The sequence below is a fragment of the Stegostoma tigrinum genome, chromosome 3 (genome assembly GCF_030684315.1).
Source record: "Stegostoma tigrinum isolate sSteTig4 chromosome 3, sSteTig4.hap1, whole genome shotgun sequence".
NCBI classification, from domain to species: Eukaryota; Metazoa; Chordata; class Chondrichthyes; order Orectolobiformes; family Stegostomatidae; genus Stegostoma; species Stegostoma tigrinum.
This window is the reverse complement of record NC_081356.1, coordinates 87,839,314-87,983,492: the sequence shown is the minus strand read 5'-3', so window position 1 is coordinate 87,983,492 and position 144,179 is coordinate 87,839,314. Positions and strand designations below refer to the sequence as shown.

At 40.9% G+C, this 144,179-nt stretch overlaps 1 protein-coding gene across 2 annotated transcripts; it reads right to left on the bottom strand.

Moving 5' to 3' along the window:
- Positions 1-56,324: 56,324 nt before the first annotated feature.
- Positions 56,325-140,661, bottom strand: pcsk1 (proprotein convertase subtilisin/kexin type 1). 2 transcript variants are annotated; one of them, XM_048528280.1, is made up of 14 exons: positions 140,056-140,661; positions 117,327-117,431; positions 116,162-116,284; positions 110,717-110,863; positions 106,021-106,097; positions 102,877-102,965; positions 98,458-98,630; positions 97,468-97,680; positions 90,341-90,441; positions 83,870-84,103; positions 71,819-71,976; positions 67,860-67,993; positions 64,874-65,035; positions 56,325-57,227 (listed from the first exon to the last, which is right to left on the bottom strand). In XM_048528280.1, exons 1-14 carry the CDS (start codon positions 140,278-140,280, stop codon positions 56,850-56,852), a joined length of 2,319 nt encoding a protein of 772 aa, XP_048384237.1. In that variant the 5' UTR covers positions 140,281-140,661; the 3' UTR covers positions 56,325-56,849. The 2 variants fall into 2 exon arrangements, with proteins under 2 accessions (XP_048384237.1, XP_048384238.1); XM_048528281.1 differs by lacking the exon at positions 140,056-140,661 and adding an exon at positions 139,623-139,772.
- Positions 140,662-144,179: the final 3,518 nt, after the last annotated feature.

Sequence of the window (144,179 nt, the reverse complement as noted above, 5' to 3'; positions counted from 1 at the left end):
CATGGTCACTGTTAGGCTAGTTTTTTATTCCAGGTTTTTTTATTGAATACAAATCTCACCATCTGCCCTAGAACATTAAACTGTGGATCGCTAGCCCAGTGGCATGACCACTACCACTACAGCTGGTAAAGCCAAATCTTAAGGACAGCTATATGTGTACAATGGACCATTGGAATGTAATCAAGTAAAAGTGCAGTTAACCAGCACATGGAGCCAGCAAGGATTTCCCTACACAGGAGTATTTTGGCCTAAAAGCTAATTTGGAATTAAATGGGAAGGATTCCATTTCTTAGCTTTCATTTGTGACTTAGGTTAGCTGAGCAATCATCATTGTAGAACATTGTCGCTCTGTCTGACTCAACTGTTGGATTGCTAAATGTTTTATCATAAGGACTTGACTCCAAAAAAGCCAGTGAATAGAATTTATTGATGGTAGTAGGATGCCTTCAATCTGCCACTGGAACTGATGATGTTCTTAATCACCTGATCTCAGGAGCTCCAAGTGAATTAAGTTCCCTAGTAGGTATTGGGAACCATCTACTGGGGCTTTTTGACTCCACTGGGTAAATTTAAGTGTCGTACTTGCTGTAAAAGTGTGAACATCCTAAACGAGTGTGGCAAGCTAATCAGGCCAGCCTTTCATCTAATCCTTTTTTCTTATTTAAGGAAAGATATACTATCATTGGAGGCAGTCCAGAGGAAGTTCACTAGGTTGATCCTAGGCATGGACAGAATGTCTCAAAAGGAGATCGGAGTTTAGATGAATGGGAGGTGACCTTATGAAGCACACAATATTTCTTAGAGGACTTGACAGCATAGATATGGAGGGGTTTTCATCTCCTAATGGGAGAGCCTGGAAGCAGAGGGCATAGTATCAGAGTAACGGGTCACTCAGTTAAGTGAGTGAACATTTAGCTCAGAGATAAAGAGGAATTTTATTTCTGAGGATTGTGAATCTGTGAAGTTCTTTACCATGAAGCACTGTAGAACCTGGTTTGTTAAGTATATTAAAGGCTGAGACAGATTTTAAATCAGTAAGGCTATCAAGGGTTATGGAGAAAAGGCAGGAAAGTGAAGTTGAATATAAGAGCAGACTCCAATGTGGTGAATGGTCTACTTTAGTCCCTAAGTCCTATGGCCTTACCAAAGTAAATGATGTAGGAGTAAAAATCAAAGTCATTGCAAATGATCATTATGCTCCAACTAGATTGATAGAGATAAAATTTGGTGAGAGACATCCTGCCAAGGCTATAAAATGGAAAAGTGGCATTGGAGGTTGAGGCGTGGTCACCTGAAAGAAAGATTGTGAACAGCTTGAAAAAGGCAGGAGAGATAATTTGCCATGGTCACAGTCAAACATATTCTTTGTGACAATTATGAGGGTGAGTCGTGGGAGTGGTGCCCTAATTGGTGTCATTCAAAACAAGAGTTGAAGAAAGGATGTGTGCAGATTAGGTGGGGGTGAAGGTGGTACAGTGATGGGTGGCCATTAATTCAAGGGTGTAGTTGTGTTAGTGTACTTACCTCTAGTCTAGAAGGCTTTGGTTCATGTCTCACCTGCTCCAGAGGTTTGTCAGGGAGCTGCTAACAATATCAGTTTACGCAGACCGGAAAGGATGGCTAGTACTTTGGTAAGAATAAAGGCAAGTGAAGAAGTCAAATATCTTACAGGCTGACCTACAAGAATTAGAAATTTGTTGTGATTGAAGAAAGGCAAGAGAGGTAAAAGTGGCCTCTGCCCCTTCCCTGAGCAATCCCAGAGACATGCATACAACCTGAAGTTTTGCATCCACTAGGAGCCCCAGTGATTGATAATGAATCAACAATTAAGGCAGATGTCTCTTGGATCTTCCAAACAATCTCTTTGATTATCCTTCCTGAATGGTGAAAGGTCAAAATATTAATCATGGGATGACCTAGCATTTAATCCATTGGTAAAGCCATAATTGAAGATACTGTATCAAAAATAGTAGATTCCGGTGTATTTGCCAACAACACAATGTCATCTGCTATAAAGACTGCACCAATTTGCTTCCAAACATATCTGGCACAGATGCTCCAGATACATCTCTTGCATTACTATATATATATGATCACATTCTTTTAGTGCCTTGCTGTGTTTCTCAGAAAGAATAACTCTCATGATAAATTATTCTGTTTTTGTCTAGGCAAATACAAGTACACGTTTTGCACACAACAAATTCCCTCAAACAACAGATGAATAAATATCTGTTTTTGGTCAGTGTTCTGTATTTGATTATATTTACTATTGATTCTCACTATGCTTGATTAGTTGGGTCTGGTTGTGGATTAAGCGAAAAACTGGAGAAGTTGCTGGAGCTTGAGCTATAAAGCCTTGAGGAGATGATGCTCCATTGGCAATTTCACTGGATTAGTAACAGAGGCTAGTGCTTGGGAAATGTGATTTGAATCCCATCACTGGTGGCTGGTAGAGTCTGAATTCAAATATGAAAACTGCAATTGAAAACTAGTTTCAGTAATGGTGAAAATGAAAGTATCATCAGTTGTCATCTAGTTCACTAATGCCTTTTAATGATGGAAATCTGCTGTCCTTACCTGCTCTGGCCTGTGAGTGCCTCCAGAACCACACCATGCAGTTGACTCATAGCTGCCTCTGAAATAGGCTTGAAAGTCATTCAGTTCGATGGGTCTTTAGGGTTAAGTATGTACCACTACCATGTCATTGACATCCACATCCCAGAAAAATAACAATACAAGCACAGAGCAGACATTCAAAGCACTGTGGATAGAAACTGTTAAATCTACTAAAATTAGCATCCACTCTGCATAGGTCTGAAGCATAGAATGCATAGCTCACCAGCACCTTGCACTGTAATGCTGTTACCAGGACAATTTGTGAGCAAAGACAGGCACTGAATTCATGTGATAATGGGAACTGCAGATGCTGGAGAATGCAAGATAACAAGGTGTGGAGCTGGATGAACACAGCAGGCCAAGCAGCATCTCAGGAGCACAAAAGCTGAGGTTTCGGGCCTGGACCCTTCATCAGAGGTGATGAAGGGTCTAGGCCTGAATCATCAGCTTTTGTGCTCCTGAGATGCTGCTTGGCCTGCTGTGTTCATCCAGTCCACACTTTGTTATCTTGCATTCTCAGGTCAGCTTGCTGCTCTCTCAGCATTTAATCTCTTTTCACTTGCTTGAATTCACACAGCATCATTACTATCCCCTGCCCTAACCTGCCTTGCCTTTTTGCACCCCTCAACCTGACTTTAAAAGCTCACAGCATTTTGCTCTTGCCTTGCTTTTTAGCATAGACGCGAAGTCAGGTAGTTTCACCTTGGTTGCCAGCAGTGTTCAGTTAAGAGGATAGACATGTTGCTGTAGTGATCAGAGAAAGAGTAATTACAATTAAGTTTCTTGAAGATGAAGTTTAGGGAATTGATTCCTTTATCCTTTGACATAATGTAGTGACACATCAGATTGCAGCTCATTAGTGGCAAATTAAGAACAGATCATTGCCAGTGGGATTAGTTGTCATTCCTGTGTTTTATGTGAGCATAACTTTCCATATTTTTCTCACATTGGCAGATAATTTAGATTGTCCTGTTCCATTTACTGTAAATGCAAAATTATTGCAGTACCAATAATATAACACTCAAACGTGAAATCTCCATACTCTTAAAAATTTGTTTGCTTGCTCACAGTCAAAAACTCCTCCTCTTCTCCACAAGTTCTTAAAAAAACAAAAATGATCTTCATAACATTTATCGTAAGACCACATATGAAATAGGAAACGCCTTTTAAAAATGGCAGAGTAGAACATTTGCTTAGGAAAGTATTTTCTGCCACCTTGTGGTGATGGCTTGCTACAGTATATTACAATATTGACTGATTGTATGTTACTTGCAAATCTTTAAAAGAATCTACTTTCTAACAAACATATTGAACAAGCATTTCCAGTAAGATGGTGACCTGCACAAATGGCACATTATTATGAGGGCAGAATCCTCCCAGCTCTTGAATAACACAGGAAATGTCATAGAAGTTAAGAAAATCACGTGAGCTTGTCAGTGAGGAGCTTCTTTATGTTGGGTGCAATGTTCTATTTTTTTGACCAAGTGTTGAATGACAAGTTGAGACTCTTGCTAGTGAGAGCAAGAGGCCTATCTTCATTCATCAATACCTTTATATTACCAAATCGCCCCTCAATAATTTGCAGTTTTCCATTAACCCATCCACTAGGTGCAAACTAGAAACAACAATTCATGGCATGAAGTTCACTGCAATTGCCTGGTGACTCCAAATCACTGCTTTCTTCTCTTCCCTTCCATGTTGCACACTAAGTATCAACATTTCAGGGCATGCTCCACAAGCAGCCACTGCACGTAGCCCCTGTCCACAGATCTTTACATCGGACACATACTGGCCTCACCACACCCTATAGGCATACCTCTGATACACTTGTATTACAGTTCTGCACTTTGGAGCTCACCAGCACCTTGCATTGTAATGCTGTTACCAGGACAATTTGTGAGCAAAGACAGGCACTGGACTCATGGGTTGAATCAAGGTGCATTCTCAGGTCAGCTCACTTGCTCTCTCAGCATTTAATCTCTTTTCACTTGCTTGAATTCACACAGCATCGTTACCATCCCTCGCCCTAACCTGCCTTGCCTTTTTGCACTTTGCCTTCTCAACCTGACCTTAAAAGCTCACAGCATTTTGCTCTTGCCTTGCCTTTTAGCAGAGGCACAAAGTCAGGCGGTTTGTCCTTGGTTGCCAGCAGTGATCAGTTAAGAGGATAGACATGTTGCTGTCTGGCACCATATTATATCAATGTCACAACCTGCACTATGCGTTAGATGCATTCATACCAGTTATTTGACTTGTGCCGCAGCCAAATGGCCATATTTCAAAGTCTACAGGGAATAGTCCTCATTCAGGTCTGGAGAGCCATCGTTCAATCTGGCAGTCCCAGCACAGCAAGCAAGAGCAGTATCCAATTTAAGTCCAGGAGCTTGGGCACTTGGGGTGGTCAGTGGCTTAGAATGGTCAGGTTGTCTGGACCTAGACAGTCTGAAGATTGGGCATGGTAGCCCCTGTGGGTCTATTATACCCAACTGAGGCATAGTGGGATGTCAGTCAGAAAACCGCACATAGCTCTCTCCATCCAGGACAAAGCAGCCCGCTTGATTGGCAATAACATCCACAAAATCCTGGAATTCCCTCCTTATTAACATTGTGAGTCAACCCACAGCAGGTGGACTGCTGTGGTTCAAGAAGACAGCTCACCACCACCTTCTCAAGGGCAATTAGGAATGGGCAAGGAATCTTGGCTGGCCAGCCAGTGACATCCACATCCCACAAAATGAATTTTAAAAACATCAGTCAGAGGTCTGCTTAGGCCCCATACAGGGGTCACCCAAGTTGGTCGAGTGTGGGCCACGGTCAGGCCTGGGAGCCTGTCCACTCAAAGTGAAGCAGGAATATCAAGGCTACAGGAGTGAAGTAGGAAAACTCAGTCATGGGAATAGTAAGCAGCATACTGAGATAGAGAGGGGCTACATTGTGAAGGGAGGCAACTCCATACATAAGCAGGGGATAACAGAGTGTAGACAGAAAAGGTCATTGACATTCAGCAACAACATGACTTTGATGGAGGCATAGTGTGTCACTACATCTGGCATGTTGGACACAATATGCTTTGGACTGAGTGGTTAAACTAGATAGACGAACCGTTGGATAAGGTTGGGTGGGAATATGGGTCAGTTCAAAGTGATGGACTGAATGTCCATAAGTTTATCAACAGATACTGAGAGAACTGCCTTGGCACTGCAGTCCATGCAATGACCGGTACACCTGCTGGCACTGTTGGGATAAGAGAGCTGCCAGACCTTGGGCTTACTGGGAGCTCTGGGACGTGAGACTACCTCTGTGATGGAATCCCACCACCAGTTTAAAATCCAGCTCTTGGCATCTGTAAATTGGCTGCAACATTTCTACATGAGAAATAAGTTATTGAATGGAAGGTGTTTTTGAGACATATTGAGGTTGTGAGAGTTGTTTTAAATATAAGCCTTACTTTTGGATCTTTAGTTTTAGGTTGGGTTCCACACTCATCTCTGGGCATCATCAGCTTTCTGACACGATGCAGCATGCCATAAACGACTTGATGTAAATCAGAGTTTGTGTGTTCGACCACAGCTGTTTATATGAAAAGGGATACATTTGCCTACAAGTGGGCAGAAAGTTTGTACAAGGAAGACGGAGGTAGTGGACCTGAAAGCGTATGGGTCATTCTGTCCACGTCTGTTTGTTGACAATATTTGTTATTGGCTACAAGGTCAAGAAGAAACCATTTCAGTTAAATAACGCCTGTGGGGATCCATTGACACACCGGGAGCATGTGGCATTCTGTTAACTAATCTAGCAGAAGGATGTGGGCTCAGCTGCAGAAGTTCCTTCTCTTGTAACCTATGTGTCGAACTTTGCCAGTGAATATAAGGGCTAACAAATTCTGTTAACACTGAGGAATGTCAAAGTTCCAGGCCACCACCCAAGGCAGGAGCTTCTCAATGGGCATCAGTTCTGCCAGACAGAACATAACAGCAACACAGTGTGGAGCTGGATGAACAAAGTAGGCTCGGCAGCGACAGAGGATCAGGATGTTTTGGGTCAGGACCCTAACAGCTCCACTCTGTGTTATCTCAGACTCCAGCATCGGCAATTCTTACTATCTCAGAATAAAAGAGCACCTGTCTTCACTTACAGAACAGGTCTGTTGCTAGACCAGGGACCAGGATAGTTTGGGCTTTGAAACTATCTTACTCTGCAATATCCGTTCTTTGGTTACTACCCTTACCATGTGGAAAAGCCTGTGCCTCAGTGGGCAGGTTATTTCTAAGCCATTGCTACTTGGTAGCTCTGCTGATGATCTCTTCCATCTCTTAATTAATGAACAAGAGTAGACTGATAGGGTTATAATTCACTGCTTTGGATTTGTCCTGTTTTTGTGCACATGATGTCCCATGGTGCATTTTCCACATTGCCAGGTTGATGCCAGTGTTGTATACGTAGGGGTGCAGCTAGATCTGGAGCATAGGTCTTCAGTACTGTTGCTGGAATATTGTAAGGGCTATGCCTCTGTCTTCAGCTGTTGCTTGATATCACATAGAATGAATCAAAATGGCTGAAAACTGGTACCAGTGATCTTGGGGACATTTGCAGGAGGCCAACATGGATTATCCCTGTGGCTCTTCTGGGTAAAGATTGCTGCAGTCTGAACATTCTGTTTCAGCCTTAATTTGTGCACTGATGTGCTGGGCTTTCTCATCATTGAGGATTCAGACACACTTGTGGAGTCTCCAATGAGATGTTGAATTGTCCACCACCCATTCACAACTGGATATGGCAGGACCCTAGAGCTCAGATCTGATCCATTGGTTGTGGAGTCACTTAGCTCTGTCTGTTACTTGCTGTTTGACATCCAATAATCCTGTATTGTAGCATCATCAGGTTGACACCTCATTATTAGATATGCCTGGCACTGCTCCTGGCATGCCTTCCTGCACTCTTCATTGAGCAAGGGATTATCACCTGGCTGGATGGTACGGGTTGAGCAAAGTATAATTCTGCAGCCATGAGGTTGTACATTGTGTTGGAGTACAATTCTGCTGCTGCTGATCGCCAACCACACCTCATGGATCCCTAGTTTTGAGTTGTTTAATCTTTCGAGATTTATTCCTTTCAGCACACTGGTAGTGCTACACAACATGGAGTATTCCTCAATATGAAGATGGGAGTCTGCAATGGTTACTCCTGGCAACACTACCAAGGCTCATTTGATTGGTAATGATGAGATCAAATATGTTTTCCTCTCTTGTTGGTTCCCTCACATTTTGCTGCAGCCCCAGTCTAGCAGCAATGTCCTTTCGAACTGAAGCAGCTCAGTCAGTAGTGCTAACGCTGAGCCACTCTTCAGGATGGATATTGAAATTCCCCACCAGAGTATATTCCGTGGTCATGCCACCTTCAGTACTTCCGCCAAGTGGTACTCGACATTGTGGATTTCTGATTCATCTGCTCAGAGGTGTAGTCTGTCATGGTCAGCAGGAAACTTCCTTATCTGCGATGGAATAAAACTTCACGAGGTCCAGAATCAATATTGAGGAAGCCAAAGACAACTCCCTACCATCTGTACAGCACTGTGCTGCCACGTCTACTGGTTTTATCCTGACAATGAAACAGGATATGCCAAAGGATGGTGATGTTGATGACTATGGGCCAATGCTAACAAGCTACAATTTGTTGTATATGACTGTGTGAGGCTGTTGCTTGACTAGTCTGAGAGACAATTCTTGAAATGTTGACTCTTTCGTAACTGCCACCCCAGATTTTGGTAAAAAGGACTTTATAGGATTAATATGGCTACGTTTGTCTTTGTTGCCATTTCTGATGCCTAGATTGATGCCAGCTTGTCCGTCCAGTACTGGCAAGGAAGATGCATGTGACATCTCTCTGGTCTTGACTCAATTATTGGGTTTTCTGTTGCATTCTAACTGGAGTTACTGCGAAAGTTTGCCAGAAGGACTGCAGATTTTAAATCTTAGTTTTCATAGATTCCCAAAATTAACCAGATCAGGACATGATATGGCTGAAATTCCCTACATGACCTGTGTGTAACATTAGCAATTAATCAGCTAGCTTACACTAAGCAATCAGAGGGAAAGGTCCTATCTGCTCCAGCAAAGCTCATAGCATCTCATTTACAGAGTGAAATAACTGGAAGTCTGGAACTGTTAACAGCTAGGGATTTGAAGAGGGAGAAAAATATACACAAAATAAATAGATTACAATGTAAACTCAAAATGAGGGATTACGCTTCCTTTTGTGCAATAAATTGTTTAGCTTTTGATAAAAAGTTTATGGAAAGGTTGCGAATAGTAAATAATTAAACCACTAAATGGGTTCATAAAACTAATCTGAGTCATCATTCTTGCAAACTGCAAAGCAGCCAGGACAGTGTGGGAGCTTAGAACAGATTTTCATCTAACCTCTTGGTTGGAGTTAAAAAATTATGCCTTTTGAATGGAACTGAAAGATTAATTTAAAATATAAGGCAGACAGTACAAATTTTTATTAACTCAGAAAAATATTGTTAGATAATTTTGTTAACTTTTCTTTTATTGACTTCCACAAGATGCAAGTACTTTCACACTTAATATCAACATAACGGTTTTTTTGCCACAGGAAAAGACTTGTATACACTTTACAATACTTAGAAGGGAAGTGTCTTAAAATGAAGACAAAACCATATGATCAGGCTATTTCTGAATTTTTCTAAATATGGTTGGCCTGTTAAAATGACAGGGAAAAGATATACAATTTAGAATCTCTAAACTACAAAACACAAACACCCTGTTAACAAAGAAACAATAGCATATATCTGTTAGTGGAGATCATGGTCTGTAATTACCCACTTAAATACATGCCTGCAACCTGTTAATATACAAACGCTTAAGATTTGTTTGTACAGCACTTAGTGATTACTAACAAAGACTTACTTTGTCAAAACATTTTGTTTTGCATACATCGGGGCAATACTCAAGAATACCAGTTCAAGGGAGGAGGAGGGGTTGAGAGCCAACATTTGTACTGCATGAATGGACTCTGACAAACTGTTGCCATGGAGATTCCACCAAGTAATTCTGATTGACAGTTAACTTGTTTAAATATTAAACCTTTTTCTGACGAAGGATCTAGGCCCGAAACATCAGGTTTTGAACTCCGAAGATGAGTGTTCATCCAGCTTCACACTTTGTTATCTTGGATTCTCCGGCATCTGTAGTTCCCATTATCTCCAAATATTAAACCAGGCAGTTTGACTCTGGTCGGAGAATTGGCTTAAGAAATGAACTACTGAATGACTGTCACCTATTCTGTTGGATTTAAGCAGACACCATGCATGTACATGTTTGTTCAGTCTGCAAATTACAGGCCTCTGGGTGTTAATATGTGTAACTAGTGTAGTGAGAAAATGGCTCGCACACATAATCAATGTTGTTGATAAGGCCATTATTATATCACGTGGAACTGAAGGAACCCCTATGTATTTTCCTAACCATTTGGAGATAGATTTGCGGTAAGTAGCAGTAGAGTCTTAGAATCAGATGTATACAGCACGGAAAAAAGGCCCTTTAGCCCATTGAGTCTGTGCCAGTTCAAAACAAACTACCTAACTTTTCTAATCCCATTTTCCATCACTTAGCTCATAGCCTTGCATGACTTTGCATCACAGTGTATATCTAAATATTTCTTAAATGTTATGAGGGTTTCTGCCTCTGCCACCCCCTTACAGGCAGTGTGTTCCTGATACCCATCATCCTCAAAAAGAAAATCATTTAATCACATACTCCAGTCCCTTCCTTCAATGCTATGCCGCTGGTCATTAATCTCTCCAAGGGAAAAAGAAACAATTTCTTCTTGTCCCCTGTCTATGCCCCTCATAATTTTATACATTTCAAGCATGTATTCCTTCAGTCTCCTCTGCTCTATGGAAAGCAATCCCAGTCTGTCCAATCTCTCTTCACAACTAAAATTCTCCCCAGGCACCATCCTGACAAATCTGCTCTGCACCATCTCCAGTGCAATCATTTCTCTCCTATAACATGCATTCCAGAACTGTGCACAGCTTTCTCGCTGCGGCATAATATCTTTTGTTCACGTTCCAGCATCACTTCCCTGCTCCTAAATGCCTCAACAAATAAAGGCAAATATCCTGCTGCACTGATGCTGTTTGGCCTGTTGTGTTCATCCAGCTCTACACCTTATTATCTCTATATCCCAAAGGCTGTCTCTACCTCGTTATCGACCCATCCCACTACCTTAAGGAATGGTGGACATGCACATCAATGATTCTCAGATCCTTGGTGCTTCCCAGGGTCCCGCTGTTAATCATGTACTCACTTGCCTTGTTTGTCCTACCCAACTGCATCAGCTCACATTCATCCAGATTGAATTCCATTTGCCATCTATCAGCCCAGCTGACCAACATGTCTATAGCCTCTTGAAATGTAATGCTATCCTCATCATTATTGACCAAACCATCAATTTGTATACTATCTACGAACTTACGATGATGTTAAATGGCAAGGGCCCCAACATTAACCCCTGCAGTACTCCATTGGACACAGACATCTAGTGACAAATCCACCCCAGACCATCAAACTCTACTTCTTGCCATTCAGTCAATTCTGGATTCAATTTGCCAAATTTACTTGAATCCTATGGCCTCTTACCTTCATTGTCAGTCTCCCACACAGAGAGCTTGTGAATTACCTCCAAATAAAAAGATTTCTCTTCGCCTCGGTCCTAAACGGAGGCTCCCAATTTTTAAATAGCGTGGCCCGATACACAAGAGAAAACATCTTTTCACATCTACCTTGGAAACCCCTTTTAGAATTTTATACATTTCAATCTAGTTTTAATGACTCTTTTAAACATTCCTTTTCAACAGTGCATACTGTTCCTTTGAAAAAAGGCTGATAACTTGGCTAAACTTTATTTCACTTTCACAAAACCATGTTGAAAGTTCCTGATTACCATATGTTTTTTAAGCTCCCAGCTTTAATTATTTCGATGATCGATTTTAACACCTTCTCAGTGATGAATATTAAGCTGACTGGCCCATAGTTTTCTGCTCTCCTCCCTTCTTTTGTTAGATATCTTACTTTCTGCTCGAACCATTCCCAGATCTATAAATTTTTTTGGAAAATGATCACCTCTTTGGACACCTTTTTGAAGACCCTAGGATGAAGTTCGTCTTGACCTGGAGACTTATCAGCCCACAGCCCCATCAGTTTGCATAGTGCCACTTGCCTCATGATTGTGATTTCCTCTCCCCCTTCAAGCTCCTCTATTACACATCCCCTTAGTTTGTACTTAAAAGTAAACACAGACTAATTTTTTATGCATTTTTTCCTTTTCTTATCATAATTCTTTTGAATTACTCCATGTACTTCATCCTCATTTTCTCGACGATGTCTGAGAACTTGTCAAGGTTAAAATAATGTAGAAGAAATAACTTTAACTATGCTCCTGCTTTTGGAAATTCAGATTCCAACTGTAACGACAACTTATTAAGGACAAAGTGTCCACATACTTGGGAGATTAATTGACATTTGCAGCATGTGGACCAGCGTATCAAGAAGACAGCTTGCCACCACTTTCTTTATGGGGATTTAAGGATGGGCAACAAATGCTAGCCAGCCAATAAGGTCTATGTCCCATGAGTGAAGAAAAAAAGCATAGGCAAAGAAATAAGGAGAAATCGATAAGTAACCTAATTGGCAGACTATGTCTAATTATCCAGTTAGGAATCACTGTGTCGGGACCTCAACTATTCATCTATTGGAACTTCATGAATATATTCATTATGACAGTCATTTTATGTCAATTTAAACAACAGACCAATGGATAGCAAACTTTCTGTAAAAATAAATTGGAACTATGGATGCAGTACCCTCAAAAAAATGCATTTTGAAAAGCCAGGAAACTTCTGTTTGCCGTTTCTGGACAGACACTGATAATATGCTTGGCAAGTTACACAAGGAACGGTGCAAGGCCATGGTAGGATAAATATTTTGAAGGGATCACACCCAGTAAAAGTAAAGAATTAAGTGCAGCAAACAAGACAAATCAGACAGTGAAAATGACCTAATTAAATTTATCTGTGTGATTATATTTCCTCTCAACAGGAACTGGGCCATCACTTTATCTGAGAAGTTTAGAAGCATCCAAACTCCATTCATCTTAAAAAAATTAAGAATCCTTAGGCTTTCAATTCTTTTCAACTTCCTTCCTTAAAGGGTTAGTTAAAATAAGTGACATATATCTTGTTACTTCATATGTTATCTAAGTGCATGTTACAGCTCTAGAAATCATCTTGTCTGGATGTTTGTGTGTGTGTACATATCATAGAGTCCCTACAGTGTGGAAGCAGACCATTTAGCCCATCAATGAAACATTAACCCTCCAAAGTCCATTCCACATATCCCCAGTGTATTTCTATAACCCTGCATTTCCCATGGCTAATCCACCCAACCTGCATATCTTTGGACTGTGGGAGGAAACTGGAGTATTTGGAGGAAACCCATGCCGATGTGTAGAGAATATTCAAACTCCACACAGGCAATCATTTGAGGGTAGATTCAAATCCGGGTCCCTGGCACTGTAAGGCAGCAGTGCTAAGCACTGAGCCACTGTGCTGCCTAGAACATTTGAGGAGTCAGGGGCTGTTACATGTATATTTTAGGTATTGTGCAAATAAATGTTCACTTTTACTTTTGATTTAAACCTACAAGAAAGCCTGTATGCGCATTTTCTTTAAAAATCACAACATTTCAAATGGTTAGTACATTCTCAAAAGTGCATCTTGTTGTGTTTGACTGAAAGGAGGGAAAAGCAAGTAGATTATCCCATCACCTCTCTTCACCATGAAAGCATAGTTCCTAATTTGGATGATAGCATAGAAAATCACATTTCCAAATTTGCTGATGAGTCAAAGAAAGCTGGCATTCTAAATAATTTAGATATAAGCATAATGTTACAGAGCTATTAGTACTGTGACAAAGGGATATCAATCTCGATAAATATGGATCATTCACTTAGGACCTAGAAAGATTAGAACAAGGTATTTTCTAAATGATTGAAAGACAGAGACAGTGGATGGCTTGAGTAATTACGCTTAGCCAGTTAATGTAGGTTACATCAGTTGTTATCATGGAATAAACCATGTTGTTATCGAAGACAAGTGCATCTTTTGTTTGGAGACACCAGTGCTTAACCTTTACTATGATAGTTACATACATCCTAGTCTCAGCCTAGAGAGAGGGACATTGGTGTATACCCAAACAAGACCACCACTACCTGCACATGATGTTTTCTGAAAATACAACAGATCCAGAGAAGGAATGTTGACCATGTTCCCTCAAACACATGTAAGTGGAGTATGGGGCCTTTGGAGCCAGACAGACAAACCAGGGATAGGGGGATATTGAAGCCTTGTGTAATGTTGTTGTTGACAGTAAGTACCAGCATGGTCTCTTCTTTTGGCAAAGTGTCCCTGAAAAAGAGGGATCTCAGTGGTTTCTCAAGGATTCTAGGGCTTACTTGATGGGTTCCCCTAATTATGGAGATTGCCAATTTACCAGCATTTGGGCTGAAGGCAACAGAAGCAGGAATGGTTTTAAATAGCCACTTAAGAAACTAAATTGGGCTTTCGAAGAGGAGGCAATCTGCCACTTTTGTCTTTGTTAACAAGTTAGCCATCACACCATTTTCTGTAAAAGCCAAAAGAACTGTGAATGTTGTAAATCAGGAACAAAAACAAAGTTGCTGGAAAAGCTCAGCAGGTCTGGCAGCATCTGTGAAGGAAAAAAACACAGTTAACAGTGAAGTTAACCCTTCCTTCACTGGACCCGAAACATTAACCACATTTTTTCCTGCACACATGCTGCCAGATCTGCTGGGCATTTCCAGCAACATTCTTTTTGTTACCATTTTCTGTCTTCCTTCTCACCTCCTATTCCATTCCCAAAGGCCTATCAAAATCTAGCCCATTACTTCCTGTGGTTGAAGGTGAGAGGATGTGATTTAAAAATTAGAACCAGTCCTTTCAGCAGTGAAATTAGGAAAAACATCTACATACCAAAAAAATTCATAGACATTTGGAATTTTCTTCCACAAATTGCAATTAACGTTCAATCGTTGGCTTTAAAACTATGGTGGACACATTTTTGTTAACCAAAAACATTAACTAGTCTAGGGCAAAGGGAGATGACACCAATCATTAATCATCTAACTGAATGGAGGAACATTAAGTGTGACTTAATGCTTGTTCCTATGTTCCTAAGCAGAGGCAGGAACAATTGACTCAGTGATGAATCAGACCAAGTGATGAGTCAAATGGGAGAAAATCTTAGGCAGCAGCCTCAAAGTTTCCATATATGTGAGGAAAACCTAAGACCTCATTTAATCACTTTTCATTTAAAGACTATTCAATTGAAATTGATGAGTACAAAGTTTGGATAAAATTGAAAATTAAGGATTTGTAGTAATCTGGTTAAATTTTGCAAGCCAAACAAAATAATAAGACAATTTATTGATGCAATATGCAAGTTGTGAAGTGAAAGAATGAGGAGTATCTCACAGAAACTTATAAAATTCCATCAGAACTAGACAATGTAAAGACAGGGAGAATGCTCTTAATGACTACCAAGTCCAAAATCGGGAGTGACAGTCTAAGGATAGGCAAGAAATCAATTAGGGATGAGATGAGAAATATATTCACCCAGAGAGTTATGATCTTGTGGAATTCTGTGCCACAGAAAGTGGTTGAGTGCAAAACATTTAATATTTTTTATGAAGGAATTAGACATAGTTCTGAGGGCTAAAGAGATCAAAGGGTATGAGGAGAATGTGGGAACAGGATACTAGGTAGAACAGGCATAGCCGTACTGAATGGCAGAGCAAACTTGAGGGGAGTTGGATGACTGACTACTGCTCTTATTTCTTGCTACTGCTGTCAAAAACCATTGACTGTGTCATTCCAGACATTCCAGTGTGGATTGTGGGATGGATTATCATGTAGATTAAATCAGAATAAAAATTGCATGTTGCTTTCATGTTTTTCAATGCATTGGAACTATTCACAGCATGAATTTTCTTGAAAATGACTTTTGTTTCAACAGGGAAGAACATCCTCCACTTTCGGGAAAAACAGTTGATTAACTAGACATGAGAAGATATTTACTCTTGCCACTGTATTGTCTCTTGGTTAGTTAATGCTGTACTTCAACAATGAAAGGCAGGGCTTGCAACTCTACTTTGTGGCAAAGGGGCATGAGTCTTCAGGTCCCTGCTGGAGAATTGTGGTACCATCATCCCCTCCTCCCATACAGAGTCACACAGCATACAAAAGACTCTTCAGCCCATAGAGTCTGTGCAATCCTATCAACTCTAATTCCACTTTCCAGCGCTTGGCCCATAGCCTTGAATATCCTTACTTTTCAAGTGCTCCTCCAAGTACCTTCTAAAGTTTATGATGTTTTGTGCAATTTCTAACATACCAGGTCATGCATTTCAGATTCGCACCAACCCCTGGGTGAAAATATTTTCCCTGAAATCCCCTTTAAACTTCCTGATCTTCACTTTAACATTATGCCCCTAGTGACTGACCTTTTAACAAAGAGGAATGATTTTTTGTGTCCATCCTGTTAATGCCCCTCAATCTTATACACCTCAGAGTCATTCTAACAACATGGGTTCAATTCCCGCACCAGCCCATATTGTTGATAAAGAACTCTCTTTTTCAATCTCTCCCCATATCACAGATGTCGTGACCCTGAGGTTAAATTACCATCTGTCTTCCTCTAATGAGGGTGTTAAACTATGATGGCATTTTTTTACAACAAAACAAAGTTATGTTAGATTATAAACTTTGCTCTGGATATTGATTTGCTGTTATAAGAAAAATTTCACATTTCGTATTCAGCCTCACCTTGTTAAGTTAATTTTTTCATCCATTATGACAAGGTATGATGGGAAGTGTGCAAACAATATAAACATCCAGCTTAAACTGTACAAAGGGACCCTCCTGGACTGCACTGTTACATTGTTATTGTTTGGAAAATACAAATGCCGAAATGCAAGATGCTCAGATGATTTACGAAAGTAATCAACACCTCATTAACTAAATATATTTTTAGTTAATCCCATAACAGTTTATAAGCATTAACATTTTTCCCATCATGATGAGATAATTCAGCACTATTTTCATCTGCTACCTTACAACATGCTCTTTTCCTCTGCAGTAATGACGATTTATTTTAAAGATTTGATAATGTAATATATATGCTACAACTGAGTCTTAGAATATGATGTACTTTTAACTGTAGTACCTATTGTCATGATCAGAGATTATAACCCTGGATCACACCAGTACTCAGTGTTCTGACCAATGAAGGCAAGTATGCCAAATGCCTTCTTCAGCACCCTGTAAACCTACCACGCCACTTTCATGGATCTATGCCCCATATCCCTAGATGTCTGATGAACAACACTCCATAGAGCCCTACCATTAACTATGTAAGCCCTGCCCTGGTTTGTCTTACCAAAATGCAACGGCTCGCATTTATCTAAATTAAACTCCATCTGCTATTTCTCAGCCCACTGGTCCAGTTGATCAAGATCCCATTGAATTTATACAACCTCCTTCACCATCCACTACATCGCCAAATTTTGGTGTCATCCACAAACTTAGTAGGATACATTTGATCAGGCCCCAGGGATTTATCAACTTTTACGCATTTTAAGACCTCCAGCACCTCCTCTTCTGTAATGTGGATGCTTTTCGAGACATCACTATTTATTTTTGCAAGTTCCATAGCTTCCATGTCTTTCTCCACAGTACGTAGTGATGTGAAATATCCATTTAGGATCTCACCCGTGTCCCCTGTGTTCCACATGTCGATAGCCTCACTGAGCTTTAAGGGGCCATATTCTCTCCCTAGTTATTCTTTTGCCCTTAATATACTTGTAGAATCTCTTTGGATTCTCCTTGACATTATCTGCCCAAATCTGTCTCCCCTTTTAAGTGTACTCCTATACCCTAATATTCCTCTCAGGATTCAATTGATCTCAGTTGTCTATACCCAACATGTACCTCCTTTTTCTTGACCTCAATATCTCTAGTCACCCAGTGTCTACTCCTGCCAGCCTTGCCCTTCATACTAACAGGACTATTTTGTCCCTGAACTCTCATTATCTCACTTTTGAAAGCCTCCCACTTACTGGGCGTCCCTTCACCAGCCTCCTCCAATCAACTTTTGAACGTTCCTGTCTAACACCATCAAAGTTGGCCTTGCCCCAACTTAGAACTTTAACGTGTGGATCAGGCCTATTATAGAATCATAGAATCCCTACAGTGTGGAAACAGGCCATCCAGCCCAACAAATCCTCACCAACTCTCTAAAGAGCAGCCCAACCATACCCACCCCAGCCCTGCAGTTCCCATGACTAACACACCTAATCTATACATCCCTAAATGTTATGGACAATTTACCGTGGCCAGTCCACCCAGCCAGCAAATCTATGGACTGTGGGAGGAAACTGGATCATCTGAAGGAAACCCATGCAGCCACGGGAAGAATGTGCAAACTCCACACAGGGTTGGAATCAAACCCAGGTCCCTGGTGCTATGAGGCCACAGTGCTAACCACTGAGCCACCGTGCCGCTCTATTCTTTTCTATAACTATTTTAAAATGAATAGAATATGCTCAAAATGTTCCCCAGCTAACATCTCAATCTCCTTCCCTGCCTTATTTCCCAAAGAGGACTCAAATCTTGAGACGTTGAGTACATTGGGTACTCACTGGAGTTTAGGAGAATGAGAAGAAACCTTATTGAAACATCTAAGATTCTTATGTTGAGAGGTTGTTCCCCCTTGTGGGAGAGTTCAAAACTATAGAAAGCATGTTGTCAGAGTAATTTAAGACAGAGATGAGGAGGAAATGTTTCCTCGGAGGGTGTGAATCTCAGAATTCTTCACCACTTAAGACTGTAGAGATTGCATCGATAAGTATATTCAAGGCTGTGATAGAGAGGTTTTAAATTAGTAAGGGGATCGAGGATTATGGGGAAAAGGTTGAAAAGTAGAGTTGAGAAAGATCAGATCAGCCATTTATTGAATGGCAGAGTGGACTTAATGTGCTGAATGGCCTCTCTCTGCTCCTATGTCTTATGGATGGGTATTTGAGTGGTTGAGGTGGAGTCAAGGGGTCAGTATGAGTGACTTAATGTTTATTGTAGAGACTTCCAGTCTTGCAGAAGAAATTATATCAACTTGCACAGGCAAGAATCTTAAAATCGACAGCTCAATTATCAATGTCTCTCTACCTACTCTTTGCTAATGACCCACTGATATATATATCTTTTATTTTTTTGGACCCACTTTTATTTCTAATCTGTGTTGCTTTATTATTTCTTCTCACATTTATTAATCAATAAACTCACTTTTTTGTTAATGCGAGAACATGTTTTAAATTGGCTCCACTTAAAAATATATCCATTTAGCTTAGGAGAAAGATATCCACAAGTGAAAGGGCTTTTTAAAAAAAATTAACCTTCTTGTGATTAATTGAGGGTTCAAGTGATTAACCGACTGGAACCACGTCATCCCTCCTCACCCAGGAGCTTAGCAATTTGGTGTATCCTGTTTTCAACAGTAACACGTTGTCTGAGGTCAGTTTGTAACATTACTCCTGTGACAATAATGAACTTAAAGTTTTAGCAGACTTTTCTTAAAATGGCACATAAACGATGCCTTCTACAAACACCAATTTGTCAGCATGTGAGTGATAGGTTGGTTTCTGAATGCTGTGCCAATATTATTGCTCTGAACCTTAAATTGCCATTCTTCCCAACAGGCAATCTTTAGAAAACCAACAATAATTTTCAGCAATCCATGTTTAATGTTTGACAAAATGGGCAACCTACCAATCTGGATGTGAAAACAAACTGCAAGAAATCGGGTGCCACTGGCATTGTATTCAGGGCCTTGCATCAAACTCAGATTAGCTCTAAAATCTGCTGCAGATTGTCTATTTCTATTTCTATTTCTTGAGTGTCAAACTGAAGTAAGTGTAAACTAGATTTACTTCAGACTTCACATTCCACTTCAGGACAACATCAAATACCCGCTGACTGCAACCAGTATAAACATGGAGAGCTCTGTCTGCACATACTAAGCCGCACCCCCCGCTACCTACTAACCTCATCCCACCTCCTTGACCTGTCCGTCTTCCCTGGACTGACCTATCCCCTCCCTACCTCCCCACCTACACTCTCTCCACCTATCTTCTTTACTCTCCATCTTCGGTCCGCCTCCCCCTCTGTCCCTATTTATTCCAGTTCCCTCCCCCCATCCCCCTCTCTGATGAAGGGTCTAGGCCCGAAACGTCAGCTTTTGTGCTCCTGAGATGCTGCTTGGCCTGCTGTGTTCATCCAGCCTCACATTTTATTATCTTGGAATCTCCAGCATCTGCAGTTCCCATTATCTCTGAGTTTAACTTGTAGTCCAGGACCCTGCTGAAGCCCTGATCTGTTGGCCCCTGTGGAAACATCTTGGCACATTTGAAGTTCCCATGGGCACTTTGCCTGCTCCTTGAGTCTCTCCAACTTCAAATTAGGAACAGAAACTTCAGACTTAGCTTCCGTACTTAGCCAATGTTACCCAGGAAGTGTTAGATAGATAAAAAAGCAAATCTAACACCTGAGTATCACTACAAAAAAACACTAAGTCACTCACAGTGACCCCTTGACTCACGCTCAACCACCTGAATACCCATGCCATCCTCCAATCCCACCCCAACTAACCCTCTTCAGTTCTAACCACCAGAATAGGCAGCTCAGCCCCTGCCACCTTGACTATCCCCATGATCCTCCATTCCTTGAACCAATCTGACTATTCACCCTGACAATGCAAACCCTTTTCCTATCATCGTAGCCCTGATTAAACTTGGCTACAAAAGAGATTGTATGAGTTAGCTGACAGGGAAAAGTTCTGGCAAATGGACTATAATGCTGGAAAATGTAAAATGTCCATTTTGACAGAGAAACAAAATGGTGAGAGATTGCAGAACTCTGAGTTTGTAGAGTTATCTGCGTGTCTTAAGGCATGAATCACAAAAGGTTAGTATGAAGGTACAGAAAGCAATGAGGAAAGCAAGTAGAATGTGATGGTTAAATGCGTGGAGAGTTGAATGCAGGGATAAGGAGGTTCTGCTTCATTTATCCAGGGCACTGGTAAGACAACATCTAGAGTACTGTGTACAATATTGGTCTCTTTATTTAATAGAAGGATGTAATGACATTGGAGGTAGTTAAGAGAAGACTCATTCGGCCAATTCTTCAAATGGCCAGGCTGTCTTTTGAAAACTGGTGGGGCAAGCTTGGCTTGTATTCATTGGTATTTAGAAGATGAAGGGGTAACTCCAGGGCTGATGTAAGAAAAACCTTTTCTCACACTGTGAATAGTTAGGGTTTGGAATGCTCTGTCTGGAATGTAATCGAAGCAGGGTCAACTGAAGTGTTTGAGTGAGCATTGAATGATAGGTTAGAAATGCTATGTAGGGATATGGGAAAAAGACAGGAGATTTGCACTGAGTAATAGAACTGATCGTCAAGATAGATAACGACCTTCTTCTGTGTGGCTACAATTCTGTGAATCTCACTAAGTCACATAACATACTGAGAGGACTTGACACCTTGAGTTGACAGGATGAATGTGGAAATGATGTTTCCTCTAGTACGAGTATCTAGTACTAAGGGGATCAGTGTTTAAAAGTGAGAGGTTTACCATTTATGTCAGTGATGAGGAACATTCTGTCTTAATGACCATGAGTTTTTCAGAACTCAGTTGCTCCAAGGATGAAAGAGGCAGAATCCATTGACTGAGTCTTGCACTTTTTGGCGAAGTGCCAGCCGCATCTGGGCCTAGCAATGTCTCTTGCCTTATCTTATCAAATTCACCTCATTAACTGCCTACCCGGCCCTATCCGATTCTAGCTCCATCTTATCAAAGGTCATTCCCAGAATAACTTGCCACTCCTAGATATGACTCGAAAGGCTGACATCTCTTGCACCATGCCATCTTTAATAAGGCTGGTGTGCATCCAGATAAGCATTGGCATTCTGATATTGCTCCTCACCAGCATTGTCATGGCAAAGCAGTCACACGCACATAGCCAGTGTGGCTGATGCTGTCTTTTACAGACAACATCTCTCATTACAGTCACTGTTTAAACAATAAGCACCAATGCTCTCTGTAGGTTGTGTGTGTGCGGCCACTCTGATACGCAACACAAGGTAATCAGTGTGCCAACGGAAACCTGTAGCATTGATTTCTAGTTCTGGAGATCACTGCCATACACCAATTTCAGAGAATCACACAGAAAAAAGAATGGTTAGAGACAACAATGCAGGCCACACATTTTTGCGATCCTTAGCTATATTGTGTCTAAACATGCTCTCTCTGTAACCGTTAATCTATCTCTAGGGCCCACAATAGACTTGCAGTTTTACATAACCCAGCAGGGGAACTTCACATCCAGGCAAGCAATGAGACAATTCAAAATGGGCTTTTAATTTACAGTCAGAAAAGTGAACACCAACAGGGTGAGTAAAGGCTGCAATTCACCCACAAAGCAAAGCAAACATTGGCATTGTGGCCACACTATTTTATATTTCATGGTGGTCTGCTGCATCCAGCTCTCATCAACGGATGTCAATCAGGTCCTGCCTGGCTTGCAGTACCCAACACAGCTGAGCTCTATTGTGTACAAAAAGAACCTCTCCCTCGCCGATAAAAATGAAAGAATTATGGATGCTGTAAATCAGAAACAAAAGTAGAGATTGATGGAGAAGCTCAGCAGTTCTGATGAGTTCAGCAGGACAAAGGCAGCATATACATGGCACCATGACCACAAAGTTCCCCTGCAGGCCACTCACCATCCTGACTTGGAAATATATCACTGATCCTTCAGTGTCATTGGGTCAAAATTCTGGAACTCCCTCTCTAATGGAATAGTGGATCTACCTACAGCATGTGGACTGCAACCGTTCATGCAGACAGCTTGCTACCACATTCTCAAGGGCAATTAAGAACAGACAAAAATACTTGCTCAACCAAGTGAATAAAAATATGTTGCTGGTGCACTGTGCAATGCAAATCTGTTCTTCCTGAGTAGATCGGAGAGGCACCACCATGTCCATAAAGTGTTGGCAAATATTAGATGCTAAAGTCCATGGATGAGGGCTGCATGCAGCTGGTGGCCACAGACCATGCCCTGAGATACTGTTTGGTGCTAGGCAACAGTAAGCTGGTGTTGTCAGGTACCCACCCTGCCTTCCTCAGAGACACTTCTCAATATCTAAATCACTCAGCTAGTTCAGTAAGTTAACAAACTGAATAAGGTTTTTAAGGGTCTATAATCCCCATTAGTTGGCAACTCACTGCTGCCTAACAAAAAAAAAGACTCACCTCACCTGCTTTGTGAATGCATATAAATTGCAGCAATGTCCTCCTGAGACTGAGACTGAGACGGGCCTCAATGGATATTTGGCCTGATTCTGTCATAAGTTTCACCATAAAGCCATAACACACAAGCTTTAAGATTCCATTTTTGTATTTTTTTAGTCACAGGCGTATAGATTTTTGATAAGCAAAGAGGCGAAAGCTGGTTACACGTAGGGAGGAATGTGGTCTTGAGGTTAAATCAGATCAGCCATGATCTTATGGGATGGTAGAGCAGGCTCAAGGAGACATGTAGCCCTCTGCTGTTCATAATTTGTATGTAAATCAGGAAATTTAACTTCTATCAAAAGTCAGGCCAACTCTTTCTGTTCTTTTTCCCTGATATGAATAAAATTGAACTAAAATGGGCAGCAAGGTGGCTCAGCTGTTAGCACTGCAGCCTCACAGCACCAGGGACCCAGGTTCGATTCCTGCCTCGGGTGACTGTCTGTGTGGAGTTTGCACATTCTCCCCGTGTCTGCGTGGGTTTCCTTCAGGTGCTCCAGTTTCCTCCAATAGTCCAAATATGTGCAGGTTAGGTGGATTGGCCATGCTAAATTGCCTGTAGTGTTCATGGGCGTGTGGGTTGTAGGGGAATGGGTCTGTGTGGGATGCTTCCAGGGGCGGTGTGGACTTGTTGGGCTGAAGGGGCTGTTTTCATGCTGTAGGAAATCTAATTTAATCTAAAATCTTGAGCCTTTTTATAAGACAAACACTGCAGGAAATGATTGACTCTTATAGTTTTAATAGGGCACAATGGAATACTAGCTATGTTAATAGACAAGTGAGTGGTTTCGACAAAAATAAAACAATGAATGTGAGCTCATATCACATCATGTCCCTGGTGAGAATTTAACTCTTGTTGAAAAAGTAAATGTGAAATGAAAAAGGCTGACATCAGTTAATGTGACTGAAATGGTTTTGTCAGATCATCGTGAAAACCCAAATACTTAATGTACAAGATAACAAAGTGCAGGGCTGGATGAACACAACAGGTCAAGCAGCATCTTAGGAACACAAAAGCTGATGTTTCAGGCCTAGATCCTTCATCAGAAAAAAATATATGACATGGTTTACTCAAGCAATCTCTGAAGTGGCCCAGTAAGCTATTCGGAAATATCAAACCATTGTGTGCTCATGGTATTCCAATGAGGGCCAAAAGTTAAAGTGAGTCAGACCCCAGGCTTAAGCTCCTATAGATATTTTGCCCTTCCCCAGTTCAAGTTAAAATTGGGACTTATATTTAATGATTGAAATGAAATTCTCAGCCACAATCTGATTCTAAACAAAAATTAGAGATTGACATTAAATTGTAGACTCATGGATCGAAAATTCCCTTTTCTAATTATTTTGTTAAAATGAGTTAAGCTGCAAAGCTGACAAATATTTAATGGTGAAAATGATGCTGTGTTTGTCCCAAGATCATATGGAGAGAAAGACCAATATAATTATCTGTGTGAAGCTGTCTGAATGCTAGGCTACTGTTGCAATGGCAAACATGATAATCATGAAAGTAAATATTCACACTATCTTTTGGGTTTTAGCTGCATCCAGAAAGTCTCCATGAAACATAACAGGTGCCAGTAGCAAGTGAGCAAGTGACTGAATCAGTAAATTATTAGTTGTGCTAATGATGTTATGATTGTAATTAAAAATGCATTCATTTTTAGAATGGACAATATGGGAAACGAGTTGAGAAGTAATGATTTTTCTGAAAGCTCTATGATTTCCAGGGAAGGACTCTGAGTCAGAACTTTACAACTGACTGGAAAGGACTGAATAATTAAATCCAAATTTTCTAAAAAAAGAGAAATCACACTTTCTTTCACAGTTTTGCACAGGAATAAATTCCAAATTCACTTCCTTAAATAAAAGCAGTTTGCAAGCAAAGAGAAACTGATACCTGTGTCTAAGCTTTCAATGCTCATTATGCTCTGTTGCAACCCAGAGAAGACTAATGCAGAGTTTGCTTTGATTTCTACTTTCTACCCCCATGATCTGTTTATTATTTCCATCTAAAATGAAACATGTTAGACAAAGCCCACATCCTGGAAACATGGACCCCAATGTACTATCCCTTGTATTGTAATACCAATGTATTTTTCCTGCACTTTCTCTTTGTCTCCACATCATCATACTATCCAAATATTATTTTAAAACCCAAGGCCAAAACTCTGAAGGCATACTTGCCTTGTAGAAGCTTGTGTTTTACCTTGAATTTTGTGTAACAGATAAAATGGAGCTGAAATAAAATCAAATGCTGCAGATCTGTGTATCAAACTAACTTAATAATATCATAAAGTAAAATCTTATTTGTGCCATGGCATAAACATAGCTAAATGCTGCAGATGCTGGAAATCTGGAATAGGAGCAGTACTTGCTGGAAATATTTCCAGCAGATACTTTAATAAATAATCACTTTTTACAATGAAACTTGAAGCTATGTTAGTGGAATAAACTATCTTTTATTTTGTTTTATGTATAAGAAGTACTGTTGGTTGCTTCTTAAATCAAAACAATCAATAATTACAATGGAGGGATCCTACTTCCTGATCCTCAGCTTTCAGCCTCCCACTCTGACGTCTAGCAGACACTCGGCAACTCTTTCATTGACAATACTAAATTGTCTGACTGCTCACTGCTCCTCCCATCATAGGTTGCCTCTCTCCTTCATTGAATGCAGATGATTTGACTTGTATTATGAGCCTATCAGCAGCAAGCACCACAGGGAGAGAGATAATGGGAACTGCAGATGCTGGAGAATCCAAGATAACAAAGTTTGGAGCTGGATGAACACAGCAGGCCAAGCAGCATCTTAAGAGCACAAAAGCTCTCATTTCAGGCATAGACCCTTCATCAGAAAAGGGGGATGGGGAGAGGGTTCTGAAATAAATAGGGAGAGAGGGGGAGGTGGACCGATGATGGAAGAGGAGAAGATAGGTGGAGAGGAGAGTATAGGTGGGGAGGTAGGGAGGGGATAGGTCAGTTCAGGGAAGACGGACAGATCAAGGAGGTGGGATGAGGTTAGTAGGTAGGAATTGGAGGTGCGGCTTGAGGTGGGAGGAAGGGATAGGTGAGAGGAAGAACAGGCTAGGGAGGCAGGGATGAGCTGGGCTGGTTTTGGGATGCAGTAGGGGGACGGGAGATTTTGAAGCTGGTGAAATCCATATTGATACCATTGGGCTGCAGGGTTCCCAAGAGAATATGAGTTGCTGTTCCCGCAACCTACGGGTGGCATCATTGTGGCACTGCAGGAGGCCCGGGATGGGCATGTCGTCTAAGGAATGGGACGGGGAAGTTAAAATGGTTTGCAACTGGGAGGTGCTGTTGTTTATTGCGAACCGAGCGGAGGTGTTCTGCAAAGCAGTCCCCAAGCCTCCGCTTGGTTTCCCCAATGTAGAGGAAGCCACAACGGGTACAGTGGATGCAGTATACCACATTGGCGGATGTGCAGGTGAACATCTGCTTGACGTGGAAAATCATCTTGGGGCCTGGGATGGGGGTGAGGGAGGAGGTGTGGGGGCCGGGTGTGGTGTGGTGGGGTCGGAGTGTGGAGCAAACAAGGGAGTCCCGGAGAAAGTGGTCTCTCCGGAAGGCAGGGAATGGTGGGGTTGGATTATAGATGGCAGAAGTGTCGGAGGATGATGCATTGTATCCAGAGGTTGGTGTAGTGGTGTGTGAGGACTAGGGAGATTCTCTTTTGACTGCCAAAAGAGAATCCCCTTAGCCCTCACATACCACCACACCAACCTCCGGATACAATGCATCATCCTCTGACACTTCCGCCATCTATAATCTGACCCCACCATTCCCTGCCTTCTGGAGAGACCACTTTCTCCGGGACTCCCTTGTCTGCTCCACACTCCAACCCCACCACACCCAGCACTTTCCCCTGCAACCGCAGGAAATGCTACACTTGCCCCCACACCTCCTCCCTCACCCCTATCCCGGGCCCCAAGATGACTTTCCACATTAAGCAGATGTTCACCTGCACATCTGCCAATGTGGTATACTGCATCCGCTGTACCTGTTGTGGCTTCCTCTACATTGGGGAAACCAAGCGGAGGCTTGGGGACCGCTTTGCAGGATACCTACGCTTGGTTCGCAATAAAAACTGCACCTCCCAGTCGCCAACAATTTTAACTCCCCCTCCCATTCCTTAGACAACATGTCCATCCTGGGCCTCCTGCAGTGCTGTAATGATACCACTGGGTTGCAGGGTTCCCAAGTGGAATATGAGTTGCTGTTCCAGGTTGCAGGAACAGCAACTCATATTCCACTTGGGAACCCTGCAGCCAAATGGTATCAATGTGGATTTCACCAGCTTCAAAATCTCCCCTTCCCCCACCGCATCCCAAAACCAGCCAGTTCGTCCCCTCCTCCCTAACTTGTTCTTCCTCTCACCTATCCCCTCTTCCCACCTCCAGCCACACCTCCATTTCCTACCTGTTAACTTCATCCTGCCCCCTTAAACTGTCCGTCCTCCCTGGACTCACCTATCCCCTCCCTACCTCCCCACCTCCCCACCTATACTCTCCTCTCCACCTATCTTCTCCTCTATCCATCTTCGGTCCATCTCCCCCTCTCTCCCTACGTATTTCAGAACCCTCTCCCATCCCCCTCTCTGATGAAGGGTCTAGGCCCAAAACGTCAGCTTTTGTGCTCCTGAGAGGCTGCTTGGCCTGCTGTGTTCATCCAACCTCACATTTTATTATCTTGGTAATTAAAGTTAATTTGTCTTTCAACTGGCCACAAGGAATTTTACAAAATAGCCCTGAAAGCAACATTGACTTCTCTGCGTATTTCACAGCAGGAAAAAGCAAACAATCAGACTGTGTTATATTAACAATGAATCAGAAAACAAGGAGTGGTTCATAAAATAAGTTGAGGATTCTAGAACTACCCATTGAACCTGCAAAAGACATCCCAGGAAATTCACTCATGGGGGTGTCTAGATGGAGGAATGTCACCATGCAAGTTGGAAGGAAGGAAATAGTAAGGACCTACTCCTCCATCATGGGCCGGTTCCCTCTGGTATAAACAACATCCTCTCTGATGAAGGGTCTAGGCCCGAAACGTCAGCTTTTGTGCTCCTGAGATGCTGCTTGGCCTGCTGTGTTCATCCAGCCTCACATTTTATTATCTTGGATTCTCCAGCATCTGCAGTTCCCATTATCTCTGATATAACTTTAATTACCAACTATGTATCATACATACATTTGTGCTATTAAAGTGAAAGACCTTGTGAGCCTAATCCTTTTTTCTGTCCTGGACACATTGACCCGTTACTTAAATACAATTGCATCTCTAATTTTTCATAGTTCTGATAAAAGGCCACCAACCTGAAACATTAACTATTTCTGTCTCTAACAATGCTGCTTGACTGATCGATTATTTTAGTATTTTCTGTTTTTATTTTTAAAATGCCATTATCATTGCCAATCTATGCTGGTTCTGCGTTAACTTTGAAACTTCTACTCATCTGGTAATTGAAGTAGTGTTGTTCCTAGTATACTCTGTGTAACATTTAGCCTATTATGAGACTGCCTTTATTATAGATTATAGCCATTAGAGTTTTCTGTCCTGCATCATTCATTTACTATAATCTCAGTTATTTACAGCTGTAGAAGACTGACCAGGTTGAATGAGATCGACACTTTGTGTTTCTAACAAGCATATTGGACTTGAGGTACATTTGTAGAAGGAGTGTTTGCTGTTTCAGGAACAGGCATCATGCTCTGAGCTGTCATAGGAGTTCACATTACTAGTTTTACAATAGGGAGTAATGAGTCCCTTAGGGCGTGTAAATAACATAATGCCAGAACAAAATGATACCATTACAGAAAAAGCAGATGACTTTTACATGTGCTCTGAGTGTGACCTCATTTATTAGAAATGGCACCAATATTATCTGAAATGTGCTGTATGTGTGCAAGGTACTGTTAGCAACACAGGGTCTTGTCAAATTTACCCTTTCTATAAGCTAAGGATATTCTCCTGAGAAATTGTGAATAATTTTCTTGTAAGATTTGGCAGAATTCCAGCTCTGTTTAGGAGGTTGTCCGTTATAGTAGTTTTCACACAAGGTGTGCCTCAAAGGCAGCATTATCTTTAAAAGATAGCAAAGTGTGGAGCTGAATGAACACAGCAGGCCAAGCAGCATCTTAGGAGCACAAAAGCTGACGTTTCAGGCCAAGACCCGTCATCAGAAAAAATTATCTTTAAGAGCATAGCTCAGACAAAAGTGTCAAGAGAGAAGCAAAGTGTTCTAAATGATCAGAATGACTTGTTACAACACAGATTCTATCACATCTTCAGGATGTCCTAAAGCATTTCATAATCAGAACACACATTATGAACAAAATGATTCTCCTACTCTTCTTCAAATGGTGCTATGGGACCTACCAGAACAATTACACAAAACATCAACTTAAAATGCACGTTAAAGACAAAGTGTTAAAAAGCAGCAAAAGAATTTGCATTTCTAATATGACTTTCATGAATTCTGGCCTTATTAAGTGTTACACAGCCAATTCAACATTTTATTCTTTAATCATTATGATAATTTTGGAAAAGTACCAAAAATGTGAGGCTCCATGGATCAAAATGAGATCGACATGCACCTCCCATCATGCATCATGCTGTTCTATTGGTCTCAAGAGCAATATTTTAAAAATGTTAAGATCATTGAACATCTTATTGAGAGTCACAGGGTCATAGAGGTGTGCAGCACAGAAACATTTGCCAGCATTTGGCCAATATCCCTCTAAACCCTTCATATTCATAGAACATGGAACAGTACAGCACAGTACCGGCCCTTTGGTCCATGATGTTGTGCCGAACATTTACCTTAAACCTAAGGTCTATCTAACCTCCACCCCTACTTTACTATAATCCATACGCCTATCTAATAGCCATTTAAATGCCCCTAATGAGGCCGACTCCACTACCCTCTCCATCAAGTTGCCTTTTAAATGTTGTAATTGGACAAGCCTCCACCACTTCCACTGACAGTTCATTCCATCCACACACTACTCTCTGAGTGAAGAAGTTGCCCCTTAGGTCTCTCTTAAATCTTTCCACCCTCACTTTAAACCTATGATCTCTAATATTGGACTCCCCCACCTAGGGAAAACACATTGTCTATTCAATGCATCCATGTGCTTCATGATTTTATAAACCTCTGTATGGTCACCCCTCAGCCTCCCATGTGCCAGGGAAATTTTCTCCAGCCTATTCAACCTTCCTCTATAGTACAAACCCTCCAACCCTGGCAACATCCTTGTAAAGCTTTTCAAGCACCTTCGAGTTTCCCAACATCGTTCCTATAGCACGGAGACCAGAATTGAGTGCAATATTCCAAATGTGGCCTAACCAATGTCCTGTACAGTGTAACATGACCTTCCAACACTGATCAATAAAGGCAAGCATACCAAGTGCCTTCTTCACTATCCTGTCTACCTGGGACTCCACTCCTGCCCTGATTTGACTATCCAAAATGCAGCACCTCACATTTGTATAAATTAAACTCCATCTGCCACCCCTCGGCCCATTCTACTCTGAGGTAACTTTCTTCACTATCCACCATACCTGCAATTTAGGTGTCATCTGAACACTTACTAGAATTAATCTGAATCGAATATACCTTTAACTAAAGGTACATTTTCATTTACATTTCTTTAACAAATTCCAGTCACCCCTGAATTGTCCTGACCATGCAGTTAGAAATTTACAACCTGCAACAACTGACCCCTGGTATTTCCAAGTGTGTCAAAACAGCTATGTTTACATGGGTTTATGTAAATAGACGATGGGTCAAATCTTATAGGAGTCGAAGTGACATGGGCTATGCTGAGATTTGTGGCAGATTCAGACAGAAGTCCCTTGAGACCCATCTTAATGTTAGGTGCATTTCATTGTATCGCTTTTATTTTTGACAAATGTTGTGCTGAGTGTCTCACCAGACTGCAACAATTTGCCAATTAGTGGTTTTATTCCTTGTGGTATATCTTATTAAAACCACAAGTAACCTCATTAATATTCAGCTTCCAAACTTTTTATACTTGACAAGAATCTAGAATAGAACACATGGAAATCAGAGCAGATACCCAGCAAATTCAACTTGTTGTTTGCTGTGAAGAAATCCCATTTTGGATACTGGGCACCAACATCTCAGGGCATAGTTCACAGGCACTAGTATAGCCCACTCGCCCATGTCTATGGGCATTTGCATCTGATTGGTGCCAACCTCTAATAGCCTTATAGCCTTGACGTCATATTTCAGCACTATCCCTATATCCCTTGATGCCATTAGTAACTAGACACCTATTAATCTCTGGGATAGAAAATTTCAAAGGTTCACCATCCTATGAGTGAAGAATTTCGTCCTTTTCTCAATTTCGAATGGCTGACTTTTATTCTGAGATTGTGTCCCCAGGTTTGAGTCCCACAGCCAGGAGCAACATGCTTTCTACAACCAACCTGCCTATGCTTTTACGCAGGGCCATACGTTAGGTAGGCTGTTCACACCTCTTCCTACCAGGGACTTAATCAATGTGGAGTGGGAATGTCCATCACTGCCCAGCCTGATAAAATGCCATGCACACCACCCCTTTTTCACAATGTGAAATGTATGCCAGGAAAGGAGATAATAATAATCTGAGGTGGGCAGCAATGAAAATAAAACACTGACAGTGAAAGGAGAATAAATTGATTTGTCAATTTTCCAAAACCACAGGTTATTTTAATAAAGCAAACAAATGAGGACAAAAAAAACTAGGATATGTTTGACCTTCAGTACAAAAGCAAACCACTTGCGTCCCGAATAATGAGTCATTGCTTGTCTCCTGTTTGTTTATTGATTGACATTTAAAAACTTCTTGTCAAAGGCTGGATATTTGTGGTAGCTCTCCAGCTGCTGTAAAAGTTTCTTTTGTGCCGTTTTACCTCATCACTAGATTTCATCTCTCGGTGGAGCCAAGTGCGGCATATCACAGCCGAATGTTTATCATGGTGTTTATTTTTTCCAACTGGTGCAATTATGCACTATTAAATTGTTTTCTTGGCTAGTGTGTAGTTTACAATAAAGAAAGACATTTGTCTCCAGCCATTTTAAGAAAGGTTCTGCTCTAAATCATTAGCTGCATGTTTAATACTGCTTAGGTTACTCATTAGAGTGTTATCAGGATATTCAATGCTTTCTGTGAAATTGATAGACATGAAAATGTGTAAACAAGAACAGAGAGCTCCTGAATAATATCTCCGGGTGCATTACAGTGGGAAAGGAGCGAATTGATGAGGAAGCAAAGCAATTTGGGGATTGCAGGGGCAAACATCACAGGCGGGACTAAAAAAACCCACATCTGGCAAAAGCTTTTGAAAACCATATCTCTTCAATTTATTCTGCTATCCTACTGAATTTTACTGTAGCCAGCAGAGATGGAAGAGGCCTGCACTGAGGAACTTAAAGCACAGGCAGTTTTGGAGGTCTGGTTGGGGTGCAGTGTTTTAGGGTAGGGGTGTGGTGGTTAGGTTTTACCTGGGTCTGTGGAACAGCCTGAGAGGAAGGGCTGGCAAAAAGCAGTGATCTTCAGTCCCACGTTGCAAAATCACAGAAAGACACATTTTATTCTTAGTTTTAAAAAAGCAAGCCTGCAAATGGAATATTTGGTAAATGGAATATCCAGTTCTCTTTTTATGTAATCTACCTTTCAATCCCTCATTGTGTGACACTGCACAGTCAAGACCAAAAGTGTGCGCATTTTGACAATTAAACTGAAGAAGAGAGCGGCTGGATTTTAGAAAGAGATCGATTAATATGCAAGATTGAAATGATAATGAGAAATCAAAACTGAAATTTGACAATTCCATGCTTTCCATGATCCTCCAAATTTCACGCATGCTATTCAATCCTGTTTCTGCCTTAATATCAATGCCTCAGCATTTTGGCACTCTTTAGTTCTGTATTTTCTGTAGCTTTTCTGTATTTTCAACATCCATATCTTGATACAATCAATATTCTAGAGTTCCCCATCTTACACTAGTATGATCACAGGCCTGCAATGTGTACTCTCTACAAGATGCAATGCAGCAACTCATTTGACAGCATCTTGAAAACTCCCTACCACCTAGAAGGACTAGAACAAGATACAAATGGAAAACACAAGCAACTGGAGGATACCTTCCAAGCCGGTCTGACTTTGAACTATGTTGCTATTGATTCATCATCATTGCATCAATAGCTTGGAACTCCTCTCCAAACATTACAGTGGCATACCTACACTACAAAGACTGCAGCAGTTAAGGTAGTTCATCGTTACTATCTCAAGGACATTTAAGGATGGGCAACACATTCTACACTTGCCAGCAATGCCCACATCCCAGGTTCTCAATGTAAAAGAGATGAGCAATGCCCGCTGTGTTCATCCAGCTTCACGCCGTGTTATGAGCAATAAATGATCTTGGCAGTGTCACCCACATTTTGAGAATTAACATTTTAGAAGATCAGTGCTGTTTGTCAGCTTGGCATCCTTTTGAAGTGATTGAATTTTTTTTTGCTTGCAGCAAGTCCTTCGCATGACGCTCTTAGCAATCAATTGAGAGGCTACCTTTGCAAACATTTCCACCTCTATCTGTGGGATACAGCTATTATCCCTCAGGAAGATGTCTCTCCTCAGTTGAAATTGGTTGAGTTACATTGAGTGAGTCAGTTTGCAACTTCCGTGACAAGTGGAAAAGTTGTCAGTTAAGCTTCCTTAGGTCTTCTGCTCTTTTAGCCAGAAAATGTTGAATGTACTTTACAGGTGTGGAAGCAACACGTTAGTTCATTTGGACAGTAAACAATGATTGATGTATTATTACAAAATCTTACCTACTATTCACCCACCGCAGGTGGGTTTATCAGACAGCCATGTTACGAGGGCAAAATGGACTGGAAATCTGAGTTTAGAGGAATCAGGTTCTTTCCCTTCCTCTCAGAAACTGTGTTGAAATGTTACCAAGTTATCTACCTTTCAGGCCTGGACCTCATCACCGGTGAAGAGCTCTGGGCAGGTACTATATAGACAAATTGCTATGTGTTATGACAATGGGCCACAACCCAAAAATACTACAGGTATTTTTAAGGCCTCACTTCCAAAATGTTTTTTTTTAAAAGAGGGCTAATACAGGCAAAATGGCTGTGTACGTAAATTAGAGACAGCACAGTGTGGAGCTGGAGGGACGCAGCAGGCCAGTCAGCATCAGAGGAGCAGGGAAGTTCACGTTACAGGTAGGGACCCTTCTACAGAAATGGGGAGGGGGAAGGGAGCTGGGAAATAAATAGAGAGAGGGCGGGTCGGGCTGGGAAAGTTAGATGGGATGGTGATAAGTGAGTGCAGATAGGAAGTGGTGGGGATTGGTCAGTGAGGTGGGAGGAGTGGATAGGGGCGTGAGGTGATGGACAAGTTGTGTCAGGCCAAGGAGGCGGGAATGAAAGGGAACCTTGGGTCATGGGATGAGGCCGGTAGTGGGAGATTTTAAAACTGGTGAATTCTATGTTTAGGCCATCAGGCTGTCAACACCCAAGGCGGAATATGAGGTGCTACATCTCCAGTTTGCAGGAGCGTCATTGTGACACTGGAGGAGGCCCAGGATGGACATATAATCCAGGGAGTGGGAGGGAGAGTTAAAATATTTGGCAACTGGTAAGTGTTGTCATTTGTCACGTACAGAGCACAGATGATCTATGAAACGGTCTCCAAGTCTACGCTTGGTTTCACCGATGTACAGGAGGCCACATCGGGATCAGTGCAAACAGTAGACCAAGTTGATGGATGTGCAGGTGAACCCCTGTGTGATATGAAAGGTTAGTTTTGTGCCTTGGGTGGGAGTGAGGGAGGAGGTGTAGGGGCAGGTGTAGCATTTCCTGCTGTTGCAGGGATAGGTGCTGGGGTCATGGGGTTAGTGGGGAGTGTGGAGCAGACAAGGGAGTCGTGGAGAGAGCAGTCCCTATGAAAGGCAGATAGGGGTAGGGAGGGAAATATATCTTTGGTTGTGGAGTCAGAATGTTGGGGGCGGAAGTGGCTGAGATTGTTACATTGGATGCAGAGGCTGGCGATGATATGTGAGGGCAAGGGATTTCTGTCTGTATTTTTGTTGCGGGGGAGGGTGTGTGAGGGCAGAAGTGCAGGAAATGCAAGAGATGTGGTTGATTGCATTTTTGATCACCAAAAGGGAGAAGTTGTGGTCCTTGAGAAAGGAGAACATCTTGGGAGCAGACACGGTGGCAGTCGAGGAATTGGGAAAAGGGGATCTCATTTTTGCAGCAAGGTGAGTAAAAGGAGATGTAGTCTAGGAAGCTGTGGGAGTCGGTGGGCTTGAACTAGATATCAGTTTCGAGGTGGTCACCAGAGATAGAGACAGAGAGGTCCACGAAGGAGACAGAGCTATTGGAGATGGTCCAGGTGAATTTGAGGTTGAGGTGAAAGGCCTTGGTAAATTTGATGGCTAAAAGCCATCCATTTTCTTCCCTTCCCACAGGCCCAGCCAGTCCCCCTCCACCGATACCATTACCTGCTTAACAGAACTTGTCCTTACCCTGAATAACTCCTCCCACTTCCTACACTCTGAAGATCTGGCCATGGGTGCCTGCATGGGCCCAAACTACACCTGTTTTTTCGTAGGATAGAAGGAGCAGTCCCTCTTCTGCTGCTACACTGGCTCTATCTCCCACCTCTTCCTTCACTACATCGATGACTGTATCAGCGCCTCCTTGCGTTCCCAAGAGGAGTTGAGCAGTTCATCAACTTCACTAGCTCATGAACATCCTAAATATTCTCCTTTTTCAAGGACCATAGCTTCCCCCCCCTCAGGTGATTGTAATTGCACTGAACCCCATCTCCTGCACTTCTGCCCTCACACCCCCTTCGCACAACAAAAATAAAGACGGAATCCACCTCCCCACCAGCCCCACATGATGCTGCCTGGCCTGCTGTGTTCCTCCAGCTCCACACTGTGTTGTCTGTATATGTAAATTAAGTATGAAGAGAGAGACAGAGACAGAGATCCACAGACTGCAACACCTACAAATACAAAGGGAACCTCAAACAACAGCCCTTCAGGTAGGGGGAAGGGATGGTGCAAGTCAATCCATTTCTGAAGAAGGGTCAAGGCCTGAACATCAGCTTTCCTGCTCCTCTGATGCTGTTTGGCCTGCTGTGTTCATCCAGCTCCACACTTTGTTATCTTAATACAGACTGGATTGTGATTACAAAGATAATGAGGGGCTGATGACCATCTCCACTAAATAGCAAGTCACCTTCTGTGGATTTTGTCCCAAATTACAGATAAAATTTATGTGTTACCCTTTGAAGAATATCAAAGGACATGGGTTTAAAGACAGTTTCAACTCTACTGGGGTGTGCTATTGGGGCTGAACACCCTCATGTATATCTACCTGGGTTCAAGCATTGGCACACTGTGAAGGTTACATTTGAAGAGCTATTCTAGAGCTAGCTCTGTGTTGCAGGCAAAATAACCCTTTCCAAGACACATTCTTTTTTTCAAAGGTTTTCTATATCAATCTGTTCAGAGATGTTATTGTACATCTCTGGCTTAGGTGGGACTTGAAAGTGGGTCTTCTGGATCTGAAGTAAGGACACTACCACACCATTACAAGTATTCCGAAGGAATGCTGGAATTCAATTCAGTCAAAAGAAATCAGAATAGTAGAAGCTCAACCAATCTGCAAAAATAGGAAATCAACCCAAATAGAAGCTGTTGGAAAAGCTCAGCAGGTCTGGGAATATCTGTGAGGAAAAATCAGAGTTAAGGGCCACCAGACCTAAAACATTTCTCTTCAGAAATGCTGCCAGACCTGTTGAGTTTTTCCAGCAACCTCTGATTTTGGCCCTGTTTTAAGCATCTGCAATTCTTTCAGTTTTTAAAGAAAATCAACTATTTAATTATCGATGTCAACACCACCAGCAGCTTCCACTCTTTAATATTCTACTATTATTCTTCACAAGCAATTCACAGACTGATTGCACAACCTCTTTTTTACTTATATCTTTTTGAACTCACCCCTTATTTCTAATCTACCGGTATGCGTGTTTCATTAGTATTTATACCTGCATGCAGTAATTAATAAACAGACTTTTTATTAATTAAAGGAAGCCTGAATAAATTGTTCTTTTTAAAACATGTGTTCATTTGGTTTTGGGAGAAAGATGTCTACCAGGAAAGTAGATTTTTTAAAAAGAATCTTGTTGCAAAAACCTGAGGGGTTTGGGAGAATCAGTTTCTTCATCCTCACCCAGAGGGTCTGCGAACTGGAACATCCTGTCTGGAACTCTAACTGAATTGAGGAACCTCACGCGGAGTCTGAGCAGAATGCATGCCTGGTCTGTCTTAATGTACCAGCTTGCCATTTCATTTTTATGAAATGAAACTCTCAGCCAGGAACTTCTTTCCTCTAACCTTGCCCTTTTTTTAAAAAAATTGAATTGAGGCTCAGCAGGAAGAGCAGCTTGAGGAGACCCTCTCTGATAAGGGTCTAGGCCCGAAACATCAGCTTTTGTGCTCCTGAGATGCTGCTTGGCCTGTTGTGTTCATCCAGCCTCACATTTTATTATCTCACATTTTATTATCTTGGATTCTCCAGCATCTGCAGTTCCCATTATCCCTGAGGAGACCATGTGATGGATTAGAATTCCCATCACGAAATCACAGACTTGTTGCAGCACAGGGGCTTACCCGCGTGCCCTGTCTGCTTTGACCCACCTTATGAGCAATTTAATGAGTACTGCTTACCTGCACGCTCTGCTCCCTAACCAAAATTATTGCCTTTCCAATCCACTTCTCTTCTTTGTGATAGAATTTCTCTGAAAGAGCCTCAAGGTCATTTCACTTATTGCAACATTGTCATCGGTGACTGGAAAGTTGCCTCCTGTGGTAAACATTTTCATATCCTGATGTTTCAGAAGCTTATTTGAGTATCTGCTCTATCAAAACATGTCTATTTGGCAATATTAATTTAATATTGAGATAACTGGTCGTGTCTTTGATCTTAATCTGAATTTCAAACATGGAAATTTTTTTGGCTTCATCATTTCCAGAGATTAAAAAAGTAAAGAATTGAACACTTTTAGATTTTCTCCTTAAACAAACTGTCAACTTACTCATACAGCAAACATTGATTTTCCTGACTATATGATTGATAAAGCCAAACATGCTTTCATTACATGACTGTACAAATGAACATTAAAGGTAGTAAAAGCGACAAGTCATTTTAATCACTGCTCTTGCAAAGACCATAGCTTGTTAAAAATATTCCTAACATTTACTATACATTTTCCACTTGAATTCTTACATTTCCTCAAGTTACAGGTGTACAAATTAAATGGTTATTTCCTGTGTTATTGTATTGTTCAACTTCTAATTTGTCTCTTTCATTCAAATTCACCAGCTCATTACTGAGCAAGTGTGCAATAACTGCCTTCTTTCTGTGTGCTGAAGACCAATGAGAGCAAGATAAGTAAACTAAGCCAGAAAGAAGCCCTGACGGGGAGGGCCAGCATTTATTACCAATCCCCAGTTACTATGATTGGAGCAATTTAATTCAACACAGTGATTTGCTAGGTCACCTCACTCCAAAGTTAAACGTTAACTACTTTGGTGTGCGATTGGAATCACATATATCCAGGCCTTCTGTTTCAATGCTAAAGATGTGCCACTATGCCACCTGTAAGCATAACTACTAGATATTTTCAAATCAACATTTTCAGAGATATTGTGACATATCTCTGAAGGGTGGTTCAGTGGTTAGCATTACTTGCTCACAGTGCCAGGGGACGAGGTTTGATTCTAAACTCAGGCAACGTTGTGCATTTGCAAATTCTCACCATGAATGCATGGGTTTCTGCCTGGTGCTCCAGTTTCCTCCACAGATGTGCAGGCTAGGTGGATTGGCCATACAGAATTGCAACTTGTGTCCAGGGATGTGCAGGCTAGGTGGGTTAGCCAAGGGAAGTATAGGGAAAGGATGAGATGTTCTTCATACGGTCTGTGCAGATTCAATGTGCTGAAGGGCCTCTATCTCCACTGTCAGGATTTTATCTCTGGAGACTTGAATCTTGGTCTCCTAGCCCAGAAGTAGGGTCACAACCATTGCACCACAAGAACTCCTAAGTACAGCTGCTAATCTTTTTTTGAATATTTAGCCTATTTTTCTAATTGACATGTTCAATGATGCTATTACATACCTTTGGAGCACTGGGACAACCACCCAGGCCTCTGGTCCTGGGATACGACCACTACACTACAAGAGGGCCCCAAGCAAAGCTGCTTTCATGTTATGTTGTCTTTGTTTCACCTGATTTCACTTGAATCATGGATGAAACCAAAAGAGCTGGATATGTTAATCCCTGTTCTACAGTGATACTGCACTTCACTGAGGGGCAAACTCTGTTACTTCTCATTCTTTGCCACTCACCCTTCCAGGAGGTACCTCATGCCTGCTACTGGCCAGTCTTGCTCTGGCCCCGGACCAGTCAACTTATCGATAAAGCACTAGTTCTTTGCTAACGTAGCTCGAGGACCAATTTCAGGAGTTCTCAGAGCAATCTCTTCCAGCATGCTTTTGCTGTTGCTTCACCCAATTCACCATTATAAGCTGACATAAACCGGAAATCAATTGTTTCCAAACCATCTCCGATCCTCTGCACAGTATTTTTGTGAGTTTTTTCGTATGTACTCTCTGACAAAATTAGAATTCCACCACACATAAATAGTCCTGAATGAAGTGCTATTCATCAGTTGCACTTATTTGTGCTAATATCCAGCCGATCACTTACAGAATTTCTTATAATTACTTTCAATCAGTCTGTTCAGGTATGTGACCCAACAGGGCAGACAATATTTGAACTTAGATCTTCTCGCTCAAGGGTAGGAGCTCCACCATTGCCCCACAAGAATCGAATAGAATAGAATATCTTTTATTGTCACTGGCACTACAATATAGAAGTATAGGGGGACAGTGAAAAGTTTTTACGATGGCTGCCTTTCAGTGGTGTCGTCTCAGGTACAAGCACATTGGTACAAATCTTACAGAGTTAAAAAAGCAGTCTTACACAAAGAGGACTAAAGGAAAGCATAAGCATTACTTACAGAGGTAGTTACAACTTGGTGAAAGGGTTTTAAATTACAGTCCAATAACAGTAGCTCAGTATGTGGCACCAGGCCCAAGCCCAGCAACTGTCATGCATCACTCCAGCCTCCAGTTTGCTCCTCAGTGGCACTCAGTAGCGACCAGCTAAGTCACGTTGTACTGTGATTTGTATCGCTAGCACTCTGGGACTTGGCCCCCACTGTCGCTCCAGGATTCAGCCCCTCCGTCGCCACATCAGGCTCCTGCTCCTGCCCGCTCCCACTCTCATTGCTGCCCATGCTCGCTGCCTGCGGGATGCTCTGGGGCTCTTCCCCATGCTGCTCTGGGGCTCACAACCCACACACTGTTGCAGGGTTTGCTGCTCACAGTGTTCCCGTGTAACTTCTGGAACTTCCTTTCTAAGCTTCTCTACTTTATTACTTCTTAAAAATTTGTCTTTCCAACCATCTTTTCACTTGTGTTTCCCAATTTTTATTTTGTTCCACATCATTCCTCCTGTGTGAGGCATTTAAGGTGACTTCCCATAAGCAGTGTTCAATAAGAATGCAAAGTTGCTGTTGCCAAGTTCAGAATTTGGTGAATCTGTCTTTGATGTGAAGTGACAGAAGTGGGGTATGGACTAAGTAGGTCACTTCCAGTTATTGCCCACATTCCTAACAACACATTATTGGTATTCATTTTCTGCAAATGTGCTATAAGATACCCAGGTACTTATGAAAACAAAAAATACTGGAGCACATCAGGCAGCATCTGTACTTGGAGAAGGAAAGATAGCATTTTGTGTCATTGGCCTTGCATCAAAACTGAAAATATTAAAACCTATTACTTTGTTAAAAAGTGAATAAACAAGGAAATATGGTTTGGAGGGAGGAGAAAAGAGACTTGAATTGATAGAGGTGTACAAAATGATCAGAAGTATAGATAAAGTGGACAGCCAGAGACCTTTTCCTAGGGTAGCTAGGAGGTAGCTGTTACAAGGGGACATAGTTTAAAGTGAGTGGAGGTAGATATAGGGGAGATATCAGAGGTTAGTTCTTTACTCAGAGAGTGGTGGGGCATGGAATGCATTGCCGGAGCATGTACCGGAAGCAGTGTCATCAGGGGCATTTAAGCGGCTATTAGATAGGCATATGGATGATAGTATAAGGTAGGGGCAGATGTTAGACAGACCTTAGGTTTAGGGGAAAAGTTTGGCACAACATTGTGGACCGAAAGGCCTGTACTGTGCTGTACTGTTCTATGCTCTAAAACAAAAAGGAAATTGTGACACTGTAGGGAAGACAGAAATGTTGAAAAGACTATGAAAGCAAATGGAGATGGTATTAGGACAAAAAACAAAAGATGAGTTCAAAGCAGGTATAATTGGTAAAGTAGATTCAAGAATTTTTATCTAAAATTAAACAACGGGGGCAAAAGTTATTCTCTGAATTGCGAATTGGAGTCTGGAAAGTGTTGAGTCTGGAAAATTGTAAATTGCTTACATGAAAGATGCTCCTAGGTCTTATGGACTTCTGGTGATGTTGTTTCTTCAGCATTAAATTGTTAATAAATTTTAACACTAATTATGGTTGTCTAGAGAGAGCGGTTTGGCAGTTGGTTGCACTGAAGCCTGTGTGGGTTGAAGATATTAAAGTTTGCATTAAGCAAATGATCACTTGATTAATCTTAATATAAATTGTTTCAGTGTCTATTAGGTAAGCCGTACTTTACATTTATTTAGATAGTATGGTGCTGAGATGCTTGGAAGAAATATTGCTGATTAGAAACTGGAAATGAATTATAAAAGGGCCAGCTCTCTAGAATGTTGTTCAATTCATAGAATCATACTACAGAGAAGGATGCCATTTGGCTCACCTTGCCTTTCCTGGTTCTTTGTAAGATATGGCTCTTAAAATGAATGCTACATCGCTGCATTTTCTTTGTAGAACTGTAGAATTTCCCCTTCAGGTATATTTCCAATTTCCTTTTGAAAGTTGCTTCTGAGTCTTTGTGGTAAAATTTCCTTTGTTTATATTCTGCAGCTATGTTTATAAGTTCAAGATTCTTTGAGCTTTTCTTTTAAAACACAACTTATCTTCTGCTCCCGTTAAAATTGTTTCTCTCCCTACTGCCAACTGCATGACTTTGTGCTTCTCTTGTAAAATGTCACCTGCCACTGACTGCCTACTTCACTAATCTCCCTACATCTTCCTGAAATGTATTACCATAAAACCATAAGACATAAGAGCAGAAATTAGGTGATTTGGCTCATCAAGTCTGTTCTGCTATTCAGTCATGGCTAATACGTTTGTCAACCTCATTCTCTTGCTTTTTCCCTGTAACTCTTGATCTTCTTGACAATCAAAAACATATCTATCTCCGTCTTAAATGTACTCAATGACCTGGCCTCCACAGCTTTGTGTGACAATGAATTCCCTCTGGCTGAAGAAGTTTTTCCTTATCTCTGTTCCACAGGGTCTTCCCTTTACTCTAAGGGAGCGCATACAGGTTCTAGTCTCTCCTATCAATGGAAAAATCTTCCCAATGTCCACTACGCCCTTGTCATTCAGTATTCTGTAAGTTTTAATTAGATCCCCAACCTCCAATCCTAAGCTCCATCGAGTATAGACTCAGAGTCCTCAAATATTCTTCATATGGTAAACATTTCACTCCTGGGACCATTCTTGTGAACCTCCTATGGACCCACTTTAGGGCCAGTGCATCCAGTGTATGAGGCCCAAAACTGCTCACAACTCTCTGGATGTAGTCTGAACAGAGCTTTATAAAACTTCAGAGGTACATCTCTGCTTTTATATTCTAGTCCACTCGAAAGAAATGCCAACACTGTATTTGCCTCCCTAACTACTGATTTAACCTGCAAGTTAACCTTAAGAGAAACCTCGATTGGGAGTCCCAAGTCCCATTACACTTCAGATTTCTGAAGTTTGTCTCCATTTACAAAATAGGCCATGCCTCTATTCTTTCTAACAAAGTGCATGACCTCACATTTCCCACATTGTATTCCATCTACCACTTCTTTGCCCACTCTCCTAACCTGCCCTATCCTTCTGCAGCCTCCCCGCATCTTCAATACTACCTGTCCCTCTTTATGTATGACATTTCTGAGGTCCATGAAATTTCCAAATTATGAAATTAAGTTATACCCAAATTCAGATCATTAATATATGTCAGAAAGAAGTGGTCCCATTGTTGATACCTGTAACAAAACTTTATTCTTTCTCACTCTGAAAAATAGCTACTCTGTTTTTATCCCTAGGTAGTGTTGTATATCTGTAGTCCATTTAATTCCATTGGTTTCTTTTTTTTTGGATCATAAACCTTTTTGAGGTACTTTAACATGTTTTAGTTCACACACCAGTATTGGCTGTACCGCCTTCATTAACCCTCTCCATTAGTTAATCAAAGAACTCAATTAAGTTAGTCAAATATGATCTGCCTTTAACAAATTCATACTGACTTTCATTTATTATTCCAAATGTTTTGAAGTGCCAAATAACATTGCCTTGTATTATTGATTCCAAACATTACCCGATCGCTGACATTAGGTCAACTGGCCAGTTTTTATTTTATTTAATCTCTCCCTTCTTTTTCTTCCTAAAGCAGGTTACATCGTCAGCCAAGGTACAGAAATTTAGAAAAATGAGAGCGTTTTCAAAACTGATAGCTTTCAACAACTCTTTTGAAATATTTTCTGTACCCCAGACTTTTAAATTTAAAAGAATCAAACTTACCATCATGTTATGCCATTAACATCATGTTGACAGAATATAATGATTCTGATGCATAGCGTGCACAGTTATTTCCTTAGCTGTTATATATTGTGAAACAGTTACAAAGCAGATCTCAGTAATTGATATGAGTCACCTGAGTTCAATGTGCGTCAATGTTACTGACACTAGGCACAGTATAATCAGCCTCGATGTAGAAATTAATTCTGTTCTGCCTTCAAGGCTGTTGTAATTCTTCTAATCAACCTGTTCAAAGAGATTATCACACAGCTCTGCAAGCAGGTGGTACTAGAACCAAGGCCCAGAGGTAGGAACATTATGGCTGCGCCACAACAGTCCTCAAGGCTGTTGTATTTCTAAAGTAGAAACGTCCATTCAGTGCATGTCGATCAGATTTGAAAATTAAAATAAGATCAGACCGAAAAGGTAGACACTATGTGAATGATAGCCTTTAAATAATAAACTAAAAGACAATCATAGTTCCCAATTAGTCCATATTGCAAGGCATGTGTTTAGAAATATGGATCAGTAGACTATTATAAACTTAAGTCTCTGTTTGTAACTGAAGTTTGAAATTTGAGAATTGTGCCTTGCTATTACCACTAATTAACTTAAAAATCTGAACGTGCTGGAAACACTCAGCAGGTTGGTGACTTCTGCAGACGGGAGAAGAGAGAGAGAGAGAAAATCAATGTGAATGTTTTAAGTTGAATACGTCTCTTCTTCAGGCAAACAGATTCTGAAGATTCATATTTGTCTTCAAACAATAACTGCATTAGTCTCTCCATAGATCCTGCCAGATCTGCTAAGCATTTCTTGCACATTTTTATTTTAGAGTTTAAACATTCACAGAACTTTTATTTGATTCACTGATTGACTTCTTTGTGATTATTTCTGAGGATAAGCTGTGAACCAACATTCACAACAAGCCCACTGTGTCTCACAACTATTTTGACTAGACTTTCTCCCTGCATGATAGTATAAGATAGGGCTGGAGGTTAGATAGACCTTAGGATTAGGGTAAAATTTTGGCCCAGCATTGTGAACTGAAGGGCCTGTACTGTTCTATGTTCTATGTTCTATGCATGTATTGTGCACCACCAAGCTACAACAACAACTCACTGCACCACCTGAAGCAACTCAAGCATACTGCATGGACTTCAAGCAAATGACCTTATCTGAAAGTCATGGAAGAATAATCTTTAACGAGGTCAACGCAAACTGCAATCAATTAGTTAGTGCCGTCTTAGTCAATCCATCAGCTTGTTTGATTCCAGTCTAGGGGTTGGTCATGGTGTTAGAATTATCACTGATTCTTCCATTATTTTTAATTTTAATTCTTTTATCAATTTTGCTTTGGAGCTGTGAACTTGCAAACTGTGAGCTGAGGATGACTTGTGGACTTTTTGAAACAACTTGTAGTAAAAAGAAACCAACAAACCAAACAAGCTCTGTTTGTTTGTTGGAGGTTAATTACAGATTGATTCTTAATTAAAGCAGTATTATTGCTTGGCTGTTAATATCTGGTAATTAGTTCCAGCAAGCCAGGGAGAGGCAACATGTTCAAACCTTTGGCAGATGTTGAATGTGAGTCAGGCTTTCAAAAAAGACAGTCAATCTCTCAGAGCAGAACCAATGTTGGGGCTGTTCTTGAACTATGTTTTCTGAAACATGGTAGCTGACCACAGAGCATGAAAATTTGAAAGCTCCTTTGAAAAGGAGATTTGAAAAGGAGCCAAATTTGAAAACACCTATCTTTGGAAGCCCAAAGACTAGAAAGCTGAGTTAGAAGTATTACTTCTATACCTGAGTGAAATGAGAAGGTGGCCCTACTCTACAGTTCCAGAAAAGCAACCAAGGGGTCCACATCTGAAACAGCACATAGTTAAAACTGTTCATGTAATCTGGCCAATTTTGTTGTTTTCTTTTGTTTATCCATGAACAGTGTTTGTTTCATTGTCTCTATTTTGTGTGAATGAGGGCTGAGAACTAATGTTTTGGGTTCAAAGCACAGACATTAAGCAGCTTACGGTGTTATTTAATTTTTTCGGTGCTATTATCATTGATTATGCAATAAATTGTTAAGTCTTTTGTTTGGGATGCAGATCCAGTGTCTGGAATTAATTATTTTTAAAGTCTGGAATCGGTGTTTCAAAATGAATTGAGGGGTATGGTGAACGGGCGAGTAAATGGAACTGAGTCCACAAAAAGATCAGCCAAGACCATGTTGAATGGTAGAGCAGGCTCAATGAGCTAGATGGCCTACTTCTGCTCCTGTTCCTTATGTAAGTCTGTTAGCAGCCATTGGAATGTTGACCCTTTTTCACTAGATTCTCGAATTTTGCGACCAATAAAGGACAGACTGTAAATTAGAATCTAATACAACTTCCCCTTTGTTAATAACTCCTTTTCGTCCTTATTAAGCACCCAATCAATACACTATCTAACTGTTTGACTAGAATCCAGATACTACCCACAGGTGGCGATCTGGCCAGGTTTGTTCCAATGAGACTATTCTTCTTTGATTTCCAAACTCATTTGTCTTGAATTCTTACTGCTGATGTCTCAATGTGCCTTCATTTATGTTTTTTCCCAGAATTCCAGGCTGTTTGATGTCATGCCTCCCTTGCTTAAGATCATCATAGTTCTAAGCTTATTTGTCCAAGGGCTATATAATCAGGAGACATCTATTTCCATGATTAGCATTACGCATTTGTTTTGGTCAGCAGTCTCGCTTGACTCTCCCCTTTACATCAAGTTGATGTGATGTCTTCATTAGATTAACACCAGTTCCCATCATGCTTGTCAAACTTCAAGTGTTAGCCATATGGCCACGGTTTTCCATAAAATTACAGGAGTAACTTGCAGGGGTCTTCAATGGTTTCATGTTACTGTGTTACAAAAGCAGATGAAGGGTCTAGGCCCGAAACGTCAGCTTTTGTGCTCCTGAGATGCTGCTTGGCCTGCTGTGTTCATCCAGCCTCACATTTTATTATCTTGGAATCTCCAGCATCTGCAGTTCCCATTATCTTAGAAAAGGCTGATTTGGTTTGGCTGTCTATCGCCATGTCATAACAATAGCTAATCAGGCACGCGGTCCTACCAGAATCCAGGGATCCATTTCCTTGCGGTCTGGAAACTGAATCATCGTTAGTCCTGCAGGTCAAGTGCACGCTGGCCACACTTTCAATAGGTTAGTTGGGATTACATTAGACATCAGTCAGAGGGTGAGCAAATAATGGATGGAGGGATTAAGTATCATGGCAGTGGAAGAAAGAGCAGTTTTTGGTGAGGCTACCACAGTGAGTGAGTCGGAGATGTCGAGGGAGAGAAGGGTTAGTAGTTCTGGGAGAGTAGGTCAGTAAAAACTATTGAATGGATGTCTGGCATTCTATAGAGAGAGTTTAGAATTAGAATTAGCGCTTATTGTCACATGTACTCACTGGCATGTGTACAGTGAAAAGTTTACAAGCTACCACTTATGGCACCATCTCAGGTACAGATGTACCTAGGCACAGAATCTCAGTACAAGGTAGAAAAATGAAGATAACAAGTAAAGAAGTTAAACATTACAGTCCTTCTTACTAAAGCCTGGAAGAACAAAGAAACATTGTTAACGTCGGAGTCCGTAAGTGCGTGGTCACGCTGGGCTCACGCTCCTCACGAAGGCATGACCTCACCCTCACTGCTACCTCGGGCTGCCTGCTCCCCTTCCCACCGCCAACCCCCGGGGGCTCTGCCTGCTCCCACTCTCAACATCGGCTCTCTGGGGCTCTGCCTGCTCCCACTCTCACCTCCGGCCCCCAGGGGTTCTGCCTGCTCCCCCTCTCACCACCGGCCCCCAGGGGCTCTGCCTGCTCCCACTCTCACCATCGGCCCCCAGGGGCTCTGCCTGCTCCCCCTCTCACAGCCGGCCCCCTGGGGCTCTGCCTGCTCCCCCTCTCACTGCCGGCCCCCAGGGGCTCTGCCTGCTCCCACTCTCACCATCGGCCCCCAGGGGCTCTGCCTGCTCCCCCTCTCACAGCCGGCCCCCTGGGGCTCTGCCTGCTCCCCCTCTCACCACCGGCCCCCAGGGGCTCTGCCTGCTCCCACTCTCACCTTCGGCCCCCAGGGGCTCTGCCTGCTCCCCCTCTCACTGCCGGCCCCCTGGGGCTCTGCCTGCTCCCCCTCTCACTGCCGGCCCCCAGGGGCTCTGCCTGCTCCCCCTCTCACTGCCGGACCCCTGGGGCACTGCCTGCTCCTCCTCTCACCACCGGCCCCCTGGGTCGCTGCCTGCTCCCCCTCTCACTGCCACCTCCCCCAGGACCAACAGTGATGCCATGATCGCCAGACCACGTCAACCTGGTCTGAGGTTGTCACCGGATTATAGGGATGGGGAGAGGGAACTGGAATAAATAGGGAGAGAAGGGGAGGCAGACCGAAGATGGAGAGAAAAGAAGATAGGTGGAGAGGAGAGTATAGGTGAGGAGGTAGGGAGGGGGTAGGTCAGTCCAGGGAAGATGGACAGGTCAAGGTGCTGGTATGAGGTTAGTAGGTAGGAAATGGAGGTGCGGCTTGAGGTGGGAGGAAGTGATGGGTGTGAAGAAGAACAGGTTAGGGAAGCAGAGACAGGCTGGGCTGGTTTTGGGATGCAGTGGGGGGAGGGGGAGAACTGGGCTGGTTGTGTGATGCAGTGAGATTTTGAAGCTTGTGAAGTCCACATTGATACCATTGGGCTGCAGGGTTCCCAAGCGGAATATGAGTTGCTGTTCTTGCAACCTTTGGATGGCATTGTTGTGGCACTCCAGGAGGCCCATGATGGACATGTCGTCTGAGGAATGGGAAGGGGAGTTGAAATGGTTCGCGGCTGGGAGGTGCAGTTGTTTGTTGCGAACCGAGCGGAGGTGTTCTGCAAAGCGGTCCCCAAGCCTCTGCTGGGTTTTCCCAATGTAGAGGAAGCCACACCAGGCACAATGGATACAATATACCACATTGGCAGATGTGGAGGAGAACATCTGCTTGATATGGAAGGTCATCTTGGGGCCTGGGATAGGGGTGAGGGAGGAGGTGTGGGGGCAAGTATAGCACTTCCTGTGGTTGCAGGGGAAGGTGCCGGGTGTGGTGGGGTTGGAGGGGAGTGTGAAGCGGACAAGGGAGTCACGGAGAGAGTGGTCTCTCCGGAAGGCAGACAAGGGTGGGGATGGAAAAATAGCCTGGGTGGTGGGGTCGGATTGCAGATGGCGGAAGTGTCGGAGGATGATACGTTGCATCCCAAAACAGCCGAGTTCTTCCCCTCCCCTCCACTGCATCCCAAAACCAGCCCAGCCTGTCTTTTCTTCCCCAGCCTGTTCTTCCTCTCACCCATCCCTTCCTCCCACCTCAAGCCGCACCTCCATTTCCTACCTACCACCTCATCCCTATTTGTTCCAGTACCCTCTCCCCATCCACCTCTCTGATGAAGGGTCTAGGCCCGAAACGTCAGCTTTTATGCTCCTGAGATGCTGCTTGGCCTGCTGTGTTCATTCAGCTCCACACTTTGTTATCTTGGATTCTCCAGTATCTGCAGTTTCCATTATCACTAGGCTTTTATTATGACTGTCTGGGCATGCTATTTAACACACATATAAGCCAACAAATTGACCACCGTTGTCAGTGGGCTTCAGTATAGCCATCACTCAGGGGTTTGTGGCATAGCATGTCAATGGCAGTCTCTGATACCAGTCCATGCCCTGCTCTGGGTGGTCAGAGGCAAGATCCTCTCCTCATAAGGGGTGCCAGGTCAAATATAGTTCAGTTTAGAACTCGCTTTGACTCTTTCTGGCCTATTGTGGGCTGTTTTCAGTCTGAAATGAGAGACAGTCAACAATTACACAAGATATTGTCCAACTGGGGAGCTTTTCTGACTGAATAAAGCAGCATTAGTGGTGTTGGGGGTTGGGGTGGTTCACATAGGGAAGATGTTGTGAGCAGTGAGAGTAGTAAAGTATTAGCCTTGGTGAGAAGTGAGCCCAGCAGAAGAGATGGTATTGGAGAGAAGATAACAACACTTACATTGCTTAACAAGATTGAGGCTGCTATAATCCAGTGACAACCTCAGACCAGGTTGACGTGGTCTGGTGATCATGGCATCACTATTTGTCCTGGGGGAGGTGGCAGTCCCTCCCATGCACCACCACATCTAGCAGCAACTCCAGTACCTCGCTCACAAAGTGGGGTACAAATATTCTCCATCTACCATGTTCAGAGCAATTGTCAGTAACCACGTTGTGCTTGTTTGAGTGCACAATGGCCTTTTAAATGAGGTGCCAGCATCAGGGATGCTGGTCAGCCCTGGAGTTCCTGGAGAATCATTAGTTGCTGTGGGAATGGAGTATGGTACAGTAGGGCAGAAATAGCATAAGGGCTGAAACACTGACTAATGTGGCAAGTTTGGTGAGATATAGCAAGCAAACTCATCTGATCTTGCAGTGAAATTTATTTCCCCAAAACTCAATATAACTTGCACTTAGCCAAAAAACCCACATAATTCAGCCCGCAAAGCCTCACGTAGTGTGTGGCTGGGCTTTAATTATGGTGCCAATGCCATGAATGTTGCAATGCTCTGGGAGTAGCACATACCTTGCCTCTCCTACCAGGTGATTGTATGAGAAAGGCACTGACAAACCTGGTTGCATGATAAATGAGGTGAAGAGCAGAAGATTGTGTGGGAGAAGTTGCTCCAAGTCATGATGGACCAGTGTCATGAATCTCACTTAACAAAGCATCTTTAACTGAAAATGGAAAGATTACATCTTTCGCTCTTGTTTCACAGCTGCTGCTAGAACAGCTGAGCATTCCCAACATACAGGCTGTATCATATAGCTTAGTTGGCTGGATGGCTGGTTTGTAATGCAAAGTGATATTAACAGTGTTGGTTCATTGCTGCACTGGCTAAGATTGCCATGAAGGTCACTCCTTTTCAATCTCTTCCTTCACCTCAGGCTTGGTGACCCTCAGGTTAAACCACCACCAGTTTTCTCCCTCTAATGAGACAGCAGCTTTCAAGTCTGGTGACCTCACATTTTTTACTTAATAATCTATTATTCATGTAATAACTTCATCTGTACGTACTTTAATAATGTCAATGCAAGATTGCAAGAAATAGTCAATTAAAATACCGACTTCTAGTTTATTGACCATTAAGAGAATGTATTAAATATAGGTATATAGTGGGCAATACTTACATTGAATTAATGCATACATTAGTTTGTGAAAAGATTTCCAGAACCATTTTTTTAAAAAATTGTAACAAAAACGGAATGTGCTGGAGAAACTAAGCAGTAGAGAGGGAAACACATGTTAACATTTTGAGTCCAATCTGACTCTTCTTTTGAACTCACTGTTGAAATGTAATCTCTGTTTCTCTCTCTGCAAGTGCTGCCAGGTGTGTTGATTGCCTCCAGCACTTCCTGTTTTCATTTCAGATTTCCAGCGTCTGCAGTAATTTATTTGTATTTTATAAAATTTATTTCTATCCAGAATAAAAAAAATCATAAGCAAAGTAACCAAGGGAAAATCTTGCAGCAAAATGTACAGCAATGCTTTGGTGCCCCATTGTTACCAACTTTTTGAGTGCTACAATTCTCATATTTCCTATCCATTTTAATTTTTTTAATCTGCTATTGCTACCCTTTAATTTAAGTTTTCACCTAGCACAACGTTTTGCAGACAAGTTTCATGTAGAGATGGATTTTTATTATTTTCATCACTTCGCACCCTCCATTAACAACATCAAAGAGGTTTGAACTGGCTTGAATTATTTAGAAATAGTCACATTCAGTTATTGTCTGAAGAGCATGTAAAACTCATATCAAAACCACACAATTACAAGAAATGAAAAATAGTTGCACATGGACTATACAATTAAATCTGCACCAATACCTTAAAAATAGAGCTCCGTTGTCAGCACTAGGGCATTCCGAGAGATGCCTGTATGTTTCACTGTTCACCTCTTTCACATGTCAACTTCAGATGTGAGTGTTGTCCATGCTCTTATTAATGGACTGAACAATCAATACCGCAAGATGCTAGGATGCCATTTTACGTTGCAATAATTGATGTGGTTTTTGCTTGATTCCTTTGGTAAAAGATGTCAAATTCATATGAAACTTTACAATTTCCCAATTCCACTTAACATATCTTAATGTATTCCAGCTAAAGCAAACTTGGAGAAAAGGGTCTCCATTGTACTACTGAGGGCAACAGTGCCTCAGCATATCTGTTACAAAGTTCGCAAAAACAAATAAAATTTTTTTTCATTATACTGCTTTGTCTCGAAGGTTTTTTAAAATTTTATTCATGGAATGTGAGAAATTCTATCAAGGCCAACCCTAACTGCAGGTCATGCCCACCATCTGAAGCAAACAAAGGATGTGCATTAAATGCTAGCTTTGTCTGGAATGTTCACACACCAAAAAAGATTGTTTTTAAAAATCCCTATCACATCTCAGTTTTAAAAAAACAAATGTCTAGAAAATACTACAAACCCCAGCAAAGGACTAGTAAAACTATGATAGATAACAAGGTGTAGAGCTGGATGAACACAGCAGGCCAAGCAACATCCGAGGAGCAGGAAAGCTGGCATTTTGGTTCTAGACTCTTCTTTAGAAAAGTTCCTTTGTAGTTCCTACTATCTCTTCATAAAACTACAGTTGAGCTATTGACAATTGTGAAGGTTCCAGACCTCCAGTATGTTTGCAAATCTAATGTCAGAATGGCCCAATGAACAAGAAAAGGACCTGTATAGTTTGATTAAAGTTGTAAACATTGATTGCATTTGCAAGATAGGAATGCCTCTTGGAATATAATTGAAAATTCTGAGAAAAAAGGTCAGAGAGCAGTTACAAGATTCAAGATAATACATTTGATAGATTTTGTTTGTATAAAACTACAGCATTCATAGGTTTTCAAAAATACTAATTTTCTGTGATTCCTACTGTTGTCATAAATTACAGTAAACAATTCAATTTAATAAATAGAGAACAAATAGGGAATAATGGGATATAAATTTATTCAATAAATAAGAAACAGCCTACAAGAGATCTTTTTTATTCTTTCAATCACATTTCCTCAGAACTGATATCAGGTAGTAATTCTTCACATAAAATGTCACAGAAATTTGAAATTCTGCCTCCAGAAATCAGATGAATCTTTGTCAATTTCAAAATTGAAAACTGAGATGGTGTGATTTTTGTTAAGTCAGGAAACTAGGGGTAGTTAGGCTAGGTTTGGTGGATTGGTTATGACAATGATCTAATTGAAAGGTGGAACAAGCCAATGAATGAATAGCCTACTCCTGTTTCTATATATTCTGCCCATACATTGAATACAAGTTTGGATTAAACTAGTTTTAAATTAAATTTTGAAAGACCTATTTCAAGATTTGTAGGAAGAGCCATTTTCTGATCTATTCTTATCTGTGATTTGTTGTAATTACAAAGTACAAAGTAATCATAGTAAATACAAAATAACAATATTTTGTAATAAATAATAATTTTTGAATTGTAATCACAAATTTAACTGAAATTCATATACCTTTGCATGGTAGATTATTTTGTTGATTACACACTCCCAGATGAGGGAAATGTTTTTATGTGGAAGTTAACAAATTATTGTTTATCTAAATTCTAATGCTCTGTCAAGACTTCTATATAGCTTCTTTAAGTGTCATAGAGTCATAGAAATGTACAGCATGGAGATAAACCCTTTGGTCTACGTCGCCCATGCCAATCAGATATCCTAAATTCCCATTTTCCAGCATTCAGCCCATATCCTTCTAAACCCTTCCTATTCATATACCCATCCATATGCCTTTTAAATGTTGTAATTGTACCAGCCTCCACCACTTCCTCCGGCTGCTCATTCCATACACACACCACCATCTGCATGAAAATGTTGCCCCTGAGCTCCCTTTTAAATCTTTCCCCCCTCACCTTAAACCTATGCCCTCCAGTTTTAAACTCCCCTATCCTTAGGGAAAGACCTTGAATATTCACCCTATCTAGGCTTTTTTGAACTTAGAGAAGGTCACCCCTCAGCCTCCGACACTCCAAGGAAAATAGCCCCAGACTATTCAGCCTCTCCCTACAGCTCAAACCCTCCAACCGTGGCAATATCCCTGTAAATCTGTGCTGTCAAGCACTATCATTTTTGTGATATTTGTATTGTAAATAATAATTTGCATTTCATATCAAAATTCCTGTTATGAAAAAGAAGTATTGCCCTTGCTCCATCGGCCTATCATGCTTGTTGAGCTTGATTTTAACTCCTGTCAGTAACATGGTGAAATCAATCATCTTTCTGTCTGGGATTGACAGTCCCCAGATTCACTAACACTCATAACCAGGTCTCTTAAACATGCCGTATGATAACTTTCCAACTCCAGCAGATGAAAAATTGGCAAGAAGCACTGCCAAGCCATTAGACTTAGTCATTAGGAGATTGCAACTGGGGGCCTGCATGAATTAACCCAGGGACATGATATTGTTCTAGAAAGGGAAATTCCTGCCAAAGGAAGAGAAGGTTCAAAGTCTCTCATAAAGGCGCACTTCTTTTGCTAGCTGGCAAAGGAAGTAAATTCTTTTCTCACATTCTGTCTCCATCCTTCAACAAGACAAATAAGTTGAAATCCTTCTTATATAGATCTGTCTGATATTTTGATCCAGTGTGCTTGTGAAAATCATTGCAAGAAATTTATTTTAGCAAATATATACACATGTCCATGAATATTGCTTTTACTGACTATAGTCTATCATGTCGTGGAGCATACCAGCAACTGAGCCACAACTAAAACTACTATTTTCTCTTTTCAAATTACGTTTTTCTTCTGCAAGGACATGGTCAAAAAGTCCTTAATCACTTGAGCTGCTAGGTAAGATAACTGAACATCATCTGTTGTCACTATTAGGGTGCTACCCCTTCTCACTGGTTAAAAAATTAGCTGTTCTGCTTGAAATTTTCATTCAATATTTTGTCATAACTATTTTGGGTAACTATCAACACCAACAGTAAGTAACATTTCACCACTTTACCTCCCAGCTTTCCAAAGTATTAAGGATGGTATGTATCTTATGCAGTATGCTGCTTTATTTTAATATAGGAATAAAAGGATTTTGAACATTAAAACTGCATCCGGTAATAAACTTCTGGAAATTTAGAAATTGTTTGAAGATGTAAATAGACAAATGAAAAAGACAAAATCTGGCATTTGTAAAGGTATTCCAGTGATTTTGTGCATATTTTTAAAAAATTCCCTATGAAGTTATTACTGCTTTAAACCTTCTTCTGGAAAACCAGTGAGACCACTCCTCACTTAGTAACTTGATTATTTTACCTATTATCTCATGGACTAATCACATGTGACATCCAAATTACTCAGTAGAGACAATATAAATTGAGTTGTGTGCTTACTAAGGCAATGGCTGTTTGTTCTGAATTTTGAAGCTCAATTCCACCTTTGGTCTTCACAGTCAGTAAATTAAACATCCAGTAGCAATGTAAGTAGGAACTAACTTTTTCCACTTTGGTCCAAGATGTGTCTGACTCTCAACTTCACTGTAGCAAAGCATTTCAATTGCAATTACAATGATTTTGCCTGCTTTGAGTTAGATTGTTTTGGTAATATCAATTACTGCCACAGAGTATGGAGGGTGATATAAGTTCCTTAACCAATATTTGGGGACTGACAATTCATTTCATGTAGCACCTTCCAACAGAAAAGGGAGAGAGGAAAAGAAAACTCTTTCCCCATCGATTTAGATTGAATTTGACTCCAAGTTTCAGATGTGTTAAGATGGTGTGCCACTGGTTGAGCAGTCCAATCCCCAACAAATTGTAATTTTAATCATGGAAACATTTGTTATGTAAGTAGACAATCACACATTGGCTGGTAAAAATGAATTTTATCTAATGAGTAAATGACTTTAAAACTCAAAAATGTTAGAAGGTTTATGAATGTTAATATGTCATTTCTTAATCAATAATATTTGGGGTTGTCTAGCTCATTTCTTTCTTTGAATTATTCCTTGGTTTCTACCCATGTCCAAAAGTGACTTGTGCCCTACATCAAATGAAATGGTAAAGATCAGTCAGGCTATGAATCTTCCTTTAATTTAAAACCATTGCTCTGATTTTAGAAAATAGGAAGATTTTATCTCTGTTGGAACGGAATGCTTTATGATCAAGACGCACTTTTGTTTAATGAATAGCTGAATTAAAATTCATTCTAATAGCAACAGTAAATCAGAACAGTAAATTACTCTGGGACTTGTCTATTTGTTTGGAATTCAATGATATAAACAACAAAAATCATGGTCAAGACAAATGCAAGCTGGCTTTATGATGAAGTATTTTGTGTAAAAATTATGATAGATTGTCAAGCTTTCCACATCATCAAACAATTAATCAAGTAAACAACCATCTTGTGAAACTAGGTCTAAATAATCTGTCCATTCATTAGCAAAATAAAATCTTTGTTAACAAAAGGTCTATGATCATTACTATAAAGTATTAATGATTTGTTTACAAACAATTAACTGATATTTTGGATTCTATTAGACTATATTTTACTGTTATGATGCTTCAGATCTTTGGATGTGGTTTTAATATTTATGTTCAGGTCCACAGCCTACACTTTTGTACCATGAAGCAAAATCTACTGTACATAGCCACACGATAATTCATGGATATCGTGAAAATTATACCATCTACAAATAAATAATGAAAATATATTTAAATGCTTTATCAAGATAATTTCTTGTCAAATTCATTTACTTCTTTACACAGAATCACAAATATACAAAGACAATACTCTATTTAACACAAAACCTGCTCACAACCAAATAATTATTGACTCTCTGCCAATATCTCTAATAAAGCTTGCAGCAATGTATCATCTCTATGCTTAATAGGTTTGGCATCATAAAGTTGGTCACTGTATTCATTTACTTCGCTTTCCTCCAAGCCTTTCAAATGAAGCTGTTTGTTTAGTTTTCCAGTGGCTTGGTAGAAGTTCTGATGAGGTAATTTCATATCCTCATGGGACCTGCTGGAATGGAAAAATTGCAGAGCTCTATTATCTTGATTTTGTTGGTCATATGGCTTTTCAGCAGAATTAGCACGTAAGGCTACTTCTTCTTTAGTGTCTTCCATGTTGACATTTTCTTTGCTGGTGTTCCCCGTTCTGTACGGATTTCTAGGATCAACATCCCTGAAAATGTCATCCTGCAACAGAAAAATGGAGAATGCAAAATAATTTAACTGCTTCCTTTAAACTTGCTCAATAAACAGAAGCATTTATTTATGTGACTAAAATAAATTGGCATTAATATATTTTTCAAATAGTGTTATGAGAATTTTAATAGCGCTCTAAACGGGCAAGCACAACTTCCATTTCGCAGCTCCTTTAATATTGTGCAAGAGTTGCAACCGAATTAGTGGATTCAAACACTGGTAGAACCCCTTGTAATTGAGAGCTCAACTGAGAAATAACAAAAACTACTATTCGTGTAAGAAAATAATTATAAATTGTTAAGTGGAAAATCATGGGCTTTGCATATGCAAGTTACTGGTGTGAATTCCAGATGGGGTTACATGCCACAAACAAAAGAACATTCCTTTTAAAAGCCTGAAAAAAAATTTAGAAATCTGTTGCAAATATATGGTATCCAATCATAGTAGTGTAGTTAGAATGACTTTGCAATCATACAAGATTCTGATGGAATGGGCAGCAATCACTAATTCTTAGTGAAAGCATTGGAGCCAAATGGTTAAGGTGCACTTAGAACTTGTAAATTTCCATGTGGTTCCCTAATCTTTTGCCATAACTTTGAGACTTGTGCTCTAGGGAATAACAAAGAACAAAGAAAATTGCAGCACAGGAACAGGCCCTTCGGCCCTCGAAGCCTGCGCCGATCCAGATCCTCTATCTAAACCTGTCACCTATTTTCCAAGGACCAGTATCCCTCTGCTCCCTGCCCATACATGTATCTGTCTAGACACATCCTAAATGACGCTATCGTGCCCACCTCCACCACCTCCGCTGGAAACACTTTCCAGGCACCCACCACCCTCTGCGTCAAGAACTTTACACACATATCTTCCTTAAACTTTTCCCCTCTCACCTTGAAATCATGACCCCTAGTAATTGAGTCCCCCACTCTGGGAAAAAAGCTTCTTGCTATCCACCCTGTCTATACCCGTCATGATTTTGTAGGCCTCAATCAGGTCACCCCTCAACATCCGCCTTTCTAATGTAAAGAATCCTAATCTACTCAACCTCTCTTCATAGCTAGTGCCTGGTGAACCTCCTCTGCACCCTCTCCAAAGCATCCATATCCTTTTGGTAATGTGATGACCACAACTGTATGCAGTATTCCAAATGTGGTCAAAACAAAGTTATATACAACTGTAACATGACCTGCCAACTCTTGTACTCAGTGCCGTGTCCGATGAATGAAAGCATGCCATATGCCTTCTTGACCACTGTATCAACATGCATTGCCACCTTCAGGGGACGATGGACCTGAACACCCAGATCTCTCTGTGCATCAATTTTCCCCAGGGCTTTTCCTTTTACTGTTTAGTTCACTCTTGAACTGGATCTTCCAAAATACATCACCTCGCATTTGCCTGGATTGAACTCCATCTGCCATTTCTCCACCCAGCTCTCCAATCTATCTATATTCTGCTGCATTCTCCGACAGTCCCCTTCACTATTTGCTACTCCACCAATCTTAGTGTCATCTGCAAACTTGCGAATCAGATCATCTAATCCTTCCTCCAGATCATTTATGTATACCACAAACAACAGTGGTCCCAACACGGATCCCTGTGGAACACCACTGCTCACATTTCTCCATTTTGAGAAACTCTCTTCCACTACAACTCTCTGTCCCCTGTTGCCCAGCCAGTTCTCTATCCATCTAGGTTGTACACCCTGGACACCATGCGACTTCACTTTCTCCATCAGCCTACCATGGGGAACCTTATCAAACACCTTACTTAAGTCCAAGTATATGACATCCACAGCTCTTCCCTCATCAATCAACTTTGTCACTTCCTCAAAGAATTCTATCAAGTTGGTAAGACATGACCTTCCCTGCACAAAACCATGCTGCCTATCACTAATGAGTCCATTTTCTTCCAAATGTAAATAGATCCTATCCCTCAGAATCTTCTCCAGCAGCTTCCCTGCCACTGACATCAGGCTCACCAGTCTATAATTACCTGGATTATCCTTGCTACCCTTCTTAAACGAGGGGACATCATTAGCAATTCTCCAGTCCTCCAGGACCATACCGGTGTTCAAGGATGCTGCAAAGATATCTGTTAAGGCCCCAGCTATTTCCTCTCTCCATTCCCTCAGAAACCTGGGATCAATCCCATCAGATCTGGGGACTTGTCCACCCTAATGCATTTTAGTATACCCAACACTTGCCTCCTCCTTATCCCAGCTTGACCTAGGATAATCAAACTTCTATCCCTAACCTCAACATCCGTCATGTTCCTCTTCTCTGTCTCCTTGCATAACCTCCCTCCTTTGTCCTTGAGTGGGCCAACCCTTTCTCTAGCTACCCTCTTGCTCCTTATGTATGAATAAAAGGCTTTGAGATTTTCCTTAATCCTGTTTGCTAAAGATATTTCATGACTCCTTGTAGCCCTCTTAATTCCTCATTTCAGATTGGTCCTACTTTCCTGATATTCTTCCAAAGCTTTGTCTGTTTTCAGTTGCCTAGACTTCCTTTTTCCTTTTTGCTAGTCTCACAATTTAACCTGCCATCCATGGTTCCCTAATCTTGCCCTTTCTATCCCGAATTTTCACAGGGACATGTCTGTCCTGCACACTGATCAACTTCTCTTTAAAAGCCTCTTCTATATCAAATGTGGCGTTACCCTCAACAGCTGCTCCCAATCCACATTCGCCAGATCCTGCTGAATTTTGCTATACTTGGCCTTCCCCTAATTTAACACTCTTCTTCTGGGATCACTCTCATCTTTGTCCATCAGTACTCTAAAACTTGTGGAATTATGATCACTATTCCACTACTGAAACTTCAATCACCTGGCTGGGCTCATTACCCAACACCAGGTCCAGTATGGCCCCTTCCTGAGTTGGACTATTTACATACTGCTCTAGAAAACCGTCCTGAATGGTCCTTACAAATTCTACTTCATCTAAAACCTGAACACTAAGTGAATCCCAGTCAATGTTGGGAACATTAAAATCTGCCATTACCACCATCCTATTGCTCCTACATCTTTCCATCATCTGTCTACATATTTGTGCCTCTATCTCACGTTCATTGTATGGAGGTCTGTAGTTCAGCCCCAACATTGTTCCTGCACCCTTCCTATTTCTGAGCTCTGCCAATACTGCCTCACTGCTCGAGTTCTCCATAGTGCCCTCCTTCAGCACAGCTGTGATATCCTCTTTGACCAGTAATGCAACTCATCCACCCATTTTACCTCGCTCTCTACCCCACCTGAAGCTTCTATATCCTTGGATATTTAGTTGCCAATATTGCCCTTCCTGCAACCAAGTTTCAGTAATAGCAATAACATCCTACTCCCAGGTACTAATCCAAGCCCTGACTTCATCTGCCTTACCTACTACACTAATCGCATCAAAATAACTCAGACCATCTGTCCCTTTGCATTCATCATCTGCTCTCTACCTACAATTCCGCTTATTCACACTGACTTCATTATCTGGTTCTTTTCATATACATCAAAGCACTAGATACCATGAAAAAGTTAGGACCTAACTATGATGTTGACCAGCTTCACTCACTTACCTTTCAGTTATATGAGTGGCACTGGTGCTTCTGACCAGATAGTTAGGACTTTACCGTAACATTTCTAATGTTAATACAGGCTTTAAAAAAATTAGATTACTAAAATATTAGAATCTCAATAATTCTAACAACGAAGCCGGAGAAATAATAACGAGGAGCCAGGAAATGGCAGAGGAGTTCAAGAAATACTGTACATCAATCTTCATGATAGGGGATATTCCAAAAATTCAAAATAATCAACGGGCCTGGGTTAGGGAGAATAAACACAACAACCATCACCAAAGAATAAGAATTAGAGAAACTAAATGGGGCTAAATGCTAATAAGTCTCCTGGACCTGATGAGTTGCATCCTAAGACTTTAAAAGCACTATAGAGATAGTGAATATACTAATTTTACAAGAATCTTTAGATTCTAGAAAAAGTCCCAGAGGATGAGAAAACTGTTAATGTAACACCTTAATACAAAAGGAATGAGACAGACAAACTATAGGGCAAATTTTTAATTCATTTTTGTGGGATGTGAGCATCTCTGGCTGGTCAGAATTTATTACCCACCCTTAGTTGCCCTTGAGAAGGTGGTGGTGAGTTGCTTTCCTGAACCACTGCAGCCTGCCTCCTACAGGTTGACCTACAATGCCGTTAGGGAGGTAATTCCAGGATTTTGACCCAGCAGCAGTGAAAAATGGCCAAGTTAGGATAGTGAGTGGCGTGGACGGGAACTTAATGGTAGTGGTGTTCTCATAAATCTGCTGCCCTGGTCCTACTAGATAGTAGTGGTCATGTGTTTGGAAGGTGCTGTCTGAGGATCCTTGGTGAATTTCTGGTAGATCTTGTAGATAGTACACACTGCTGCTACTGAGCATCGGTGATAGAGAGAGTAGGTGCATGTGGATGCAGTGCCAATCATGCAGGCTGCTTTGTCCTGGATGGTGTCAAGCAACTTGAGTGCTGTTGGGGCTGCACTCACCCAGGCAAGTGGGGAGTATTCCATCACACTCCTGACTTGTGCCTTGTAGATGGTGGACTGGCTTTGAGGAATCAGGAGGTGAGTTACTCGCCGTAGTATTCCCAGCCTCTGACCTGCTCTTGTAGCCATTGCCTTTTTGTGGTGAGTCCAGTTGAATTTCTGATCCATGATAACTCCCAGGATGCTGACAGTGGGGGATTCAGTGACCATTAATGTCAAGGGGCAGTGGCTAGATTTCCTCTTATTGGCATTGGTCATAGCCTGGTATTTGTGTGGCACAGACGTTGCTTACCACTTGTCAGCCCAAGCCTGGATGTTACCCAGATCTTTTGCATTTGAACACAGACTGCTTCAGTATCTGAGGAGATACATAAGGTGCCAAACGGTGTGCAATCATCAGTGAACATCCTCAATTCTGATCTCATGATGGAGGGAAGGTCATTGACAAGCAGTTGAAGATGGTTGGGCTGAAACACTACCCTGAGGAATTCCTGCGGCTGAGATGACTGACCTCCAACAAGATCAACTATCTTGCAATGCGTCAGGTATGACACTAACCATTGGAGAGTTTGCTCTGATACTCATTGATTCCAGTTTTGCTAGGGGTCCTTGTTGTCAAGGACTGACATTCTCACCTTGCCTCTGGAATTCAGCTCTTTTGTCCATGTCTGAACCAAGGCTGTAATGAGGTCAGGAGCTGAGTGGTTCTGGTGGAACCCAAACTGGGCGTCACTGAGCAGGTTATTGCTGAGCAGGTGATACTCTGTTGATGACATTTCCCATCACTTTACTGATGATCAAAGGGAGACTGATGGGGTAGTAATCGGTCGGGTTGGATTTGTCCTGCTTTTTATGTACAGTACATACTTGGGCAATTTTCCACATTGCCAGGTGATGCCAGTGTTGTAACTGTACTGGAACAGCTTGGCAGGGGAGTGGCAAGTTCTGGAGCACACGTCTTCAGTACTACAGCCAAAATGTTGTCGGGGCTTGTAGCCTTTGCAGTAACCACTGTCTCCGACTGTTTCTTGATATCAAATGGAGTGAATCAAATTAACAGAAGACTGCTGTCTGTAATTTTGGGGAGCATTGGAGGAGGCCAAAATGGATCAGCCACTCAGCACTTCTGGCTGGAGATTGCTGCAATTACTTCGGCCGTATCTTTTGCACTGACATGTTGGGCTCTCCAATACTTGAGAATGGGGATATTTGTGGAGCCTTCTCCTCCAATGAGTTGTTAAATTGTCCACCACCATTCATGACTGAGTGTGGCAGGACTGCAGAGCTTAAATCTGATCCGTTGGTTTTGGGGTTGCTTAGCTTTGTCTATCATTACTGTTTATGTGGTTTGGTGTGCAAGCAGTCCTGTTTGGTGGCTTCACCTGGTTGACACTCATAGTCAGGTATGCCCAGTGCTGCTCCTGCCATGCCCTCCTACATTCTCCATTGAACCAGGGTTGATTCCCTGGCTTAATGGTAACGGTTGAGTGGGTGATATGCTGGGCCGTGGGGTTACTGATTGTACTAGAGTACAATTCTGTTGTTGTTGATGGCCCACAGCACGTCATGGATGCCCAGTCTTGAGTTGTGAAATCTGTTTGAAGCCTGAACCATTAATGTAACACCTGCCATTAGGAAAATGCTACAGTCTATTGTAAAGGGTGTAATAGAAAAGCATTTAGCAATACATAGTAAGATCAAGCAAATGCAGCATTGCTTCATGAAGAGGAAATAATGACTGACAAATTTACTAGAATTCTTTGAGGAATTGAAACATATAAAATTCTTAAAGGGCTTAACAGTGTAGACGTTAAGAAGTTGCTTCCCTTGTTGGAAAGTCTAAGACCCAGAGGGCACCATCTCAGAGTAAGGGTTCACCCATTTAAGACTGAGATGAAGAGAATTTTTTCCTCTCAGAAGATTGCCAATCTGTGGACTTCTGTACTGCAAAGGGTTGTTGAGTCTGGGTCACTAAAAATACTCAAGGCTAAAGAGTGGAATCAAGGGTTAGGGGAATGAGGCAGTAGAGTGGAGATACGGATTGTTGGATTATGGAGTCATAGAGCTGTGCAGCAAGAAACAGACCCTGTGGTCCAATTCATCCATGTCTCCCAGATATCCTAAATCAATCTAGTCCTATTTGCAAGCATTTGGCCCCTATCCTTCTAAACCCTTCCTAGTCATCTACCCATCCAGATGCCTTTTAAATGTTGTTATTATACCAGCCTCCACCACTTCTTCTGGCAGCTCATTCCATACACACATCACCCTCTGTGTGAAAATGTTACCCCTTAGCTCCCTTTTATATCTTCCCCTCTCACCTTAAATCTATGTCCTCTAGTTTTAGACTCTGCTGCCTGGGGAAAAGACCCTGGCTATTCACCTTATCCATGCCCCTCATGATTTTATAAATCTCCATAAGGTCACCCCTCAGCCTCTGATCCTCGAGGGAAAATAACCCAGTCTTTTTAGCCTCTACCTATAGCTCTCCAACCCTGGAAACATCCTTGTAAATGTTTGCTGAGCCCTTTCAATTTTCACAACATCCTTCCTACAGCAGGGAGACCAAAAATGAATGCAGTATTCCAAAAGTGGCCTAACCAGTGTCCTGTACAAACACAACATGACCTCCCAACTCCTATACTCAATGCACTGACCAAAAAAGGCAAGCATAACGAACGCCTTCTTCACTATCCTGTCCAAGTATGATGCTACTTTCAAGATCAGCATGATCTAATTGAATGGTAGAACAAACTTGATTGATTGAATTGATCTATTCGCCCTTCTACATCTTATGGCCTTCTGAGATTCTACAGTATGTAGTTAGAAGATGAAATGAATTCCCTGTTAGAAATGATGCAAGTTAAAATGCTTAATGACCAGCTTTTCTATAATGCTACTAAAATATCCAATGAATCATGGAATTCTGTAGTACAGAAGTAGGCCATTTGGGGATTCATGGTGCTGCTGGTCCTTTGAAAGTGTTGAAATTTACTTGTTGGAACATGTCTTTCATAAAATGTTCCCTGCAATTATGTTTTATTCAACATGGTTGAAAAAGTATTTTATCAGAAGGCTGGTCTCATTCTCACGATATGCTACTTACCTCTATAAGTTCATCCATGGTTTCCACACCTCTCCTGTCATTCTGCACAGCATTATAAGGAGTGTATACCCTTGGCTTCTGCATATGCTGTGGCTTGGTGGAGGTACCATGTAAAATCAGTTTCCAGTCAATGATTTCCCCTTTGTTTTCCATTCTTCCAGACTTGAGAGACCAATATGGATGTTTTCAAAAGGAAAATTACATTTTAACTGTATTAATAAAAAATTCTCACATCCATCTATTCATGAAATATAAATTCTATATGTCAAAATATAGATATCATTGATCGACATGCAGATTGAAGAATGCCTGTCTTGTTTAAGTAAACAGGTTTGTTTGCTATTGTAGTTCAATCAATATTATATTCAATAAATAATGTGAATTTTTCCTTCAACTTGATTTTTGTTACCTGATCAGATGCTCCTGGACCCTGCAGAAAATTGCAGGAAATATTTAACCATAAAACACATATACGATACAGCAAAGGTCACATTTATGCTTTGAATTAGGGCCTTTCTATTGCTGTAAAAGATGTAATATAAATGCAAGTTCAATTCTTTCTCAGCGGTGAAGTTTGAAAATTTTGGAACACTTGCCATGATCTGACTCACACAACCATTGTCAACCATACAAAATACTGCTTCACAAAATTGATGTTGCAGTGTACACCCATAAGACTGATGTATTATTTCACTCAGTCCTATATGTTAGCTTTGACGTAAAGTCTCTACATTGTGAGTAAAAGTGTTGTAAGTGCTATTCCTGAATGATTAAACTCCAATTTTTGAGCAGCAGGTTTGGGATAGCCCTTGCTTCATACATTTTCAGTTCCATAGAAATAACTGCCCATTTAAATTCTTAGCTGGCTTCATTTAAATCCCATTTTGATATCCTCACCATCTGGAAACCAAATTGTGCAGAGATGACCAGGTCAGAGCAGGGTTAAAGAACAGTCAAACTGTTCATGAGCTTTCAAACATTTGATCAAATCAAACTTTCAAAGGACTCTCAAACTATCATAAAACTCTCATACTTCCCAGAGACTTACCATTAGCTTGAAAATCTCTATTACTGGACTAGTGTTTCATGCCTGATTTCAAAAGGGTATGTTATCACAGTGGGGTAACTTTCATTTTAATCTGATTGACAGCTACAAGTGGCTTTGGACTCTGTAAGGGTCTATGAATTCCCATGCTTCTTACACTTAAGTAAATGTTTATTTTAATAAGGCTTTAGTGAAGTGAAGAAATTTCAATATAGTACACATGTTTTTATTAATGAATGTATTTTTCTCATTCAAGTGAAGTCTGCAAGAAAATGTTCAAACTTTATTTTCCAGAACTTTACCTTTTCTCCTCTGAACTGTGTCTAGAGATTTGTCCGTGGTGGGTATCAGAGATATAATCATGGTAGATAAAGGGTGGCTGAGTTGATATGAGTTGGTACCAAGTTGGTGTCAAGGATTAAAGAGATCCAAGGGTATAGTGGCATGAAGTAGCGTGGAGGGTACGAGGTGGTATGAATGGCATAGTTGAGGCATGGACCATATGTGGAAGGGGATTGTGAACAGTGAGGGCTGAGACGATGTGTTTAGTTTTGTTCTTCTTTCATTAAAATGCTGCACGATGTCAATTCATGCAGGATCAGACTATACCCAATGGCTATTGTTTTGATTTGCCTAGGCCATCTCCCAAGGAGCCCCACCACCCCAGATAAAAATCCAACTTCCTGTGCCAGTTTCCCTGTGTTCGATTTTGTGGACCCAAGAGATGCCCCATCTCTGCGCTCCCCAGAAATGCAAATCAGGGCATCAGTCTCAACTAGGTATCTCTGTAATACAGAGAACAGTCATTTCCCCATAGAGAGGGTAGAAAATTAGCTTAGCTATTGGACAGTTGCTCCTATATATCTTCTACAAACTATATAAAACCAAAGGACAAGGACATGGAACTGCAATCAGAAAGGGCTGTAGACATGTTGCTGACAATTTGTTATGGAACATTGCATTCAGAAAATGTTCAATAAATAACTGAGTTTCAGTCATGCAATATGAATTTATAAATACTTAACTCCCATCTGGCATTGTAAATAAAGTATAGTCATTTTATTGGGGATGAATTCCCATGTTGCAGTTCCACTCATTTGTGGTAATTTCAAATGAAAGTCTGCAAGAACCCCAAAAGAATTGGTCAAGACAATAAATGCTCATCAGGCCACCAATATTCACAAGCCAAGAGCTATTAATTACATAAATAAATACAGTGGATGGAGTATGAGAGAACATTTTCAGGTAATGTTATAAGCTTTGATAATAAGTCGAGATGAAATCATTGAAATCACGTAGTTGCTCCTGGTTGGCTTCCTGTTTTACTTTTAAAGTGCAATTTTCTGTCCTCATTGGGAACCTTATCCACTGATAGCACACACTGAAAATTCAGGTCCATTCATCATTCTCAGGCCATTTGATAAAATACAAATGTAGTGTGCTCCGAATGGTCTAAAGTATACTTCAGAGAGCTAACCCTCTTGTTCAGATTATGAAATTAGAAAATTACCTCTTTCGTATTTGTTATTCAATGTGATATATTTGATGTTAGGATCCCTTGCCATTTAATACTATATCCTGAAAGATATCATACACTTCTGTGACACCATTACTGTAAGATTACCAAAAATCATTTGCAATAGAATACAGTAAAATTTCCATTGCATTTATTATTTAAAGGATTATTCATATGCGATGTCTCATATTGTCTATCTATTATTGATTACAAGCAGCTTCTAGAAATACCACAATAGTGATCTCATGGTGCATCTGCAATTATAGTTCAGGTACTTGTGCTTTTTAAATATCAGTTCTTCACCTCTAATACCACTGATCACTCAGTGCTATTATTAAAGTCCATGATAAGTTTAATGTTCTAAAATACAAGTCACAAAAATGCACAAACACAAAAATAAACTAGACGCAAATACCAACACTTACCACATCAGTAATCCTCAAAAGCCATGTGCCCAATGGATCCTCTCCCCAGGTGTGCACTGACATAAAGGCCCAGTTCTTAAAACCATTTGGTGAGGAGTCCCTTTCACGTTCTGCTAAGAGCACAGTGTTGGTTCCTACAGTCAACAAAACAAAGTATAGTTAGAGGCTCTCTGGGCTGTAGTTTTGGATCCTGCCAAATTGGGAACAGAGGAAGGTGAGTTCTAAATTCATGAAACTGATCAGTGTACAGTTTTCTAAATAAATTTGAAGTAAAGCCATCTTGGCAACATGGTTCAGGGCTTGGCAAATCCACAAAGGAAGCTCAACTCCAAATTCCTGCCTACCCCTCATTATTCTTTACACTGTGTCTATTCAAGAATATATCTATCTCTACTTCATATACTCTACTTGGAGCTCCTTTTGAGGAAGAGATTTCAAAACACTTATGATACTCAGAGAAAAGAAATCTACCTTATCTCTGTCGTAAATCAATAACCGTTTCTTTTGAAATAGTGGGAGGCACTTTTGGATTCTCTCTGAAGAGACAACATCCTTTCCACAGCTAACCTTGTCAAGACCACTGAGGATCCTTAACATTTCACTCAAGTTGCCTCTGATTCTTTGTAAGCCTCAACTGCTCAACCTTTCCTCAAAGGACTGCCTACCCATTCCAATTATTAGTCACTGATCACAAACAAATCTTCCTTAAATAATGAGACCAATAATGTGCAGAATATTCCAGATATGGTCTCACTGGTGATAATGGGAACCGCAGATGCTGGAGAATCCGAGATAATAAAATGTGAGTCTGGATGAACACAGCAGGCCCAGCAGCATCTCAGGAGCACAAAAGCTGACGTTTTGGGCCTAGACCCTTCATCAGAGAGGGGGATGGGGTGAGGGTTCTGGAATAAATAGGGAGAGAGGGGGAGGCGGACCGAAGATGGAGAGAAAAGAAGATAGGTGGAGAGGAGAGTATATGTGGGGAGGTAGGGAGGGGATAGTTCAGTCCAGGGAAGACGGACAGGTCAAGGAGGTGGGATGAGGTTAGTAGGTAGGAGATGGAGGTGCGGCTTGGGGTGGGAGGAAGTGATGGGTGAGAGGAAGAACTGGTTAGGGAGGCAGAGACAGGTTGGACTGGTTTTGGGATGCAGTGGGTGGAGGGGAAGAGCTGGGCTGGTTGTGTGGTGCAGTGGGGGGAGGGGACGAACTGGGCTGGTTTTGGGATGCGGTGGGGGAAGGGAAGATTTTGAAGCTGGTGAAGTCCACATTGATACCATTGGGCTGCAGGGTTCCCAAGCAGAATATGAGTTGCTGTTCCTGCAACCTTCGGGTGGCATCATTGTGGCACTGTAGGAGGCCCATGATGGACATGTCGACTAAGGAATGGGAGGGGGAGTTGAAATGGTTTGCGACTGGGAGGTGCAGTTGGTGTTCTCACTGGTGTCCTGTATAACTAAAGCATAACTTGCCCACTTTAGTGTGTAAAGACAGGGACATTTTGTTTGAGAGCTTTTTTAAAACAAAACAATAATGTTCTGAAATAAGAATGAGTTGTTTTAAAACATGTTTAAAGAATTGCTTCATGTTTTGAAAAGAAGTTGAGGTTCTCTGTGTACAGATACAGCTGTCTGGCGACAAGAAGTTGATTGGTCCACAGACAAATGACCAGTTATTGATGACAAAAGCCTTTTGCCTGCCAACACACATGTGATTGGTTCTCAGGTAACTGAACAGTTTATGGTTGGGAACAAGAGAGAGAAAAATGATTTGATCTCTATCAGTACAGAGGCTGTTCCCGGCTGTCAAAACCAGTTTAACGTTCCTTCAGCAATTCATAGATCATAAAATCCCGAAACAGACCCTCCAGCCCAACAAGTCCACACTGACCCTTGGAGCATCCCACCCAGACTTATCTCCTTTAACCCACCTAAGCTACACATCCTGAACACTATGGGCAATTTAGCATGGCCAAACTGCCTAGCCTGCACATCTTTGGACTGTGGGAGGAAACCCACGCAGACACAGGGAGACTGTACAAATTCCACACAGACAGTTGTCTGAGGGTGGAATTGAACCTGGGTCCCTGGTGCTGTGAGGTTGCAGTGCTAACCACTGAGCCACTATACCAAACCAAATTGCAGCAAACACCCACCGCCATGACTCAGATGTTTGCAGTTCTTGTAAGCTGTGACATTTAAACATTAAGTCAGGGATCTTTTAAAAGCAAACAAGCAGCCTTGCAACTCTTGCCATCCAGAACATCTGGAGAAAAACAATTGAGAAGCAACCAGCGTATAAAACATGAGGATTATCTCAGAAACCCATGAATAGAAATCACTGAACCTCGTTCCAAATTTCTTTCACTCATAACTTATGTTTCCCTTCTGATTATATGTCTGTTTGTACAGGGGATTAAAGTTTTAATTAGTAGTGTTTATGCTGCCAGTTTTGATTTGTATATCTGTAGCAAGAGTCTGATTACTGGCAATAAAATGTAACTCCTGTTCAGTACAGAAATCTGGCCCATGCTTTCTAGCAAGCTGGGTGTGACGATCAGATAAATTAGGAAGTTCTGTCATTTTAAAATTGTGAACTTTTGTGACAACTCTGGGAATGATGGGGATTGATTTCCAGTGCACTACCCCAATGAGTTGTAACAAGTATTCAATTCCTCTCAGAGTAAATGATAACATTCCATTCACTTTCCTCATTGCTTGATTTAACGTGGAAACTAGCCTTTGGTGTTCATACACAAAGACATCCAGATCCCCCTGCATCACAGAACTCAGCAATTCCTCACTATTTAGATAATACTTCTTTTATATTTCTGCCAAAATTGATAATTTCACATTTTTGTGCATTATACTCCATTTGCTAGACCTTTGCCTGTTCAATTAACCCATCTGCGTCCATGAGGTGGACAGGCAATTTGGCTGATTAGGAGCTTTGTTAAATGTAAGCATTAGAGACTGACTGGGAAGCTCCAGTTGGGTAGCCACTTCCCGATGCAATGAGAGAGCGATGTTGAAGTGCTTATTCAATTATTTATCTTGTACTACAATCAAATATTCTTCTAAAGCTGGGAGCTGCCTGATTGACTTTGCCATTCCTTGGGATACCAGCCTCACTTATTTGGGCAGATAATGAATCTCCAGTGACCCTGGAGATGATTCCAGGGAAGTAATAGTCTTGTTACTGTTTCCTGACCCTAGTGTAAAAATTAAGCACCCAATTATTGTAATAGGGACACTCAGGCATGAGCAAGAAAGGCTCACAGATAGTCCTGTTAAGAAATACGTATAATAAAGAAAACGTTACAGAGGCCCTCTACGTCTCCTCATACTTGTGGCAGAAGAAGTAAAATTAATGAATGGGAGTTGATAGTCTATTTGCTGCTGAGCTGGTGGCACCACTGCCATCTTTGTTGTCAAGTGCTTTTACACAATTGGAAGTGAATCAGGCATTTCTCTGGTCAGCAGCAGAGTTCCCAGGTCGTGTGAGGCAGATGCTCAGCTCTGAAAGCTGTTGTGGGAAGCAATGGCCACAGGTAGTATTGCCATAGGCCCTAAGAAGATCCCTGCTGCAGGACCCAGAACACAGGTAAGCAGGATGAGTTTACTGGGACAGTTAAATAGACACCAACAAAGTGGGGAGCAGGACAGCTTAAAGGAAAGGGGCCTTTTCTGTTGAGAAGACCACTTTATTGAGCACAAATAGTCAGAGCTACAATACACTCCAGCGAGTGAGCATTCAGGTTCCAAAACAAGAAATCCCAAACATACATAAAATCCATTTCCAATGCTAAGCAGTGCAGCATCAGACTTGCTGTAAACATTGAGCACTCCTGATGCATAACCAGATGCAGAGATAGACACTTCATAATGCATCGACCAACACAGTTTCATAATACTCATTTCAGTTATGCAAATCCTGTGCAGAATGCAGAGTTGACTTACCTGCAGGAGATGTCAGAGTGATGTGAAGGTCTCCTCTCCGAGTATATTCAATTGTTGCTTCCAGTTGGACATGTTCCAAAGCTTTAATATTATTGTCTTGCCCTTCACAAGCTGTGGTGGGGATTTCTATAGTAATCTCTCCACCAGCTTTCAAGGCCCTGCAAAAGTGTATTGAATGGTTGACATAAGACAATAATCAACAGATAAGATCCAGGATTCATGTTGCATGTCCATCATTTATTTTCCCTGAAACATTTCCTAAAACTGAATTCAGAATGTCACCTTGCTTGCAACTTAATACGCATGCAAGGTAAGTTATTGAAATAGAAAACAAGGCTTTTCATCACAAACTTTAATAAAAGCACAATTTCTCTCACTGAGAATCTGTCAACATAGCATTTAATCTTTTCAGCAGCTAAACCAAAACAACCAGAATTTGACCATTTTAATCCACGGTAAGAGGTTAAAGGATTATCAAAATATTTCATATCCATGGCTTACACGCCTTTATCTCCGAGAGATTTCGAACAATTTATATAGTTAAAATAATGAATTTAAAATACAAAAAGAAATTGGCCAAACAAAAACAAAATATTAAGGATTTCACGCACAAATTACCTCCCACTTAAAGTGATTTTCTGCATTTAATAATGCTAGTTTAATAAAAACATTGTGCTAGAAACTGGCTATGTCCCCAAATTAAAACCAGGTTATCATGTTTCTGCTAATTATATCCATTTGTGAGCTTCCAAGATAAGTTACAAGAGGAAGCTGTTTTTTGGGTGCAAGGGCACTAATAGGCACATTTTTAAAGTTTTTAGCAACTTTTTTTAAAAAGAAGCTTCAGAGAACGTGATTACTGTACACCAATGGATCAAGCAAATGGTTTTATGTAGCATTTTTCAAGTCATTTTCCAACTTGTAACAATAAGTAATCACAGATGGTGTGCCAAACAATCTGATTTAAATAAGTACAGAATCTTAGAACTGATATGGAATGGAAGATGATCATTCAATGAACTGTGTCTGGACCAGCTCTTTGAATGTTCATTGTGACTTTGTGCTCTTTGCCTGTATATTATTCCTACGTCAATAATCATATAGTGCTCTCTCTCAATTGAACCTACCTCTACTACATTTCCAGGCCAGAACCATTCACTTCATGTAAAGTTCTCATCTCTCTAGCTCCTTTTGAAAAGTGCTTTAAACCTGTGTCTGCTCATTCTTGATTCTTTCACAAGTGGAAACTGTTTCCCAATAGGTACTCTATCCAGAAGTCTCATGACTTTGAAAACATTGATCAAATCTTCTTTTAACCTTCTCCTTTCCAAGCAACGTAATTCCAACTTCACCAGTCTCTTCTTGTAACTGAAGTATCTCATCACTGGAACCATTCTCATAAAGCACATCTGTGCTCTCTGTAATATTCACATCTTTCATTAAGAGCAGTGCACAGTATTGTATATAATATTACAGCTGAGATCTAAGTAGTGGCTTATACAGGTTCAGCATAATCTCCATTCTATTGTACTCTAAAGAATTGATTAATAAATCCTAGAAAGCTGCATGATTAATGAATTGTAATCTCTGATTGTCCAACTAACTTTAATGGCTTATGAGAAAATCTAACTAGGTCTCTCTGCTTCTGCATGTTGTTTATAGTAATACCCTTTATTATATACATGCTATGTTCTTTCTATCTCATACTTCTCTCCACATTGAAATTCATCTATAATCTATCCATCCACTCCACAAATTTGTCCAATGTCCTTTCGAAGTTTAACACTGTCCTCCTCATAGTGTAAAAAGCATACAAGAATTGATTCATCACAACTTTCAAATTGTCCTCTCTCATTTATAAAGTTTTCCAATGCCATGCTGTGACTTTTGGTCTCAAATGGACTGGTCAAACAGAAGATGAGGTTCTCTTATATTAATTCTTCATAAAAAGAGTAATGTTGTTCATCCACAGATGATTTTGCTTCCTATAAAGAAATATATTCTCTTTCAATGCTGACCTGATCTTCAAAGTTTTGTTCAAAGGCATTAGTGCCACAGTTTGGTGCTTGGAATGGTTAGCTTTGTTACTTGGTCTCTATGTTTGGTGTCCCTTTAGTCTGTAGCACATCCTCAATAAGTGACTTATTTTGCTACAAGAGTACATTGTTGGAAAAAGGCTGGAGAGCGCCATCTTTGCTGGTGTGATGTTTCAGAACCACACCTGTGACAAGATGTGGCTATATTAGGGTTTTATGCTGATGTTGCCATATGTGGTTTAGTGTTCAAATGAAGGTCTGTCTCCACTGGTTACTGTTCTTTAAGTAGTAAACACACTCTGCAGATTCTTCTGAATTAAACAGAACTTTTGCTGTGTAATACTACTTGAACAATTTTCGGGATTCTAGCCACTGCTATTTGAAGTGCCTATTCTGGAATTATATCGTCTTTCAACTGAAGTTCAACTGAAGATTGAAATATCTCAAACCAAAGACAAATCTGTTATAAATGAGTGCTTGTTGTATGAGTCTTAAGTTCTGAAAGTATTTGAAGCCATTGATTATTTTCTTGATTTGAAAGAATATTGTTGGAATTTTAATGTCCTTGTACTAATAGTCATTTAATTATCTGTGGTATTCTAAGTTGATTAATGTTGGCCTTGTAAGGTTTGTTGCTGTAGTGCTAAAACTGAAAGCTGTTTGCCATAATACTGTTTTAAATAATGTTTATGTTATAAAGTTCCATTTCGTTTTACCAATTTGATGTTTTCATACAGAAGAATAAAGATATTTTTCCAAGATTGGTGGAAGATTTCTTGAAAAAAGAAGATTTTTTTGAATTCTTCTCCTCTCCAGCAAATCTCAGATTTGTAACTTGATCTTCACTTCTGCCAAAATTTTCCAGGCAGCGAATCCTGCGCCTGTCCCACTTTTATCGTGAGGTTTGATGTCATACTGGGAGTTAAGAGTTTAAAACAGACTAGGTAAAGCAAAAGTTGAAGTCGAGAACTACCTTCAAGCTTAGAATTTAAAGTCATTCTATTTATTATGTATTAATACTAAATACTGTTATACTTGGTACTCATAGCTATATCAAGCACTGACTTAAATTACAAAAAGTTAAAATTAAATTGTCTTCCTGGTATTCACACCTATGTTGAAGTCTGGTTTGGTTTAGATTTCCGGAGGGTTCGAACTTTGCCCTCACTGTGCGATTTATAGTCAGTGATGTTCTCTCCATTAATTCATTTCTGGGGTTCCAAAGCTGTTACACAGTGGTCCACGCTTCCAGATCTTGATCATTAATAGAAGTCAGGAGAACCCAGGGACCCAGTACTAACCCCTTAGGAACTCCACTACAAAACTTACTAACTTTTCTCATGAGGCTGTTATCTGACATTGTACTATATGTCGTCTGTGAATTAAAGTACATCTTATCAAAAGCTTTATCTTCACCAAACCTCACTGTTACCTCTTCAAACAGATTCAGCAAGTTGGTTAAACATGATTTTCCTTCACAAATCAATGCTGTTTCTCTCTAGTTAAACCATATTTTTTAATATGACTATTATTTTTATTCAGCATTATATTTCTACAAGTTGCCCCACTACCGAAGTTAAACTGAGGGGTCTGCAATTGTTGGGCTTATCCTGAGAAATGTATGTGAACAAGGGTATAAGTTTTGGAATTTTCCAGTCCTCTGGCACCATCGGTGAGTCAGAGGAGGTCTGGAAAATTCTTGCCAGTACTTCTGCAATTTCCACTGTCCTTACTTTCAACATACATGGATGAATCCTATTTGATCCAGGTGACATACCAACTCTAAGTATCAATAGCTTATCCAATATTTCCTCATCAATTTTTAACCCTTTTAAAGACTGGATTTTTTTCCATGATGCAACAGTGCAGGTAACATCAAACCAAGAGATTAGCCCAGTTCAATGGAGAGTGCAGACAAGCCTGTTAGGAGCAGCAGCAGGCAAACATTAAAGTGAAGGTGCCAATCTGTTGAACCTATAAATCAGAACTACTACCATGCCAAACAACATAAGAATCAAGTAATAGAGAAAACTAAACCAACATATCAGCTCTAAGCTCTGAAGTCCTGCAAATTCAGTCGTGAATGGTGGTGGACAATTAAACAACTCACTAGATTCATAAATATCCCAGCTTTCAATGATGGAAGCAGCTGCACATCAGTACAAAACCCAAGAGTAAAGCAGTTGCAATAACCTTCAGCCAGAAGTATTCAGTGGATGATTAATCTCAGCCTAAACCAGAGGTTCCCAGGATTATAGTTGCCTATGGCAGGCAACCAGAATTTCAGAGTCACACTTGCTGACTGAATGGAGGTGTTCTGCAAGGTCATTATTATAATTCATGTATAGTGTTTCCAGTTCAGAGGAAACAACTTCATTACAAGTGAATACAGTTTACTAAATTAAAGAAAGCCCAAGTAAATCAATATTTCACCTGGAAAGAATGGTTTGAGCCCTTAATACTTTGAAGAGAGAAGTTAAAAGACCAGGCATTGCATCAGTTAAACTTGCTTGAGAAGATTCTGTGGAAAGCAGAGGGGACAATGCGAATGATTAAGAAGTGGACCAAGGTGTCAGAACAGGAACAGTCCTTTTGTTTCCTCCAAATGACAGGTACTGTGATGGGAACTTGTATACCTCCAAGCTATAGCTGCCTTTTTGTGTGAAATGTCCTTTGTCCCAGTCCATTTACTCCCTTTGTCCAATATATTGATGACTTGTCTCAGTCTCATTTTGTTGCTCTTGCCCACAAACTGGAAAATTTAACCAACTTTGTATTGACTTTCAACCTTTCTTTTGGCTTTACATCGACCAGCTCTGAAACTTCCCTTCTGTCATTTGACATATCTACTTCCATTTCTGGAAATAGACTTAAAAGCCATGTTCACTATAAACCCACTGACTATCACAATTAATTTGTCTATATTCATGTCCACTTTGCTTCCAGCAAAGACCCTATTCCATTCTCTTAGTTACTTCACCTCTGTCACATCTCATCTGACAAAGCTACTTTTCCTAATAGTGCTTTGGATATGTTTTCCTTTTCGATATCTAATTGTGTCCATTCCATTTCCCATACTTCTGCTCTCACTCCATCTCCTCCGCCTCAATTTTGTTTTGTGGAATACCCCAGTTCAGTGCACAATCTTAGCCATAATTTCCAGTAATCTGCCATTTTAGCTTTCCTCTCTAGTGCCGCTCTGAACTCTCTGCCTGCTACATTGTTTCAATGAAGCTCGATGTGAGCTCCAGAAACTGCACCTCAATTCTAAATTAGACAATTACAGCCCTCCAGACTCAGCAGTAATTTTACTAACCCCTGATCATAATCTCTGCTGTCTTTTTTTTGGACAGTTGATGTTGATGATGATTCTGCTACTTCTTTTCATAACTCCTCTCTTCTATCCCATCTTTTGTTTCCATTACCATTAACTGTTTGCCTTGCAACCTTCAACCCTTTGGTTATTTTGTGTCATGCTTTCACCATTGAGATGGGTGGCTGAAAATTTTCCAGCTTGATGCACCCACCTCAGAAAAATTGCCCTTGCATTTTACTCCAGAAGAATGAGAAGATTCTCAGGTGGGATACATAAGTGGAATGGGATACATGTGTAAGATCTGGTGAAGTTACTTTTCAAATGGCTACTGTAATCATCGTCAACATCACCATTGAGGGCTGTGAATGATAAATCCTTAAAAACCTGGCCTCATTCCATGACAATTGTCAAGGGCCGGAAAATGACTACCACCTTACAATGAAATTTGCCTCATCAGGAGCACACAGCCTACACCCTTTTCCCACAGCAGTGAAAATTGCAAGTACCTAGAATAGTGATGGGAATCCTGGAATTTGGTCTCATCCATGATTTTTAATGGACCATGATATTTCCCTAACTCCATAACAAATCTGGCCTTTAACCTTTCCTGTCTTCCTGTCACAGACCTTCCCTTTCATTCTTTGTTCCATGCCTCTTTCCTCTGCAATGCCAGGACACAAACTGAGTTGACAATGGTTTCTTTCTCCACAGCTGCTGCCTGATCTGTTGAGTACTTCCAGCATGTTCTGCTTTTATTTCAGATTTACAGTGTCGGCAGTATGTCATCTAATACTTCGCTTGGTGTCAAATTTTGTTTGAGAATGTTCATGTAAAATGCATTGGTATGTTTTACTACTGTAATTAAAAGCTGCTGTTGTTTGCATTTTCTTAAGCAGCCACGTCAAAATGAAAAGACATTACCAAATTTACAGGCAGAATCCTTGATATGTATGGACCGAATTGAGCAGCAGTTAGAGGCAATGAAGAATTTACAGGAGTTAGGGGGTGTGAGGGATGGCCATTGCAGGAAGGGAGATACACTCAAAAAAGACAGTCAGGTAGATGGGTTATCCCTGGGAAAGGAAGGAGAGGAGGGCAGGTAATGTCGGAGTCTCCTGTGGCTATCCCCATCTCAAACAAGTATGCTGTTTTGGAATATATAGAGAGTGATGGACTCTCAGGGGAATGTAGCACTGACAGCCAGGGCTCTGGTACCGGGACTGGCTCTAGTATTACAAAGGGTAGGACAGGTTCTAAGTGACTGATTGTAATAGGGGACTCTCCAATCAGAGGCACAGACAGACGTTTCTGCAGCTGACAGTGAGACATCAGAATGGTGTGTTCCCTCCCTGGTGCCATCATCAAAGGTATCTTGGAGAGGGTGCAAAATATTCTCAAAGGAGAGAAAGACCAGCAGGAGGTTGTTGTATACATTGGAACTACCAACATAGGAAGAGACAAGGATGAGATTCTGAGGAGAAAATAGAGGAAGTTAGGCAGGAATTTAAAAAGGAAATCCTGGAGGGTATTAATAACCGGGGATCACTCGCGGTATCATGATCTATTGAGGGTACGAATAGGAGGATAGAGCAGATGAATGTGTGGCTGATTGGCCATGCTAAATTGCTTGTAACGTTCAGGGAGGTGTAGATTCGGTGGGTTAGAGAGGGCTGGGTCTGGGTGGGATGCTCCAAGTGTCAGTGTGGGCTTGTTGGGCTGAAGGGCCTGTTTCCACACTCTAGGGCTCCTATTCTATGATCTGTAAAGACAGGAGGGGGATTGGTCTTTTTGATTGTGGAAATGTAACGGCTGAACTTAGGGAAGATCTTCCTAGGATTGTACCCAGGGAAATTCTTTGGGTGGAACTGAGAAGTAGGAAGGGGATGATCACCTTACTGGGATTGTCAGCAAGAAATTGAGAAACAACTTTTTAGGAGATCTCAGGTATCTGTAAGAATAATAGGGTGGTTATGGTAGGGGATTTTAACTTTCCAAATATAGACTGGGACTGCCACAGTACTAAAGTCTTGAATGGTGAGGAATTTGTTAAGTGTGTATGAGAACATTTTCTGGTTCAGTATGTGAATGTGCCTATCAGAGAAGGTGCAAAACCTGACCTACTCTTGGGAAACGAGGCCCGGCAGGTGATTGAGCTGTCAGTGGGGGACTACTTTGGGGCCAGAGGCCATAATTCTATTAGTTCTGAAATAGTGATGGAGAAGGATAGACCGGATCTGAAAGTTAAAGTTCTAAGTTGGAGAAAGGCCAATTTTGACAATATTAGTAAAGGGATGGTTGGAAAATGGGAAGCCTTCAAAAGTGAGTTAACCAGACAATATGTTCCTATTAGGGTAAAGGGCAACACTGGCAGGTACAGGGAATGCTGGATGACTAGAGAAATTGAGAGTTTTGTCAAGAAAAGGAAGGAAGCATATGTCAGGTTATGACAGCAGAGTTCGAGTGAATCTTTAGAATAGGAGTATCCTTTATTGTCATTTGTACTCCATACAGAAATACAGGATGACAGTGAAAAGTTTTTACAATGGCTGCCTTTTAATGGTGTCATCTTACATATGTGTACCTAGTTACACATCTCACAGAGTAAAAAAAAATAGTATTATTATACAAGAGGGGATTAAAAAGAGAGCAGTAACACTACTAGGGAGCCGATGACCTAGTGATATTATCACTGGACTGTTAATCCAGAGACCCAGATAGCATTCTGGGGCCCGGGTTTGAATCATGCCACAGCAGATGGTGGAATTTGAATTCAATAAATATCTGGAATTAAGAATCTAATGATGACTGTTAATCCATTATTGATTGTCAGGAAAATCCCATCTGCTTCACTAATGTCCTTCAGGGAAGGAAACTGCCAACCTTACCTGGTCTGGCCTACATGTGACTCAGATCCACAGCAATATGGTGGACTCTTAATTGCCCTCTGGGCAATCAGGGATGGGAAATAAATTCTGCCTAGCCAGTGACACCCTCACCCCATAAATGAATTTTAAAAATACTTAGTGTCTAATAATAAGGTAGAAATGAGATAGTTATAACATTGGGAAAAGGATTTATATTACATCTCTGTACATCTCTGCTCTCTAAATTGGGCACGTTTTCTTCTTTTTCTTGAACAAAGCCTCATTTTCTCTTGTCATCCAGCATTCCCTACAGTTACCAGCATGGCCCTTCACCCTTTCAGGAACCTACTCTCCCACGACTCTGGTTATCTCATTTCGAAGATCGCAAATACAGTAAGAGTATTTTTAAAAGGGAAATCCGGAGAGTAAAAAGGGGTCATGAAATAAATTTGGCAAATAGGGTTAAGGAGAATCCAAAGGGATTCTACAAATATATTAAGGACAATGGGGTAAATGGGGAGAAAATAGGGCCCCTTAAAGATCAGCAACGGTGGAATTGCAGGAGATAGGGGAGTTACGAATGTGTACTTTCTATTAGTGTTTACCATCGAAAGGATATGGAAGATATAGAAGGTGGGGACATAAATAGCGACATCTTGAAAAATGTCCATAAGAAAGAAAAAGTGCTAGATGCTTAAAATGCATAAATCCGAATAAATCCTGGGACCTGATCTGGAATGCTCTAGAGCTTTGTAGGAATCTAGGAAAGTGATTGCTGGACCCCTTGCTGAGATATTTGTATCATTGCTAGACTCAAGTGAGGTGCCAAAAGATTGGAGGTTGGTAAAAATAGTGCCACTATTTAAGAAAGGTGGTAAGGAAAAGCCAGAGAACTGTAGACCGGTGAGCCTGACATCGGTGGTAGGCAAGTTGTTGAAGGGAATTCTGAGGGACAGGATTTGCATGTATTTGGAAAGGCAAGGACTAATTAGGGATAATCAACATGGCTTTGTGTGTGAAAAAATCGGGTCTCAATAACTTGATTGAGATTTTGACAAAGTAACGAAGAGGACTGATGAGGGCAGAACAGCGGATAGGATCAACATGGGCTTCAGTAAGGCATTTGAAAAGGTTCCTCATGGTAAACTAGTTAACAAAGTTTGATCACATGGAATATAGGGAGAACTAACCTTCTGGATACAGAGATAATAGGAACTACAGATGCTGGACAATCCGAGATAACAAGGTGTGGAGCTGGATGAACACAGCAGGCCAAGCAGCATCTTAGGAGCAGGAAAGCTGATGTTTAGGGCCTAGACCCTTTGGATCCGAATGGTCTAGACCCAAAACATCAGCTTTCCTGCTCCTAAGATGCTGCTTGGCCTGCTGTCTTCATCCAGCTCCACATCTGGGTACAGAACTGGCTCAAAGATAGAGTGGAGGGTTGTTTTTCACCTTAGAGCCCTGTGACCAGTGGTGTGCCACAAGGATCAGTGCTGGGTCCAAGACAATAAAATGTGAGGCTGGACGAACACAGCAGGCCCAGCAGCATCTGCAGCATCTCAGTAGCATCCTGAGATGCTGCTGAGCCTGCTGTGTTCATCCAGCCTCACATTTTATTTGTCTTGGATTCTCCAACATCTGCAGTTCCCATTATCAGTGCTGGGGCCACTGCTTTTTGTCATTTATATAAATGATTTGGACATGAACACAGGAGGTTTGTTAGTAAGTTGGAGGATTAATGGACAGAGAAGAACGTTACCTCAGAGTACAATGGGATCTTGGTCAGATGGGTCAATGGGTTGAGAGTGGCAAATGGAGTTTAATTTAGATAAATGTGAGATGCTGCATTTTGAAAAGGCAAATCAGGGCAGTTCTTATACTCTTAATGGTAAGATCCTGGGGAGTGTTGCTGAACAGAGAGCCAGGTGGAGTGCAAGTTCATACTTCCTTGAAAATGGGGTCCCAGTTAGGCAGGATAGTGAAGAAGGCATTTGGTATGCTTGCCTTTATTGGTAAGTGCATCGAGTATAGGAATTAAGAGGAAATGTTGCAGCTGTACGGGACGTTGGTTAAGCCTCTTCTAGAATATTGCATGCAATTCTAATTTCCTTGCTATAGGAAGGATGTTGTGAAACTTGAAAGGGTTCAGAAAAGATTTGCAAAGATGTTGTCAGGGTTGGAGGGTTTGAGCTATCAGGAGAGGCTGAATAGGCTGGGGCTATTTTCCCTGCAGGATTGGATGCTAAGCAGTGACCTTATAGTGGTTTATAAATTCATGAGGGGCACAGAGACATGATCTTTTCCCTGGGATGGGTGAGTCCAAAGCTAGAGGACACATGTTTAAGGTGAGAGGGGAAAGATTTAAAAGAAGCCTAAGGGGAAGAGGGTGGAGTACGTATATGGAATGAGCTGCCAGAGGAAGTGACGGAGGCTGGTACAATTACAATATTTAAAAAGCATCTGGATGGATATCTAAATATGAAGTGTTCAGAGAGATATGGGCCAAATGCTGACAAACCGCACTAATTAATTTAGCAAGTCTAGTTAGCATGGACGAGATGGTCAGAAGGGTCTGTTTCCATACTGGACAGCTCTATGACTCCAGTCAATTAATAATTAACAGAATTGTGGGTGGGCAAAAAATGCTGTCCTTGTCAGCGATACTCACATCCCACGGACATACAAAAAAAAACTATTTCCTGCACAGCGAATATTCATAACTAAGGTAACTGGGTTCCTGCTGTTCTCTGAGGAATTTTACTATGAAATGGCAATGTGAGGAAACAGTGATCACAACTTTTACTTTTTCCAAGGGGATAAAACAGTATTGGATCAGCCACCTGTTGGATTCCATTCCCCTTCACTGATTGTTAGACAAATTCTCCTCTGATGAGAAGGTCAACTTGTCATGATGGATTGACTAGAAGATTAGTATTTTGAAGAATTTAGAAACAGAAAATTTCTGAGCGATCCATAGAGAGTACTTGCTGAGAGATTATTTTTCTTCACTTAAACGTGTTGAATCAAGAATCAGAGGCTCGGGATAAATAAAAAATCAGCTATTCACTACTGAGATGCTGGAAAATTTCTTTACTCAGGCCCTTGTGAATGACTGGGATTCTCTACAACTGAGTAACGTGCATCGATTCAAGGCTGTGATTGACAGATGTTTGGGCACCATGAAATCTAAGATTGTGTAGGAAAGAGTACTTATTGTAGAAGTACAAACACAATATTTTCAGCGTGGGAGCAATCTTGAGGAGAATGGCACACTCTGCTACTAATTCTAATATTCTTAGATCCTCTATTGACGAGTCCAAACATCATAGCCGTGCAATAGTTAAATCACTTACCTTTAATTTTCTATTCCCATATCAGCCAACATCACAGGCTTTCTCATTGAGATCATTGAATTTACTATAAATTATTGTTGAATTGCAAGCACCTTTCTTGTGCTGCGGGCATGAGTTCACTCGATGGGTTCAAACAATACAAATTAATTTATTTAAGGATCCAAACCATCATCAAGGAGGGATCTTCAATCTAATTAGACATGTTTGGAATGAAATGGAGGTTTAATGAAGTATAGTTTTGAATCTATTGGGCCACAGAGCACAGTAACAACTTAGTGGAATGGATAGTCTGAAGCAGCATGTTAGGCCACTTCTTTACATTATCCTCTAACATTTGAGTTACACAGATGGTTATCCGAACCCTTCAAAATTAGAACTATTGAGCTTTGAAGTTAAGAATAGAGTATGGTAATTGAAAATGTATCAATATTTCATAACACTGCAATGTTAGGAAGGCAACAAAAAATGTAATTACTAACCTGGATTCAAAAATATTATCTTTGACAATGCATTGTTTCTTCTCTGGCACTCCGTTCCAGGTTTTAGGATCTGCCATATCAACCAGTGCTTTGGCATTAAGCAAGCCAAAACCAAATCTACTGTTCACCATTAGACCGGCTCCATTCCTTTTCCAGCCTAGGTTGTTGGCCAGCGGATCATATTCAGAAGTCCAGACAATTAAATGTTGCAATTCCCTCCATGTAAGATTTGGGCTTTTGAAAAAGCAATAATATAACTTGTTAAGTCAGGCATTAACTAATATATAGAACAGTTGTTAAAGAAAAGCATTATTGCAACTCTAATTTAAAGCTGTTCATTTTCATTGTGCTTACCCTGCTTTTATTAAGCCAGCCTCTGCTCAGCACCTTCCTGTGTGGGTGGCACAGACCCTATAATGCACAGCATAATTGCTACTCTTTGAAGCTTTGTTTCAATTTATCAAGTGCTGTAAGATTGGTATCCTGGTACATTAAGGCATGGACTACAGCACTGTACAGTAAACAATATGTCAAATTCTGTCTGTGTATTTAGACAAGAGTTTTGTGACTAATTCAACGTGCATCATTGTTTCAAAGTTTTAGAAAAGGATATCTTAACTATGTTTGAATGAACAACCATGTTGCAACTCAACTCAATCTACAGTTTGAAAACGAACTAAACTTTATCTTTGTGTCTTGTTTATAAGAATATATCATGTATTGCCATGAGCATTGCACAAATCAGTAACATTCTGAACTTGAGCCAGAACTTTATGATTTTGTAGCAGCTATCCGCCTGCTCCTCTGATGCTGCCTGGCCGGCTGTGTTCCTCCAGCTCCAAGCTGTGTTATCCCTGACTCCAGCGCCTGCAGTTCTTGCTATTTCAAAGAGCTGAGGATTTTCTGCTTGCGCACAGTCTATGGTAAAATTAAGTGTAATGTACCGTGGCTAACCTAATGGCAATTTCATTTCATCTTATTGCAATTAGAAAGCAGAGTATTATACAATAACACTATGTCCAGATAAAATGGACAAATATTACAGGGTGTGGATGGTCGCAGATTCAGGACTGATGGCACGATTGAACCTCTCGGTGAGACAGAAATAGTTGCACTTGACAGAGACAGTCAATGCCTAGCACTTCTGTATGAATGTACTTTCTTTCTTTATTCTTTCAATGGATGCAGGTTTCTGAAACAAGACTGGCATTTTTTTTCCTATCCCTAATTGACCTTGAGTGACTTGCTAGGCCATTGGACAGAGCAGTTGAGAGTCAGCCACACTGTTGTGGGTCTTTAGTCACATCTAGACCAGACCAGGTAAGGATGATAGATTTCCTTCTTTAAAGGATGTTACCGAATCAGAAGGATTCATAGAATAATTTTTAATACTTTCACAAACATGAATGCCAAGACTAGCTTTCAACTCCATGATTAATTAACAAAACTCTAATCCACCAGCTATTATGTTGGATTTTAACGCATTTCCCCAGAAATTTAACTTGGCGTGCAGATTAATAGCCCAATGACTTTACCAATATGCCACCATCTCCTCACAAATGATGCTATTTGTTGCTCATCAGCCCTAGTGTGAAAACTGTCAAGATCCAGCAGCACAGTACAAATTTTGCAGTCTTGAATCTATGAGCCTTGTGCCATTGTGAGTATCTCCACCTCTGATCTTATGATGGAGGAAGGCCACTGATGAATCAACTGCTGATGGTTAGATAGGATTCAGAAACTCTTGCAGTTCATGCCCTGTGTGTGAGACTGATCACACCATTGTCGCACACATTTCCTCAGGTAACACTGAGGAGGACTTTACAGGATCGATATAGAGTTTCTGTCTTCATCATTTCCGGTACCTAAAATAATGCTGTGATGTGTCTTGTTTTCTTCTTTTTCAGATTTTCTGTAATAGTTTGCTGAACCTGAGTTACTTGCTCAGCTGTTTCAGAGGGCAGTTACATGTCAGCTACACTGTTGTGGGCCTGGAGACACACACAGGCCAGATCAGACAACGGTGATGACACAACTCCTTTCTGAAGAAGACATACCAGACTCAAAGCATTAACTATCTTTTTTTGCCAGACCTGCCAAGTTTCTCTGAGTAATCTCTGTGTTTATTACAATATATTGGAGGCAGTGATCATTGAGAAGCTGAGAAAGTGTGGGCATGAACCCACTAGTGACTTCTTCAAAGTAGGCATGGTTAGGAATTAGTGAATGCCTGCATCTTCAGGCTTCCACTGGATTTGACAGCCGAAAACAACAAAGTGAACATTCTTGAGGATGTGGTTATGGCCAGTATGACTGCAGATGCTCCACGTTCTAGAGCAGAGAAGTGTTCATGTAGTTCTGGGATGTTTATGGTGCCCTGCTATTGTTTAACATGATCCAAATAATTTCACATTCACTGATTGAAAGTAAGCTCACTTAGATCAATTGTATAATTCAACAATTTCAGCATGGAGGCCATGCTTGAAGGAATACAGATGGCAATAAAGCTTTTGCAGCCCAATTCTCCAACCTGCATTCTTGACAAATGTGACCCCTGACTGAATTACTCCATGCATCTAGTACAAAGCTTTAGGATATTCATGACTTTCTTCAGATGATAGAGTTTTGTAACTCATTATTGGCTTATTCTTATAAATAAGTGATCAATGAGTAGCATCTATATCTGGGTTAGTGACTGAGTCAAGTATGAGTGACACTGTAGTGATTGATCTCTGTGCCTGAATTATCAGGAACACTGCACTCTTTGTGAAGGAATCAGAGGGAATATTATTAGTGCCTAAACTCATACATAAATTATATTTTCATTCCTTAAGCCTTGAAGCATGTAACATTAATATGCTAAGCCAGCAAACCAACAGGAAAGCTCAGATGATTAGTATGAAATGTACCTGGTGGTCTGTACAATCCTTTAATCTCCTAAGTACCAGAGCCTTTCAGAGCCGTCTCCCTATGACATAAGCAGTGCACTGTTCATCTGCTGTCTAAAATGTCACCAGGACTAGTATACCATTAATATGTATCTTTGTCGTTCAAAGAAATGCAAATCAGGTCTTTAAAAATAATAGAAGTGCCAATTAATAAGAGAGGCTGATGTGACATATTCATTCCTTTTAACTGCATGAAAAGTACTTTAATTCCCCAGCCTTATCTTCATGCAGTTTGTTCTTTGAAAGTTCTGCAACTCTTTCTGGAGACTCGCCTAGGTTTTCAAAGCTGTCAACTTCAGGATGAACCATTTGGTGACAACTATTTGAGTTACATTTCCAACACAAGATATTCATTCTCTTGTGAAAGAGAAAGCCTTTAATCAGGATTCCAGTGTCCCAACCCATAAGATGTGTTCCTTCACAGTTTTCTGGTTCAACTGAATGTTTTGCATACTCCACTTCATATAAACATTTTTATTTTTGTTGGCTGTGTGGCAACCTATCTACTTGAAATTTTAAAAGGACAATAATTATCAGTGAATCACAATTTGCTGATTTTCCTTTGATCCTATCTGCAGCCTTGCATTGCATAAGATTGCAGGAATTGTCTTATGAATTAAATTTCTTACAATTATTGTAATGCCCCAAGAGTTTTCTATTCATAATCAAAAAAAAATGTTGAATATAAAGTATCTAGTGCTGTAGAGAGAGCTTTAAACTAATGGGGTGGAGGCAGTAAAGGGAATAGGAAAATGTAACCTTACAAAGCAAAAGGATTTGACAGAATTACAGGACAGCTATTCGGATAATGAAACGCAAAATAGGACAGAAAGGGGAAAAAAATATACAAATATAGAAAAACAGTAAAAAAAGGATCAAAAGGGGAAAATATGAAAAAAATGGCAAAACTAATTGCTGTTTACTTGACCACATGTAGTATTCGGACAAAATAGATGAATTAATCACAAAAATATAGGTTAATGGGTCTGATCTTATAGCGATTATGGAGGCACTATAACAAGGAGATTAAAGGTGGGAACTAAATATTTAGCAGTATGTAACTTTGTAATGGACAATCAAGAAGGAAAGGGTGGTGGGTTAGCATTGCCAGTATAGGATGGAATCAGTAAAACAGTCAGGAGTATTTTGAAATAAAAGATATGGAATCCATATGGGGAGATGTGTCGCAGTAAGAAATAAAAAGGGAAAGAAGACACATTAGGGACAGTCTATAGACCCTGCACCTACAGTGACTATATGGTGGGGCAGAGATGAGAGTGAATTTCTCTCCGAGGGAAGTGAATCTATGGAAGTTTTTACTGCATAGGGCTATAGAGATTGGGTCATTTTGTATATTAAAAAGTGAGACAGACCAATTGTTAATCAGTAAGGGCTTCAAAGGTTATGGGAAAAAGACAGGGAAGGGGAGTTGACGATTATATGATCAGCCAGGGTCTTTTTGAATAGAGGAGCAAATTCAATGGGCTGAATGGTTTACTACTGCTCTTATGTTTTATGATCTTACACTCCAGTACAGTACTGAGGGAGGAGCTGTTGACTGAATTGCAGATAAATGTGAGGTCCAGTCTGTTCTAAGAGAAGACCTGACCTATTGAGTTCCTCTATCATTCGCTGTATTTGTTTCGGACACCCCAAAATCATAGTATTTTGATTTTATTTGCCTTATTAATTACCTACCCTATCTCCATGGCATCTATCATGCCCCATCATTTCACACATTGTTTCTGGAACAACTCACCATTGTCGAAATATGCTGGAATTGATCACCATCTCTGGCACTAGCACCATCTTTCAAAGGCCAGTGTGCACCCAGAGTAGCACTATTCATCTAGTGCTGCATGAATCCCGGTATTTGTCCCAAACATGGCAAAGAGAAATCGTCAGCTTGTTTTGTGGGCAGAAATCTGAAGTTGCTGCTAGATGGGGTGGGCAGAATGTCTTCTTTCCCAAGGACCAGCAGAGAGGGCCACAACACCAGACCATGCCAGCCATTTCTAAGGTCACCATCCAGGTCTGTGAAGTTTCAGCTGTTTGAAGGAATGCACAGCAATGCCAGCAGAAGGTAAATGATGATCTCCATTTCACCAGTGTAATTGCCAACACTTACACTGATCTTCACTCTGATATCTCAACTCACTCTATCTCTGCTAATATAACCGCCTCCCAATGACACTCATGTTTTCCCACACTCACTATGGCAACATCTTCTCTCCCCAGCACTCTTACCTACTCCACAGCCCACAACAATATTATCCCTGCATGCTTTCGCTTACCTGGGACTTCCTTGCCTGCACCACACACAATAGCTCTGCCATCCATTTTCATCTCTCTTAACACCTGTCTCTCTCTCATTCCAGGTGGAAAACAGATCACAACAAGACAGAAAGAATCCAGAGAGGTGGTAGGCTGCCCAACATTCAAATCCTCATCCTTAAACGGATAGAATTATGACTCTGACTGCCCTGGCTATCTGACTGTTGGTGTTCAAACATGTGGGCTGGTGTCAAAGGCAGCACTTGACTCTGTGCCTTGATAGCTGGCCTTTCCAGTACTTCCTTAGCAAAGACCACCTTCCCTTGACCTGATAAAGAATGGCTGACAATCGCAACCAAGCTTCTTGGCTTTATGTCTGCACTCAAGAACAAGGCAAGACAGAAGTATGTGAGCCTGGTATTGCTGATTGAGGGGATGAAAGATTAAGGCTAGGCAATGCAAGGCGAAGATGTTGTGACCATCTAGATATATCCAGCAAGACCAAGCGCTATTTCAGCAAATGACAAGCCTGAAGTTGCTGTCTGGTCCAGTCAATGAGCTGGCTACATGTACCTGAGCCTCTAGTGTCCTTGCTGTACTGTTACAGCGATAGTTGATGGTTTAGCCCAAGGTGTAGCATTGAAAAGCAGAAGCTTCCTGTAGGTGGGGTGGACATGTGCCATGAGAGTTTTTGGATGCCGGAAAATGTCAGTTATCAATGTCCATGGATATGAGGTGCATGTTGCCAATGGCCATGGAGTGTGCCCTGAGATGTTGATGCCCCATATTCAACATAGAGTTCCTTCACAATATGCAGTGAACTGAAATTGCCAGGTACCATTTTCACATCGAGAATTCCTGATGTCTGACTTGTACAGAGCATTTGGTGTGATATGAAGCTAGTTGTTGTGTTAATAAGGCAATTAGCAAGCAATAATAAACCTTGACAATTGAAGTATACAGCAAATTTCTCCCAACATCGAGATAGACTTTGCTGAATTCTCATCATAACCCACATTGTTCAGACCCTTATAAGATTTTAATCATTGTCCCAACTAGACACTTTCAAAGCATTGAACATATTTTTCATATACCTATTCAATGTATCAAATATGTGCCACATCACATGCTTTGTAGGAATCATCAATCATAAGCACAATAATGCAGTGTAAAATTGTTAGCTGTTGATTAACTAGTTACACTGTCCATTAACCGTCCATTTCAAAGGAATTATTCTAGTTTGACATACTTTTCTTCCAGAGCAAGGGCAATAATGCCTGCAGCTAATGGAGCTGATGCTGACGTGCCAGTGTGAGTCTCTGTGCAGTCATTGTGAAGATCGGCACTTGTCTGAAAAATGATAAGATACAAAATTATACTGCTGATAGCCTTGAATACATTTTGCTACATAAAATCATAAAGAAGTAGAGATGTACAGCACAGACACAGACCCTTTGGTTCAACTTGTCCATGCTGACCAGATATCCGAAATGAATCTAAATCCATTTACCAATATTTGGCCCACGTTCTTCAAAACCTTCCTATCATATACCCACCCAGACACCTTTTAAATATTGTAATTGTACCAGCCTCCATCACTCCCTCTGGCAGCTCACTCCATCCATGCACTGCCGTCTGCATGAAAACGTTGCACCTTTTAAATCTTTCACCTCTTACTTTAAACATGTGATCTCTGGTATTGGACCCTCCCAACCTGGACAAAACACTTTATCTATTCACCCTGTCCATGCAGTTCATGATTTTATAAACCTCTATAAGGTCACCTGTCAGCCTCCGATGCTCCAGGGAAAATAACTCAGCATTATCAGCCTTTCTCTATAGCTCAAACCCTCCAACCCTGGCAACATCCTTGTAAAGCTTTTCAACCTCTTTTGAGTTTCACAACATCGTTCCAATAGCAGGGAGACCAGAATTTCACACAGAATTCCAAAAGTGGCCTAACTATGTCCAGTACAGTGTAACATGATCTCTCAACAATGCACTTACCAACAAAGGCAGGCATACCAATTGCCTTCTTCACTCTCCTGTCTACCTAGGACTCCATTTTCAAGGAAATATGAACCTGCTCTCCAAAGTCTCTTTGTTCAGCAATACTCCCCAGGACCTTACCATTAAGTGTATAAGTCCTGCCCTGATTTGCCTTTCCAAAATGTAGCACTTCAAGTTTATCTAAATTAAACTCCATCTGCCACTCCTCAGCCCATCAGCCCATCTGACCAAGGTCCCATTGTGCTCTGAGGTGACCTACTTAGCTCTCTGTTACACCTCCAATTTTGGTGTCATCTGCAAACTTACTAAACATACTTCCTATGTTCACATCCAAATCTTTTATACAATTGACAAAAAGCTGTGGTCCCAGCACTGATCCTTGCGGCACTCAACCGGTCTCAGGACTCCAGTTTGAAAACCAATCCTCCACCACCACTCTCTGTCATCCATCTTCGAGCCAGTTCTGCATCCAAATGGCTAGTTGTCCCTGTATTCCATGTGATCTAACATTGCTAACCAGGCTACCATGAGGCACCTTATCGAATGCCTTACTCAAGTCCATATCGGTCATGTCCACCACTCTGCCCTCATCAATCCTCTTTGTTACTTCTTCAAAACACACAGTCAAGTTAGTGAGACATGATTTCCCATGCACACAGCCATATTGACTATCCCTAATCATTCCTTGCCTTTCTAAGTAGATGTGAATCCTGTCCCTCAGGATTCACTCCAACAACTTGCCCACAACCAAAATCAGGCTCATCAGTCAATAATTCCCTCGCTTTTCCTTTCCACCTTTCTTAAATAGCGGCATCATATTAGCCAACGTTCAGTCTTCTGGCATTTCATCTGTGGCTATCGATGAGACAAATATCTCAGCAAAGGAGCTCAGCAATCACTTCCCTAGCTTCCCATAGTTCCAGCAAGCACCTGATCACATCCTGGGGCTTTATCCACCTTTGTGTGTTTTAAGACATGCAGCACCTCCTCCTTTGTAATATGGACATTTTTCAAGATGTCGCTATTTATTTTCCCATGTTCTGTATCTTCCAAATCTTTCTTCACAGTAAATACCAATGCAAAATACTTGTTCAGTACATTTTGAATAAGTTCATGACGTGCACAGGCTGGAAAATATTCACAGATTTATCAACCCTCAATAAACTGAAAATGGTAAAACAGTACTGTTCTCAAAAATATTGCTCTTTACTTCTTGACAGGTTGTAGTGATTAGCATTCTTCATCAGAGACTGAGGTTTCAGTTTCAGTATTGTCAGCAACAGGGAAATGTTTGCTGTGAGGTGGTCTGCAATTGAATATTCAAGCACTGTTGAATATCTGCTCTTCAATAATGTTTATTGATATTATTTTATTATGAAAAGATGGTTAAATATATTGGTACTGTGAATTGAAATCTTGTCTTTATTTAAGGAAGGCTGCAAGGAGAAGCCTAGGAACTATCGTCTGACATCAGTCATGGATAGGTTGTTGGAGGTGATTCTAAAAGATAGGGTTTATATACATGTGTAGCAGCAAGAACTGACCAAGAATAGTCAGCATAGCTTTGTGTGAGGTTGATTGCAACTCATAAACTTGATGTGTTGTCTTGAGCGAGAAACCAAAAAGACTGATGACGGCAGAGCATGAACTTTAGTAAAGCTTTTGGCCACGTTCCGCATGGTAGAATAATTAGTAAATTTAGATAAAATGGGTTTCAGGGAGAGCTTGCCAGTTGGACATTGGCTTGAGGGTAGGAAACGGAGTGTGGTGGTATAGGGTTGTTTTTTTGGACTGGAGGCCTGTGACCAGCCGTGTTCCACAAAGTGCAGAAATTGGTCCACGTTTGTTTGTTATATATGTAAATGATTCAGACAAAAATTTAGGGTACATGGTTAGTAAGTTTGCAGATAATGCCAAAATTGGTGGGACTGTGGACAGTGAAGGCGCTTATTTAAGATTACAAAGAGATCTTGATGAGTTGGGTTAATGAGCTGAAGTGTGGCAGATGGAGTTTAATTTGGATAAATGAGAGGTAATGTTTTTTGTAAAACAGATAAGGGTAGCAATTAGTTAGACAAACAGGTGGCTGGAATAACACAGCAGGCCAGGCAGCATCTGGAGGAAAGGAGCAGTCAACCTTTTGGGTATCACCCTTCTTCAGGACTGGAGTTCTTCCAGCTGTGTTCTTCCAGCCACCTGTTTGGCTACCTTGGATTCCAGCAGCTGCAGTTTTTTTGTCTCTTAGGGTAGGAGTTAGACAATTACTTGTAGGGCCCTGGGTGACACTGTAGAACAGAGAGACCTAGGGGCTCAGGCACATAATTCTTTGAAATTTGAGTCACATGTAGACAGAGTGGGCTAGAAGGTGTTTAGCACACTTGCCTTCATTGCTCAGACCTTTGAGTATAGGAGTTGGAACGTTATATTGAGGTTGTGTAGGACATTGCTGAGTTCTGTTCTGGAATATTGTGTATAGATCTGGGGCACCCTGCTACTGGAAGGAATTATTAAATTGGAGAAAGTTCAGAAATGATTTACCAGGATGTGGCTGGGAATGGAGGGTTTGAATTATAAAAATAGGTTGGGACTTTTGTCTCTGGACCATAGGATGTTGATAAGTGACCCTATAGAGGTTAATAAAATCGTGAGGGGTGTAGATAAGGTGAAAAGCAAGAGTCTTTTCTGTTTGATTGGTGAATTTAAAATTGGGGAACATATTTTTAAGGTGAGAGAAGCAATATTTTAAAAGGACATGAAGGGTAATTTTTTTTATGTAGAGTGTGGTTCCTTTCTGAAATGAACTGCTTCAGGAAGTGGTGAATGCAAGTACAGCTACAAAATTTAAAAGATATTTAGATAAGTACATGAATAGGAAAGGTTTGGAGGGATATGGGCCAAACAAGGGCATGTGGGGCCAGTATGATTTGGAAACATGGTTGACGTGGACTACTCAGGCCAAATTCTTGCTTCCATGCTCTTCGGCTGCATGACACTATCTTTTAAAATCTAATCCCCAATTAGACATCTAAATTACATTTTTGTATAGCTAGTATTTCCCGAGTAAGTAAAAAGCAATTAATGCACCTCCTATACGAATGCACCTGAAGCAGCCTTACGGCCTCATGGCTCAATTCATTATGAGCCCTTTGTGAGCTTGGTATTCTAAGCCTGATTTATGAGGTGCTTGAACGAGGAGTGGGCCTTGAATCTCTGGCTTGATAGTATGAGATCGCCAATAAACATTTGTCAGTGCAAGACGCACGATCATCATGGTATCAGAATGTACTCACATGACATCATAGCATTGCAATTTGCACTTAACTAGCTTCACCCTCAAATCTGATATTAAGTATATATCTAGATATTTTTTAAAAGACAATATTATTATTAAATTCTTAGATGCCAAATTGAGAAAAGAAACAAAACACTTATATTAGTTATCCTCCATTGGTAGCACCAAATACTCCTTTACTAGTTCAGCGCAGTCCAGTACATAACATACTCTGGAAAGGCAATTTTTATTAATGGAAGCTGACTTCATGTCCTTTTGAGTAAATGATCCAACATAAGGTTAAAGAAAGAATAGTTCTGTGTTCCAGATTTAAGACTATCTACATCCATTTCAGCAACTTTAAACATGATGCCTTGATCCATCCTTTTGGATTGCGTTGGATTGGAATTGATGTCCCATGATAAAAAGAACATGGAATACATTTTCCATTTTGGCCGCAATTGACAATCAAGGTTCAGATTGTAGTTTGAATGGTACATTATTTTTCAGTTGAGCTTTTTATCCCTATTTCTGTTCACATACGTTTGAATGCCGCCAAGTGCAAAATCTTCCATAAATCAGAACAACCTAAGGCTAAAACACCGAAAATAAAAAGTATAGTTTAAACAACCTGTCTGAACAAGCATTGATGATTATGCTGCAGACAAACTAGAACTGCAGAGTTTTGGATGATGCTTAGATGGCAACATGAAGTTGATCTACTGGTGACCAGTTATTGACAACAAGAGCCTTTGCCCGCCAACAACCATGTGATTGCTTCTCAAGTAACTGGAGAGCTTGGAGCTCAGAACAGGTTACAGAGAAGTACCCAAACGTCCACTAGCACAAGAGCTTTTACTGTTCTCTGCAATCAATATCCAGTTTAAATCTTATCATTCCATCAGCAGTTGTTGTAAGTTATGATGTTTTAAGTTGCTTTATCAAATATCTTTCACAAGGGTGCTAGCCACCCTTTACCTCTTGCAAACTAATAGAAGTATTTGGAAAAGTAAGGCTGAGAAGAATATTTCTGATCAGGGAGATCCAACTCAAGAGATCTTGTGAATAAAGACAACTGAACTTTACCAGTGTTCCCTCAATCCATGTGTTTTCTTTTTTACCTCGTGTCTGCCTGCACTTAAAAAGCTAGAGAACTAGTGAAAGCGCTACAGATAGAGAAATAAATCGATCATACAACATGGAGTGGAGTCTGTAGATATTTCCCTCCACTTCAGCAAATGGTCCTCATTAGATACGCACATCAGTTTCCATAATCTTCAGCCTTTTTTCTCTTACTCACCTATCCAATCTAATCTTGAACGGTAGCATAATTCAACTTCTATTACCATCCTTGGAAATATCATAGCCTCAGAGACATTTAGAAGGAAATTTCTCCAGTTCATTATAAACCTCTTAAAATTAATTTGCATTTATAGGCCCTCATTCCATACCTCTCTGAATTTGTAAACATTATGTTTTGTTTAAACCTGTCCCTTATAATTTTAAAGCTATCCATCACAATTCTGCATTATTATATTAAGACCTAGTTCTAATCATTTTAAATCCATTGTCTTGAGTGTCGTATTAGGTTTTTGGTACCAGCATTGATGGCATGTCTTTGGGGTAGCCCACAACCTTCCTTTCTGAATATTTCCTTTTTAAATCAACCTGATAGCAGATAATATGACAACACTTCTGGAGTAATTGAGACTTGAACCTCGGCCTCCTGACCCAGAGGTATGGACCCTACCTCTGTGCCACAGGAGGCCTAAATAAATCTTGGTTTCTCTGCTCAGTTTAAAGGCCTGTCTAGTTATCATTGGCAGAAGATAGACCAATAGTGACTCTTAAGAAGATGAAGTTCTTGTCTTACACAGTATCACAGCTCAGAGCTGGAGGAGCACTGTAGGCCAGGCAGCATCAGAGGAGCAGGAAAGTTGATGTTTCAGTTTTAGGGCCTTTCTTCAGAAAATTCAGAAGGATTCCAACCCAAAATGACAACTTTCCTGCTCCCGTGATGCTGCCTGTCCTACTGTGTTCGTCTAGGTCACATTGTGTTATCTCTGACTCAAGCATCAGCAGTTCTTACTATCTCTGTCTTACAGAGCAATGTGTAATTTATTGCAAGATATCAATAGATACAAACAACATTTGGTAAATAAGCATAATTACAACTATCAGTTAGTCACCTTCTATCTCAGTCAGTACATCATACCAGGTTTCCTGTTTCTCCGCCTGCATGACATTATCATACTAGATAGAGATTTAATACAACTTCAACATGGGCTAAAATTTTATTTGGGCACAGGAACATGATCTTAAGAAGCAGTTCTAGACATGGACTCCATCTGGTTTGTGCAGTCGTGCAGTGGTTTTAGATAAACCATTGCTATCTTTAAAGGAATTGTCATTGTAAGGCCAGGGAACATGCTTGGCAATGCGTGGCACACCACAGTAACAGAATTGCATGTGTATCAACCAAGATGGAAGCTCTTGATCTGAAGATGGGGAAATAGAGAGAAAGGGAGAGAAAGGAGATGCCAACTAAATCTTCCTATACTTTGAAAAATGATGAGAACTGTCTGATTATTACCTCCACAGGATGGCTAATCTTATGATTATTATGTTGCACAGGGCATCCTTTTTGTGTACAAGGTTTAGGATATTCATAATATCCATCCCTTTTCAACCTAAGCCTACCACATGAGCCTTAATGTATTTCTATTTACATTAATTAAGTCTAAATTGGCTACAGCTGCAAACTGGTGAGTCGCCCTCCATGGTCTGACCCAGAACCTCAGAGAATGGCTCATGCTTAGGATTGTGGTACCATAATGGCACATAATGACTGGCAACACTGACTGCCTCTCAATTCCAACCCTGACCTGCTTTAAAAATTCAGCCCAATATTTGTATATCATCATACCAGGCAGAATACCAATGAATCTGCCTGCTAATCTGTCCATATATTTCTTTCAGTGCCTGACGTGAAGTCTTATTAAGGTTTAATTAAACATATCATAAACTGTATATGCAGATTTAGTTGAACCACTTCAAAATACACAGACAGCGAGCTTCATGTGACAGATACTTACAATTCTTTGGTCTGTGTAGTCTCCACTGCTGTAAGCTGTAGCCAGTGTGGAAGAACATTTTTCTGCATACCATGGAGACAGCCCTTGTTGTGATGCACTGCTTATAGAAACTGTATAGATGCTATCTGTGTACCCATCACAGTCACAGTTATCACCTTGACGACCGCCATTCCCAGATGCCCAGACAAAAATTGACCCTTTTCCTCCTCTACCCTGAAGATACATAATTTTAAATTGAATATCATTAACAAGTTGTGCATAATATGATCTACAAAAGTAACTTATGATGTTGAAGGATTCTATGTAACACTTCATGTCTGTGGTAGTTCTTCAGTGTAGAATCTACATTAATTTAAATGCCATGCTGTCTCATTATAGCTTTACATCTTCCTCCATTTCATTAATAATTCAATACTCACATGATAACTGCAATCATGTATTGATACCAACATTTGTGACACAACAATTTCCTCTGATAAAATATTTTACACTTAACAATCAAAACAAAGAAATTTCCCTCTTTTTGTAGCATTTTTGAATTGTCCAATTGTCACTAAAGTTTGAACCAAAGAAACTACCCTTTCTTTGTTAAGCTGTCAAACCTGATTCCATATTTTAAAAACCATCATAAAATTTCCCCTTACCCTTCTCTGAACCAATCAACATCATTTAACATTGTTTAAAATCTTCACAAATCCATCACTTTCTAAATATTCACTCCTGCATCCATTAAGAGTTCTACTTTATCTTTGAAATATTTATTTACTTTATGTATATTTCCAAAAGTCCTGGTAAAATGATGTGTTAAATTACAAAGGTAATAATAAATCTCTCCCTTTAGTTTGGACAATCACACCTGCACAAATGGTTTGTCTACAAATGTTTAAAAGTTGCATTTATTCTTGCTCAGCTCTAAGGAGTTTGAAAAGTTTGGAAGTTAGAATACCTTTTGCATACTAATTTTGACATAAAATGATCTGCAATACTCACCTTCTGAATGCCATATTCAAATGCTTTTTGTGCAAGTCTCCCAGGACCTTCCACAGTCTTTCCATCATCATTTGGACCCCAGCTTGCACTATAAATATCTACATGCTGTGGATTGAATCCAATTGAAGTGGCTTCAATTGCATCTGTTACGATGCCATCCAGCATTCTGATGCCTAAGGCAAAGTGCAATATTAAAATTAGTGAGCCAGCGACATTCGTCTGAAATTCAATTGAAATACAATAGATTATGTAAAATTCACCAAAGAACAAATAGGACATGAACTGAAGTACTGAATATTCAAGCAATGGGTGAATAATCAAATTACACCAATATATAAATATAGAAACATAGAAGATTGGAGCAGGAGGAGGCAATTCAGTTCTTCGAGCCTGCTCCACCATTCTTCACAATCATGGCTGATCATCCAATTCAATAGCCTAATCTTGTTTTCTCCCCATAACCTCTGATTCCTTTTGCCCTAAGTGCTATATCTAGTTGTCTCTTTAATACATTAAATGTTTTGGCATTAGCTATTTCCTATGGCAATGAAGTCCACAGGCTCACTACTTGGGTGAAGAAATGTCTCCTCATTTCCACCCTAAATCATCTGCCCCAAACCCTCGACAATGATGTCTGGTTCTGGACACACCCACCATCAGGAACATCCTCCCTGTATCTAACCTGTCCAGTCCTTTTAGAATTTTATAAATCTCTATGAGATCCCTTGCTCATTCATCTGAACTCCAGTGGAAACAATCCCAACGTAGTCAGTCTCTCCTCAGACGTCAGACCTGCCATCCACGGAATAAGCCTGGGAAACCTTTGCTGCACTCCCTCAAGAGCAAGAGCATCCTTCCTCAGAAAAGGAGACCAAAACTGCACACAATATTCCAGGTATGGCCTTACCAAAGCCCTGTATAACTGCAACAACACACCCCTGCTCCTGTACTCAAAACCTCTCACAAAGAAGGCCAACATACCATTTGCCTTCTTTACCATCTGTAGCACCTCCATGCTTACCTTCAGCGATTGGTGCACAAGGGCACACAGGTCCCACTGCATACTCCCCTCTGCCAATTTACAGCCATTCAGGTAGTAATCTGCCTTCTTGTTTTTGCTTCCAAAGTGAATAACCCCACAGTTATTCAAATTATACTGCATCTGCCATTGATTTGCCCACTCCCCAACCTGTCAAGATCATGCTGAAGGATCTCTGAATCCTCATCACAGTTCACCCTCCCACCCAACTTGGTATCATCTGAAAACTTGGATTTGCAACTGCAAACAGTTAAACCTTCTATTCTACCCAACACTTTTTATGTTCATACTTCAAGTCATTATGTGGCACAGTGGATATTTGAAGCTTGTGTTATAGAGTGATAATTAAAGCTTTTATACCCATATTGTCATATGCTGCAACTTGCTGGTCTCAGCCATATGACAGCAAAAACATTTGCTCTCAGGGAGAAAAGATCAAATCATTCTGGACGCTACCAAATGATTTATCACTGTCAACTTAATGACAGAAACCTGGGAGCAGATCAGCTGACATTCATTCAGTCATTAGTGGATAAAATGGGCATGTTTAAAGTCAGAGCAGGTATAGTAGGGGAATGAAAAATAACTTGCAAATAGAATGTTTTCTTCTAGTACAGAGCCTATAAATCTGGAGGTTACTCAGCAATTTTAATGTAAAATTACACATTATGTTTTATCATTCTAAGCACTATGGGCTGCTTCACTACATTTATGGCATTACATAAGTGAAAGTTGCGGAAGGAGCTCTTGTGTATCAGTAGGTAGTGCTCCTACCTCTGAGCCAGGAGCATCATATTCCTGTTCCAATTACATTTGACACATGTATGACTTCATTTTTTCCCACTGCAACAATCCCCATGAGGAGATGAGAAACCAAAATTACCAAAGTTTTTGGGTGACTTCTCCCAAATAATGAAATTACTAGCAAGGTCCCACTTTTTGTAACTTTTTCTTTAACACCGATTAGAATCAATACAAATTATACCTAAATTGTTAAGTAAGACAGTACTTCAGAAAAGGTAAATTTCATTTTCCATAGTTGATACAAAGTTAGAGCTTAGTCAACCAAAAGCGTTTGCATTACTCTCCATATAAATGTAACTGTTGTAACTGTACAGTTCCACAATGTGCTATTGTTTAGTCATGTAGAATAGGTCAGTGATCCTATTTGACGACAGTCAAATTACCTTCAAATTTCATGATTATTGTCACCAAGAAACTCTTCTATGAACACTCTCTTTCTCAGTTTACACTTATCCTTGTAGTGTATCTTTTTCGATTTCTTCTTCAACCGATCAACTGATAGCTCAACAATTCACTATTCAGATAGTATTGGGAATAGACTTGACCCTTTAGTGTCTCCAGGTTATCCATACAGCTTTCCGGGTTCTTTTTTTCTTTTTAATCAATGTGTACATTTTCACTAAGATGTCCTCTCTATTTCTCTGCCAAATAGAAAAAAAAACACCTCTTCCTGAAACTTATTTGCATCTGCTGTTCACAACAAGTCTTTGCATTCATCTTTGTGTTTCCATCTGCTTTCTCCTTCTGCCTGCATTTGTGTCTTTACACTCCAGTTCCTCTGCTTGTAATACTTTTATGTGTCTGCAGCTCTCATTTTAAGTCTGTTTTCATAAATTTCCTCTCTTTTGGCGCTGCTTTAAGATTCAGGATCATCACATCAGATGGATGTATGAAATTACAACCTTAACAATTGATAAAAACTCCCAAAAGTCATTCTCAAACTGTCTTAAAAACAATAATAGACTCCAAAGACCTTTTAAAGAAGTTACAAACTTCCTACCCATATTGCTTTCAGATCAAAATTCATCATACTACTAATTATGTAAATGTTTGTAATGAATCACTACTATAGTCAGCAGTAACATACTGGAGCAGCACTTGAGAAGATATATTACACAATATTTCATACCTTCTATTGTTGCAATAATTAACACATATGTGTATTTAGATGCAATGAGCAAGATATCTATGTCACTTTGCTAATGCATTGCAAATTAAATACTATATGTTGCCACAATGTGTGATTAACTGTGTGTGACATTTGTGAATATTAACTCAACAAAGATATAAAGTGTTTTTATTTTGCACTTTCCTAGAAGCTTTTTTTATGTTCTGAAATATCAAAAGGCAGAGTATATTGGCCTAAATTTCCACCATTCCCACACAGCTTCATTATCATTGTCAAAATGATGAATGAGCCTGTAAATCTGAATTCCTGTCCCCAAAACATGGCACCTACCATTGTATCAGGGTTGGAACGTGTTCAGGTCATATTTCACACATATAGTCTTTAATGAGGCAGCTACCCATAAAAATCAAAAACGTTTCTACTCGTGCATGAGTTTGGTGTCTTCGGTGTCTGAAGCATAAAATGTCCAGATTAGATTTGGTGGATCTAAACTTTGTGGATACACTTGACTAATCTGGGTATCCTTGTAGAAATGTAAAGTACCCTTTTGAATATGGTCTCAGAACTTCTTTGGGAAAGGTAAAGTGCCATTTGGAACTGGTGAAAGTAGGCATGAATATTTGCAAAATGTGCATCACTTCATTAACTGTCAAACTAATTAGACTGTTCACATACCTGTCAGAAACAATTATCAAAAGAGTCAAAAGAGAGCTGTGAAAGGAAACTGTCAAAAGTGTCACAATAATGTGTCAAAAGCTACTTTCAAACAGATATGTCAAAATTGTCAAAGTACTTAGCTCTTTCTTTCTTCAAAAAAAGTGCCCAGAGTGTTTTTTTAAAAGCTTATCCTTTCATACAGTCATTGTACTAAACTAAGGGCTAAAATTATTGGATGAGAAATGTATGATTAACTTCACAGTTCATTAGCTCACTTTGGCGCCTGCTATTTCAGTTCAACGTGGTTGTATTTTCCTTTAAATAAGACTGCAAGTTCTTGTTTCATTGCCATAGGAATTATGCTTTTAAATAAAATGTTTGTTGTTATAAGGGGCAGCCGAATAATAATGTCAAGGCCCTCAATTTTTTAATATCAGGATGCACATCATCCAATTTGTCTTATTATAAAGTCTCACAAACAGCAATAAGTGAAATGACCAAAACTGTGGTGTTGATCAATTATCTGCTTTTTGAGCAGGGATGTAGAATCCATTGGTTCAAACTAAAGAAAAACAGCCTTATGTTACTTTGTTCACAAGGAAATTAATAACAAATCCATTCCAAAACCAAACTACCTCTTAATAAGCTTCATAGTTAATAAAGAGATATCAAATGCTGAATTAATTTTAGATGAGAGGGCAAGTTAAAAAATTGATATCTCCCACCATTGTGGCAAGCACCTCCCAAAATCACGATGAATTAGAAATGCTCTTGTTCAACTCTACTGTACCTCCAACTTTTGAATTGTAAGCTACTCCTACTCCACATTTCTTGTTATTGGCTTGCATTGCAATTTCCCCAGCACACCTTGTACCATGCCTAAAAAAAGCAGATTAGAACTCATCAGATTCAATGGAAAATATGGCCTTATTTTTGCATATCGCACAGATATGATTTATAGTATAAATTATATAATGTTTAAATGTACAAAGCTTAACAAGCACATGCTTAGTTTAAGGCCAACATTGAAAAGTAAGATGATGCCCTTGATTGTGATCCAGTATAAATTTTTTAATGTTAATATTATTGTTGTAAAAATTTAACGTAATTCTTAGCTGGCATACCGTTGGTGAGAACTCACAAGACATCTGCTGATTGACAGGAATGTGAAGTTTAAACATACAGGAAAAGCCTCAAACTGAAAACTGGGTCAAAGAGTCAAGATAATACCTTTCAATATCTGTTTAAGCTGCTGCAGGTTAATTCTTGGTGTAGGTAATATAAATACAACTACCACAGGAAAACATTTCAAAACCCTTATTTTTGTGCATATTTCAAATTTAAAATCATCCAAAAGTATATGGTGCTGACTGAAACTCCCACTTGTAGATAGTTTACTATCTACATTGTGGGTCTAAGGACTGCACACTGAGTAAACACATACCAGCAACTAAGACTTTCACGTTGTGGCATGAATATGAGAAAGCATGGACTAAGGAAAGTCTGCTCTTTTCATGTGTAAAGAAGGAAAAGGAATACAGGAAAAGGAAGGAGAATTCTCTGTTTGTATTATTTGGCTCTGCTGCATTAAAAAAAATTTCACCAGCCACTGATAAATGGTTGTTTAGTTTCGCTCTGGTCTGTATCAATACCTTTTCAGTGTTGTGAACTAAATTAGAAGTCCACCTCTTACACATCTCTAAATCGGGAATCTGTAACCATACAGTATCCATACTGTAATAATTCTGGAAATCTCCAAAACGATAATTAATCATGCTGACTCACTGAAGTACATGTGAAGAGATGATACATGGGAACTGCATTAATGGATTCCCAGGATGGTTCTTATCAATACAGCGAGTCATTATGTGACAAAATATAAAATGATGCTGCATCAATATGACATTTTTCAACTTATCATTTGTGGTCCAGAAATGCTGGTTAAAAGAAACAACTTAGCTTTCCTGGCTGAGGAACTTTGGGGAAAGGATCGAAAGGTTATTTTCTTTGCATTGCAGACATTGCAACATTTTAAGGATTAAGGATTTTTTTCAAATCTTCACAGAATGTAGCTGGCAAACTTCTGCTGTGACAAGTTTTTGCAATAGAATTCTCATCCAAGGTGAATATTCTAATTACGCTGGAAATGGTGCTAACATCCAACCAAAATATAGAAATGCCCTTAACACCAGAAAATGAGTCAACCAAGATGTGAAAATCTTGAGTCCCTCACTGCTGAGCACTCACTACTGTTGCAACAGATAGAAAATTAATGATTCCCATCCTAATAGAAAACATCCACAATCCTAGTCATTATCATGTTGTACACAACAGACTCAAAACATTGCAAGTGATCATATTCAAATACATTATTGTATGATAGCCGAGTTAAATTTAAGTTATTCAAATTTGCATGGAACTACTCCAAGCACACACTCGTTGGCAACTGAAGCCAGTTCAGGACTTCATTTAGGCCATAATACCAAAAGATGTAAGATCAGATGCAGGCTATTCAGCCCAATGTGCGATTCAATGAGATCATGAATGAGTTGATAACTCCATTTTTCATGGAAACAGGTGTTGAACTCTAAAATTGTTTAGGCAAATTCCCTATGCAAAAACTAATGGCCCTAATTTGTTACCTATCAGTAATTTTAGCAAAAGTGGAAACTCGTTGATGGTGTGTACACCTACTTTTCCAATCAAATTATTAACAGAGGGAAAAAAACTCTCAAGATTAGCTTGGTAACTTAAAGGAAAGCCTGTAAAAGGCATTTGTGCTCAGGGTTTTTGGTAATTATCAAAATGTGGAGTGCTCAGAAATGGTGCAACTTTAGTACTTGCATCATGGATTTCTAGATCCTGTAAAATACCATAGCATATCTGTTGTCACTCTAACCTTAACACGGGAGAGAATCTCAGCAGTTCTCTTGATCTCCTGTAGAATCATTTGGAGAAATACTTAAGGATAAGCTGCTTTTATGGGTTTACCTAGTTTCTCAGAGGGTACTGCTGAAGTTTTGGAAACCCAATGAAAATTGCATCCAATGGCTGTATCCTCCTGCCTGCCTTCCACATAATTCACTTTTATGCAAGTGTAGAATTATTCTTTCCTATATTAATAATCATGTACCAGTCAACGCCAGCTTTGAAGAGGAACGCACATTAATTGTGTGTGGGATCAAGCACCCAAACTGAGTTTGCATTAGCTAACTTCAATCCACAGAATCAAGAATTGCCACAATGCAGGAGTAGGCCATTCAGCCCATCATGTCTGCACCAGCTTTCGGAACGTTTTAACTTAGTGCCAAACTCTTGCCTTTTCCCTAGGACTCCACACTTCGCTTCTACTTAAATAACCAACCATTATCCTCTTCAGTTGGTCTGCCCCCACTATGCTACTGGGGAATGACTTCCAAACCCAGAACACTTGCTGAGTGAAAAAGCTTTTTCTCACCTTACACTTGTTTCTTTTGCAAATCACTTTAAAATCTGTGCCCTGTGATTCTCAATTCTTTTGTAAGAAGGAGCTATTTTTCCGTGATTATTCTGTCCAGATGCCTCATGATTTTGAAAGCTTCTATCAAATTTCCCCCCAGACTTCGCATTCCAAGGAAATCATTCCCAAATTCTCCAATCTATCCTCATAAACAAAGTTTCTCATCCTTACCAAGAAATATAATTTACACTTTTCTTTATCAGTGACAGCTATGAATGTGTCAAAAGACAAAAGAAATTTTTTAGAAATTCCCAGGCCTTCCACTATTACTTCATCAGACATGGTGCAGATTTCCACTGTACTTCCCACAAAGCTACGATGGCAGAGGAAATTACTGGCCAAATTCTTTCGGACTTCTCATTTTACTAATCTAGATCCTGATGTATGAAAGGCTTCAGTAAATTTCATGTTTTATTATAAGAAGTGTTAACTTACTTATTTTCATTGGTTGGGTCATATCTGGGAAACGGATCAGGGTCATTATCATTAAAATCATAGCTTGCTTCTGGATCCTGTAGAAATAAAAATGGAAATTGAAGCATTAATTGGCAAGTATCACAATTAACATTTTTGAAACTTTGCTATTATATTTGTTTGAAATAATTGGAATATTTCTCAGGAATATTTGTCATCCAAGTCTACAGAGGAATATTTAAAGTCGAAGTGATGTGATAAGCTTCCATATAAATAAAATCAATAATAGTGTCGCAATGTAAAGAAAAAGTGACAGTAAATGACAAGAGCTGCCACTTGTATTGTTCGCTTTATTATATTTAAATAAAACTTACATACAATTACAAGAAGATTATGTAATATTTTGTCTCCTGTGTGGTAATTGCCCAGTTAGCTATGAATAATAAAAATAATTCTACTTTGTGGTTAATAAATTATTTCAGACCAAAATAAAGGTTTCATTTAATATAGTAATTGACAGTGAACAAAAGTTGATCAAGTATCTGTCCAAATTACACACCAATCTGACTTCTCTATTTCTATACTGCATCTGGGTCAAAATCCCAGAAGTCCTTTCCTAACAGCAGTGGTTGTATTTCTAGCTCATGAACTGCAACAGCTCAAGAAAGCAAATTATCACTTTCTTCTCAAGAACAGCGAGGAATGACTAACAAATGTCTATGCTTGAACGTAGGAAATAGATCCTTGATCACTTAGTACTGCATCATGTGCTGTATGTGCACTTTGATAGCCCAACATTCAAAGTTATTTTGATCAAACTTTGGGAAGAAACTTACACAAATGTAATAATGATGTGGAGGTGCTGGTGTTGGACTGGGGCAAACAAGGTCCATTTGAAGGTTTATTTGAAAAGACAAGCTATAACCTACTGGACTATAATCTGGTGTCATGTGATTTCTGAAACTGTAATTACATTTCATTTTAAAAATGGGAATATTGAGAAAAACCATGAAAGAAAAGAAAATTTCAATTTTTCACCAATTTTGGAATGGAGAGACAAGAAATTCACTAATGAGCAACAAAAGGTATATTTGCATCATTAGCATTGCATTGTGGACAGAACCTAAATGATAAGAAAGCCAGATACATTGTCATAGTTTTCAGTAGTGATCTGTCAAGGAGTAGTTAAGTGGCTGTACATCACCAGGTTACATCAACGTCACACTGACAGCACGTGCCAGCAGCTTACATTACAAACACACTGCATGTATATCAACCAAATGGCCATGTCTCAGAGTTTAACAGGACTCAAATCAAGGAGTCTGACGTCATTAGTTTCACCACAGCCAGTCAACGGCAGTGTCTGATCCCAATCCAGAGGCTTGGATATGGGCAATCCGCTGCTTGAAGCAGCCAGGATCAGGAGTTCCCTTACATTACAGCCTGGGAATTGGACCACAGTCATATCTGTAGGTCCAGTGCAATCAGTCAGAGGATTAGTAGTGAGTCAGTCAGGGAGTTGCACAGACATCATTTAGGGGGTCTGATAACGTCTCAGTTGGGTCTGTTTTTCCAAATTGTTCACAGGGATGAGCTATGATCAGTCCTGGGAGAATGTTCACTGAAAGTCAAGGGGGAGCTATCAGGGAGCACCGCTGTGGTAGGGAATTTCGGGAAGTCAGTTGTGCATTCAAGGTGGAACACTGTCCAGGAGACCAAGCAACAAATGCAGACGTTTTAAGCCATCTCCCGTTGACAGATACACCACTATTGGCCCCACCCCCGGTAGGGTACATTCTGGTTTTAAACTTTCTGGACACCATTCCAGTCACAACTGACAATAAACGACTGTGGACACAAAAGGATTCTGCCCTGGCAAAACTCAAACAGCTGGTGGTGATGGGGGAAACAAAAGGGCCGAGACAAAAAGAATTGGAACCTTTCTGGACCTGGCAAGACCAGATCACAGTCAAGGATGGTATATCAGTACGGGAAGCAAGAGTGACTGTCCTGCGTAAAGGTCACCACCAGAAACCGGCTGAATTCCACCTAGGTCATCCAGCGGTTTTCAAAATGATTTTTTTTCTTTATTCATTCACGGGATAAGAGTATAACTGGTTAAACAGCATTTATTGCCCATTCCTAATTGCCCAGAGGACTGTTAGGAATCAAACATATTGCTGTGGTCTGGGGTCACATTTGGCCAGACTAGGCAAGGATGGCAGTCTCCTTCCTTAACGGACATTAATGAACCAGTTGAGTTTTTTCCAACAATCAACAATGAATTCACGGTCATCATTAGATTTGAAATTCCAGATATTTATTGCCATGGTGGGATCTGAACCCGGGTCTCCAGAATGTTATCTGTGTCTCTGGATTAACAGTCCAGTGATAGTATCACTACACCATCGCCTCCCTACTGTTGGCCAGAAGTTATGCCCGGTGGCCAGGAATGGATGCCAACATAGCTGCTTTATTGTGGCCAAAGTGCCAACAAGGGCAAAAATTACCACCAGCAGCACCCCACATTTGTGGGAATGGCCAGGTAAAACCTGAACTCATTTACATGTCAACTCTGCCAGTCCTTTCAAAGTATCAATATTCTTGGTCATTGTGGATGCCCATTCACATTGGCTGAATGTGCATGGAGTTCATTTATCAAACTCCAGGGATGACAATTGAAAAGCTGCAAGCATGCATGGACTCTTGGAAGTTTTCCTCATGAACAATGGAACAACATTTACCAGTAGGGATTTACAGTACTTCCAAATGTTGAATGACATTTGGTATGTTTGGACAACTCCATACTATCCATCGTCCAATGGTCTGGTGGAAAGAGCATTCCAAATGTTGAAGGCAGACTTAAATAAACAGCCTACTGTTTCACTCAGCTCCTGTTTGATTATGGGGCCATCCTTCACACAACTACAGGGTTAGGTCCAGCAGAGTTGCTGATGGGGAAAAGACTCCACGCCAGGTTAAGCTTGATATTTCCAGGCCCAGGGAAGATTGTGAAATGAAAGCGAGAATGCCAATGCTGGCCACATGCCTCCTCCAAGTGAGAGAGACAGTTTACTTCAGCGGGCTAAGTTTGGTGTGAAAGCCATGGGAATGGCCCTCCATGGGTATGAGGCAAGGTGAATGTGAGGTGAGGTTCTGTAACATATGAAGTTCAGGTAGTTGAAGTTGCATGATCAAACATGTGGATCACTTGAAAGCCCCTACCTCACAAATGGGCAGATGCAAAACATAGCTGGCCCCTCACAACAGCCAGAAAGACTGTCAGAAACCGTGGGTTCTCCCCCTTTGTCAAGCATTGAAAAAACATCAGAGTCCAAGGTGGTTTGATACCATTACCACTTAGAGAAGAGAAGGAAACTCTCCCTAGACATTCAGGGCACAAAAGACAGGCTACAGTCTGGTGCACGCCACCCATGTCTGAGTCAGAGTCGGAGGGATTGGACCTCAGGCAAAAACATCCCAGGGGAAACTACATCCCTGACTTGGGGTGAGGGGAGGGGGAGTGGGAGTGTTGGGGTAGTGCTTGGAATGTGAGCCAAATGGATCTCATTGGCTAAGAGATTCTTGATTGGGGTTGTTGACCTGGGCAAATCAGAAAGCCCTAACTGACAGATATGAACAGGAGATCCATTCTCAGGACTTGTTCTAAGTTGGCTGGTCACAGCCCATTTTCTGTGAAAATGTAAATAAAAGATGACTTGGCGAAGGGATACTGGTTGCTGTACAGTTATTTCCGATACCCTCCAGAAAACTGCTAATTCTAACCAAACTTTGGAGTTTGAGTAACAATTAGGTCATCTGTTATCTTCTTACCCAGGCAATTTTAGTAAGTCATTTTGGTCCCTGAGGTGATCAGATTTCATTATGATCTGTTTGCAGCAGGTTTGTGGCAAAATATTAGTAGAACAAGTCTGTTTCCCCAGCAGCTGATTTTAACTTTCCACTATTTGCAGATGGGCACTTCAGGGGAATAAAAGCTCGCACTTGTAAATGCATTGCTACTTTAAATTTTCACCTATTTGATTAATATTCATTGTTCATTTGGAATTCCAACTCATTGTGTCTGAATTTTGAATGCTTGGAGCAGGATTGTGTCCCTGTACTCAGCATTTGTATATGGGTTCCATCATCAACTAAAATTTCTGTATTAAACAATCTGTGAAATTAATTCTGCAACAATGAAGTAGCTCAATGATTCAAATACTTAATTATAAGGTCAGAGACAGTAAGAACTGCAGATGCTGGAGTCAGAGATAACACAGTGTAGAGCTGGATGAACACAGCATGTCAGGTAGCATCAGAGGAGCAGGAAAGTTGACATTTCGGGTCAGGACCCTTTTTCTGAAGAAGGGTCCCGACTCGAAATGTCAATTTTCCTGCTCCTCTGATGCTGCCTGGCCTGCAGTATTCCTTCAGCTCCACACTGTGTTGCCCTTAATTATAAGGTAATTGGTTTAACTTCCATAATGAATTAAATGAGATTCATTCTCAGGATTTTGCCAGCAAAAATGTAATGGTGGAACTTTGCAAACCATAAGTGCAGAAATTAATTCTTGTGCCTTAGTTTTCTGTTGCTGCCAATAAATAGTTGCAGTTCAATGCAATCATATTAAATTTGCGTTTCAGCTTTACGAGAGTTAAGTTTAATCCTGGAGATTAAAAAAATTCTAATAATAGTCCTTTCAGTGTTACTCACATAATTTGCTTGAATATCCGTGTGATTCCATTCCAATCCATCATCAAGCACAGTAAGCACAATTCCTTTACCTGTTATTCCCTTCTTCCACACAGGGATAACGTGTAGATCTAGTTTTGGCAGGGATGATGAAGTCCTTGTATCTTGCTTTGGATGGGACAATATACAAAATATAATAAGATTTTGAATGTTTTTTTAATAACGTGCATGTCTGAAAGATATGTTTTCGTTTGAAGCTAAGAGCTTCGAGCAGCAAACAATTAATTAGTTGATGAATAATTCAATATTGTGGGTGGTTGTTGAGAACTCTGGTGAATCATAGTGAACACAAATATATCCCTGCCTCTGCAGAAATTACTGGCACTCCATGACTCATCCTGTGCTGTATTGTCAGCAGGATCTATAGGGACTACTCTTTGAAATGTATGATCTTTTCTTTCCCATTGGAGTATATTGTAGAGTTCCTTAACAATCAATAAGAAATCAGTTTTCTTTTGTCCCCATTCTTTCAGGCTATTGCACATTATTTTTGTTGCATGGTACTTTTGACTGAATTACTAAAATACCTGAAAGTATTAATCATTGTTCAGCAAAGCATTCTGAGGTATGCAAACAAAACCAAAAGCTCTCTTTGCTCCTGCATCTGAAATGTTTCAAATTCTTTCTTAGTGCTAAATGGTTCACCAAGGCTAATCTAAGAGTTTGTAGGCTCAACATAGTTTCTAGAAGATATCTTAAGCATAGTCAATCAGACTTCATATGGACACAAAATTTAGAATCACAATCAGAAACTGATGTATTTATTTGCTGTAGAAAATGGAAGTGTCCCACTGATGCACTAAAGTTGCTCCATGGGTTAAGCTTCGAGTAACATTGGCAAAACAGTATACAGGTGGCACAATAAGTCCTCCAAGTACGAGGGAGTTGCAGGGTAAAATGTAAAGTCACCATAGTCCTACCAAACCATAGGGCTGCTTTCTCACTAGCCAGAGAGATAACTCAATCTTAACATAAGGGTCACCACACTTCAGGCAAGGGGAAAGATTGAGAAGGAGGGTCCTTCATGGCTTCCTGAGCCAGTGCAGGAAATGAGCCCGTGCTATTCGCTTTGTATCTCCAATCAATCCCTCATGGCAGTAGAAATCACCAGTCATCAGAACTAATCAGAAAAAAAAAACAGCTTTTGCTTGAAAGTTCAATGGGGTGTTTTGTTTCAGAGAATCACACCTACTGAGTATTATGGCCAACACAGAAAATAGGCATTGCTGTGCTAGAGTTTGTAATTAAATTGTATTCCTGGTTAACATCAGAAGGCTAAAATAAGTTGGAAGGGAAGCAGAAGAAGACAACTTTAAGTTTGGTGATGAATCTTGCATTTTTTGAAGGGATTTCCACCGCAAAACTTAGCAGGTTTTCTCTCCACATCTCACAAAAACCCATTAATTATCTACCTCACCCTTATGATGGCTCTCATATTCAATTATGGCCCCATCTTACCACACATGAACATTTCTAGAACAACTCACAACTCAGAGGATACCTGGAATTCACCAGCATCATTTGCACCCGTGCCCTCTTTAAAAGCCGGTTATGCTCCTGGATTAGCACTGTCAGTCCAGAGCTGCCTTGCACAGTGCCTGGCATTTGCCCAGGCCATGGTAGACAGAGGGAATCCTCATCCTGCTTTGTGAGAAGGGTCCCTGGCACTTCTGTTGGATGGTGTGCTACAGAGGCAGGATTTCCTCTCCCCTCAGGACCTGCAGCGGAGGCCACAACACCAGATCATGCCAGCCTGATCCAAGGATGCCACATGGTTCAGTGCAAACTTGGTCAGCTGGAGGAAGGTACAGAACTGTCAGAAGTAGGGCAATTACATTCTCCACTCTGGCAGCATAAGCGTCACCATTTCTATCAGCTCATACTCAATCTGTCTTTGCTACTGTACCCACCTCCTAGCAAGGCTCATGCTCAAACATTCTCACTGTTGCCTGCAGCAACTTCCCTCCCTTGCTTTGACCTACTGCATGTGCTCTGCATTGCCTACTCACTCAACCACACAAAAAGAAATAGCTGTGCCATCCACATTCATCTTCCTTAATGCCTGCCTGTCTTTCATTCTAGGAGAACATCAATCCACAATGATTGTGATTTGCCCAACATTCAGCCCTCATCCCTTAAATGAAGAGCATCTTGACTCTGGCAGCCCCATTAGCGAACCGAAAGTTTTCATTCGCCTGGACTAGTATTGGAAGCCGCTTTGCTTCACTGTGCCAATGCCTCCATGACTTGACTGACACTTGCTGACAACCATCACCAGCTTATTAGCTTTGTGTCTGCCCTGAGGCAAAACAGGAGCAACATGAGCTTGGTATCTCTGTTTGAAGGGATCAAAGCCCAAAAGAGGCAAGGCAAATCAATGCAATGCATAAGCATTTGGTAAGCTCAGGGTGAGTGAGTGGTTATACAACAAGTGAAGAGCCCAGGCATGCAGTCTGGTTCAGACTATGAGCTGAGTGTGTGTCTCTGAGTGCACAGTATCCTTGTAGCAGCATTACAATGATAGTTGCTGGCACAGCCTAATGTGCTGCCTTAAAATAAAGAAGCATCCTGAAAATGGATTGGAAGTGTGCCATGAAGCTGGCACATGTTGGATCCCAATGTTCATGAACATGGGCTGAGTGTGGACAGTGCCCATGATGCATTGTTAGCATGTTGTTACCCCTGTGTTAAACATGAAAGTCCTTTGGAGCAGTAGTAAGCTGAATTCATCAGGTACCTTCTCTGTTTACATGTCAACTTTTTTCAATATCTAACTTGTTCAGCAAGTTTAAGGCAGAAAGCTGAATATCAATGAGGTGAATTAGCCTGTCAACAAGGCAGTTTCCAAGCTATGATCCTCCTTAATTTGCAAATCACCGTTGCCCAGCAAAGAATGAGTCTCACCACTTGGCAACTGCGTAAAAATTGCAGCAAAATGTTGTCAACATCAAGTTCGGCCTCAGCAAACTTCTCATCCTATTCTGCCACATTGGGCAGACCCCTTGGAGATTCTACCCGAGGTGGTTAACAACATGGAACTATAAAACCTACTTCATGAAATCGTGCATATCTCATATTTGTCACTGACAACATTATATGGGTGTAAAAATGGGACCGTGAATGCTGAAGTCAATGGAATATATCCGACTGGCATTGCTGCTGATCTAAGTTGAAAATGATTTGAAAAACATTCATGTCAATGGACGGAGTCCTTGAACAAATACAAGAAGAAGTAAATAGCTGACTATGAGCAAACAGATGACATCCATTAATTACGTCAGCAAAGAAAAGTTTAGAAAAGTATTTTGGTACAACAGACTTGAATATTGCTGAAACAAGACACAACATGTTGAAACTTTTCATCTTGCACTCAGCAGGGCATTTTTCAACAATATAAATTCATGGGGAAAACCAACATTTACACTGTATGCGAGGAGAGTGCTGAGTGGTTGGCAAGTGGATTCTGTTTGGTAGAGATATTGCCACGCTGAATGCATCAATAAATGATGGTTGACAATTAAATACCAGGCTTTGTTTAAATTTTAAACCAGGCACATTGACTCTGATTGGTCTGAGCATTGCCTTGAAACATGAATAAGTGGAATTTGTGATAGAGATAATGGGAACTGCAAATGCTGGAGAATTCCAAGATAATAAAATGTGAGGCTGGATGAACACAGCAGGCCAAGCAGCATCTCAGGAGCACAAAAGCTGACGTTTCGGGCCTAGACCCCTCATCAGAGAGCGTGAATTTGTCACCAGTTTTCTGAGGAAGAGTTACCGGACCCAAAACGTTAACTCTGTTTTTTCCGTCACAGATGCTGCCAGACCTGCTGATTTACGGCATCCGCAGTTCTTTCAGTTTTTGTCACCAATTTAGTTGAGTAGGAACAGGTATGGGTGCAGTGCTTCTGACAAAAGACAAAATATGCCCTTTCAGCAATATTAAAGGAACATTATTGGAATTGTTCCTTTTTGGAAGAACCAAGGGGTTAATTTTGACACTTTATTCATTCATGGGAGGTGGGCGTCACGGACTGAATGGCCTGCTGCTGATCCTACATCTTCTGACCTGTATTTTGTGGAGGCAATCGGTGCTTAGTTCACTGGCTAGAGACACAACAAGAACCCCCATGTTGCCTTTAGCCACATCCTGCATCACTCAGGTCAGTGGAAGGCCGTCCAGATAACTCTGTTGGCCAGTCAGAGACCAGCAATTCTTCTGTGCTCAGCAGTGGAAAGGGGGCAGCTAATTCTGGTATGACCCGCACCCAAGGGCTAGAATCAAACAGAATCAGCAACTAGTGAGTGGTTGCAGAACGGCAGCCATGAGATAAGAAGCAATCACAGAAAATGCTGAAAGAACACAGCAGTAGAGGGAGAAACAGTTAACATTTCAAGTCTGGTATAATTCTTCTTCAAAACTGAAAGTTGTCAGAAAAATAGGTTTCTTTTGCAAACTTTTGACCGACACAGAAAGAGGAGCAAGTGGAGAGATGGTGGATAGGCCCAATCTAAAAGCAAAGGGGTTGTTACAAGTGGAGAAAGAAAAAATGTAATGTGAATTAGCTGTAAATTCAAGTTTGAAAAAGTGAGAATTAGCCCCTTCTATACAGAACAAAGTCAACCAAGCACAAACACAACACAGCTGAGGGGGAGGGAGGGTGGAAGGAAACTGAGGAGCATGCATAATGCAAGATAACAAAGTGTGGAGCTGGATGAACACAGCAGGCCAAGCAGCATCTTAGGAGCACAAAAGCTGACGTTTCGGGCCTAGACCTCAAAACATCAGCTTTTGTGCTCCGAAGATGCTGCTTGGCCTGCTGTGTTCATCCAGCTCCACACTTTGTTATCTCAGATTCTCCAGCATCTGCAGTTCCCATTATCTCTGAGCATGCATAATGCAATCTGTTTCTGAAGTTATTAAATTCAATGCTGAGACCTTGAGGCTGTGAAGTGGAAGATGAGATATCATTCCCTGAGCTTGCACTGTGCAGAGACTAATGGAACCTTATTGATGTTCTGAGAAGGAGGCAAGAGGTGGGGCAAAGTATGGGAAATAGATCAGATATGGTTGAAGGCTCCATCAAACAAGGTGGTGGAGAATCCTTGGTTGAGGATAACTGAGGTCATGTCGGAGGCAGCCTGGCGGAAAACAGAATCACAAGAACAGATGAGATTGAGATGGATAAACTGGGAGAATGGAATGAAATCCTTGCAGGCATCATGGTCTGAGGTGGGACAGTCAATGTCATTGTGGGATTTGGTGTGCTCGTAATGGATATAGATACACAGTCTACTCTCAAAAATGAAAGATGTGAAGACAAAGAAATCAAGCTGTCAGCCACTTTTTGCAACAAATATTTAAATGTACACTGTTTTACTGCAATTAATCGAAGTACTTACTAGATACCATTGCTGATTCCACATGGGATCAGTAAACATTTTCTCTGCCATGCAATCTGTACAGTCCCTTACAGGAGACCGCTTACTTCTTTGCTTTTCATACTGTTGTTCTGCCCATGACACCTATAGTTAAGCCATGCACAACAATAATACAAAGGTGATTAGCCTATATTTTGTGGTTTGTTACATTATTCACATGTAATGCGACACAAAGAAGATACAACACATTAAAATGTTGTTTATACTTCCGTCAAAAAGTCAAGATTTAAATTCTTCTCACATTCTAACACCAGAAATACATGAGCAAAATATTTCCTACCTAAGCAACCACCTTATCATAAATTTATAAACTCCAAATTTCCATTGTAGATAAGCTGATAAAGTTATTGGCACAGTCCCTTAAAATGAATATTTATCTGTGTTTAATGGAACAGGACCATTAAATTATTACTCTAAACAAGGGATGGTAAAGCTTATTTTCTGCCAATTTCCCTCTGAATTCATTTCTTATGCCCAGTGAAGGTGGTAATTCATGTTGGTGTACCATTTCATATTGACACCGGTCTGTGGTACATTCCACAACATTCATACTTGATGTATGGACATGGATAGTGGAAGGATACTGTTGCAAATCTCCACAAGATGCGAGGATTATACCACAGCTTCTGCATTATTGTGTTATAGTCTAACACAAACCCTTAATTCCAATCAGTGAGATACCACGTTGAGAGCAAGCTGTAGGGAAAAGTCTGTCATAGCTCAACTTAATTCTTTAATTTCCCAAGTCCAATAAATGCACACCCATTCTACATTGTCACTAGCAGTTAGGATTATGAACGTTATGTAATTTATATTCTCCTTTCCATTAAGAGAAGCAGTTTATTCAATGATTTTCAATGGAATGAAAATCAAGCACATTCTGTAGGAATGGATAAACTACCTTACCAGGTTTCAGACCTTGAAATGAACATGAATATTTACACAGCTTTGAAAAGTGAAGATAAAAACTAGTTTGATTTTGATTTGACATGAATAGTTGCAGAATAGGAAATATTAAATCTTACATGGATTTTAACCCATAAACTTGCTATTGAGGATTTTACTGAAATTGTTTAAAAGAACCATCTGTCGTGTCTTGTTAATATTTTTTAGAAATGATTCATACCCGTTCATCTTCAAACAATCTTTTTGTAAAGTGATCAGCACTCCTTCGAGACCTTCGTGGATGAATTTTGTGTCTGAGCAGATAGTGATTTTGAAGTGCTCCAATCTAACCAGATAGAGATTAAAGAGAATATTCAGTATAAATGAGAACATTAACATGACATCTTAATCATAAACATTTTCCCCTACTGTAAAATCTTCTAGGTTCTCTAGATTTTCCCCCTGGATTGAAAAACTGAGAAAGGATAGTTTATTCCATTAGCAGTTGCAGGAATGTCACTGGAAGCTATCATCAGGGACAGGGGAAGAACTTTTTTCCATAGAACCTCTGTTGGTTCAGTGAAGCCATTTCAGTTTGGGAACCTGACCAATTAAACTGAGCTCCTTGTTGTTGCACTTTCCCAAATCAAATTCATTACAATCCAGCCACCATGTTTCCTGATTAATCAGGATAACACCCATAAAAGAGTAATGAAGAACTTTTATTTGAAGGGACTTCTTCAATTCATGATAACAATAATGGTTGAAGAATACAAATAATTGCAGTACGGAGGGAAAGCAAGGGCTAAAACCATTTCCTGTTTAACAGATCTGTCCCCGGAGGTGATTATTGATGCTTTGAGATTATAGAGAGTGGTCATTAATTCGGAAGATGGCGCTACTTGGCCAATCGGCTCCAAAAAGAAGGCATGGTTGCAAGTTGCAGAGTCTGTCTGTAGATAATGTGTGATGCTGAGGACCAAGGATCAGCACCGGAAAAGATTCAATGACCCCCTGGGTTAAGGCAAAGTGTGTCAATCACTGCTTGAATGTCAATTTCTCGTCTCCTTAAAATCAGCTCTCCTCTGACCAACACACCTTGTCGTCATGCAAATAACTTTGTCTTCAGTTTCCTCAAATCTCTATCTTAACAGATACTCATTCTTAATGTCTTGCACCCATTTCTTACAATCAGCTTCTTCAAACGCTTATTATTTCTTCTCAGCAAACAGTTCACTTCTTAGACTCACTGACTGTTATTTCTCCTCGGAAGTGAATACAGCCCGAAACCCAGCAACAGCCAGAGAACCAGAGCTGGAACTGCAGCCACAGACACACTAACCACAATGAAGAAGCAGGGCACTTTGACGAATTACAGGTGAAATCTTTACATCTACAGTGGCATGACTGCACTGATGGAGTTGTGGGCCACAGAATGGGAATCCCACAGGTGACAGCAGCAGATCACGAGAACAAATGCAAACTTAAGACATTCAGACTGCAGACCCCTTGACAGCTAGAGGCAATGTGTGGCCACCTACTCCATGTATACAAAGTTCCTCTTCCAAGAGTTTGTAAAGGGCTGCGACTTACTAATCCAAGACCCTAATACTTCTGAAGCACTGTTGTTCAGACAGCTTGTTCAAACAGGCCCAGAATCAAGGTGTCTGTAATCAAGACATCACCTTCTTCAAGGTGGAGCCCTGCATTTATCCCATCCATCTCTTCCAGCTTCATGTGGTTGAGGAAAGTGATTTCACTGAAGTTGATGACCCTGTCTCTGGCTGCTGAGCAGCAGCTCCTCAGAGGCCCACAGCACTGCAGAATAAATAGCGCCCATGTTGCAGGGGAGTTCCACAACCTGTTCAGCTTGATTACCTCAATGGAAGCAGTCCCCAGTAAAGTCAGTCATATTAACCCAAAAGAACTGCTTCTGTCAGCATAAGCCCTACATTGTGGCCAAACATGGCATTGCAACTTCCAAAGTTTACACTGCTCATATCAGCTTAGTTTCCGTTTAATGAGTGCCTGTTGTCAGCACGCTTTGTCCAAACATGACAGGGGCAGAAGACAGAGTGTGTAACCTATGCATTTTTGGCAAAGAAGGGAGCTAGATTTAAAAAGAATCTCCATCATCCTTTCAATTAGCGCAATAACTTTTCAGTCAGATCTGGGAAATTCCTGGGATTCTATCCTGGGAAAGCAGGAAGAAGATGGGATAGCATTAGGATGCCAGTTCAAGGTCAGTTCCCAGGGCTTCCCAGGCCACGTGCCCTCTTGCCACCCTGCTGAGAAAAATACAACACTTGGACGAGTATCAAAAAATGTTATGACAGATTTGTGAAGAGAAAGCCACAATAGTATAATCTGGTTACTTTTGTTGGGAAGGTCCTTAGGATATTAGACAGGAAGAATCAATGAATACGTTGTTAGTGAAAATTAGAGCACGTAGAATTGGAAATAACATGACTTAGAAAATCATAGAATCATACGGTTTAAAAGGGGAGACGGTGGCGTGATGGTAATATCACGATTCTAGTAATCCAGAATCCTAGGCTACACACTGGGTTCAAATCCAACCATAGCAGATTGTGAAATTTCAACTCAATAGAAGAATCTGGAATTGAAAGCTAGCTATGTCAATTTCCATAAAGACCCATCTGATTTACTAATGTCCTTTAGGGAAGGGATTCTGCTGTCCTTAACCAGTCCAGACTACATGTGATCTTAGCTGCCCTCTAAAATGGACCTGGCAAGCCACAGTAGGAAAGGACAATAATGATGCCCGCGCCCTATGAATGAACAAAAGCAAAGAAAGAAGCCAGTTGACCAATTATTCCTATGCGGATTCTTTGAAGGAGCTACCTAATAAGTCACATTCCTGTACTTCATTTATTTTTTAAGTATCTATCAAATCCCTATTTGAATGTTACTATTGAATCTATATCAACCACCCTTTTAAGTTGTGCATTGCAGGTCATAAAATCTCCTCATAGCTGCATTGGTGTTTTTGTCATTTTTCATAAATCATTTGGTTACTGATCCTCCTGCTGCTGGAATAAGTTTCTCTTGACGCTGATTATTCCTATCAAATCTCTCCTTAACCTTTGGTGCTCTGAAGCCAGTGATCCCATTTTCTCTAATCTCTCAACATAACTAAAATCCTCATCCCCGGTATGCCGTTCTAGAAAGTCTCTTCCACACAATTTACAAGACCTTGTCAGCCTTCCTAAAGTTTATTATCCAGAATTAGACACAATACTTCAACTGAGGCCCAACCAATATTCTAAAAATTGTGATATAATCTCTGATTGATAAATATTTTTCATATTGTTTATTTTAAGCTTTGGTTTTGAATTTTAATTTAGTAGCTTGTGAGTTTTCTGTGCATTTGAATCTAAGAATTAAGCCATAAGTATTTCTGTAGTCATGGTGATTTGTTTTAAACATTTTGACACATCTACTTTGGCAGCCTAATGGGTTTTAGCTCATAGAACATAGAACATAGAACATTACAGCACAGTACAGGCCCTTCGGCCCTCGATGTTGTGTCGACCTGTCATACCGATCTCAAGCCCATCTAACCTACACTATTCCATGTACGTCCATATGCTTATCCAATGACGACTTAAATGTACTTAAAGTTGGCGAATCTACTACCGTTGCAGGCAAACTGTTCCATTCCCTTACTACTCTCTGAGTAAAGAAACTACCTCTGACATCTGTCCTAGATCTTTCATACCTCAATTTAAAGCTATGCCTCCTCGTGCTCGCCGTCACCATCCTAGGAAAAAGGCTCTCCCTATCCACCCTATCTAACCCCCTGATTATTTTATATGTCTCAATTAAGTCACCTCTCAACCTTCTTCTCTCTAATGAAAACAGCCTGAAGTCCCTCAGCCTTTCCTCGTAAGACCTTCCCTCCATACCAGGCAACATCCTAGTAAATCTCCTCCGCACCCTTTCCAAAGTTGCCACATCCTTCTTATAATGCGGTGACCAGAACTGTACACAATACTCCAAGTGCAGCCGCACCAGAGTTTTGTACAGCTGCAGCATAACCTCTTGGTTCTGGAACTCGATCCCTCTATTAATAAAAGCTAAAACACTGTATGCATTCTTAACAGGCCTGTCAACCTGGGTGGCAACTTTCAAGGATCTGTGTACATGGACACCGAGATCTCTCTGCTCATCTACACTACTAAGAATCTTACTATTAGCCCTGTACTTGGCCTTCTGGTTACTCCTACCAAAGTGCATCACCTCACACTTGTCTGCATTAAACTTCATTTGCCACCTCTCAGCCCAGCTCTGCAGCTTATCTATGTCTCTCTGCAACCTACAGCATCCTTCGTCACTGTCCACAACTCCACCAACCTTAGTGTCGTCTGCAAATTTACTAACCCATCCTTCTACGCCCTCATCCAGGTCATTTATAAAAATGACAAACAGCAGTGGACCCAACACCGACCCTTGCAGTGCACCACTAGTAACTGGTCTCCAGGATGAACATTTCCCATCAACTACCACCCTCTGTCTTCTTTCAGCAAGCCAATTTCCGATCCAAACTGCTATATCTCCCACAATTCCATTCCTCCGCATTTTGTACAATAGCCTAATGTGGGAAACCTTATCGAACACCTTGCTGAAATCCATATACGCCACATCAGCCGGTTTACTCTCATCTACCTGTTTGGTCACCTTCTCAAAGAACTCAATAAGGTTTGTGAGGCACGACCTTCCCTTCACAAAACCATGCTGACTATACCTAAACAATTTATTCTTTTCTAGATGATTATAAATCCTATCCCTCATAACTTTTTCCAGCACTTTACCAACAACTGAGGTAAGGCTCAGGCTCACTGGTCTGTTTCTTCGACAAGGCAGATAATTGTACCTCAAAACTTTTATTAAACATTTCAGGCCTGTGAGGTTTTTGTTTATACCTTAACGGAAACACCCTTAAGAGAGGCTCTTATTTCAATATTAAATTGTTTTAGGCTGTTTTGTCAAGCCTTTGTATGGCGATGTGTGTATACAGCAGTGTTCCTGAGAAGGGCAGAATAGAGAAACTCGATCACTCTATAGTGAGGAGTTAATAATAGTCTCAGACCAGAAAAGTTGAGATAAAACCCAGAAGAGGACTTGAAGGTGAGTTTCTTTAAACTTAAATATATGAAAGCTCCAGGAATAAGCTTTCAGAGGTTCCATGAGTTAAAGTCACAGTTACCCTAAACTTAGTGAAATGTTGGAGAGAGAGATTCTGCTATGACTACTGCACAAGGGCTGCTGTCAGGTACTATAGAAGGGATTTGCATTTGTTTTGGAATTGATAAAGGATTGTTTTGCTTTATTGGAATTATTCTTCTGCTGTGCTTAAAACTCTTTGAAATTGTTTTATAAGATTGGCTTATAGCCATTTATACAGCCATAAGTTTATAGCCATTTATTTTGTTTAATCATCCTCGGTTTGGTCATTAAAACAAAATATGCAATGATACATTCTTCGATCTCAGTGAAAGACCCTCTCATTAAATCTAAAATAAAGCAGATTACAATATATCCAGACTGATTTCAGTTACGGGATCTGCCTTGTCCAGCAACAATATCAGCTGGGATCTTAAGAAAAGTTTTAAAATATTTTCAGTGCTTTTGAACTACACACCTTTAATTATAGGATCAAGGACCCAATAGTCTGTAGCAGCCTTTTCCAATTTATTGTAGCTAAGAGGCAGAAAGTAGAGACAAGGAGAGTACACATACTCATCTTGTCCTGTAGCCTTCAACAATATGCATGCATACACACCATCTGCCCCGCAACCCCTTTAGAATTCTCTCTTTAATTTAGATTATCTTTCCACATTCTTCCTTGCAATTGAATCACTTCGCACTTCTCTGCTTTAAAGTTCATCCATGACTTGTCTAACTATTCTACCAATCTGTCTATGTCCTTTTGAAATTTGACACTATACTCCTCATGGTTTACAATCCTTCTAATTTTTGTGTCAATCATAAATTTTAAAATTGTTCCCTGTATTCCAAAGTCTGGGCCATTAATGCGTATCTTGAGAGCAGGGATCCTAACATCAACACATGAGGAACTCCAGTCTAAACATTCTCCAGTCTGAAAAACAGCTGTTCACACTACTTCTGTTTCCGGTTACTTATCCAATTTTGTATTCATAATGCTGCTGTCCCTTACATTCCATGAATTCTAACTTTGCTCACAAGTCTGTTGTGTGGTAATCCCTTGATGCCCTCAGGAAAACTATGTACACCCACTGAAACAGCTCATCAACTCCGCCTGTCAACTATTAGATAACGCAAGCATATTAGTTAAGCATGATTTACCCCTAACAAATCTGTAGGTTGTCATAAGGAATGAATATTTGATCAAATGTTTATTCATATTATCCCAAATTATATTTTAAGATTCCACACCATAGAGATTAAATGACTGGTCTAATTGCTGGTCTTATCTTTACACTCTTTCTAACATAAGGATGTGCCATTTCAAATTCATCTTCTGGAGAAGGAAACAAAGAACTAATACATCACTGAGAGATAGGCTGCATGATTTAATCATTGCAGTTCCCATCTCTGATGTAGGCAATGCATTTACTATAGACGCAAATATAGAATTGAGAGCAGCATATCATGAGTCACCAGCCTGAATACACTACAGTCAGGGAATGGGTTTAGAGTAGTTTTTTTTGTCAGTATGGTCAAGGTGGCAATTAAAGAGAGCAGCGAGGACACAGATAAGGATCTCTGTGTAGTGGCATGTAGGAGTACAGTGTTGGAAATGTACAATGAAATGTTGCTTGCATTGGTTATCCTGTCAGGTAACCTCCTGTCTCCGTTAAGTAGAAACAAGGAGTCTCTCTCCAAGATAACAAAGTGTGGAGCCGGATGAACACAGCAGGCCAAGCAGCATCTTAGGAGCACAAAAGCTGATGTTTCAGGCCTAGACCCTTCATCAGAAAAGGGGGATGGGAAGAAGGTTCTGAAATAAATAGGGAGAGAGGGGGAGGCGGATCGAAGGTGGATAGAGGAGAAGATAGGTGGAAAACAGACAGACAAGTTAAAGGAGCAGGGATGGAGCCTGTAGAGGTGAGTATAGGTGGGGAGGTAGGGAGGGGATAGGTCAGTCCAGGCAGGACGGACAGGTATAGGGGGTGTGATGAGGTTAAGAAGTAGGAAATAGAGGTGCGGCTCGAGGTGGGAGGAGGGGATAGGTGAGAGGAAGAACAGGTTAGGGAGGCGGGGATGAGCTGGGCTGGTTTTGGGATGCAGTAGCGGGAGGGGAGATATTGAAGCTGGTGAAATCCACATTGATACCATTGGGCTGCAGGCTTCCCAAGCGGAATACGAGTTGCTGTTCCTGCAACCTTCGGGTGGCATCATTGTGGCACTGCAGGAGGCCCATGATGGACATGTCGTCTAAGGAATGGGAGGGGGTGTTGAAATGGTTCGTGACTGGGAGGTGCAGTTGTTTATTGCGAACCGAGCGGAGGTGTTCTGCAAAGCCGTCCCCAAGCCTCCATTTGGTTTCCCCAATGTAGAGGAAGCCACAATGGGTACAGCGGATGCAGTATACCACATTGGCAGATGTGCAGGTGAACATCTGCTTGAAGTGGAAAGTTATCATGGGACCTGAGATGTGGGTGAGGGAGGAGGTGTGGGGACAAGTGTAGCACTTCCTGCGGTTGCAGGGGACTTAGATTCTCCAGCATCTGCAGTTCCCATTATCTCTGATACAATTTTAACCTCACTGCGAAGCCTCTCCCAGGGATGCCTAACCTGAAGAGGTTATCCTCCTCCCTCCAGACAAACCTCAGGGGATCTCTCTCCCACTGCCAGAACCCTCTCCCCCTCCCCCTTTTCTGTGAAGGGTCTAGGCCCGAAATGTCAGCTTTCATGCTCCTAAGATGCTGCTAGGCCTGCTGTGTTCATCCAGCTCCACACTTTGTTATCTTGGATTCTCCAGCGTCTGCAGTTCCCACTAACTCTGAGTCTCTCTCCAACTCGACTAAGCAATTTGGCCATAACATTTTCCCTCTTCACATACTTTATTCCATCTACCTTGCATGCTGCAGCCCCCATACCAGTTGTAGCTTTTGTATACACAGGCCACCAATACTTCAATTATTTCTATGAGGATATAACTCTAATCTCTGGTAAGATGCATCCAAAAACACTCTTTAGGTTACTTCAGTGTCATCTTATTGATCGTATGAAGACATTAGCTCAGCAGTCCAAAGATCATTTTCTCGAAGACAGGGCTCCCTAACTTTGGGAGTATTATAGGTGACACGCATAGAGTGTGAAAGATGCATTTGCCAACCACCTCCTGACAAGCATAGTTGTCTGTTACTTCATCTGTGAAGCTTTCTAGAGTGTTTGACATCATGCAAAGGTTGATTAAAAGCAAAGAGGGTCAGTCATTTGTCATTGATCTTTATGTTGTGTTTTCGTTCACATCATTTTGCCGACCATCTTTTTTCTCTCTAACAAGCACTCATAATCCACTTGCAACAGTTGAAACAGCATTGCTTCAAATTTAGCTAGATACATTGAGGTAAGCATGTCTCATTTACTTTAACCACCTGCCAAAATTTCCATATGCCCTCAAGCAAGTTGCTGTGACTTTTCAAAACTGCTGCGTACATTTTGGTCCCTGTATTTAAGAAAGGATATACAGGGTTTGGAGGCAGTTCAAAAGGACTTCAATAGTCTGATTCCTTGGATGAAGGAGTTGACTTATTAAGAAGAGCTAGATGGGTTAGCCCTTTATTTGACTGATTGATTAATTTATTGTGACATGTACAGAAGTACAGCCAAAAGGTTTGTTTATGAGCAGTACAAGCAGATCATAGTAAGCAAGCATGTATACATCAAAAAGACTTAGAGGCATACAGGTTATATTGCACAGGGCGTGCACTAGGCATGATCACTATTAGCAAGGTCAGTTGTTATGTGAGGCTAGAGGGTCCATTCATCAGTCTAATAATGGCCATGAAGAAGTTGTTCCTGAACCTGCTAGTACATGTATTCAGGCTTCTGTATCTTCTGACTGATGGAAGAGGTTGTAAGAGATCATTACTTTCCTTGGGTTGACTCCCAGGAAGACTGATCTGACACGTGCGGTGGTGACGGGGGACGAGTAGGTCCTGGGCTGTCAGGCAGGTGTCACCACACTGTTGGCATTCTGCTCAAATCAAGCATAGAAAGCATTCAGCTCATCAGGGAGGGACGTAGGAGATCTGAGTGCTTGGCCAGGGACACTGTCTGGATCTTTGATGATGTTTCAGTCTTTCCATGGCAGTGAGCCATGTAAATGGAGTCCATGGATGGAAGGTTTGTTTTTGTGATGGCCTGGAATGTGAACACTACCTTCTATAGTTTCTTATGGTCCTGGGCAGAGTGGTTGTCATACTCGGCCATTATGTACATGGACAGTATGTTTTCAACGGTGCATCTGTAGAGGTTGGTGAGCATCCACATGGACATGCCAAATTTCCTGAGCTGCCTCAGGAAGAAGAGGCGTTGTTGTGCCTTCTTGTCTGACACGTCCGTGTGGGAAGTCCAGGACAGGTGGTCGGTTATGACCCAAGGAACTTGACATTCTCCACCCTCTCAACCTCAATTCCATTGATGTAGATGGGGGTGTGTGGGGGGGGTGGGTGGCTTGTTCTCCTTCTTTCTTTCTGAAGTCAATGATCCATTCTTTAGACATTGAGAGAGAGTTTGTTTGCATTGCACCATGTCACCAAGCCTTCTCTCTCCCTTTTGTATTTTGATTCACCATTATTAGATATCCATCCTCAAATTTGCAGGTGGTGTTGGTTGGAATTTGGCAACACAGTCGTGGGTGTACTGGGAGTACAATAGGGGGCTGAGGATACATCCTTGGGGGAGGTGGGGTAAGTGTTGAGTGTTATTGTGGAGGAGGTGCAGTTACCTATCCTCACTGATTGCGGCCTGTGGGTCAGGAAGCTGAGGATCCAGTTGCAGAGGGTGGAACCGAGATCAAGGTCACACAGCTTTGAGATCAGTCTGGAGGGGATAATGGTGTTGAAGGTGGAGCTGTAGTCAATGAGCAGGAGTCTGAATTAGGTGTCTTTGTTGTCCAGATATTTCAGGGATAAATGCAGGGCTAGGGATATGACATCCTCTGTAGACCTGTTATGCCAGTAGGCAAATTGTAGGAGATCTAGGCAGGTTGGAAGACTGCAGCTGATGTTGGCCACAACCAGCCTCTCGAAGCACTTCATGATTATTGAGGTCAGAGCCACTGGGCAGTAGTCATTAATGCACACTGCGTGTGTTTTCTTGGGTACGGGGATGATGGTGGTCTTCTTGAAGCAGGTGGGGGCTTTGTAGGAGAGAGAGGCTGAAGATGTCAGTGAATACCTCTGCCAGTTGGTCTGCACAGGATCTGAGTGCTCGGCCAGGGACACTGTCTGGGCCTGTTACTTTCCTTGGGTTGAATCCCAGGAAGACTGATCTAACACGTGCAGCGGTGATGAGGGGACGAGTGTGTCCTGGGCTGTCAGGCAGGCATTACAACACCACTGGTATTCTGGTCAAACCAAGCATAGAGAGCATTCAGCGCATCCGGGAGGGATGTGTTGTTGTTGCTACCTTGGTCTGCTTCATTTTGGATAATGTAATGTTGTAGCAGAAATCTGTCTGGTAGGTTTGGGCCTGTAACTTATTCAATAGAGTTTATAAGAATGAAGGGTGATATTTTTGAAACACACAGAATTTTGAGGGGGCTTGACAGGATGCAAGTTGAGAAGACGTTTCCATTGGATGAGTCTCAAACTAGGGGACACAGTTACAGTTGATTTGGAATTTCTTCCCTGAGGTAATGATTTCCTGGAATTACCTACCCCAGAGTGTAGTGGTAACTAGACCTCCGAAAGAATTTGAAGAGGTGGGGAGATTGGCTTTTAAAATATTGAGGAGTTAAAGGCTATGCAAAGCTTCAAAGAGGAAGATTTTATAGAATGGCAGCATGAGCTCGAGAGGATGAATGTCCTTCTCCTGTTCCTATTTCCTATGTTTATATGCCTGAAACCATCTAAGTATTCAGATGTTCCACTGTTGTTTGAGATATATGTAAATGATTTGGAGGAAGGTATAGATGGCCTGATTAGCAAGTTTGCAGATGACACGAAGATTGGAGAAGTAGCAGATAGTGAAGGGGACTGTCAGAGATTACAGCAGAATATAGATAGACTGGAGAGTTGGGCAAGTAAATGGCAGATGGAGTTCAATCCGGGAAAATGCAAGGTGATGTAGTTTGGAAGATCTAATTCAAGTGTGAACTGTACAGTAAAATGAAAAGTCCTGGGGAAGATTGATTTCCAGAGAGATCTGGGTGTTCAGGTCCATTGTTCCCTGAAGGCAGCACACTGGTCAATAGAGTGGTCAAGAAGGCATACGGCATGCTTTCCTTCATCAGACGGGGCATTGAGTACAAGAGTTGGCAGGCCATGTTACAGTTGTATTAGACTTTGGTTCGGCAACATTTAGACTATTGCATACAGTTCTGGTCATCATATTACCAAAAGGAAGTGGATGCTTTGGAGGGGGTGCAGAGGGGGTTCACCAGGATTTTGCCAGGTATGGAGGGTGCTCACTATGAAGAAAGGTTGAGTAGATTAGGATTATTTTCATTAGAAAGACGGAGATTGAGGGGGGACCTGATTGTGGTGTACAAAATCATGAGGGGTATAAACAAGGTGAATAGCGAGAAGCTTTTTCCCAGAGTGGGGGACTCAATTACTCGGGGTCATGAGTTCTAAGTGAGCGAAGGAAAGTTTAAGGGAGATATACGTGGAAAGTTCTTTACGCAGAGGGTGGTGGGTGCCTGGAACGCATTGCCAGCAGACGTGGTAGATGCAGACACGCTAGTGTCTTTTAAGATGTATCTGAACAGATACATGGATGGGCAGGGAGCAAAGGGATACAGATCCTTAGAAAATAGATGACAGATTTAGGCAGAGGGTCTCGATCGGCACAGGCTTGGAGGGATGAAGGGCCTGTTCCTATGCTGCAAATTTATTTGTCCTTTGTTCTAGTCAAAAGATCAGACTCTAGAAAAATAGGCACATTTAGGCCAATGCTTCTTTGAGCTGGTTGCTCATGCAGCTAAACATTCCCAAGTTTTACTCCAACAGGATTCCAAAGACTGGTCTCTATAGCCTATGGGCTAGATTTTGACCACTACTGTAAAATAGGTGGTACTAAATCCACTATAACAAACTGTGAAGGTGGATGAACACAGCAGGCCAAGCAGCATCTCAGGAGCACAAAGGTTGACGTTTCGTTCCTAGACCCTTCATCAGACAGCCTAAATCCACTGCCTGTTTTAAATCACTACAATCAAAGCATAATTTAAGAGCTGCACAATGAAGTGTGGGTAAAAAAGTGAATTTCCTTATTGGAATAGAGTATGTGAGTTTAACAATAAGCTGCACTATTGGCATAATCACATGTAAATTATTTCTCTTTTTTACTGGCCTGGGTTTTCTGACTTTCTTCAGTACTCTTGTATTGCCTAATTTGGCCTGCTGGCTCTCAATCTGAGTTCAATAAAATATAGCAATCTAAACTACAGCAACTAAGCTGGAAATCTCACTGCTGGATGTCAGAGCCATGGCATAATTGTCTATAACAAATAACAATGAAGCAGTCAAACATACTGTGCAATAAGATTGTTTGAAACACAGCTACAAAGTAATGAAAGGTGTATGTCCACAAATATTTCTAGAAGGTTTTCAGAATATCACTACAGAAACTTGATTCTGAGCCTGCCTTTTGTGGTTACAAATATAGATTCTAGTTGGAAATAAGAATGGATTCTGCTGTGATACAGCTCCGATGTCAGATCACTTAAGGTTAATGGAACAAACCTATGCTCACTTTACTATCAACAATTGTCATTTTGTGTCAAAATGTGATTGAGCCAATTCTGTTAGAGCAGTAATCACTGAATTTAGGGTGCTCATGTAATTGAAGATTAATAACTGTATTCTTTACATCATTCATACCAGCCAAGGTTTCTGAGGTGTTATAAATTATCAAAAAATGAAACTCTTCATTTTGCACTACAGTTCCAATTGACCATTTGACTGGATGAAAACAGTTTAAAGTAGATCAGTGTCATATCAGTCTAAGCAGCCTGTTTGATCATCATTACATCTACTTATCTTATGCATCATTGGTGAATCCTGACTGCAGTGTTTATTGTCAAAACAATGCATTTCAGTATATGCAAGACCAAAATCTAATGCTGTTTTGAGACTGGAGCAATGATAGAGAAGTGGAATTATAGTGGAACTCAACGATGATGTAGCTGAATGGCTCAAGAGGCTTATTCGGCCACTCCAGTTCCATCATTCAGCCTAAAGAGCCATTTTTAATATACCATTTCAATAAGATAGAAAACATAAATTCTTAAGGGATAACTTGGACTATGTCACTTCTATTATACAATATTTGACACTTAACAATTCCTCTTCTATCATTGCAGCCATTCTAAAATTTCTCCTAACTTTATTACAGTCATCAACTGCCTCAACAGACTCAACTACTGTCCTCCAGTCCTCCAGTAATTCAGTTTTATGTCATTTGGCTGTGTGTCTAAATCCAGATCAGTTATGTAGTTTGAAAATATTAAGACATCCCACACTAATTTTTGGAACCTTCTATTCAGATTAAAACCTCTTACATGGCTTTCCAGTTTGTACATCATTTTTCCCTACTCTGAGATAACTCTATTCAGTCCCAAGTTTTACCTACAATACGTGTTGATCCATATATTCCAATGACCAGAAAATCACGGAGAAGTGCAGACTTGCAATTGAAAGTCAGAACTATGTGGAATTCCTGATGTCGGTGACCATATGGGAATTGTCAGGGATTGCCCTATGCCTGGAATCAGTCAAAGACGCCCTTCAATGTTGTAAACATCAGAGGGTGTCAATCAATTAAGCTTTGTAGTTTCCAGGAAAGCATTAGACAATCAAAAACCTGCTTTAACTCCTTTAATTATTAAACTGATCCCCACCTAATTTACTACTGATGCCCCAACTACACCTCACTGAACCCTTGAAACACCCAGTCTGCTGACAAACATTTCCACCCCGGACCAGATCCCCATCCCATCTGCTGGCCTCTACTATTCTGTATGAGAAACACTGTCCCTGCCATTCTGACCTCTTCCAACCAAACAAACCCTCCTACCTGTTGGGCCCAATTAATCTCACATCTGACTGGACCCCAGCCCAACCAAATATACAGAGCCTACTCACTCCTTGTTGGGCAAGGGCCAATGATTGTGAAGGTGGGAACTTATCTGACCAGATCTTGGACCCAAAACGCTTCACCTGAACCATAACACCCTTTTCTGCCAGCCTGGCGCACAGAGGGCATGAAAGCCTCTCCCATCGTTTGAACGCAACATTCTTCAAACCAACTGGATCCCAGTTTGACGTTCCTGACATTTCCCCCTCCTTTGCGAGACCTGATAACCTGAAGATCCATTCCTTTCTGCCACACTAACCATTTCTCCAACCGGTACCCAGACTCCCTCCCTGACAACTCGACTTTCCAAGTAACTTATACCTCCTCCTACCTGGTGTATCCAATATGTTTCCTCCACCCTCTTCCTACGCTGCACCCAATAATGGCCCACCCAAACAATCCTTCTTATTTTATTTAGCTGACATCCTGGCATCCTATCTACCTGGCACCCTACTCATTTTGTCCACCTGGACCCCACTCATTTTGCATGCCACTGATCTCTCCTATATAACACCTTACCAACTTGGCATTCCACCCAATTGGTATCCAGTCTATCTCTCCCACAATTCACACTTGCCGACGCCTACCTACCTGGCACATTAACCCTTAAAGTTGTCCTATCCCAGACCGCTCTACCAGCTCAATCCTGGCCTTACAATCTTACAGTGTCACAGAAGCTGTCACAGTGACTGGCTGCACTGTTAGCTATTTAAATCAGAGTGTCTATAGGTATGTGAGGAATAAAAGGATGACTAGGGTAGGAATAGGGACAGTCAAAGACAGAAGTAGAAAGTTGTGTGTGGACCCTGTGGAGATTGGAGAGGTGCTAAACGAATATTTCTCATCTGTTTTCACTCAGGAAAAGGAGAATATTGTAGATGAGAAGACTGAGTTACGGGCTACTAGAATTAAAAGGACTGAGGTTAGTAAGGAGGAGGTATTATCAATTCTAGAAGGTGTGAAGGTAGATAAATCCACTGGGCCAGATGGGATTTTCCCGAGGATTGTCTGGGAAGCTAGGGAGGAGGTGGCGGAGACTTTGGCCTTGATCTTTGAGTCATCATTGTCTACAGGTTTAGTACCAGAGGACTGGAGGATTGCAAATGTTGTGCCCTTGTTCAAGAAGGGCAGTAGGGATGACCCAGATAATTATAGACCTGTGAGCCTTACATCTGTTGTCGGAAAAGTTTTGGAAAGGGTTATAAGAGATAGGATTTATAATCATCGAACAAGCTACAATTTGATTGGAGATAGTCAACATGGATTCGTCAAGGGCAGGCCATGTCTCACAAACCTCATTGAGTTTTTTGAGAAGGTGACAAAGCATGTGGATGAGGGTAGGGCAGTTGACGTGGTGCACATGGACTTCAGTAAAGCCTTTGATAAGGTTCCACATGGTAGGCTATTGGAGAAAATACGGAGGCATGGGATTGAGGGAGATTTAGCAGTTTGGATTAGAAACTGGCTTTCTGTAAGAAGGCAACGAGTGGTGGTTGATGGAAAATATTCAGCCTGGAGTCCGGTTACTAGTGGTGTGTCTCAAGGATCTGATTTGGGACCACTGCTGTTTGTCATTTTTATAAATGACTTGGATGCAGGCATAGGTGGATGGGTTAATAAGTTTGCAGAAATCACTAAAGTCGGTGGAGTGGTGGACAGTGTGGAAGAATGTTGCAGGTTGCAGGGAGACTTGGATAAACTGCGGAATTGGGCTGAAATGAGGGAAATGGAGTTCAATGCGGATAGATGTGAGGTGAAGAATAATAGGAAGTCGGAAAACTGGGTCAATGGAAAGATTCTTGGTAGCGTGGATGTGCAGAGGGATCTTGGTGCCCATGTACATAAATCCCTGAAAGTTGCCACCCAGGTTGATAGTGCTGTTAAGAAGGCTTACAGTGTGTTAGGTTTTATTGGTAGAGGGATTGAGTTCCAGAGCTGTGATGTCATGTTGCAACTTTACAAAACCCTAGTGTGACCTCATTTGGAATATTGAGTGTAGTTCTGGTCGTCCCATTACAGGAAGGATGTGGAAGCATTGGAAAAGGTGCAGAAGAGGTTTACCAGGATGTTGCCTGGTCTGGAGCGAAGGCCTTATGAAGAAAGGCTGAAGGACTCGGGTCTGTTCTCATTGGAGAGAAGAAGGCTGAGAGGGGATTTAATAGAGACATTCAAGATGATCAGAGGATTAGATAATGTGGACAGTGAGAGTCTTTTTCCGAGGATGATGACGTCAGCTTGTACAAGGGGGCGTAGCTACAAATTGAGGGGTGATAGATTTAAGACAGATGTCAGAGTCAGGTTCTTTACTCAGAGAGTGCTAAGAGCGTGGAACACCCAGACTGCCAATGTAGTTAATTCAGCCACATGAGGGGCATTTAAACAGTCCTTGGCTAAGCATATGGATGATGATGGGATAGTGTAGGGGAATGGGCTTAGATTAGTTCACAGGCCGGCGCAACATCGAGGGCCAAAGGGCCTATTCTGCACTGTACTGTTCTATGTTCTATGTTCTATAACTCAGTACACTGGTTGCTGCAAAAGGGGCATGGTTTCATTTGAAATCACATCTTTTGTTTTCACATTCACGCATCCAGCTTTATTCACCACCATCACACTCAAGTCCTCCACTACCACTCAATTATTAGACTGCTACTGACATCCAGTCCAGAGGGAACAGATGTTTCCTCCAATTAAATAATAAATATTGTCGTAGTCTCCACTACAAATTCTTTTCTCTAACTGCTGACTCCATCATTTTCTCGATGATTAAACCTGACTGCTTACAAATTTGATGTCATAAACTTCTGGCTACATATTTGCACCTCTAATAAGACCAGTTATTTCTAACTACATACCAGCTCTTAGCTTAAACCATCTGCTCATCTGCTTCTAAAGTTCTCATTCATGGCTTTGTTACTCTGAATTGGGTTATTCCAATATATTCCTGGCTAGTTTCCCACATTGTGAGATCCATAAACTTGTGGTCATCCAAATTCTACTTCCCAGGTTTGAACTCATATCTAATATTAGTCACTTATCACCCTAGTGTTTGCTGACACACACAGACTTTCAGCCAAGAAAGGAATTAATTTTTTTTATTCTCATCCTTCTTTTGCCTAGAAATAAAACCAGTCTGACTCCAAGTTAAAACACAAATTCTAAACAAGGCCTCACACCTAAAATGCAATGTCTGGCCTGAGACATCACCACTGGTGTACTGATAAAACCTTCAGTTTTCTCAGGGCAGTGACTTGAAAGAAATTCTGGGATTAGCATATTAATCAGCTGAAACCTGCATTTCCTTTCTAACTGATTAAAGATTTAACAGCCATCTTAGGTTTGTTCAATATATTCACATCAGTCCTCTGACCCTTTGATCTGTTGCTTATAAATTCTGTGTCTGGTGCTACCTCTCTCACTAATGCCTGAAGAAGGAGCGGGACATAGGAAACCTGTGTTTTCAAGTAAACCTGTACAACCTCAACATGGCTTCTCAACTCCCATACTCAAAGAACTGAGCAATGACAGCAAATATGCTAAAAGCCTTTCTAATCCACCTGACTATTTGTGATGCAAAATTCAAAGAATTATGTATGTGCACCCCTGGGTACGTCTGTTCTACAACACTACCCAAGGCCCTACTATTAATTGTATAAGCCCAACCCTTGTTTGTTGTGCCAAAATGCAATACCTCGCATTTATCCAGATTGAACTCCATCTACCATTTTTCAGCCCATTGACCAATTTGATCACAATTCATTCATTCAATGTGGGCATTACTGGCTAAGGGAACATTTATTGTCCATCCCTAATTGCCCAAAGGGTAGTTAAGGGTCAACCACATTGCTGTAGATCTGGAGTCACGTGCAGGCAAGATCAGGTAAGGATAGCAGTTTCCTTTCCAAAATGACATTAGTGAACTGGATGGGTTTTTCTGACAATTGCCAACGGTGTTGGAGTCATCATTAGACTCTTAATTCCAGATTCTTAAAATTTATTTCAAATTCCACCATCTGCCATAGAGGGATTCAAACCTGGGTCCCCAGAATGTTAACAGTCCAGCAGTAATACCACTAGGCCATCACCACCCCATGAGGAATTTATAGTCCTCATTTTCATCATTTTAAATTGTTGTGAAAGTTCATGAGTACAACCACATCTTTTCCCTTACCTTTGTGTCAACTGTGACACAGTTGATAGCGCCTTTACCTTGCGAACTACAAGAATCAAAATTCAAGTCTAACTCTGAGGTTTGAGTACAAGGATCAAAGCTGGTGCTCCAGTATGATACTGGGTGAGCAATGCACTGCTCAAAGTGTATTTCTTGTATACAGTATTAAACCAAGGTCCCCTCTGTGATTTCAAGAGGTGTAAAAGGTTCCATAGCACTGCACTGAATCTGCACTGAGTCGAGTTCCGATAACATAAAATTCAAGTTGTGGTTATGTTGTCAGCCATTCCTGTTTATATAATAAGGAATCCAATGGAAAACTGCACGCGATAAAATAAAGTTTTATCTCTGGACAAGTTGAATGTGCACACACAGGTCATGTGACCATGCTACACAATTGGAGCAGAGTTAGGCCATGCTCAAACACAAAATCATGGCAAGCCTGCAGTGATGGCTGAGAAATGGTCTTGCCCATATCCGCAACCAATATGCAGCAAGACACATTTTTATTGTGGATGAATTACTTTGCTCCCTTTCCTCAAAGGTTAACAATGAAATGTGTAAGGGTGATAAATAGAACAAGGAATATGTCACTGCTATGTTCTATGCTAACATGGATGGCTCTGAAAAGTTGTTGCTGCTTGTGATTGTAAAGTCCAAGAAATCACGTTGTTTTGTGACTGTCAAGACTCCACACATGCAATGTGAAACCAACAAATTTGCAAAGTGACCTCCAGCAGTTTGTTATATGTAGATCAGAAAATAGGTCACCATATATCAATGGAAGATATTACAGGGCATCACTCTGAGGACCCTAAAGAGACTGATGAATGAATAACCGTGCACCTGACAGTTTTTGAGCTGACGCCACAAGAACCATAAAAATGCTCCTGGATTTCTCATTGCAGCACAAAAATATGAAAAATAAGTTTGATTGCACAGATGACATGACAGATTCATCCAAAGGTAACATTCTAAGCAAAAGAAGATTACTTTTCCTGTGTTTTGACTGATTTCTAGTTCCCAATGATAGTCAGTGCCTATTGTAATACATGGTTAGGCTCTTGTAAGGTGCGAACAAATTGAAAAATGAAAAGCATTTTTCACATATTTACTGCATCACTGCATTTTCATTGCTTTCACATATTGTGTGTTGTAGAAAAATAGGGTTACATACGGGGTTATGTGCTATCATGAAGGTCAGTTTAACACAAATTTTTGGGCAGACCCCTTTCTATTTCACTTATCATGACTTTACAGTATTTTGAAGAACAACACAAAGAACATGTTAACTGATTGTAACAACCATTGTTGCTCTGGGCAGTTTGTTGAGCAAACATTAGTCAGTGTTTCCTACAACAGTGAAGATACTTCAAAAAGTGCTTCATTAGCTGTAAAGCACTTTAAAACATATGTTGGCTGAGAAAATCTCTATATAAATGCAAATCTTTCTTTCTCCTTGCAGCCTTTGTCCAAAGCATTTGTCACACTAATTTCAAATGTGTGACTCACATAGTCCATCTGAATTTATATTTGTTTAAACCTTTTAAATTTGACTGTCCTGCAAGTTCAGGGTATTTTATAAAGTATTTCATTGGTCATCCACTAAACTTATTTTGACTAATTCCAGCCTACCCATTGCTATCAAATTGTTTAAGCTGAAATTTGCATACCTTGGTACTGATTTGCAGTATCAGTTTTTGTCATATTAGAAAAGCATTAATTATTTTATAGTTTTGTAACACAAATCATTTGCTTATATATTAAAATCACATGCTGTTTATCAAACCTCATGGTGGGTAAATGCAAAATAATGCAAATAGATCAACACTATGTACATTCTAAATGTAAAATGAATGGAGGGAACAACTTGGAAAGGGATTTGAGATTGGCAATAGTCTGCACAATTTATGAAGCAGTTAATTTAGAAAAAAATGAATACAGAATTTGTGGTGAGACCTGCAGTCAAGTTTTTGGAGCTTGTATTGATACTCTATAGGAAACTGGTCAAAACACACTAGAGGATTGTGTTTCCTGCCACTCAACACTTCTTTCAAATATGAATTGAATATATTGCTTAGTGTAAATGTATTTAGTTATGGTGACCTTGAAAGCCGTGATTCTTAACCATACGCGTGAAAGAAATATCACCTATTTATCCATCACATTAAAGAAATTATACACTTCCAGATTCTAAGCAGCTAGTAAGGTGTTCAGGTGACTCTTAGTCAACAAATGTAGACCTCAGTACAAAGCTAGTGTTTGAAATTCCTGAGATTGTTGCTACTCTACAGTATCTTCTGTTCCCAGTAATTAAAGAACGTTTAGTGCAGAGCACGTAAAATCTTTTAAAATTTACTTTGAATTAGCATTATGAAACAATAAAACTCAGTAAGTAATGACCAGAAGGGCCGAATGGTCTTTTTAAACCGTCGAAAATGTTTTGATTTCTTTCAAATAAGCCCGACTTCTATTTTGAATTTCTGATAGCGTGCTGAGGAGGGTGAGAAATAGTGAGGTTTCTCTCGATATAGTAAGAAAACAGCACAATGTTGAGCTATCTAGCAACGAGACTGGGTCACCAGAAAATAGTATGAACGCTGAAGACCCAAAATGCGTGCCCATTTTGGCCATTAACAGAGTTGGATAGCTTGGGAATACATCATTGTCTCATCATTGGGAGTCATTTCCTAAATTTTTACTCAACTTGACACGTTGTAACACTGTCTTGTCCCTTTAAACAAGTCTCAAATCATTTTAGGACCGTCCTCTGTGTAGTCCCAGATAATGAAGTGTGAAGCTGGATGAACACAGCAGGCCAAGCAGCATGTTAGGAGCACAAAAGCGAACATTTCGGGCCTAGACGCTTCATCAGAGAGAGGTGATGATGAAGGTCTAGGCCCCGAAACATCAGTTTTTGTGTTCCTGAGATGCTGCTTGGCCTGCTGTGTTCATCCAGCTCCACACTTTGTTATCTCGGATAACACGGTGTGAAGCTGGATGAACACAGCAGGCCAAGCAGCATCAGAAGAGCCGGAAAGTTTGACGTTTCGGGTCAAGACCCTTCTTCTTGGGTCCCTATAACGATTCCTTTTTGTCACGGTACGAACTCTGAAGTTCATCACCTGTCACGTCTCCTTCAAGCGATGACTAACCGGCTGTGTTTTCCCAGTATGGTTAGATTTTATTCCCCTTACTAGCTGCTTAAAATCTGGAAGTGTATAATTTCTTTAATGTGATGGATAAATAGGTGATATTTCTTTCATGCGTATGGTTAAGAATCACTGCTTTCAAGTCACCATAACTAAATACATAAAATTAATGAGAAATAGCATTCATTAAAGCAATTTAATCTCTAGGGAGGATGGTCCCCAGAGATATTATACAAACTATCCAGTCTTCCCTTCGTACGTCCCTCACCTAAACATCCAACTAAAATCTCCCCGGTATTACCCGAACTGTATGTTACTCTTCATCCCTTCTGCCTCTACCCTGGATATGAATATAACTGGAATCTGATCCTCATGGTCTGCTCTGCTCTGTTTCATAATAATTGAGATCAATAACAGAAGAGCAGACGAAAAGTTACAAAGTAACTGATACCGGCAAGCGTGTTTTGTGAGGCTATTGTAAGTTTGATGTTAATCTGTCATTTATCCTTTCCCGTTGCTTTTTGTCCCTTTTTCTATCTTATTTACTGTTGTAGATTGTGTTTTCTCCTCACATTTGAACTACCCTGCGCTATGTTGCTGAAATTTGGCATCATTTACTCGAGATTGTGCACAAGCTTGGCAAACAACACAAGCTGAAGCGGGGATCGAATAACACAGTATATGTTATACAGAATCCAATATTACGCTAGTTATAATACACAAATGCAAAAGATCTGGGTGGAAGCATAAAAATTCCAGTATATGGATGCGCACGTTATGATACATGACAAATCTGTTTTAAGATCAACAGTGCACTGTAGTTAACTATAAGAATATTCAATCTTACCGCTGAGTAAGTAAACACATCGACCACCTTGCTGCCCAGAATTATTACCTTTTGAAGTGCTTAGAGTAGCCTATGTGGTTATCCTCTGTACTATGATAACAAAGTGTGGAGCTGGATGAACACAGCAGACAATATATATCAGACGCTTGGTACGTGTTCTGCTAACTCCGAAGGAAATGGCTAATTTAGTATGAGCTGGTCGCTGTTTGTTTCTGTGGTAAAACGTGAGAATGAATATCCGAGAAGGCAGTGTGGACCATCATTTCTCACTGTGCTCGGCTCGGTATATACTGTGGGCGCATACCACACCGTAACATCAGTTCTCTCCACTGATGATGAATGTTGAAAATAGGCGCTGCCAGTTACCAGTATTAGCCCTCCTGTCACTCTCCTTATTTAAGAAATCAGGGTTGCGTGATACACACACACACACACACACACACACACACACATACATAGGTTCAAAGCAATAAGTACTTACCTGACCCATAAAATCATAATCCAGTTCTTCGGCAATAGCTTTCGCCACCTCGGGTCCTCCAAGCACTTCCACTGCCCACTCGTTAACGTATTGTTTGTCTTCGCTGGCCATGCCCGGTAAGGTGCAAATTGCAAACACCATTAGTGCTACAAATCGCAGGGAAAGGCAATATTTTTGTTTCATAATTATCTTGATATACAAAGGAAAGAGAAGGGCTTGAGACATGTAAAGGATGCAGAATGATATTGCAGACGCTTCCTGCACTCGGGTTGCTGCTGTACTAAGTGGGAAAACAAACTGGTTTTCTCATGAGCTGGATGCTAGCAGACGAAATGAAAGTGGTATATCTCTGAGCTTGAATGGGAAACAGTGTTTACGCACCGAATGCTACGTAAAGCATCGCCCTGACGTCAAGTCCAGTGTACCTTCAATAATATCGACCAAATTTTCCCGGGTGAATTGCTGAAAGCCAGCCTGAGGAATGTATTGCGAAGGATCGGGGACAAATCTTTAGCGGGAGCTGTCCAGTGCTGACATTCGACAGCCATTTCGAGCCATCACACCGTGCATTTTGCTGCAATACGGCTCACATGTAACATTGGTTTGTCAGGAATATTTTCAAATTATAGCTCTCCCCAATGTTCAGGAAAGATGTGGTATTCATTGCATTTGACAAATAAAATACTGCCAGCACCCACTTTTCACCAACACCCAAAAGATCGCTTTGCAGGAAGCAGCGTTTGCCTTTATGTTTTGCAGATTTTCTGACAGCAAGCAACATATTTTGCTGCTTTTCATCCAGATTAGATAGGGAATTGAAGGATTGGAAAGAGATCGAAGCGCAAAAGCTCCGGCCTTAGGGCAAATCCGATTTCACATCCCACAAGATGAGACATTAATGGATAGAATCAACCAAAACTGGAATTGTACTTTTGTTGCATTAAATAGAAGAAAAATAAATTTTGAAAAAAAATAACAGAGCGAGTATGTCAGCTACGGAGTTAATTGAGTCAGTTGGAGTGAAAGTAGGAAATGCAACAGCTCGACAGTAAATGCAATCTTCCGCAACAGTCTTGGGGCTATGTGTAATCCATTCCCGCTTTCAATAATATGAGTAAGATGGAACACACTTGGGCTCCGGCCCCGTTCCATGAAAGAATATTAAAAGAAACAACTTGAAGAAGAAAATCAAAGGGTTTAGTAAACAAGTAACACTGCAGATTCTAAAGTGAGATTGAAGCTCCGAAGTAACTGCATTCAGACGACAGTAAGCGAATTCCGTTCATGGGGCAGGGTGAAATACAGTTCAGAATTTAGAGCTTAAAATATTGTCTGTACTTTCCAGCAGTTGTTATAAAACTAGTTGTGCATGGACAGTACAACGTGTTTATTCATATTTTGTGATAATTATGACTGTGGACTGTTTATTGAGGCTGGAAACTTCCAGCTGAACAATAGAAAACAACAATAATTAATGCTGACAAGCCCAAATAAGACAGCATGATGTTCATTACTGCACTTTACCATTTACGATAAATTCCTGGATGAGTAATTTGTTCAGTCCAAACTTAACTAGAGTTTCACTGCAGAAATTTTCTCCTGCAGATATAGCCTATGATAGCTGAAGTGCTAACAGAATCCTGTTGAAAAGAATATTAAAGCAAACAAACATTAAGCTCATTTATGTTATAATTACACATGATAGGAAATGAAGAATAAGTTGCGATCATTCCTTGATAACTTGAAATGCATTGCAAACTACTTCCATTCTAATGAGACCTTCCAATCTGTAGTGAATGAGATTGTCAAGCTAATGACTTGGCAATGGTTTAGCCAAATTCACTAATATAAATTACTTTATGTAAAAATTAAAAATATGGAAAACATAAATAACCTATACACCTGCATTCCCCATGCAGACGGCCTAAAGCCCATCTGCTTCTTCCTGTCCCGCAGACCTGACCAGTCCCCCTCCTCCAACACCCTCATTCACCTCGCCGAACTCGTCCTCACCATCAACGACTTCTCTTTCAATTCCTCCCACTTCCTGCAGACAAAGGGGGTGGCCATGGGTACCCACATGGGCCCAAGCAATGCCTGCCTCTTTGTAGGTTATGTGAAACAGTCTCTCTTTGGCACCTACACTGGCCCTAAACCCCACCTCTTCCTCCGTTACATTGATGACTTTATCGGCACTGCCGCCTCCTCCCAAGAGGAGCTCAAACAGTTCATCCACTTAACCACCACCATCCACCCCAACCTTAATTTCACCTAGACCATCTCCAACACATCCCTCACCTTCCTGGAGCTATCCGTCTCCATCTCAGGCAACCACCTAGAAACCGATGTCCATTTCAAGCCCACCGACTCCCACAGCTACCGAGAATACACCTCCTCCCACCCACCTTCCTGAAGAAAATCCATCCCCTATTCCCAATTCCTTCGCCTCCACCACATCTGCTCCCAGGATGAGGCATTCCACTCCCATACATCCCAGATGTCCTCGTTCCTCAAGGACTGCAACTTGTTCCCCGTAGTGGTCGAGAACGCCCTCAACCATGTCCCCGCATTTCCCACAACTCATTCCTCACACCCAAACCCTGCAACAACCCACAAAAGAGAATCCCTCTAGTCCTCACATACCACCCTACCAACCTCCGGATACAACATATCATCCTCCGACATTTCTGCCATCTACAATCCGACCCCACCACTAAAGACATTTTTCCAACCCCAATCCTGTCTGCCTTTCGGAGAGACCACTCTCTCTGGGACTCCCTTGTTTGCTCCACACTCCCCTCCAACCCCACCACACCTGGCACTTTCCCCTGTAACCGCAGGAAGTGCTACACTTGCCCCCACACCTCCTCCCTCACCCCCATCTCAGGCCCCAAGATGACTTTCCATATCAAGCAGATGTTTACCTGCACATCCGCCAATGTGGCACACTGCATCCGCTGTACCCGATGTGGCTTCCTCTACATTGGGGAAACCAAGCGGAGGCTTGGGGACCGTTTAACACCAACGCTTGGTTCACAATAAACAACTGCACCTCCCAGTCGTGAACTAGTTTAACTCCCCCTCCCATTCCTTAGATGACAGGTCCATCCTAGGCCTCCTGCAGTGCCATCATGATGCCACCCAAAGGTTGCAGGAACAGCAACTCATATTCCGCTTGGGAACCCTGCAGCCTAATGGTATCAATGTGGATTTCACCAGCTTCAAAATCTCCCCTCCCCCCACTGCATCCCAAAACCAGCCTAGCTCATCCCCGCCTCCCCAACCTGTTCTTCCTCTCACCTATCCCCTCCTCCCACCACAAGCATCTCTATTTTCTACCTACTAACCTCATCCCGCCTCCTTGACCTGTCCATCCTCCCGAGACTGATCTATCCCATCCCTACCATCCTCCCCACCCACCCCCCTGCCCCGCCGCAAATACTCTCCTCTCCACCTATCTTCTCCTCTATCCATCTTCGGTCTGCCTCCACCTCTCCCCCTATTTATTTCAGAATCCTCTCCCCATTCCCCTTTTCTGATGAAGGGTCTAGGCCCGAAACGTCAGCTTTAGTGGTCCTAGGATGCTGCTTGGCCTGCTGTGTTCATCCAGCTCCACACTTTTTTATCTCGGATTCTCCAGCATCTGCAGTTCCCATTGTCTCTGAAGCTAGCATACACTTTGTGTAGGTAATAAGGTAGGAAAATGGAATGTTGGCCTTAACTTCAAAGGCAATGGAGTATAAAACATTACAGGCACTAGTAAGAATACTTCTGGAATACGGATTTGGATTCCTTATCTAAGAAAAAATATATTGGAGGCAGTCCTGAGAAGGTTCACAATGGTGATACTGGGTTTGGGGGGATTGACTTATGAGGACAATTTGAGTCGGCTGGGTCGGTACTCATTGGATTTTAGAAGAATGGTGGCAACCTTAATGAAACATACAAAATTCTGAGGTGACTTACGACAAGGTAGATGTGGAAAAGCTATTTTCCCCTTGTGGGAGAATCCAGGACCAAAGGACATGATCTCAGAACAAGGCAGATCCACATCCAAGACAGAGATGATGAGGAATTTTTCTCAGAAGGTAGTGAGCCTATGGAATTATTTACCATAGAAGGCT

Bases quoted from the DNA above. Each gene is read 5' to 3' on its own strand.
- pcsk1 (XM_048528280.1), bottom strand. From the start codon at position 140,280: ATGTCTCAAGCCCTTCTCTTTCCTTTGTATATCAAGATAATTATGAAA. The intron at 97,681-98,457 runs GTGAGTATTGCA...ATGTATCTTCAG, and splicing joins TTGAATATGGCATTCAGAAG to GGTAGAGGAGGAAAAGGGTC. The intron at 67,994-71,818 runs GTAAGTCAACTC...TGTTGACTGTAG, and splicing joins CACTCTGACATCTCCTGCAG to GAACCAACACTGTGCTCTTA.